Source organism: Plecotus auritus (genome assembly GCF_963455305.1).
Source record: "Plecotus auritus genome assembly, chromosome: 3".
Classification (NCBI taxonomy): domain Eukaryota; kingdom Metazoa; phylum Chordata; class Mammalia; order Chiroptera; family Vespertilionidae; genus Plecotus; species Plecotus auritus.
In genome coordinates, this window is record NC_137772.1 from 36,181,885 (window position 1) to 36,326,063 (window position 144,179).

Genomic DNA, 144,179 nt, shown 5'->3' on the forward strand with positions numbered 1-144,179 from the left:
GCTGTGATATCAGTGCTGAGGACAGGAGAACCAAGGCCCAAGGTTTTCAAGACACAAGGATAGAAGCAGTATTTAGTGGGTGAATAAGATAGTTGGGCAAGCAATGAGAAAGGTGGGCAGTCAAAAGCATGAGGTACAAATAGAAGCATGAACCAGAGAGCAGAAAACCATGATGATCCAGGTGCAGGGCATAGTTAAAGCCATGGGAGAAGATATGATACGTCCCTCCACCACCACCCTCCCTCTCCCCTCCCCCCCCCCCCCACAAAATATGCATCAAAGAAAAAGCCTGAGAATGAAGCCTGGCTAGACTCAATCCTTACTGTGGTGCAGATGAGATAAGAGAGTTTAAAAAGGGCAGTAGTAGCTTCAGTGGTTCCCAGGACCCCTACCCCATCCCCCTAGCTGCTGGGAGTGGTTGGTGGCTCCTGGCTGAATCCCTCTGTGAACTGCCCTCAGTGAAGAAAGCCACCCTGCCCAAGTTCATGGCATCTCCGCAGAGGCAGCTCACATCCAGTGACTAGCGGGTAAAAGGGGGATAGGCTTGGCCCCTCCCTCATGGTCAGACAATAATAAAAGGTCATCCTAGCCGAGACTCGAAGCGGGATTGATTGAGGCCCTTCAAATTCAACAACCAACTTCAAATCTCCCTCTGCCCAGGGTTACTTCTGCTATTTCTTTATGGGCATAGATATCAAGGTCACTCCTCAATAAATTTGTTTCACACAGATCTTTCTCTCCAGGTCTGTTTCCCAGAGAACCTTACCTAAGACAGATGATGGCAGAAGTGATCCAAGGAAATAGACTCTGAAATGGAATCATAGAGCTGGATCACCCACATGCTGGCTAGAAATGAAAACCCTACAACCCTGGTGGGAGGTGAGGCCCTGACAATCCCCAGCTTGATGGAAAGGTACAATTGTTAAAACTTTTATTGGTGATGAACTGGGATGGGATATGTGTGGAAGAGACTGCCTTGGTAGGTGCAATATCCAGGCTTTTGAGAGATTCCAAAAGGTACCTCTTCTGAGAACACTGGAAACTGGTGGCTCTTGCTGAGTCACTGATCACTAAAGAAAGACAATGGGAGGCTTAGAGCTGTGATTCAGCAATTGAAAGTGATGTGTGAAAGTAAGAAAGCCTCATTGGTGACATCTAAGACTTTCACCTCCTACGAATGGAGAGCAGAAAAAGCTAAGGCTAATGCCCAGGACTTCATTTATGAGAATAGCAGCACTTCAAACAATCTGACTCTTCATCCATTGCAAATCTGCTATGACAATGTCAGTGGCTTCCTTGGTATGACTGGGATCCTACCACCTGAATGGAGACATCAGAGTTAGTGCTGGTGGTGGAAATGTTAAAACTCCACTTGGAGCCATGTGGGCCGGCCAGAGGGGCCCTCTCTAACCTGTTGAAGCTGTACGTGTGCCTTGTTTGAACATGAAGCAGAAATCTCTGCATTGTAAGACAATACACAACCTATCCCTACTCTCACTCCCATCAGATCAATAACTAGAGTGTGGTGCAAACAGCGCAAGGCAGGGAAGTGCTGGGCCTGCTGAGGAGTAAAAGGAACTAAACCCCCAGGGGCCTGCAGGATCCAGCCCAGGTGTACTGACCAAGACAGAGATTATTTATGGGACCGGAACTTAAAGATGATGGATCAAAGGCAGCAAAAGATAAAGTTGATAAGGGTGAGTTGACATATATGAGTGCATCCTATTGCAATAAATGATTTGAATCCTGACAAGGACTCTGGGAGATCATTTCAAAATGCTGCTGGGATGACTCTTGGAACTTTGAACAAAATTATGACCCACATTAAGCAAAACTGAAATGCCAGAACTGATTTCACAAATGAAAGATGTGATAAAACAAAATTCAATCCCTGAGCCAGTTTTCTGACGCAGGTGACACAAAATAGAGATCAGTTCCTTAGGAGTCCCTATGGCAAGTGAATACAGTTAGGATTCCTATTCCTTTGCCAAAGGGATTTATAGTCATTTATGTAGGGAACCATACACTGGAAAAGTGGAATATTAAAGAATGGAAGTATAAGGAGGTTCATTTATATTTACTCTACTTTGTATATATTTGAAGTTTTCCATAATACAAAGTTAAAGACAAATACAGAAAAGGAGTGTGTGTCAATGAATATTGTTTAGGTGGTGAGTATAAGAAACCAGGAAACCAAAACTTACCTTCCCTTCATCTCTCAGCAGCACTGTTCTAGGCACTGGGGATACCGCAGTGAGCAAAACAGGTGAGAAGTCTTGCCTTTATAAAGGTAAGTTTCTAGTGGGGGGAGACAGACAATAAACAAAATAATTAAGACTAGAAAAGTGTGTGTGTGTCGACCCTGCTTTTTCTTCCCTTCCCTGAGGGTAGAGGATATAGCCTTGAGAGCACATGACTGGTTCAGGGATGAAGGCAGTGCCATGAAAATATTCTATGAAAGCACTAGGATCACAGATTACATATACAAGTTCTCCCTGGATCCTATTTTTATGGTATAAACTATATTTCTACCATAAAAGGACTTACAGCATGGTAAGTATCACCTATAGGGAACACAGAGTCAACTATGCCCTCCACAAGGTTGATTTTTACTATGGGCGTCACGAGATGCAAAATGTCTATAGTAGATCTACACCCTACAACCTCTGTCATTCAAGTTGGCTGGGAAGACCAGAGTCTCTTTCCCAAGATATTAAGCAAAAGCTCCATTGTGTGTCATAGGCTCTGATTGGGTCATGAACCCTAAACCAACCATTGTCACCCGATGAATGAACTGCATTGATTGACTTAGGACTGCGTCTTCTGCGCCTTTCCTGAGCTGAGGGCGGAGTCTTGCTCAAGCACTATTCACATATTACAAATGGCAGGATTTGTTTTGACAGCAGAGTCAACAGGACTTGATGATGAAGTTCAAAGAAATAATAGAGCAGTGATTTTCAGTGGGGGTACCACCACTCAAAGGAAGTTTTAAAAATTTATGGGAGTATTTCTGATTGTCACAATCAGTGAAGGGGAACTACTGACATATAGTAGGCAGGAGCTAGAGACACCCCGAGGCTCAGCCAAGGAAGAAAAGGTATTCAGAGCAGTTTGCAAAGAGCAGATAGACCTCAGTCCTGCACCATTTTTACATATCTTATCTAAAATTAAGCCTGAATGTCTGCTCTACAACGAGGTGAGCTACAAAGAAGAGATTTGTTTTCTTTGATACTATCATCACCCCTGATCCATATCATAACAAAGAAAATTATTTTGTCCCCATATTTACAAAGAATAAATAAAGCGGAGTTCATTTATGAGTACCGTACTTCCTCCTTTTTCTTTTTTTCATTTTTTACTTTAAGAGTCTCAGTCTGTAACTTGTCTGGACACATTATCAACTTACACACTTTAATTAAGGATGGTTTCCTGGTCCTCTTATCTCCTCCAGGGAAAAGCACCATAGATTGTGAAGCCCTTCTGATTTTCCCGATGGTCATCAGGGAGGGAGGGGTCTCACACAATCAAATAGGGAAAATGGGACAGCCTGATGCTCAGCAGAGGAGGGAAAGTGCAGCTGTAGTCAAAACTCATTACACACGACACACAATACTGCGGGGGAAGGCCTGGAGAGAGGGCGGGTGAGAGCGGGAGGAGGTCAAGGGGGAGGGGACATTTGTAATACTTTCAACAATAAAGTTTAAAAAAGAAAAAAACTTAGTACACACTTAAGTGGGAAAAGCTATTCAAAAGAATATTAATAATATGCATTTTTAAAACATTATAGCACTTGTCTAGGAAAACATTTGAATCCTATAAACCAATCACAGTGCTTGTGCAAGAAGTAGAGACATCAATGATTCATTGTTGGTTAAGTTTTTTAACACAGAATACCTGGTATGAAGATTACTGGGCTATAGAGGGGCTTTTTTTTTTTTTTTTTTTTTTTTTTTTCAACATTGGAGTAACTGTCGTTTTCCTAAAACTAATTTCTAATCCAACATTGGTTTTCAATCAGTGTCCACATCCACTCAGATCTCTGCTCTTTTGTGTTCCTGACCTTTCTATTCAGAATGATTTCTGATCTTCTCTTAAATCCAAATGATTCCCAGAAGCGGACACAGGATTCTCATTATTTTATTGTGGATGGTTAGTTTCCACTGCTGAGTAACTCATCACCCTTAACAATTCAGTGACTTAAAACAACAACATTCATTATCTCACAGTCTATCTGGGTCAGGAATCTAGGTACAGCTCAGCTGCTTCGTTTGGCTCAGGGTCTCTGATAAGGCTGCAACCAAGATATCATCTGGAGCTGCACTCATGTGAAGGCTGAACTAGGGATGGTCCGCTTCTAAACTGGCTCATGCGGGTGTTCCAGGATTCAGTTCCATGCAGGCTTTTGAAGTGAGGGCCTCAGTTCTTCACTGACAATGGGGCAGAAGTTGTGCAGTTTGTTTTAACATGAGCCTCTCTATATAGTAGCTTGCTTCATCAGAAGAAGCAAGAGTGAGAGCGGGCAGGAGTGGGCTTTCGGGTGGAGGGATGATGGAAGTCATAGTTTTTATTGAGAAATCTTGGAAGTGATTCTCATTATATTGCTGTATTCTATTCTATTCATAAAGCCACTAGGTCCACCCGCATTCAAGGAGAAAGGATGACACAAAGGTATAATTTAACTAGGAGCCTTTTAAAAAGCTACTAACCATACAGCCCAAGCATTTGCGTATTAAAATATATTATATATTTATACAATATAAGCTGTGTTATAAATTGCATTTCTTATTTCTCTATTTATTATGTTTAAGGCATTTTATTAATATTTTACTAGGTTTAAGTTATATTGTCAATGAACTTCATTTTAGAAGATAAAAGAGAGTACTGCAAAATATTTGTTATAAAAAGAAGGACATTGAGTCTGACAGAGTGGGGGAATACTATCCCAGATTATGTACAGTTCTAATAGAAATGAAGCATTAGAGAGCTTGACATGGAACACAGAAAGGGAATAGAAGTCCTTGAGAAGCCAGTGAGATGGGAATCGGGGCACATTAGAGGGATGGAATTTCAATAAGGACAAAATAAGTATTAAAGAAACTCAGAGGAAACAGGATAATGATTTTCAAATATCTGAATGGCTATCTTGTGGAAGAGGAGTTATATTATGTCCAATATTGCCCCAATCAGTAGAATTAGACCAGTAACTGGTATTAGAAGTCATGATGATGCATGAATAGGAAAGAATAAATTTTTACCAATCAGAGCCACACAAAGATAAACAAGGCAGCCAGGAAATGGATTTAACAAACCTTATTGCATGCCTGTATAGGCTCCATGCCTATGCTGCCTCATCAAATGATGGAAGATTAGAACAGGAAGTGACTGGAATAAATGCCATTAAGATCCCTCCTAACCACAATGTTCTCTAATATTACAAACTGACAAATGAACTCACATTTGCTAAGAAACTGTTTTATGAATACATCTATGCTAGATTTGTATTATTGAGGAGCTTGTCTTTTAGGAGAATAACTTTGTCTTTTTAGTTTATGTCCTGCTTGTGTGGAAGAAGTCAGCATCTACTCAAGGTTACAGATAGTAAAGGGCAAAAGATACAAACTAGAACAAGGATAACAGAGGCAAATTGATAAAGTCCCTTCATTTAAAAATATTTATTGAACAACCTCCATGTGCCAGCTCTGTGTTAATTATTGGGAACTGTGCTAGAGGCTAGTTACAATTTTCATAGCAAGATCTCCTGAGCTGAGTGAAAGTAGGACAGGGAGATAGAAGGACTGAGCAGCACGTAACTACTTCTGAACATTTCAGACACATGATACACTGACAACTTGGTGGAGGTTAATTATGATAGCTAAGAACATTTCATATTTGACACAGATGTGGAAAGTTTTTCTCAGAACATCCAGCGATGATGCAGAGAGGAACTGTCTATCACTGGGCTTCCAGAGGCAGAGGCTGAGAGAGAATATTTGTTCAAGAGGTTTACTTAGAGAGTAATCTTAGGAGAAGAGGAGCACAGGAAGCAGGATAGAGCAGGAGGAAAAGCCCAGCAAGAATGTAATTTCAGTCTGATCCCACAGGGAGATTTGGAATGGTGATTGTGCACAGAGTTCATCCTACCTTGAGGCAAGGGGCGGCCATTTATACCCCTGTGTCATTCAGTTATTGGCCAGAGTCCATGTGGATTTAGCAACATGAATATGATTTATGACCTTAATGGAAGCAGGTCCAGTGGTGAGGTAGGGGCACTAACCTACTTAGTATACTCAAGAGAGAATGGAAAAGGAGAAATTGCAAACAGTGGATATAGAGAGCTATTGTGAGAAGTACTACTACAAATGGGAGCAAAGAAATGGCATCATAGCTGGATAGGTACATGTGGTCAAGTGGTAGATTTTTAAATAGAAAAAAAGATAAAATTCTATGCTGAGAGGAATATTCTAATAGAGTAGACAAAATGATGTTGCCAAGAGAAAGGCAAGATTTAAGGAAGCAAATGGAATAGAAGCCAGTGAATTAAGTGGAGGGTATGGCCTTAATGAGGATAATTCATCTTTAGGAACACAAAAACATATACAGTATAAGGGAATATATTCATATAAAAAGGAGGGCAGGTATGGTGATGGGAACATGTAGAAATTCTCTTCTGGTTGGTTTCGTTTTTCTGTGAAATAGAAAGCACAGTCATGAGGGAAAAGTGACCAAGAAAGGGCACTAAAGAAGACAGAAAAAATATAGGTTTGAGGAGAGAGGAGAAAGGGTGAAATAGCCACCTAGAAAGTGAGAAAGTAAATGGAGTAGGGAAAATTAAGGTTATAAATATCTTTACTAATTCAAATATCTTTTGAGTTGATGATTTGAGATTCCCTAAGCATACAGTCTGAAAATAATGGCATCTGATATTCTTTCTATGTCATAATATGTCCTTTATTTTTGTTTCCTTCTCATCATACTAGCCAAAACTTCAAAAACACCAAGTTCTTTTGATTTTTGTCTCAAATATCTCATTCTACTCTTTTCTCCTAATCTCAACTATCACCACCTTAGGACACACTAACATCTTGCCTGAATACTATGATAACCTCTTGTCTGGCCATCTTCCAATCCATCCTCTATTCCAATGGCCAACTGAGTTTTTCAGTACATAAATCCAATCCTGTCACCATCACTCTAAATCCTGCAATGATTCTCACTGCTTTTTTGCTAAAGACCCTAAACAACCTGCTCTTGTGTACATTTCTGCTTCATCACATACCTCTCCCTTCTTTGTAAGTACCAGCCACACAATCCTGAACATTTGTTCACCAAAAGATATCTTAAAGAAGGTAAAAATACAAGACATAAAGTATCTGAAGGGTTTATAATACATATAATATCGTGAGTACCATAGGAAATAAAGAACTCCCATTACTCAATAAGAAAAAACAAATAAGGGAAAAGATATAAACAGGAATTTTAGAAAAGAGGCAACACAAACGGTCAATAAACATTTGAAGAAATGATTAACCTTATTAGCAATATGGGAAATGCAAATTAGAACTTCAACTAACCAGGATTTTCATATCCAACAGTTGAAAAAATTAAGAAGTCTGATGATACTAAGGTTGTCAAGGATATAGAATGATGAAAACTGTGGAATGCTTGGGGCAGTGTAAATTTGTATAACTACCTTAAAGAAAAATCAGCAATCTAGTTAGTCTGAAAATGTACAATTTTATTACCTGTCAACTTAATTCCTGGAGAATTTCTTGCATGTAGCTACATATAATAATATTCATAGAGCATTATTTGTATTAGCAAATAAAAAGGGAAAATGGAAACAATATAAATATCCTTCAACTGCAGAAAAGAGAAAGAATCTTAACATATTCATATAATACCATACTATATTGAACATAATTCAGCTATCCACATGAACACAATAGAAATTCAACAATATTATGTAAAGCAAACACAAAAAAGCAAAAACTAGTCTCAGAGATAATAACATGGTTTATATAACAGAAAGACTACAAAAATGTGTAGTTTATGGAGACATAAAAATGGTGAACTATAAAGAAAGGTAATTATCACAAAGTTCAGGAAAGTGGTTACTTCTGTGAGGGGCAAAGTATGTGATTTAGGAACATCACACAGGGGACTTGTAAGTTGCTGCTGATGTTCTATTTTAGACACAGAGATTTCTAAATATATCTTCTATTTATATAAATAACAAATTAATATATGAAAACAAATACACTTATGATTTACACACTCTTGAATGCATGCCATATTTCACAATCTATCTCACATTTAAAAATAAACAGTAATTGAGAAAGCTAGAGCAATAAATGTAAACAACTTTTTCAAGTTTTTCTGTGATACAGAGTCAAGAAATGGTCCTGTAGGCAGAGAAGTATGACAGGTCAGTGAAAGATCCTTTTAAAGATGGAAAACAAAAGTGGCCATGAGAACAAGCTAGTAGAAAAGGAGAAATAGACAAAGCAGAGAGAGAGAAAGAGAAACTTCCTATCTAATAAAAGAGTAATATGCAAATTAACCATCACTCCACTACACCCACAAGCCACGCCCACCAGCCAATCAGGAGCAAGTATGCAAATCAACCCAACCAAAATGGCAGTTAATTTGCATATCCAGGAGCAGAGTGAAGACTGAAGACAGCATAGAAGAAGGAAGCCAAGTGTTGAAGAAGGGAGCGAAGTTGCAGAGAAGCAAGCAGGCGGGGTGGGGGAGAAGGGAGGGAAGCAGACCGCCGCAGGAAGCCCTATTGCAGGAATCTTCCTGAAACGGGCCTCTAGTCAGAAATAAAAACCAGGAGCAGGATGGTGAGGGAGAATGGCATAGGTTAGAAGGGAAGGAGTTTGCCTTTAAAAAACAGCAGAGGTGTCTCACTCTTATAACAGAATGTAGGGGCAGATATGTGTAGCTTTGGTGAGGAAAAATGAGGGATTTCCTATCTGCTGCTTGGAAGTTGAGTTGACAGCTAACAGAGAGGAATGTAGAGAGGAGGGGATATATCAGTTTCAAAAAGAGTAGAAAATATTTTAAAGAACATAGCAGAACGATGAGGGAATGCTGAGTGTTCACATGGGCTTTGTGGTCATTAATTTTCATTGAAACCCTTCAACCTAGTATACAATTTTCCCAGGTAAGTTGTAACTTCCAACAGGTAAAGTTACATAAGAGCTTGAGAGTTGGGTCTGTGAATTAACCAGGCTTGGAGATGGCTGTAATTGGAGCCAGAGTTTATAAATTAAAATACAGGGGAAAGGATCAAGAGGTTGAGTATGTTACCAAGAGAGGAAGAAATTAAAAAGAGTGATGTTTCCAGAGTCACAGAGTGATAAGGGAGTGTTCAAATCAAACAAATGCAGTTTGTGTGTGGTTCAAAAATTGTTGGAGTAGGGAGAAATCAAGATGGTGGCATAGGTAAACACCTAAATTGCTGCCTCGCAAAACAATTTCAAAACTACAACTAAAAGACAAAACGGACATCATCCAGAACCACAGGAAGGGTGGCTGAGTGGAAATTCTACAACTAGAAGGAAAGAGAAAAGCACACTGAGACTCAGAGGAGCTGCAGGAGGCAGAGTACTGAGACATACGCGCGGAGTGGACTGGCAACTGAGTGTGCGGCTAGCTTTCTCAAGCGGGAGGGAGACAAAAGCTCCCGACTGCTCTGAACTCCAGTTCCAGGCGAGACTCTGGGGACCCAGACTCATTCGGGGAGAAACTGGACTGTTTGGCAGCAGGCAGAACTCGAAGGCGGCTTTCTCTCAGAGGTGCTTGTAGCAATTACCACGGGACACTGAGACACAGGGGCCCATTAGGGCAGGGCTGACGGGAAACCAATGATGTCTGATCCACCCTGAGACTCTGCCCCATCCAAGCTGAGCACAGAGGCTTTTGCAAGTCTTGTCTCATAGCGGTGTCTCCAGCACAGAAGTTCTCCCAGCATAGACACAGCTAATCCTCACAGTCAATTGGCCTAGAGGTCAATTCCTCCCAGTGATACCAACAACAATCAAGGCTTAACTACAACAAGACTGTGCACACAGCCCACAAAGGGGTGCACCAAGAGTGTCCACCTCAGGTAACTGGGGAGGCTGAGCCACTGGGCCCTATAGGACACCTACCCACAAAGCCACTCTATCAACTCAGGGAAGCAGTCAAAATGCGGAGACAAAGAAACAGATCACAAATGAAAGAAACGGGAGGAAAGCAAACTGCTGGATATAGAGTTCAAAACCACGGTTATAAGGTTTTTCAAGAATTTCCTAGAAAAGGCTGATAAATTTAGCGAGACCCTCGAGGATATGAAAAAGGACCAACTAGAAATTAAGCATATACTGAATGAAATAAAAAATATTATACAGAGACCTAACAGCAGACTAGAGGATCACAAAAATCAAGTCAAAGATTTGAAATACAAAGAAGCAAAAAACACTCAACCAGAAAAGCGAAAAGAAAAAAGAATCCAAAAATATGAAGTTAGTGTAAGGAGCCTCTGGGACAACTTCAAGCGTAACAACATCCAAATTATGGGGTGCCAGAAGAAGAAAGAGAGCAAGATACTGAAAACCTATTTGAAGAAATAATGACCGAAAACTTCCCCCACGTGGTGAAAGAAATAGACTTACAAGTCCAGGAAGCGCACAGAACCCCAAACAAAAAGAATCCAAAGAGGACCACACCAAGACACATCATAATTAAAATGCCAAGAGCAAAAGACAAAGAGAAAATATTAAAAGCAGCAAGAGAAAAAGTTAGTTACCTACAAGGGAGCACCCATACGACTGTCAGCTTATTTCTCAGCAGAAACTATGCAGGCCAGACGGGAATGGCAAGAAATATTCAAAGTGATGAATAGCAAGAACCTACAACCAAGATTACTCTACCCAACAAAGCTATCATTCAGAATTGAAGGTCAGATAAAGAGCTTCACAGATAAGAAAAAGCTAAAGGAGTTCATCACCACCAAACCAGTATTATATGAAATGCTGAAATGTATTCTTTAAGAAGAGGAAGAAGAAGAAAAAGGTAAAGATAAAAATTATGAACAACAAGTACATATCCATCAACAAGTGAATCTAAAAATCAAGTGAATAAAAAAATCTGATGAACAGAATAAACTGGTGAATATAATAGAATCAGGGGCATAGAAAGGGAGTGTACTGACAATTCTCGGGGGGAAAGGGGTGTGGGGGGTGCGGGAAGAGACTGGACAAAAATCGTACACCTATGGATGAGGACAGATGGGGGCGGTATGGGCAGAGGGTGGGGTGGGAACCAGGTGGAGGGGAGCTATGGGGGAAAAAAGAGGAACAATTGTAATAATCTGAACAATATATATATAAAAAAAATTGTTGGAGTAAGTGAGCTTGAAGAAGTGGCCATGAGATGACAATGAATGAATGAACTCATTACAAACTGTTGCCTAGTTTGTACATGGCTAAGTGCCGGAGGCAAAGACCAGCAGTAGTTAACATATAAATGCAAGAAGTCCACTAGAAGGCTAGTGGACTTTGATATTCAGCAAGGCTGAAAATCAACATTATATTACCCTGCTGTTGGCAAGATGGCTGAAGGCAAGCCCCTAGACCAGTGGTCGTCAAACTGCGGCTCGCGAGCCACATGCGGCTTGTGAGCCACGGTTTGCTGTTCTGTTGACTAATGAGTTTGCTGACCACTGATCTAGACTCTCGATTCCAATAATTACAGGCTGTTGTTGTTCCTTGTGATTAAGCCCCTATCCCAGTGGTTGGCAAAGTCATTAGTCAACAGAGCAGCAAACCGTGGCTCACGAGCCGCATGTGGCTCACGAGCTGTAGTTTGCCAACCACTGCCCTAACCTGATAATCCTTTTATTATTTACCAAACTTTAACATTGATATGCCTGTTTGCATTCCTAAAGGGCAAATGTGTATTCAAGTAAATAAAAGCTGATGGGTTTGGGGTTTCAGAGAACTTCTCTGCTAGAGGGAAGTTATCCGCCTGGCTCCTCCATACCTTCTAAATTTATATTTCTCGTCTAGTGTATTCATTTGTGCATCAGCCCCTTTTCCAGATCCTGAATCCTTGCTGCAAAAGGTTATGGGAGCTAAGTGGATGTCAAGAAACCTCATGACTACCAGGTAAAGATCATCTTTAGAGATTATGTATCTAAACAGCTTCTGGGAGGCCAAGGAGGTTCTGCAGGAGAGCTCCAGATGGGCTAAGTCAGACAGATAGACAGACAGTGGAGTTATCTGAGAAGCAGAGAGAGTCAAAGAGTAAATACAGAGTCTACTGAGGTTCAGGGCAGTGATAATGTCTGGGATGGAGAATTGAAGAGGAGATGAAGCCACAAGGACAGGAGCTGAGTACACAAAGAAAGAAGCAGACACTCTGAGGGAAGATGGCAACAGAACAAGAAATCAGAAACTTTTCACAAAAGTTGTCAAACACCTCTTACTGTAAGTGTCATCCTAGGTTCAAGGCACAGGGTCAGAATGAGAGCTCCTTCCCACAAAGCAATCATTGAATTTTGAAGAGACTAAGAAGCAACCTGGAAATCTAGGTTTGGAAAAGACAAACTGTAGTTCAAACGTGGCCGGAGGGAACAATTCACATGAGCGGCTTCATGAAAATCAGAGAGAATGTATGGCAAAGAAGAAAATAAGTCCTAAGTTTTTCTTTTTCTTTTTCGGATTAATAAAAAAATAAAGGAAGTTAATATTTAAAATATTGTAAAGTTTTAAAGCAATGAAACACTTTTTTTTTTTTTTGGCACTGAAATGGATCTACACGCGCCAAATCTAATGGAGTAAGTCAAGCAAGAAGCCAATTTAAGTGTCATTTATGCTTCAAGGCGGATTTATTTACCTTCTTGTTCACCTTCTAATGTATGAGATTTGAAGGTTTCAAAGGCTAAGTGACTCCCTTGCCTGTCTTCTTCCACTCTGTGCTTACTGTTCATCTCCTCAACCCTCTGCCCCTCCACTCCATAGCTATCGCTTGCTGGTGACCTCGAAAACTTTGATCTTTGCTAATACCTGTGTGCTAATGATTCTTAACTCCTACCTCCAGCCCCAAACCACTCCTCAGTTCCAGTCTCCTGTGTATTAAACTGTCCACTGAAAATCTCCATTTGAATGTCCATGCAGACCCAAAAGAGGTTCTTCATTATGAATGTCTCCCAAAGTCTCCTCATGCAGTTTTCTATTACTGTTCCTTAAAATCCCAACGACCAGAACCCTGAATGTTCCCAAACCCCTGAAGGTCATCCCATGCTGCTTTCCACACTGAACATCTTATCACTCATCAAAGCTTAAGAATCTCACTCATTTGACATCTGATATTCAATCATTGAACATTAAAAAAGTGTTCACTAATCAGAAAAATACAAATCCAAAGAAAAAGGGGAAAATTTGTCAACCAGATGAAAACATCCTATATAATAAAGAGGTAATATGCAAATTGACTGCCACACCCTCACAAGATGGCTGCCTACAACCCGGCCGGCAGGGGGGTTAGAGAGGGACAACCAAATGACTGAACAAGCAGGCTGCGTGGGGTGACCAGGCCAGCAGCGGGTTAGTGAGGGACGACCAAATGACTTAACAAACAGGTTGCATGGGGCGACCAGGCTGGCAGAGGGGTTAGTGAGGGATGACCAAATGACTGAACAGCAGGCTGCATGGGGCAATCAGGCCGGCGGGGGGGGCCGTGAGGGGTGACTAGGTCAGCAGGGGTGGTGTGCAGTTGGGGGCGACCAGGCCGGCAGGGGGAGCAGTAAGGGGTGACCAGGCCGGTGGGGGGTGGGCAGTTAGGAGCAACCAGGCCGGCAGGGAGGGGGCAGTTGGGGGTGACCAGGCTGGCAGGGGGGGCAGTTAGGGGTGATCAGTCTGGCACATAGAAGCAGTGAGGAGTGATCAAGCTGGCAGCGGGGAGGCAGTTAGGGGTGACCAGGCAGGCAGGCAGGTCAGCGATTAGGAGCCTGTGGTCCAGGATTGTGAGAGGGATGTCCGACTGCCGGTTTAGGCCCGATCCCTGGGATTGGGCCTAAACCGGCAGTCGGACATCCCCCGAGGGGTCCCAGATTAGAGAGGGTTCAGGCTGGGCTGAGGGGACCCCCTACCCCATGCACGAATTTCTTGCACTGGGCCTCTAGTGAAAAAGATAATACTGAATGCAGTTAGGAATCAAATGAAAGAAAGCTTTCAGTGTGCAGTTGATGGGAAGGCAAAATCTTTGCAGGCCAGTCTTGCAGTGAGCACCAGAAGTCTTTATAAATGCATTTCCTTTAACTCAGTTACTTCATGTCTAGAAATCTACACCGAGAAAATAAACCAGGAAATCCATAAGTATTAAAGTACACGTAACCTCACTATACTTTTTTTAAATAGTAAAATGTTATAAATTGCATAAGTGCATAAACAGCCTAAGTAAAGGATTTGTTAAATTATGGTACATTTTGTCATTTCTATGAAGGCTTAAGAATGATTATGTAGCCCTAGTCAGTTTGGCTCAGTGGATAGAGCATTGGCCTACAGACTGAAGGGTCCCAGCTTTGATTTCAGTCAAGGGCACATGCCCAGGTTGCGGGCTTGGTCCCCAGTGAGGGGCATACAGGAGGCAGCTGATCAGTGGTTCTCTTTCTCATAGATCAGTGGTCGGCAAACCACGGCTCGCGAGCCACATGCGGCTCGCGAGCCGCGGTTTGCCGCTCTGTTGACTAATGTGTTTGCCGACCACTGTCATAGATGTTTCTCTTTCTCTCTCTCTCCCTCTCCCTTCCTCTCTGAAATCAATAAAAACAAAAAATAAAAAAAGAATGATTATATAGGTATGTATTTATTGACACAAATGATATCCACATGTATTTTAATTTAAATTTTTAAATAAATTATTTGAGAGGGAGAGAGAGAGAAACATTGATTTGTTGTTCCACTTATTTATGCATTCATTGGTTGCTTCTTGTTAGTGCCCTGACAGGATTGAAGCTGCAATCTTGTATCGGGAAGACACTAACCAGTTACGCTACCTGGTCAGGGCCTTCCATATATTTTTAGACATAAAGAACAATTTCAAAGCAATATATTTTGTTTCCATTTTAGTTAAAAATAAATTTATGTATGTATCTAAACAGAAAAGATATTCTAGGTACTACTACCTATATAATCCTTTTTAAAATATAACATTATTTCAAAATAAAACAACTAAAGGAAAAACACTGAAACACTAGTTGAGGATTTCTGTTTGCTAAAAAAAGCATATGAACTTCATTAAGTTAAATCTTAGATCAGCACATAAATATGCGGGAGTAAACTTTGAGACCATAAAAGGTAGGATGAATGTAAACTGCAATACCTATGATCTGAGGTTAGGGACTGCATACTAAAAAACAGAGGAAACTGCCTCCTGCTCTCTTTCTACAGCCAAGTTGTTACTAAATCAGGTAAAATAAATGTCTCACATTTTTATATAGAAATGAGATAAAACAAAAATTTAAAGTAAGTCACAAGTTCTAGTTGGACAGAAAATACATTTACTTAAAGTAAAACAACACCCTGAGGCAACATATGATAAGTACCAGAGAAATACAGGTTAAAGGTATGGAAGACAAAGGACTCATAAGGTCAAACAGGACTTTAAGAAGAGGGCAGGCTTGAGCCTGACTTAAAAAACAGATAGCATACCCGTGGTCGGCAAACTGCGGCTTGTGAGCCACATGCGGCTCTTTGGCCCCTTGAGTGTGGCTCTTCCACAAAATACCATGGCCTGGGCGAGTCTATTTTGAAGAAGTGGCGTTAGAAGAAGTTTAAGTTTAAAAAATTTGGCTCTCTAAAGAAATTTCAATCGTACTGTTGATATTTGGCTCTGTTGACTAATGAGTTTGCCGACCACTGGCATAGTCCATGTGAAGCATCCGTCTTGTATAAAAACTGCTGTTTGAAATTTTAACCCTGCTATTTGGCTTCTGTAAATGCTTGTTTGCTTGCTTAAATAATAAGGAAAATAAGACTACTCCCACTTCAGAGAGGCCATTAAACCTTCCCCAGACGAAGTTATCAGTGCTGGTACCATGTCAGGTCTTTGGTTGAGGTCTCAAGGCCCCAGCACATAGCGGCTCTTTAAGAACTTGCAAAGGGGGCCGGAAACACTCCATATTTGGGAGACAAAGAAGGTAAAAACATATAAATAGGGAAAGTTCCTCCATGTTGGGGTCCAGAATTTGAGAGACATTTTCCTCTGGACCTGCGCGTAATAATAATAATAAATGTAACTCCATCTCTCTAAGTGTTGCTTTGGTTGGTTCTTCTTCGATTTTCTGTAACACATGGACATGGGCAATAGGGTAGTGAAGACCTGGGGTGTGGGGAGGAGCTAGAATGAGGGGAATAACAGGGGGTGGAGGGAATGGAAGATATCTGTAATCCTATCAACAATAAAAAAATATTTTTTAAAAAGGTAAATATGAGAAAGAAAAATGAAAAATTCATTTCAATTAAGATACATATTAAGGAAATGAAATTGTGGATAATGTGTTTAGGAAAAAATAGAGGACAAACTGAAATGAAAAGAATTCTCTTGTAGTAGAGCTGTGAGAGATAAATGTAGCAAGAATTAGATGCTGTACACAACACACACACACCCCACACTCAACATATACAACACACATACACAATATACACAGCACACACTCACAGACATAAACAACACACAGCCATACACAACATATACAATACACACAAACCCATACAAACTTGCACACCCCATACCCACAACATATATAAGATATATCTCACACAACATGCACACACACCACACACAACATATGCAATCACACAAACACAACACACACACACACAATATGCATCTAAATAAACCACAATACACAGATACACACAAAAACAAACAGCACAGACAAAACACATACACATACAATACATACACTACACACGAAATACACACACATATACCACACATAACACAACACAACACACCCAATATACACATAAACATACCACAACACACACATACACCCTCCACATCCTCACACACAATACACACAAACACACCACAGCACACATCACACATACATAAAACCCAAAAATCACAAACCACACACACAACAAACATCTGCCACACACAACACACAGCAAACACAAAACACGTATCACAGATCATGTGCATAAAATGAGAATAAACATCTAATGCCTTGAGCTAAAGTAAGTTGTATTATGGACAAAATTACATTTGGTTATAATATGACTGAATTTATTAGTATTTTTTTGTCATAAAATATCTGTCTCCACCTGTCAAGTTCCCACTCTCCATCTCCCTCCCTGGCTTTGTCTCCTGCAGACATATGGGGAACTGGTCACCTGGTGGTGGATGGGAAGCAGCGACCAGAAATGTGACTGTTCTATATTCAGGTTTTCAATCATTCCTCCTTCCCCCTCAGGCCTGTCCCCTGTCTGCTTCCACACCTGCTGCTTCCATTGGCTCAGTTCTTCTTGATACCGCCTTCCAGAATGTTTAGATTCTGCCTTCTGCTCCTCTCCTAACTCAGCTAGTTACCATTTTGCTTCCACTTTCCAACTTGTAAAAATACTCTGAATTCATCTGATAGTGTCTCTTCTCCTATTCTTTTTGTTTTTATGTTGATTGTTTATACCTTTGTATTACAATGATTTTTCTGTAATTCTGTTGGGGTTTGGGGAGGTTATAGAGATTGTTAATTATATGTGTTCACTCTGTGGTTTAAACAAAAGTCCCTATATTAAGTCCTAATTGTGGAAATGAAAAAGGGGTCTGGGTAATAGCAATGGTTAAACCTATCCCCTCTCATTTGAGATAAAGTTTTTCTTGAATCCAATCTCTAAGTTTTTCAAAATAAATGCACACAAAAGCACACGCATGCATATCCACCCCCACATACTGCAGAGCATCTGAGACCAACCAAGGAGCACACATTTAAAATAAAATGATCTCAGAGTCTTGGCAGTAGGAGTGCCTAGCATGATATATAGCCATTTTAAGCAAAAATAATAATAACGTTCCCCACAGATATAAATTGACTCTAAGCATGCATGACTTTGCATTTTAATCCTATCACTATCAGGTGGAACCAACTTTTATGAAACAAACTTAAACAATGGAAAGGAAAGTCAGTTATTTAAAAATGAGCTGGAGTCCCTACTCATCCATACAACTAAGAAAATCATAAACTTAAATTTCTGGATAGTGTCTAGTTTGGCTCCAGCCTTCAGATATCATGCAGATGAATCTTCAAAACAGTATTTATTTATTTGTTTCATTCATTTACTCATTCAGCCAATCTTTATTGAGCAAATACTATGTTTTAAGCACTGTTTTAAACACAAGGGATTTAGCACTGAATGAGATGGGTAAGATTTCTCTTTTGTAGCTTTTGTTCAGGTAATAGGCAGGAACAATGAACACACTGTGATAAGAAGGAAGAAGAGAAACAATGCCAAGTAAAGCAGATGGATGATAGTGTGGAGAGGAGTATGGGAGAACTCTTTTAGTAAAAGTGGTCAGAGTAGGCCTGCCTCTTTGAGGAATGGTAGTTGAGCAGACATATGAAAGAAGCAAAAGGAAGATGAATAATGCAAGGGAGTCCCAAATGTAGTGAGGAAATAAACTTCTAAAAGTCTGGGGGTAGAGAAACAGCTAAGTGCAAAGACCCTGGGGGAGGGATAAGTTTGGTCTTTGTGGAGAAGACCAAAAAGGTCAAAGTAGCTAAGCCGAAATAAATAAGCAGAAGTTCAGAGATTTAGATAGTGCTCTTTGTAGGCCACCTAAAAAACATCTGAAGATTGTTCTAGCAAGGGAGTGTATGTGGTCTGATTTACATTGCTTAAATGAGCACATCTGTATCTTTGCTTCCAGAATATTGACAGTGAAACGGAACCAGGACTAGGGAGGTCAGTTAAGGAGAACTTGGAGTCATCTAAGAGAGACTAAGGTGGGCTCTACAAAGATGGTGAGAAGAGGTCAGACACAAGCTATGTACCTAAGTTGGAGCTTACAGGACTTGGTGATTTATTGGACATAGGGTAAGGATGGAATTTGGAGAAGGCCTGAAGAACTGAGTGGCAAAAACTTGGGATGCAGAAAGTTTCAATAAGGAACAATAAAAGTTTTGTTTTGAAAATGTTAAGGTTAAAATTCTCACTGCCCATTCAAGTGGTGATAATACGTGAGTGGGTGGATATACAAGTCTGGACCTCAGATTAAAGGGCAGGGCTGGAAATACAAGTTTGGGAGGGTCATTAGCATTCAGGTGAGATGCAGGGCCTGGAGGATTCCCTGGACCCTCTGATTACCTGATTTACACTCCCTGGGGGGGGGGGGGGGGAGGGAGTGTAAATCAGGTAATCAGAGGGCCCAGGGGAAGAGAAAGAGAATGCAGAGGAATGACCAGTGAAGGAGGGAAGGGTATGATGCCCTGAGACCAAGAAAGAAGTGTTTTAAGAAGGAAGAAAGGATCTTCTCTAAGCTGCTAAGAAGTAAGCAAGATCAGGACTGCAAATGCACCATTGCTGAGCGGGAGGTCACTGGCAACAAGGATATGAGCTGTGGCCATAGAGGAGTAGAGATCCCAACTGAAGAGAGTAGGGGATAAGGAGAAGAGTGGTGAAGACATAGAAACAGTAAACACAGAAATAGATGTTTGGAGAACTGCTTGAAGAAGTGTAGAATCAGGGACTTTTTTTTTTTTTTAACATGGGAATTAAGCATGTTTGCAAATTGATGAACTAAATCAGGGGAAAGAAAAAAATTAACCATGCAGATGAGAGGAGAACAAGCAGGAATGGGATCTGGACCTAATTCAAGGGTTGGACTTTGGGACAAGGATAGTTCTTCCATTTCTATTCTCACCCATTCACCTATGACTCTATCCTTGGCCTAAATACATTTATATCTAGAAAATCTATCAAACTTAATGTCTGATAAAGCAAGGGACCTCTTGCTGACATTATTTTTCATCTTATTTTAAAAATTTATCATGAGTATTTCAGCATATATGTATTTCCAGCTGACCTAAGTTTTGTTTCAAGTTCATTTCATTTAAAGTACTCATACTTTCATATAGTTTGAAATTAAAAAGTTACAAAAAGCATACAATAAAAAACAATCTCCCTTTTGCTAGTAGCTCCCAAACATGCATTCTCCCACCTGGGGGCCAACAATGTCACCATTTCAGAAATATTTTATGCATATACAAACATTTCTATTTCTTCTTTCTTTTATACTGTTAGTGACACATGACTCTGTTACTGTATTCACTTAAACTATACGAGATATTATTTGACATCAATAACCAAGGAACACCGTCATTCTTTAAAAAAAAAATCTAATTAAAAAAAAAGTCCTTATTAAGGCCCCATAAGAGAAACCTGAGAACATAAGTAAGAAATGTCAAAACAAAACAAAAAGAAAAGAAAAAATCATATAGAAATGAAGATAAATTGGAAGTCAAATAAGGGATAAGAGATACTATTGAAGGCATAGTAAAAAAAAAATAGAAGCTAGAGATAAGAGAAGTGAACAATGTAAATTAAAAATTTAACAGTATTAAAAGGAAGATAGAAGCTGCCAAAAACTGCAAAGAAAAACAATGTACACATGATTAGAATCCCCTCACCTATAATAGTAATAGTAATAGTAATAGCAATGATATAAAGCATATTTAAATGCATATTTAAAAATAAATTTTCCAAACATAAAAGCAAACAAGTTTCTAAATAAGAAGAGCATGCACTATGTTTGAGAAACTGTATTAGTATCATCAATGCAAATACATATGCTAGGAAAGTTACCCAACCTTAAAGAAAGACTCTTCTGAGTGGGTAGACAAAAAGATCAGTTTGGCTTCTGATTTCCTCAGAGAAATGGTCAACACCAGAAGACAACAGAGCAGTTACTCTGAGATGTAAAACAAACAAACAGCAACAAAAACAAGCAAACCCATGACTCAAGGATTTTATATCAAACTAGAGGCCCAGTGCACAAATTCGTGCACAGCTGGGGTCCAGCGACCTGCCCTGATTGGGGCCGATCGGGCTGGGCTGGCCAGAAGGAAGGGACACAGGAGATTGGCTGGTTAACCCTGCCCCCTGGTTGAACTCCTAGTAGAGGGGACAATTTGCATATTAGCCTTTTATTATATAGGATGAAGTTATCCTTCGAATACAAAGGGGACAGAGTTTTGAAGTTGCATGAACTCAGTGAGCACGACTCCCATTAGACATTCTTGAGGAATTTTCAGAGCATGAACTTTAGTCAACCAAAACCATCACAGAAGGACTGTCTCCAAAGGTACTGCGGTGATGAAGGGGAAGGAGAAGAATGCATATGCCATGGTGCTGATGAGGTAGAGATGACACAATTAACAAACAGAAGCAGGGGAAGAGAATGGAAGATAGTCAATCTGCTGAGCACTGAGAGCGGGAGGATGTGATTCAAAGCTGACACACCAGGTAAGAGAAGTATAAGCAGATCACACTGTTCAAATGTAAATCCTAAGAAATATATTATTATTAATAAGAATCAAGTTAAGAAAATGAGGAATGGGGATGATTCTAATGTCATCAATGCTGTCTAAAAAAAATAAGTGAGTAAAAAGTATGTGTAATATCTTATATAATAAAAGGCTAATATGCAAATAGACCAAATGGCAGAACAACCAGAACAACCAAACAACCGGTTGCTATGACATGTGCTGACCACTAGGGGGTGTGTGTAGAACATGGCAGGTGTTGGCCACGATGGGATGGTGGAGCAGGTGAGCAAGGGCGCTAGACCAAGGCAGGGCACTGGTTGCTGTCATTGGAGAGAGCCTCTGGTGGTTACTGAAAATTCTTTGCTCCTGTGCACAGTGGTCACGCCGGTGCTCGCACCCGCTGCCAGCGCTGGAGCCACTGCTTGCACACACTGCTGGCGCCCAGCGCCGGTCTCGATTGCTCAGCGCTGTCAGCGGGTGCAAGTGGTGGCTGGCAACCCTTATCACCCCTCAGGGCTTCTCCACCTCCCCCTGCTCCTGAGGGGTGATTGGGGCTGGCAGCCACCACTTGCACCCACCACCAGGGAGGGCCCCGCTCGCACCCACAGCCATTGCTGGAGCTGCCACTCACACTGGCTACCAGCACCCGGCGCTGGTCCCGATTGTTCAGTGTTGTCAGCAGGTGCAAGCAGCAGCTGCAGGTCCTGATCGCCGCTGAGGGCTTCTCCACCTCCCCCTGCTCCTGAGGGGAGATCGGGGCAGCAGCCACCGCTCGCACCTGCTGACAGTGCTGGCCCTGCTCACACCCACTGCTGGCGCTGGCCCCAATAGCTCCGTGCCATCAGTGGGTGCGAGCGGGGCTGGCGCCGTCAGCGCATGGGAGTGGCGGCAGTGGGAGCAGGGCCTCAGGCAGAGAGGGGACCTGGGCCCACAGCAGGAGGGGCCAGGCAGCGGCGCAGAGGATGGGCCGAAACCCACCCCTGTGCCCACTGCAGCCTCACGGCCCACAGTCCCTTTCAAGGTGCATGAATTTGTTCACTGGGCCCCTAGTTATGTATATAAAAGTAGTCAATAAAATTAGAATACATAGCTTTAATATAAGAACTCTGTACACAAAGCAAACAGATTATATCATAAAAGACTTTTTAAAAATACCCTAAATACTGACATACAACATTAAATAATGTGACAGAGCTAATACAAAACATATCTGATAATAATTAAATGAAAATAGGATTAAGTCACCTATTAAAAGAGAAAGATCTTTAGATTTTATCACAAAGTAAAATCCAACATTATGTCATGCACAAGAGATATGCCCTATAAAAGTGATTCAGTTTAGATGAAAATAAAAAGATGGGTAAAGTACAACTAAGTGAATACAAACAAAAAGAAAGCTTTGGTCCCGATACTAAAATCAGACAGAGTAGAATTCTGGCCACAAATCATTACAAGTGACATGAAGAGAACACTTTGTAATGCACTAACTACCCACAAACAAACTAGGATACACAAGGAGAAATAGACACAGCCCGCTCATGGGAAGAGATTTTAATTCTCCTATAAGCATATGACAAATCCATAAGCCAAAAATAAATAAATATCAATAGTGAAAAGACATGATAATATGAATAAACTGGGGAACAATATTTTCAGTCATATTCAAGACAAAGAACCTTCCTGATATAAAAGAGTTCCTAGAAATTGAGAGGGAAAATAAGAACTCACTGGGGGAAACAAAGGAAGAAAACATACACAAAGAACATAAACTATTCACAGAAAAGCCAATGTAAGCCTTAAATGTATGAAAAAATACTCAATGTCCACCCATAATAAGAAAAATAGTTATAGCCCTGGCCAGTTGCTCAGTGGTTAGAGCATCAGCCTGTAGAACAAAGGGTTGCAGGTTTGATTCCCTGCAATCGATGTGTCTCTCTCATGTACATGCTTCTCCCTCTCTTTCTCTTCCCCTCCTTCCTCCCTTCTACTCTCTAAAAAAATCAATAGAGCCCTAGCTGGTTTGGTTCAGTGGATAAAGCGTCGACCTGTGGACTGAAGGGTCCCGGGTTTGACTCTGGTCAAGGGCACATGTCTGGGTTGTGGGCTCAATCCCCAGTGGGGGGGCATGCAGGAGACAGCCAATCAATGATTCTCTCTCTTCACTGATGTTTCTATCTTTCTCTCCCTCTCCCTTCCTCTCTGAAATCAACAAAAATATATTTTAAAAAATAAAAATCAATGAAAAAAATATCCTCTGCTGAGGATAAAAAGAAAAATAATGATTGAAACTATACTGGCAGGTGTAATAAGCAAGGGAACTTCTATATCAGGCTTATCCTGGGTGCATAAGACAAGTAGATCTCCACACCCACCTGTTGGAATCTTACAATTTATATAGAGGCTAGAGGCCTTAACCAGGGTTCACTGACATATTTGCTTCAGGTGATCTTAGAAACACATTACTATTTCAAGGCTGCATCATTGAAATGACTGCTGGTGTGAGAAATGTGGGTACAACATATATTTTAAGGACAAAGGAGTGGGTGGGGGCCTCTGATTGCACTGGGTTTAATTTGAGGGTCATTGGTAGCTGCATCCTCTATGACCTCTTCATACAGAGGGATTCTCTTATCTCAAAGTGCTCTACAGGCAAGAATCCACCTTGGCAAATCTGAAGGGTTTGGAGGTTGTCTTTGAAATATATAATCAGCAGGTCTCAGTAATTTACAGGGTGCAGCAAGAATTTTCTTGACAAAAAGAAAAATGGGAAGAATATGTTGTTAATGTTGTGAGATTTAGCAAAAAAAAATACAGGTCACCCAGTTAAATTTCAGATAAACAATGCATTTTTGGTATAAGTATGGCCCATGCAATAAGTATGTTCAATGTGATATACTACCAACACATCTAGTTAGAGTTTGGTGGCAATATACTTCACGTAAGATTTCAGTTGTTCAGTTCAGACATTCCACCCCAACCCTCCACCCCTCCTACCTCCTGACCATTTTCTATTTTGATAACCACATCAACTTTGCTTTTGAAGCTCAACAGCCTTGACTCTGGGCTATTCTAATGGAAGCGGAGAAGAGATCTCCACATGCGGGAGTAGGCCTGAGCAGATCCCTCAAAAAGGTATCTAAAGAAATACCAAGGTTAGGGTTGTTATGAGGATGGAGAGAAAATAAAGGCAAAGGAGGCAAAGAAACAGCACCTAGCACTTGCAATAGATGGATGCTATGTTTACCAGTAATTACAATGGGAAGAACTAGAATTGAAGGGTGGGGATATGTGTTTCTGTTTCATTCTGCCCTAGAATGGCATGCTGCTCTCAGTGGCATCCTATCTTCCTCTCAGATAAAGGTCAGATATGAAATTCAAACTAGACCCTCTAAGGTTTTGATTATAGGAAGAGCCATAAAATCATAGCTCTGCAAAGAGCTGTGGAGCCCACCCAGTGCAGCCCTTCATCTTGTAGGTGAGGGCTGGAGAGGTACAATACCTTATTCAAACCAAACAGGAGCTGGATGTCTTCCAACCAGAATGCATTACCATTTTCATTACATGTTATGTGAAACATGGACTTGTAAAGGGCATTGTGATGATTTTTTTGACACAATTGCACATTCTTTGAACTCTCAAGAGATGGTATGTAAGTATTCTCCACTTAAATTTGGGCCAATCTTAGTATCTTACTTATAACCAATTGAATGTAGCAGAAATGAGCCACACAGCTTCTGAAATAACATGAGAAAAGGCTAGGTAGCTTCTGTCTGACTTGTTCTCTTACTTAAGTCACTTACATCTGGAGCTGCCACAGGCCACCATGTTGTGAGGAAGCCCAGGCCACATGAAGAGACCACAGGAAGAGGCCACATATAGGCGATATAACTGATAGTCTCGGCTAAGGTTCCATCCAGACAATGGCTAGCATCAATTGTCATGTGAGTCCATGTGGCCCCAGGTTATTGAGCCATGCTCCCTCTTCTGCCCTTTGCCTTAGAGTCTTCCCAGCTGAGCCCTGAGACTGTGGAGCAAAGACAAGCCTGAAGTACTGTGTCTGAATTCCTGACCCACAGAATCTTGGATCATAATGAAATGGTTGTTTTATGCCACTGAGTTTGGGGGTGGTTAGTTATGCAGCAGTTGAAATATAAACACTATTTTTTTTCCCTTCTAATGGGGCTTTTAAGTGGGGAATGAAGAGAAAAAATTCATTCCTAGTCTATTTTATTTCACTTGAGGCTAACTAAAGCCAAAATACTGTATTCGATTTGAGGAGAAAAATGAATTAAAACCTGGTTTTAAAGTTTAACTTTTTGTAGCACAGATTCTCTGAGGAACAAATACAAGGCAATCCCAAGAGGTTTTTCTTTTTTAAATGTCACAAGATTTTCAGATGATAAACAATTACTTAGCTGTGTAGTTCCCAAGCAAGTATCTAGGCAATTAATCACATATATATAATACTGTTTCCTGTGGAAAAAAAATTTTTGTTGAAAAATACAGCTTTACTTTTAAAAGTATTTTAAAATAGCAAATTAGGGGCTTCTCTGCTCTAAAGTACTGTATTATATTGCTGATTTACTTTATAATGTAAACTAGAGGCCCAGTGCACAAATTCGTGCACAGGTGGGGTCCGGCCAGCCTGGCCCCAATCGGTGGATTAGGGCTGGGCCTGTCAGGGGGAGGAGGAGACAGCGGGAGGTTGGCTGGTCAGCCTGCCCCAATTGGCCCCGATCAGGGCCAGACCAGCTGGAGGGAGGGGCCGAGGGCCAATTCAGGTGGTGGGTACTGATCGTGGGGAGGGGCTGTGGGTGGTGGGCCAGCTGGCCCCACCCCCGAATGGGGTGGGGGAGCTGATTGGGGGCCAGCAGCCTGGGGGAGGGGCCATGAGTGGTTGGCCGACCAGCCCTGCCCCTGATTGGGGTGGTAGGGGCCCATCTGGGGTGGGGCCTGCTGGGGGGAAGGGCTGCAGGAGGTTGGGCAGCTGGCCCCACCCCCTATTGGGGTGGGAGGGATGATCAGGGGTGGAGCCGGCTGGGGGGAGGGGCTAGGGGCCGATCAGGGTGAGGCAGGCCCATCGGGGGCGGGGATGGCCAGGGGGAGGGGCCTCGGGAGGTTGGCTGGCCAGCACCACCCCAGATCAAGCTGGTTCGCTGGCTGCAGTGGGCGTCATAGTGACTAGTCATTCTGGTCGCTGGCTTTTTATATATATAGATGTTTTTCTCTTTCTAATTTTGTTTTACTTTCTAGCCTTGTTTACTCTCTTTCTTTTTTTTTTTAAGATACTTTGAAGTTCTTTGAGTCTGTAAGGGAGGAATAATTTTCTGTGTGTAGCTGCCTATGTTATTGCAGATGTGTAAATGTGTAGTATTTTAAGTACATATTTATAAATTGTTCAATTATTTAAATTGGCTTTTTCTTATAAGATCTGTGAATTTGATAACGAAACAATTTCATATGCACAGTTTATTACTTTAAGACTCCACAGTAAAAAAAAATAAAAATAAATAAATTTAAAAAAAAGAAAACCCCTTTTTGCCTAACTCTGGAGACGCTTGCAGATCTTATTGTCAGGACATTCTCCCTATTTCCATAGGTCTCCCTCTCCCTTTTGTGATAGTCTTCCAACCCCCACCCTAGCTCTTTCAATAATCCTTTTGAATAAAGTCTCTCCTTACTAAGTCAGGATTTGTTTCTTATTTGACACTAAATTTGGCTTCCCACTTTGGACTGGCTCCATGTCAGGGCCTGCCAAGTTCACACTCCCATCTCAGAGATCAGCTCTAGTCACCAGCCAGTCTCAACAAGTTTCCAGAAGGGCTTCCTTTGCCTTTTTGCTGCCTTGCTCTTCAGGCATCTGAGCAGAAAAGATAGCGATCTCTGCATTTGTTGCTGCTAGGACTATTTGTATGTGTTTCATCTGAAAATATTTTTTCCTGCTTTCTGAGTAAGGCATTTCCTTTCTGTTTCTTAGGCAAACTTGGGTTTTGTCCCCCCCTTAATATTTGCATAGGGATATACATACAATTTTACAATTAACCTTGCCTAGCATAGGGACTCCTGACAATAGTTTTAGATGAAGAATAAGAGTAACATTTGTTTTAGGGGTTGGGGGGGAAGCAGTATGTTTTATATAGAACCAAACATTCTGAATTGAATCAAAAGATAGCTTTTTGAAAACCAGAGTTTTGCTGATTTTATTGCCAAAGCTATGATGGCAATCAATTTTTCTATGTTCAAACTATGTAATATTCTGTAATTGTGAATTGTCTAAAGCAGTTTTAAAAGAAGCAATTTTTTTAAGGTTTCTAAGGGAAAACAGGTAACTCATTCCATGTTTACCATTTCAAATTATGTTTTATCGAATGCTTCCCATGTGCAAAGTTCTAGATTCAAAATGGAAATACAAGTAACAAATCAGACATGGTCCCTCCCCTCCCCTTGAGAAGCTCACTTTTCCATAAGAGAGATGAATATGAAATAACTAATTAACATTTTCTAAAAATTACAAATATGAAAAGTGCTGCCAAGGAGAACTAACCTGCCAAGGGGCAAGCGACTGAGTGGGGTAGGGAAGGATGGGTATAAATGGGGTTTCAAATAGCTTAGGGAAAAGTTAGGAAGATGATCTAAGAAACAGCAAAGACTAATCAGTTGGTAAGTGAGCGACCCAGAGTTTGGTACTTGGTGCCAAGGGTTCTGCCTATTTCTTAAGCATAGGTATAAATCTATTAACAACTAGCACACTATTTTGCACGAACTAGGTACTTAGTATTTATGACCTGAATAAATGAAGCTTCATTAACACATTACAAGATACATTTCATATTCTGAAAAGTTGACAAAAGGTGTTGAGAATTAGTAAAGAATAAGGGGGGAAATAAATACAGGCATCTCCTTGGTAATTTCTTCATTAGAAGATTATTCTTTAGAAATATCTGTTTTTGAATAACATGATACTTATATTTGGTTATAATTATTCAAAGATGAACAGAGGAAACATTTTTAATAGGAGGGAATGGGGAAGAGAAGGCAACAGGAAATTTAAAGAGAGTCTAAAAACAAAACAATAGAAAAAGGACCATTGTTGGTGGAAGTGGAGTTCTTGCAATGTCATGAGGGAAAGAATACCCTGAGATTTGCATGGAAGGATGGGTAATAATTTGAGAGGAACTAAACTCCTGGGTTTCCAATGTCCTTCTCGCCATGGAAACAGTCCAACCATGTCTTCAGCAGGGCCAGAATAAAGGTCACTGCCCATATTTTCTGCTCCATATTAAAGTACAGTCCAGTTCAGCACCCTGCATGTGGAGTCCCCACAGCCAGGGGCCATGTGGCTGCCAAGGCCAAATGCTATGGCGAGGGAGCATGCAAACCCACAGGTGAGTGAGTGCTGGTCAGGGAGAAAGAAAGAGAAAGTTCCTTTGTTTCCTGGGATTATAACCAGGAACTTGACCATTAACTTTCCAAAATTTCATGTTGCTCTACCCCCCTAGCGAATTATATTTTTCCTAGGTTAGGTTGGTGGGCAAGCACCTCCCCTGAGCCATTTTCACTTTACTGAGTGTGTGTGAGTGTGTGTGTGTGTGTGTGTGTGTGTGTGTGTGTGTGTCTGCCTTCCCCTTTGTTCTATCCCTTCACCCCATAAACTCTGGTACTGACTTCCTTTTGCTCTCTTCCCTTTATTAATATAAATAACTAGCTAATTATGATGATAACAGAACCAAACACATAGGCAAAGTAAAAGTCACTCAAGCCGAAACCGGTTTGGCTCAGTGGATAGAGCGTCGGCCTGCGGACTGAAGGGTCCCGGGTTCGATTCCGGTCAGGGGCACGTACCTTGGTTGCGGGCACGTCCCCAGTAGGAGGTGTGCAGGAGGCAGCTGATCGATGTTTCTCTCTCATCGATGTTTCTAACTCTCTATCCCTCTCCCTTCCTCTCTGTAAAATATCAATAAAATATATTTAAAAAAAAAAGTTACTCAACTATTATTCATTCAACATGTATTCAGCATACATTTTTCAGGTTAGCATGCTAACCCATGGGTTTCAATGAACACAAAACTTTTTCTTCTTTAACATTTGTATTTTCAATTGTCTGCCATTCAAACAATGCTGAGATAAATATTCTTGTATATTGTTATGTCATAGATAGTGCTGTTATACCTTTGGGACAAATCCTTGAAAGTGAAAAGACTGAATCATGGAGTATAAAAACTTAAAATGCTGATAGACATGTCCAAATTACACCCTAAAAAGGTTGTAATAAACTCCTACTAACAGTTTTATTTTCTCTCTAATGGCTTGTTTACATCCTTTGTTCATTTTTCTGTTAGTTATATTTCTCTTATTGATTATTAGAAACTCTTTACATACTAATGATATTAATATCTTGCTTGCTAAATATTGCAAATAGGAGAAACCAAGATGGTGGCATAGGTAACACGTAAACTGCTGCCTCGCACAACAATTTCAAAACGACAACTGAAAGACAAAATGGACATCGTCCAGAACCACAGGAAGGCTGGCTGAGTGGAAATTCTACAACTAGAAGGAAAGAGAAAAGCACACTGAGACTCAGAGGAGCTGCAGAAGGCAGAGGTACGGAGGCGCGCGTGTGCGCACACGGAGAGGGCTGGCAACTGAGTGTGAGGCTGACTTTCTCAAGCGGGAGGGAGACAAAAGCTCCTGACTGCTCTGAACTCCAGTTCTGGGCGAGACTTTGGGGATCCAGACTCATTTGGGGAGAAACTGGACTGTCTGGCAGCGGGCGGAACTCGAGGGTGGCTTTCTCTCAGAGGTGCTTGTAGCAATTACTGCTGGAGACCGAGACATGGGGCCTATTAAGGCAGGGCTGATGGGAAACCAATGATGTCTGATCCTCCCTGAGACTCCGCCCCATCCAAGCTGAGCACAGAGGCTTTTGCAAGTCTTGTCTCAAAAGGGTGTCTCCAGCACAGAAGTTCTCCCAGCATAGACACAGCTGATCCTCACAGCCAATTGGCCTGGAGGCCAATTCCTCCCAGTGATACCAACAACAATCAAGGCTTAACTACAACAAGACTGTGCACACAGCCCACAAAGGGGTGCACCAAGAGTGTCCACCTCAGGTAACTGGGGAGGCTGAGCCACTGGGCCCTATAGGACACCTACACACAAAGCCAATCTATCAACTCAGGGAAGCAGCCAAAATGCAGAGACAAAGAAACATGTCACAAATGAAAGAAATGGAGGAAAGCAAACTACTGGATATAGAGTTCAAAACCACGGTTATAAGGTTTTTCAAGAATCTTCTAGAAAAGGCCAATAAATTTAGCGAGACCCTCGAGGATATGAAAAAGGACCAACTAGAAATTAAACATACACTGAATGAAATAAAAAATATTATACAGAGATCCAACAGCAGACTAGAGGATTGCAAGAATCAAGTCAAAGATTTGAAATATGAAGAAGCAGAAAACACTCAACTGGAAAAGCAAAAAGAAAAAAGAATCCAAAAATATGAAGTTAGTGTAAGGAGCCTCTGGGACAACTTCAAGTGTACCAACATCCGAATTATGGGGGTGCTAGAAGAAGAGGGAGAGGAAGATACTGAAAACCTATTTGAAGAAATAATGACCAAAAACTTCCCCCACCTGGTGAAAGAAATAGACTTACAAGTCCAGGAAGCGCACAGAACCCCAAACAAAAGGAATCCAAAGAGGACCACACCAAGACACATCATAATTAAAATGCCAAGAGCAAAAGACAAAGAGAGAATATTAAAAGCAGCAAGAGAAAAACAGTTAGTTGCCTACAAGGGAGCACCCATACGATTGTCAGCTGATTTCTCAGCAGAAACTATGCAGGCCAGAAGGGAATGGCAAGAAATATTAAGAGTGATGAATAGCAAGAACCTACAACCAAGATTACCCAGCAAAGCTATCATTCAGAATTGAAGGTCAGATAAAGAGCTTCACAGATAAGAAAAAGCTAAAGGAGTTCATCACCACCAAACCAGTATTATATGAAATGCTGAAAGGTATTCTTTAAGAAGAGGAAGAAGAAGTAAAAGGTAAAGATAAAAATTATGAACAACAAATACATATCCATCAACAAGTGAATCTAAAAATCAAGTGAATAAAAAATCTGATGAACAGAATAAACTGGTGAATATAATAGAATCAGGGGCATAGAAAGGGAGTGTACTGACAATTCTCGGGGGGAAAGGGGTGTGGGGGGTGCGGGAAGAGACTGGACAAAAATCTTATACCTATGGATGAGGACAGTGGGGGCTGGGTAAGGGCAGAGGGTGGGGTAGGAACTGGGTGGAGGGGAGCTATGGGGGGGGAAAAGGAACAATTGTAATAATCTGAACAATAAAGATTTATTTAAAAAAATATTTTTTGAGAAAAAAATAAATATTGCAAATATTTTCTCCCAAAGTTGTCTTTTGTCTATGTAGATAAATATATTAACCTATTCATTTATACCAGTGTTTCTCATACTATGGTTGGTGGAATGCCTACAAGAGAATTATGTGGAGTGCTTCTTTAAAAATTGAGATTCGGGGGCTCAAGCACTATATGAGAATCTCTGGGAATAGGGTTTTGTATTTTTAAAAAATCTCCAAGTTGTAGAACCATTGCTTCATATTTTTATGTTTTACATGATTGTATTTAAAAATATTTTAAGCTTTGGAATAAATTTAGGTTTCAGTCCATCTTATATTAGCTTTTGTTCCTGTTATGATACAAAAATCTGAATTAATTGTATCTTATTTTTAATATCTTTATTTTAATTATGACAGCATTTATTAATAAACCACTTTTTTTACTAAATTAAAGCATTATCTTTATCATATATTAGATTGTGACATTCTCACATTCCTGTACTACTTAAAAGAAACATCTATTCTTTTAATAAAATATCATACACTTATTATAAAGAATTCATGACATGCAAAAAATACTAAGAAAAAAGCTTTTTAAAGTTCAACTATTGCCTGGCTGGTATGGCTTAGTGGTTGTGCATCCACCTAAGAACCTAGAGGTCATGGTTCCATTCCTGGTAGGGGCACATGCCCGGGTTGCATGCTTGATGCCCAGTAGGGGGCATGTAGGAGACAGCAGATCAATGATGTTTCCCTCTCATTGATATATCTCTCTATTCCTCTCCCTTCCCTCTATCTATCTTCCTTCCTCTCTCTAAAAACCAATATATTAAACAAAATTTTCAACTATTCCCTGGCCAGTGTGGCTCAGTGGCACATATTTGGATTGTAGATTTAATCCCAGGCCCTGATTGGATTGTTTGTGGAAGGCAATCAGTGTATCTCACATTGATGTTTCTCTTGCTCTCTCCCTCTTCCTTCCTCCCTTCCTCCCTTCCACTCTCCCTAAAAAATCAATGGAAATGTTATCCTCTCGAGAGGATTACATATATATATACATATATATATATATCCATCCATCCTATCTAATAAAGAGGGAATATGCTAATTGACCATCACTCTGTTACAAAGATGGCTGCATCCACAGCGGAAGCCAAATTCTCATAAGGAGCCTTAATGAGCAACCAGCAGGGACCTGATGCTATGCCCTCCCCCACCCAGCAGGGCTTGACAGGGGACCTCAGGCTGCGCTTCCCACCCAGTAGGGCTTGACAGGGGACCTCAGGCCATGCCCCCAGTCCTGGCACTGGGCCAGGGGACCTGAGGCTGCATACCCTGCCCAGCAGGGCTTGACAAGAGTGGGACTGGCCAGGTCTGGATCTAGCCCAATGGGGGTGGGGGCCGGCTGGGTCTGGGTCTCATGCAATTTTGAGGTGCATGTGGGTGGGCGGGGACTTGACTCTGGGTCTCATGGTGCGCTCCAGACTCTGACAGAAGGAAGGTTTCCATATACATTTTACTAATTTTCTTTCATCTCTGACACTTCTATTATATAAATCTTTTTTTTTTAAATATATTTTATTGATATTTTACAGAGAGGAAGGGAGAGGGATAGAGAGCTAGAAACATCGATGAGAGAGAAACATCGATCAGTTGCCTCCTGCACACCTCCCACTGGTGATGTGCCCGCAACCAAGGTACATGCCCTTGACCGGAATCGAACCCGGGACCCTTCAGTCCGCAGGCTGACGCTCTATCCACTGAGCCAAACCGGTTTTGGCTCTGACACTTCTATTATAGAGAAAGGGCAAATAGCAATATTAAATTATTTCCTCTAATTAATCCCCTTTTAATGTGCACAAAATTCGTGCATGGGGCGGGGGTGTCCCTCAGCCCAGCCTGCACCCTCTCCAATCTGGAACCCCTTGAGGGATGTCCGACCGCCCGTTTAGGCCCGATCCGAGTGGGAAGTTGGACATCCCTCTCACAATCCAGAACTGCTGGCTCCCAACTGCTCGCCTGCCTCTGCCTGATTGCCCCTAACCTCTTCTGCCTGCCAGCCTGATCACCCCCTAACCACTCCTGATTGAAACCTAACTGCTCCCCGGTTAGCCTGGTTGCCCCTAACTGGCCTCCCCTGCAGGCCTGGTCACCCCTAACTGCCCTCCCCTGCCAGTCTGGTCACCCCTAAATGCCCTCCCTTGCCAGCCTGGTCACCCCCAACAGCCCTCCCCTGCAAGCCTGGTCCCCCGCAACTGCCCTCCCTTGCAGGCCTGCCCCCCCAACGGGCTTCCCCTGCAAGCCTGGTCCCTCCCAACAGCCTTCCCCTGCAGGCCTGCATCCCCCCCAATTGTCCTCCCCTGCAGGCCTGGTCCCCCGCCCAACTGCTCAACCCTGCAGGCCTGGTCCCCCCCAACTGCCCTCCCCTGCTGGCCTGGTCTCCCAAACTGCCCTCCCTGCAGACCTGATCTCCCCCAACTGCCCTCGCCTGCCAACCTGGTCACCCCTAACTGCCCTCCCTGATGGCCTGGTCACCCCTAACTGCCCTCACCTGCCAGTCTGGTCAACCCTATATGTCCTCCCTTGCCAGCCAGGTCTCCCCCAACTTCCCTCTCCTGCCGGCCCAGTCACCCCTAACTGCCCTCCCTGCTTGCTTGATCGCCCACAACTGCCCTCCCCTGCAGGCCTGGTCCCCCCCAACTGCCCTCCCCTGCTGGCCCAGTCACCCCTAACTGCCCTCCCTGCTTGCTTGATTGCCCACAACTGCCCTCCCCTGCAGGCCTGGTTCCCCCCAACTGCCCTCTCCTGCCGGCCTGGTCACCCCCAACTGCCCTCCTCTGCTGGCCTGGTCACTCCTAACTTCCCACAACTGCCCTCCCCTGCAGGCCATCTTGTGGCAGCCATCTTGTGTCCACATGGGGGCAGTTATCTTTGTCCACATGGGGGTGGCCATCTTGTGTCTTGGAGTGACAGTCAATTTGCATATTACTCTTTTATTAGATAGGATATATATATACTAGAGGCCCATTGCAGGCTATTCGTGCAAGAATAGGCCTTCCATCTCCTGGCTTCACTCTCGGCCACCCGGGAGCCTGCAAGTCCTTGCTCCTGACCAGAGCACTGCTCCTGTAGCTCCCTCCCACTCCACACCTGCATATGCAAATTAACCTTCCATCTTTGTTAGGTTGATTTGCATACTCACTCCTGATTGGCTGTGGGTGTAGCGGAGGAATGGTCAATTTACATGTTTGTCTATTATTAGGTAAGATATATAGTAGCAGATTGAATAGTATGTCCCCCCAAAATTCATGTGACCTGATTTGGAAATGGAGTCTTTGCAGATGTAGTTAAGTTAACATGAGGTCATAATGGATTACAATGTGTCCTAACTTGGTAATTTGCATTCTTATAAGAAGAGGACACACAGTAAATAACATGTGAAGACAGAGACTAAAATGGAATGCCAAGGATTGTCAGCAACCAGCAGAAGCAAAGAGAGAGGCGTTGAACAGATTCTCTCTCAGAGCCTCCTAAAGAGCCAGCCTTGTTGGTATCCTGATTTTGGACTTCTGGACCCCAGAACTGTAAGTGAATAAGTTTCTGATATTTTATACCATCAGTTTGTAGTGCTCTAGGAAATCAATATACCAACTAATTGGAAAAACTGTCTTTAACATTTGATGGGCATCATTCCAAATGTATGTGTATGTATGTGTGCATGTGTATAATATAGATAATAGATTGGCATAAATATTTCCAGTATAATGGGGTAATTCTATACATTTAAATTATTAAATGTTATTTTACTTAAATGTATCTGAAAAAAAGAATTAGATTATCCTTTTATTAAACTGATTGTTTTCCTATTTCTGTGCTAATACTTTTGTGTTTAATTTTTTTTATAGGGCAAACCCTTACTACTCTTTTCTTTCAAGGTTTTCTTTATAATTTATGACTGTGTTATTTTCCATATAACATTTAAAATTATTTAGTTAGTTGTAATTCATCCTCAAGAGAATTTGGCTTTCTGATGGAAATTGTGCTAATTTTGCCATTTGACTTGGGAAGAACTGGCATATTTTTTTATACTGATTTTTCACTCAAAAAAGGGGCATTGGTTTTTATTTACTCAGGTTTTGTTTCTGACTTTCAACAAAGGTTTAGGGATTTCATCATCAGGATCTTTTAACTTGTTAAATTTGATTCCAAAGTAGTTTACAGTTTTTGTTGCAATTGTGGAGAAAATGTTTTTATTTCACTTTTCATAGGTTATTGCTTGTTTAAAAGGACAGTAGCAGTTTGTTGTACTATGTAGGATTACAGCTTTCCTGGCTAGGGCTTGGTGGGGTTACTGGTTATGCGCAAGGATTTTGCACACTCCTGCTCTGCCACCTGCTAGCTGTGTGACCTGGGCAACTTTACCCTCTGGACGTCAGCGTACCCATCCCTAAAATGAGAATTAAACACCTGTTAATAAATGCAAAGCATTTAAAACAATGGCACATGGAGGCCCATATTAAGCATAGGCTCCCACTTATCAAAGCCTATTTTATCTCCTGTAAGCCTCACAACCACCTCATAAAGTGTGGTTATCTCCACTGTACAAATGAGGAAGCTAAGCTCAGAGAGGCAAGTGATCTGCTAAGGGTCACTCTGATGTAACTTAGGGCGGCCTGACAAAACCAGATCCTAGAAAAATAAAGCAGTAAGTTCATGCCAAGACATGATTTCGTTCGCACCACAACGTATTAGGTTCATTCTTAAAAGGTGTTGGCATCTTACCAGAAAGCAAGTTTACTATTAGCTGAAGCCAGGGACTTGGCTCTTGCGCTTTGTAAGGGGCGCGGGGGCTGGCGGAAGGAGCCGAGCGCACTCGGAAACGCTCGCCTCGCCTTCGGCAACAATCGCCCGGGGGCGGGGCTCGCGCGACAGCGCGTTCCGCGCGGGGCATTGTGGGAAGGGCGGCCGGTGCAGCATCGGCTGCCATCTTAGTAACTCCTGGTGTAGCGGCCTTGTCTTTGGAGGTGGCCTTCGTGGTAGCCGTGCACCTGAGGGAGTGACGGAAAGTCAGCTGGCTGACAGTCTTCCTTCGCCCGGCTTCAACGAGACGGCCAGTCTACGTCCGGAGGCCCAGGCGAGAGCGTTCAGGCGCGTGCGGGGCTGAGGCCAGCGGTTAGGCACAGCGCCGCCCGGAAGGATGGGCCGGTCTCGGAGCCGCAGCTCGTCCCGCTCCAAACACACCAAGAGCAGCAAACACAACAAGAAGCGGAGCCGGTCCCGGTCGCGGTCCCGAGACAAGGAGCGCGTGCGGAAGCGCTCCAAGTCCCGGGAGAGTAAACGGAACCGGCGGCGGGAGTCGCGGTCCCGCTCTCGCTCCACCAACACCGCGGTGTCCCGGCGCGAGCGGGACCGGGAGCGCGCCTCGTCCCCGCCCGACCGCATCGACATCTTCGGGCGCACGGTGAGCAAGCGCAGCAGCCTGGACGAGAAGCAGAAGCGAGAGGAGGAGGAGAAGAAAGCCGAGTTCGAGCGGCAGCGAAAAATGTGAGCGCCCGCGGGGGAGGGGTGGGGGTGGGGAATGGGGATGAAGGCCGCGCCGGGGGGCTGCGGAGGGAGGCGGAGGGTCGCGAGGAACCCTCCGGAGAGCCTGGGGCAGGACATACCAGGAGTGGGATGGGGAGGAAAATAGTGGGACTTGAGCAGGATAGGCGTAGAGGGGAGCACGCGATTTTGGCGCGAGAGGGTGGAGAGTGCAGGAAGCAGGGGGTGAAGTTCCGCGTGGGGCTGGAGAGCTGCGTGGCCGTGAGGGCTAGCAATGAACCAGCCCGGAGACGTGTTTGGAGAGCTTTTGTAGACCCGCAGGAGAAGAGCCGGAAGGAATTCACCCGTGGGATGCAAATCGCAGCTGCCCAGAGCATTGTTGCATTGCCGCTTACATTTGGGACTGGGCTTCTCCGAAATAAGATACTTTTTAGGTCTAGGTCCAACAGTGCCCCCTCACCCCCAAATACATTATATTTTAATGTATTCCTAGTAGTTTCAAATGTCGCGGCTGCTTTTCCGTTTTTTATTTTTTTTATTTGAGGTGTAAAAACAAATTGTAGCCACCTAAGTGTGCAGTACAGTCAGTTTTGACGCTTGCATTCATCTGAGTAACACCATCCCAATCAGTCTACTCTTACTACTAACTGCTTTTTATTAGCTTTGAATTACATGCTTCTCTGTAGCAAACTTCGGTATAGTTTTGACATTCGTTTCCCCTTGTAGTGTACTTGATGTTTTAGACTTTGCTCACATGCAGAAAGTCTTGTTGGGTAAAATGTATTTCTCAAGTATCTTTTGATTCAAGAGTAGGTGTAAATAATCCCAAACTAAGGAACTTTTGCGTTTAAAATGTAGCATTTGGTTTTGGTACTCTGCTCTGGATATTCCTTTCCCACAGTTAGGTTGAAAGGTAGAGTTAGATATGTTCACTTCCGCTATTTAACTAGCTATCTTCCTCCGTTCTTCAGTGCATGTTTAAAAATGCTCATGAGGCAGGAACTTTAAAATTTTCCTGAGACAATTTTCCTTTAGTTGATGTGTACTAAATTGTCTGGGTTTTTTTTTTTTTTTTTTTTCATTTTTGTGTATTTAGGTTTGTGTTATGTAGATTTTTCAGCAAAACTTGTTTCTAAGAGCAAAGTTATTAAGAGGTAGGGGACTGGAACACTTAATATTACAGAGAATACAGTACCTGGAGAGGTATTTTGCTGCATTCTTTTAAAATGTAAGCAATGCTTTCATCTTTCCTTTATTTTTCAGTACTTTAAGCAATATATATGAAAACCAAGTACAAGTAATTGTTTCACAACAAACCTTGATTATACAGAACCCAGGTTTTTGGTCTGGAACAAGATTAACTATAAAGATGTAGCTCTCAAATAACTGTCAGCAGATGGATATTTTTTAAAATTGCCTAAGATACTGCATACGTTTTTCATGTAAAAGCAAAGGAGACCTCCAAAGACACTACATTCGCTAGAAAGCTAAGACTTGTAGGACAAGTGAAAGGAAATGTAATAGTTAGAATCATTTAGCAGTGAGCAACACATAAATAGCAGAGAAGTCCAGGGATGAAACTTGGAAAATAGAGCAGCTATGTAGTTCCAAGTTGACAGGAAAAGCAAACTACCTTTAGCATTTATAAAGGAAGGAATGAGCAGAGCTAGCAACCAGCTGTACACTGAATTCGTGTGTCATGCTGTGGGCACTACTTAATAATGGTCTAATGCCTTTGAAATAATGCAAAGGAAATAAGGGAAAGACCCAGGTTTCGGAGCCATGAGAATGGGCAGAACTCTCCTGTTTGCAAATCCCTATTGGTTAGTTCATTCAGTTACCCAATTTATAGAGCATTTAATGTGCCAGGCAGTGTACTAGGTGCTGTTAATATAAAGATTGACCCCTCTCCAAGATCTTGATCTAACTGGAAGACATAGGTACCAATTCAGTGATAGTGACGTGACTGTAGAAAGGAAGAAGTATCTTGGATGGGTCAACACTTTAGTTCTCCTAAGGAATGAGTGGTGGATAAAAATAGAGATTGTCAGGGTAGGCCTAGAAGGGTACTTGTGGAGTAAAAAGGTGAATGTTAATTGGAACATGAAGTTCTATAAATACTAAAGTCATGGTGTAACTGGAAAGGTCAAGTAGAAGCTGGGAATCATGGGAAGGGTCTTGTATGCCATATTAAGGAGCTTGGATTTCACCCTAGAAACAGAAAAGGTTTTAAGCAGATAAATGACATGAGGCTTTTTATAAAAAAAACAAAACAAAACAGATCCCTGATTGCTGTATAGGGTAGAAACTAGTTATAGTAAGTCCACAGGAGTAGTGGGGGAGCAGTTGTGGGAATGCCAAAGAGAGATTTAAACATTTAGAACAAATAAAATTGGATGTGAAACATAGGGAAAGAAAGCAGTAATAATGTTGGTTCATATTTATATTGTGGCTATTACATCTCAGCCACCAAATGTTTAACTGCTGTGTCTCAGACACTGCTTAAAATGTCAGAAACCAGTGGAGAAGAATGAGGGGAAAATCAAAGGGAGTTTCTATTTCACACTTTCATTTTGGGCACTAATTTTTGGATATAGTTGGTTTACACAAGGTTCATATAGGGACAAACCTGGGGGAAACCTTGAGAGTGGAATGACCCCTGGAGAGGGTGGAAAAGAGCAGTTAGTTCCAGGGACTGAAAGAACCTTAGGGAATGTTTGTATTTACAATTGGGTTGGGTAAGGGGAAGCTGAGAAAAGGTACCAGAAGAACGCCTAGTGTCAAGTGTACCTTTAAGAGGTCCAGTGTTTGATGGAGAGAGACAGCAAAATTAGAATCTTCTGTTGGGCTTAACTAATTAGAAAGTTTTTGGTAAGGATGGAAACCAGATTGCCTTGCCATTTTAACAATTCTGAGGCCTTGAATAAATCACCTCCCTGTAAGTTTGATTTCTTATCTGAAACAAAGATACTTGTCTTGCTTATTGTGAAGATTAGAAATTGTGCATTTAAATTATCAAAACGATGCTTGGCATATAATGGGCCTCAATAAGTAATGTTGTTTAATATAATTTATGTAAATGCAGCCATATTGAGCCTAGTGAATTTAAGAAGTGATCTTACAAGTTACAATCTTAATGCAATAAAAGATTTAAAAAGATTTTTGCTCCTTGTTTTTGCATAGCTAATTCACCTGGTTCAAAATTCGGTTCAAAATCTCTGCCTCTCCTCCCTGAGTCTGGGCCATTCAGTGTGGTTCCCTTTCTGCCCTCCCCTGCACCCTTATTATCATTTTCATATGTTATCTTTTGAGATGCTGTATGCATGTTGTATTAACTGATGAAAAGTGGGCAGCTGAAAATGACTTGCAGCAAATCAGGAAAATGGTAATTGGCGATATCTAGATTCCAGCAGGCTTAGTGTTTAACTGCATGACCAACCGGGAGCCTACTAAGTTAGAATATCTAAACTAAACATGGGATCTATATGAGTGCTTATTTGAAGAGAATACTTGAACATGTTGTGAGAGCAGCATTTGTAAGCAAATTTAGTAGATGGAACTATGTATTTGGGGGAGGTGAGGGCACCAGGGCATACAGTCTAGCCCAGCCGTGGGCAAACTACGGCCCGTGGGCCGGATCCGGCCCGTTCGGCTGTTCTATCCGGCTCGCAGAGCCAAAAGAGCGGAGGGTTCTCTTGCTCTCCCCTCCACTCCTTTACTTTGAATTTATATTAGTTCACACAAACACTCCATCCATGCTTTTGTTCCGGCCCTCCGGTCCAGTTTAAGAACCCATTGTGGCCCTCGAGTCAGAAAGTTTGCCCACCCCTGGTCTAGCTGGTATTGATAAGATTTTTATGAATTTTAAAAATAATTATTTTGGTATTTAGATTGTTGTGTATGCCTTTGTCTCTCACTTTTGTCCTGGAGAAACAATGAAGGGTAGTATAGGGCTTAAGATCATTAGCTTTGGAGTCTACCCAGATTGAGAATCACCTTTTAGCTTGTGCAATGAGGTATAGCCCAGTTAGTAACCTGCTTAGCCTCAGGAACCATCAAAGATGTATGTAGATGATGACATCCTATATAATAAAAGGCTAATAAGCAAATTGTCCCCTCTACCGACCAGGAGTTCAACCTGGAGTTCGACCAGGAGGCAGGGTCGGCCCCTCCCCACGGCCGGCCCCACCCCCGATTGGCCTCCCAGACCCTGATCGGGGCAGGTTGGCTGGACCCCACCTGTGCAGGAATTTGTGCACCAGGCCTCTAATGGTATATAAAGCTGTTGGCAGAGTATTTGGTACCAAGTCAATACTTAATAAATGTTGTTTTGTAATATTATGAAGCAATTCCGAGAATTAAGCTCCTAGGGTTGAGTTCGTACATTTTAAAGACATTTTAAAATAATGTTTCAGGCTGCTCTGAAACATTACAAATTCATGATCTCCTTTAGCTGCTGTTTCTCTGGGCTCTTGATATTTTAACAGTTGCCATTTTAAAATCGATTGTGACTAGTGTTTTTAAGATACCTGAGATCATGGAGAAAAAGGAGACCTAATGTTATGCCATTTCCATTGAAAAACTTGAAAATTTTGATCATCACTTTCATCAGTGCCCCAAAATCTAGGCAAGGAAATGGACTCTGCAGAAGAGCTTGAGGAAAATATTAGATAAAAGAACATCAAGAGACTGACAATTCCTATGTCAAAAGTTTTAGGGCGTGGATAGGCAATGATATTAGATGATACATCTTTTATAAGGTAACAAAAGTACTTATTTGTTTTAAGAAAGTTTCAATGCCTCTTATGAGTTAGTGTAATAGCTGCTTTATCATTGATTATGATAAATTTGTCATCAATAAAGATTAACTCATGCTTAATTCAGTTGTACAAGTGCCCTTTGGTTTTCTGAATTCAGTGTTATGGTGAGGAGAATTAAAGCAATATTAGATTTTAGCTTTTTGAGCACCAGATCTAAAAATTGATTAATTTTTTTTCTAATTTACTGGAGTAGCAATTTTAACCGTACCAAAAATAACAGCAACAACAAAGATTATGTTGTTTTTTTTTTAAATATATTTTATTGATTTTTTACAGAGAGGAAGGAAGAGTGATAGTCAGAAACATCGATGAGAGAGAAACATCGACCAGCTGCCTCCTGCACACCTCCCACTGGGGATGTGCCCGCAACCAAGTTACATGCCCTTGACCGGAATCGAACCTGGGACCTTTCAGTCCGCAGGCTGACGCTCTATCCACTGAGCCAAACCGGTTTTGGCAAGATTATGTTCTTGATACTACTTGGGGAACAGTTCTGTTGCAGGGCTGTAACCTTTCTAGCCTGTCTCCCAGTTGGATACAGCAGCAAGGCTTAATTATAGTCATGGTGGGCTGCTCTGTGGCTCCTCTAGGAACAAAGGGAGATGAGCAGCCTTGTGAGAAATTCTATGAGGCCATTTCTCATCCTCCCTGTATTAGTTGAGCTTGGGACTTTCCACTTGCCCTCCCCTTCAGGCTATAAAACTGCTGAGCTGTAGTTAGAATTTACTTCTTAGCAGCAGAGCAACCCACCACCTGTGCTTGTGGTACCTGTCACCCAGCCCCTGTGGTTTGGTATCCATCACTGGGAGCAGAGACATGGGGGAGCTAATACCATGCTGATCTGTCTGGCTTTTGCTGTAAGTGATAAACTGAATTTATTTAGGCTCCTTTTCTCCTTGCTTGCTTGCTTACATACTTATCTATGGAAATGAGGTCCTATTAGCCCTTGTGCTATTGCTATTACTTAGAAACTGGTTGACAAAAACCCTGAATCTGTATCAGGTCTTTTTACCTTTACCAAATTTCTAAGTTAATTTGGCAACTTTTCTATTGATAAGCTAACCAAAGCTTTTTCCTGTTTTCCTTCTTTTTTACTTTACATGGAAAATTTTAATTGGAACTTTTTACATTGTCCTTCCTTTAAGAGTTGAATTGTACCATTATAAAGTTTCTTCTTAGGTTTCTCTACATTTACTAATTGCATAAGAACCAACTAACAAAATATATTCATATGGGTGTGTATACTTTTAAAACTTCGTGTTATGAAAACTTTCCAACTTAATGCAAAAGTAGAGAGAATATTATAAGCTTAATACACGCGTCATCCAGATTTAGCAGCTGTCAGTCTTGTTTTATTTATTTATTTATTTTTTTCTGGATGAAGTAGATAAACAAAAATTTTCTATTTGAAATGTAGTTTAATTTCCATTGAAATTGCTGCCTGATTTCCTTTAGACATTCCTAGCTATCTATTCTCTTACTGAGCTGCTATAATGTTTATACCTTAAGGCTGTATTTTATTGGATATTAAAAAGGAGTTAAAATTCTAGTTAGAACATGTTAGGCTTTTGTGCCTTTTAAAAATAAAAATCACTAATGTAGTGGTGGGGAGTAGTTATTTAAAAAAAAAGCAACACAACGGTGTGGTGATGGCCGGAGGGAAGGAAGGAAGGGGGCTGGGTAGAGGTGGGCAAAGTGGGGGGAAATGGGGGCATCTGTAATAGTGTCAGTAATAAAAAGAAAGTTAAAAAATGAAATAATCTTCAAAATAGATTTTTAAAATTCCTAGAAATTAAAAGAAGTTATGCTTTTTCAAGTAGCTACTGTCTCGACAGAAAAGAAATGTAGAGATTTTAAATGCAGAAACATCTTTCACATGAATCAGAATGTGAAAGGTAAATCAGTATGAGGATGGTATCACACTGAGTAACAGGAATTAAGAATGAAAGCGCTAGAGTGGAAATTGAATCACCCCCCAAAATATAGTTGAAGTGGATTTGCGTGTTTAATGCTCACTTTATTAAACAAAGAAACCAGTGAAATTAATTTTAATATATTTCCAGTCTATCTCAAAATATTGTCATTTGATGTAATCAAATCAAGAATGAGGTCTTTTTTTGTGTGTGTTTTGGTTTTCAATTCAACCTAGATATGTGTGAGGCAATCATTGGACACCAGTGATATAAAACAAGGTTTCCATTATACTGACTTGATAAATGACAGTACTTTCAGTGCAGAATTTTAAGTAAGTTGATTCATAATATCAAAATGGAGTTAAAATAAATTAAAACAGTATTACGGTTCATTGGGCTTTTTAATAGAACTGATGATATATTTTTTATCCACTTTCCATCTCTAGAAGAACTTTTAATTGAAAACCAATTAAATAAAGAAAAGATACAGTAAAGTTCAGAATCTGAGTAAGGTATATTTTCACTAAAAGTTATACAACTATTGCCTTGGCACTCTGAAACTCTTTGAGTCTGTATTCTGACTTTGCCTGGAGGGGAGAAGAGAGGAATGAGTTTTGCCACTCTGAATTACTAGTATTTGCTACATAATGATTATTCCTGACTTCTTTGCAGCTCAACCCTTAAACTGGGTGAATTGGCAAATGAGCAAATCCATATACTAGTATTTACAGTTTGTCTTGTCATTGTAAAGTTGATAACAAAAGTGGATTTCCTGTTTCACATTTGCTCTACATTTCTAAATAAAAACTGGTGAATTAAGCTCTTGTATATATTGTCTTTAATTTCAGAAAGTGATAGAAAAAAACATGCTTTTATGTTTAATTTCTGTATCACTTAACATCATGGTTTCTATTATATCCTTGAATGTTGCATGAAAATGAATTGTAAAATCATAGAAACCTATAATCAGGCTCAATGTTTTACAGATTTATAGCTAGTTTTAATTTTTAGGTTTATTTCTTATATTATCTAAGTCATTTTTTTCATTTTGTTTGCTAGCCGGCAGCAGGAAATAGAAGAAAAACTCATCGAGGAAGAAACAGCACGAAGAGTGGAAGAATTGGTAGCAAAAAGGGTAGAGGAAGAATTGGAGAAAAGGAAGGATGAAATTGAGCGAGAAGTTCTCCGAAGGGTGGAGGAAGCCAAGCGCATCATGGAAAAGCAGTTGCTCGAAGAACTCGAGCGACAGAGACAAGCTGAGCTTGCAGCACAAAAAGCCAGAGAGGTAACGCTCGGTCGTTTGGAAAGTAGAGACAGTCCATGGCAAAACTTTCAGTTTTGGGTGTGCCTCCTGCTCAGTTCAGAAAGAGATGGAATACAGACTAATTCCTTTCTCATCTAAACTTAACATTGCTGCGAAAGTTGATTTTTTAGCTATTCAGAAGTGCTGACATATTTAAAAGTTATTTTCATAAAACATATTCAAGGAAACTTTTTGATTTAATGGAACTGGCTTACATATTTGAGAAGTGTTTGAAACTTTTGCCATGGCTGCAGGACTTACATTCTTTTTTGGGAGGATGGGGGGACACAGGGAGTTGTAAAGGGAAAAGGTTAAAAATCCACCTGTGGTTATGTATTCTTTTCTGTTTATCGTTCTTATTACCTAGACTGTGAGAGGCTTTTTGCCTTCAGTCAGATTAAGAAGAGCAGGGCCTAACATTGAGTGATGAGAGCACCTGCTTTTGATAAATAGGTTTTCTTGCTCCTTTTTCCCCTTCTTTTATCCCTCATCTCCTGCCCCAAATTCTGCTTCAACACAATGGACTGATTCTAGTGTTTTGATCATAAGGCCCTCCATTTTCCTAATGTGTTTCAAAGAATCTTTTTAGGAAAAATGTCCATATTATTCATCCACTTTTTAGTATCTACTAACAACTCCTTTTTTTCTCTAGAGAGTTATGAAGGAACAGGTTGTCCTTGTCTGGAGTCAAGCTAAACACATGATTTGTTTTATCAGCAGCTGGAGCAGAAGTTGAAAATGTCTTTCTGTGAGACAGTAATTTGCTACTGAAGCTTTATAGCTTATTTGCACTGATTACTCCAGGATCCTAAAACTTGTTGAAAGTCTCTGAAACACACTCAAAGCAAATTACTTTACAGCACTGAGTGTCCCTCAACATAGTTTCCATAGTGAATATGAATTTAATTGGTGTGTGCCACTGGAAATCCTATAGTTATATTTTCTTGAATTTAAATATTTGACTCAAAATATATGCCTCATTGTCATTTTTAGTCCTGGCATTATTGTGGACAAATTGACATTAATTTCTGTTTTCAGTAAGCTTAGCTTTTCAAATGTATTTTCCCTTGTGCTGTCTTTAACTACATATACATGTCTGTATTTGGTGGATATCACAGACTTGATGCAATTGAATGTATGAAATTTTTGTATCAGGGCTTTTAATTAATTATGAAGATATTTTTGGAGTAATGGTGCTGTGTTGTAGCGAGTTATTAATCATAGGAAGATTTTTTTCTCTTCATGTGCTTTTTGTTTCATATTAACAATATTTTTTTTTACACGGACACAACCCTCTGCCAGTCTTTCCAAATATTAAAATCATTTGAATATGTATGCTGTGATCTTAACACTGCCCAAACCATCGAGCAATCTTCATATAGTTTGCATTATAAAAATCTCATTAAATTCTCCAAGAAAAAATAAACTACAGAATTTTATTTCCTGACTATGCACCCCATGGATTCCTGAATTTCAGTTCAGACTGTAGATGACAAGATAAGCTGCCTTTAGAAATTGTCAACATCTGAATGTTAAGTCCATTTTCCCCATGGAAGAAGCCCTTAGTTCCATGAAGTATGGATTACCATTTGTATTTTTCACTAACAGTAAATGTATTTTTCTTATTAATTGTTTGCCTTAGGAATGATGAATTACATTTTTTGTTCCTTCTTACCATAAACATCTGCATTCCTCAGCTCAGCCTTCCTTGTATGTTGTTTATAAATGGTTGAGCTGCTGATGCAGGTATTGCCAAGCTAACAGTACAAATCATTTTAAAGAGGAAGCTGGCGTGTATGGCAGCCGAGGAGCACACTCTGCAGGACACTGGACAAGACAGTAAATATTCAACTTTTAATGCTGATTAAAGGAGTATAGGTAAAGAATACGTAGGTATACATAATTGGTGAGACAAATATTCACTTTATTTATATTTTATATTATTTTTTTTTTAATTTGGTAAATACTATTCCAGTTTTGTTAGTTGTCCTTGTTGATTTGTGTGATATTAAAGTACTAGTAATAATTGCCAGGAAACTATCAATTAGGGAGGGTTTAGTCGGTTGCTGTTTGGACTGGGAGGGATGATTGAAATTTAGGGTTAGAAACAAATTTTAGTGGCTGCACAGTTTATCATTTGTCAGACAGAAGGTAGCTTTATATAAAGCTACCCTGTAAATCAGATCAAAAAAGTTCAGAGGAAGATTAGTAAATATTTATCAATAAAATTAAACATTTTATTTTTCTAACATCTTAACATGTCCTCCCCTTTAGGAGGAAGAACGTGCAAAACGTGAGGAGCTAGAGCGAATACTGGAAGAGAATAACCGAAAAATTGCCGAAGCACAAGCCAAACTGGTATGTATAAAGCATACATGAATAATATATTTTTTAATAAGTTGGATTTTTTTAAAATAAATTTTTATTGATTTCAGAGAGGAAGGAAGAGGGAGAGAGAGATAGAAACATCCATGATGAGAGCGAATCATGGATCGGCTGCCTCCTGCAAGTCCCCCGCTGGGGATCAAGCCCACAACCCAGGCATGTGCCCTTGAATAGAATCGAACCTAGGACCTTTCAGTTCGCAGGCCTACGCTCTATCCACTGAGCCAAACCAGCTAGGGCTGAATAATATTTTTTTGTTTTTTTCTGAATTTTGTTGAATAACTTTGTGCTCTATGATTATTAGTTCTCAGGGTCATTTTAAGGTATTTGAGGCAAGAGTGGAATAGTTGACTAGAATTTAGCTACTGTATTCCAGAGTAATCTCTTTGGGGACAATCCAGATATTCTAATTAATCTGAAGAAAACTCCGAAATTTGCAGTTGTTTAAAACCGGTTTCCTGGAGAAAATTGTACTACCTTCATTCCCAATTTTTTTTATCCTAACCTCATTTACACTTCTGTGCCTGAAAAAATGAAAACAGTCTTAAAGGTATTTAAACCAACTAATAAGCAACATTTCACTTTGCATTAGTTGCCTTGTTACCAATTGCTAGACAGAATAGATAGATCATATATATATGATAAGTGTACCAGATTAGTAAATTCTTTTTCCTATTCCAAGTTTATAATCTAACAAGTATGGAGAATAATAACATGATATAGAGATGGAAAAGGTGGCATAAAGCAATTTTTAAATTTTAAAGACGCCAACGTAAGGATATTGAGGTAACTTTTTTCCACTTATTTATGCATTCATTGGTTGATTCTTCTATGTGTCCTGACCGGGGATCAAACCGCCAACCTTTACATATCGGGACAGCAGTCTAGCCAACTGAGCTACCTGGCGAGGGTGAAATAATTTTTAAAATTATAAAAGACTGATGAAAGAGAATGCTAGAATTAAAAGTCTATGGACATAAATAATCCAAAAAATGAAGGATAATCAGACATTTCTGTATAGGGGAAAAAATCCTTTTCATCATGAATGTGGCATATGGGTGATTGATTCTACAAAGTAAAAGTATAAGTCAGAGATGGAAGGGATTTTACTTTAGGATGAATGAGGGATTAGTGATATTTAGTACCCAGAATGAAGACATGGCTCAGAAGGGACTCCTGGTTCTAGATGTCTAAAAAAGTTTTGTCTAGTTAGAAATGCGTTGAAAATCATACAGCCATAGGAAGACATTTGCAGCTAAGTCATACTGGTGACTGGAGGGGGAAAAGCAAGATGCAAGCTCTAGTTAAGTGGTTTAGAAAAAACAAATTCTGTGACTGTATTTATAAGGGCACTGAAAAAGATCTGGGATGGTATTAGTAATTAACAGTGGATCTCATTGAAGGTGTAAGTGGAAGAGAACCATAGATAATGTATCCATAGTTGATAAGAATATAAAAAAGTTTGAACCATGGAGGTAGTTGGTTCTAGAGCAGGGGTGGGGAACATCCAGCCCACAGGCCATATAAGGCCTGCAAAATCATTTGGTCTGGCCCTGCTAAGGTTAATTAAATGTTTGGCCAAATATAGCAGGCTAGTTTTTAAGTTGATAATTTTGTATGGCCCTCAGATGATATTATAGATATCCAAATGGCCCTTGGCAGAGAAAAGGTTCCCCACTCTTGTTTTGGAGCATGATTTTTTAAAAAAGATATTGTGCCCCCCCATATAAGAGCCAATGCTGGAAATATCTTAAGCAACTTAGTGAGCACAGTATAATGAATTCTTAGTTAATATTGCTGTCCTGGTTTTTTTGAAGGCCAGATTGGAAGAAGACTTAATTCTGCTTTTTCAGTGAAAAGACCTTAAAATCTGCTTAAGTAGAAAAAGCAATACAAATGGAATGGAGAAGGAATCACTATAAGATATATCGCTACTTTTCAATAAGTATAGGGTGGGGCAAAAGTAGGTTTATAGTTCATGTAAAAATAATACAATAATAATACAAGAATAAACTTGTGTTTTGTGTACTCACAACTATAAACCTACTTTTAAAAATGTTTTATTGTTTAAAATATTACATGTCTCCTTTTTTCCCGATTGACCCCCCCCCCCCCGCCACTCCCACCCCTGAGCGCAAGCCCCCACCATCCCAGTGTCTGTGTCCATTGGTTATGCTAATATGCATGCATACAAGTCCTTTGGTTGGTCTCTGACCACTCCCCCCCCCCACCTTCTCTCTGAGGTTGGACTGTTTATTCAGTGCTACCTTGTCTCTGGATCTATTTTTGTTCATCAGTTTATGTTGATCATTATATCCCACATATGAGTGAGATCATGTGATATTTATCTTTCTCCGACTGGCTTATTTCACTTAGCATAATGCTCTCTAGTACCACCCATGCTGTTGCAAATGGTAAAAGTTCTTTCTTTTTTATAGCAGCGTAGTATTCCATTGTGTAGACGTACCACAGTTTTTTAATCCACTCATCTGCTGATGGGCACTTAGGCTGTTTCCAAATCTTAGCTATGGTAAATTGTGCTGCTATGAACATAGGGGTGCATATATCCTTTCTGATTGGTGTTTCTGGTTTCTTAGGATATATTCCTAGATGTGGGATTACTGGGTCAAATGGGAGTTCCATTTTTAACTTTTTGAGAAAACTCTACTGTTCTCCACAGTTGCTGCACCAGTCTGCATTCCCACCAGCAGTGCACGAGGGTTCTTTTTTCTCCACATCCTCACCAGCACTTGTTGATTTGTTGAAGATAGCCATTTTGATGGGTGTGAGGTGGTACCTCATTGTTGTTTTGATTTGCATCTCTCAGTTGATTAGTGACTTCCAGCATGTTTTCATTTGTCTTTCAGCCTTTTATATGTCCTCTTTCGAAAAGTGTCTATTTAGGTCCTTTGCCCATTTTTTGATAGGATTGTTTATCTTCCTTTTGTTAAGTTGTATGAGTTCCCTGTAAATTTTGGAGATTAAGCCCTTATCTGAAATAGCATTGGCAAATATGTTCTCCCATGCAGTGAGCTTTCTTGTTGTTTTGTTGATGGTTTCTTTTGCTGTGCAGAAGTTTTTTATTTTTATGTAGTCCCATTTGTTTATTTTCTCCTTAGTTTCCATTGTCCTAGGAGAAGTATCGATAAAGATATTGCTACGACATATGTCTGATATTTTGCTGCCTATGGAGTCTTCTTAGATTCTTATGGTTTCCCTTCTTACATTTAAGTTCTTTAACCATTTTGAGTTTGTTTTTGTGTATGGTGTAAGTTGGTGATCTAGTGTTTTTTTTTTGCATGTATCTGACCAGATTTCCCAGCACCATTTATTGAAGAGACTGTCTTGACTCCATTGTATGCTCTTGCCTTCTTTGTTAAATATTAATTGAGCATAATGGCTTGGGTTAAACCTACTTTTGTACCAACCTGTATGTGATAATGTTTCTTGGTGATTACATGTAAGGAGAAAATCTCAGTGCACTTAGGAGGAAGTAAGAAAATGTGCATCTTAATTTGAGCTTTGAAGGTTGAGCTTTGAAAAGTAAACACAGTATGGTTTGTAAGGCATGGATATTTCTAGAAGAGAGGGACCCTATAATTGGTATTTAAAATATTGAAACAGAATTTCCAAGCAAGTAGGATAGAATTTCTCTTAGGACATAAGAGATTGGATAGTGTAGTGAGTTCACTTTGTGGGTGGCCTGGAATGCCAGATTGTGACTTCTAGGACAAAGCTTGTTAACTTAGTATGCCCTGCCAAGATTTTGATTCCTTCTAAATCTGGTTTGGGTGTCTGGGTGCTTAGATGTCTAGGGACAGTTTGGCCTCTTTATTTTCATGTAGTAGCCTTTGTATTTTTTTTCCAGTTTTTATTTTTATTTATTTTAATTTAATAAATCTTTATTGTTCAGATTATTACAGTTGTTCCTCTTTTTTGCCCCATAGCTCCCCTCCACCCGGTTCCCATCCCACCCTCTGTCCTTACCCACCCCCCCCTTCTGTCCTCATCCATAGGTGTACGATTTTTGTACAGTCTCTTCCCGCACCCCCCACACCCCTTTCCCTCTGAGAATTGTCAGTCCACTCTCTTTCTATGCCCCTGATTCTATTATATTCACCAGTTTATTCTGTTCATCAGATTTTTTATTCACTTGATTTTTAGATTCACTTGTTGATGGATATGAACTTGTTGTTCATAATTTTTATCTTTACCTTTTTCTTCTTCTTCCTCTTCTTAAAGAATACTTTTCAGCATTTCATATAATCCTGGTTTGGTGGTGATGAACTCCTTTAGATTTTTCCTTCTCTGTGAAGCTATTTATCTGACCTTCAATTCTGAATGATAGCTTTGTTGGGTAATCTTGGTTGTAGGTTCTTGCTATTCATCACTTTGAATATTTATTGCCATTCCCGTCTGACCTGCATAGTTTCTGCTGAGAAATAAGCTGACAATCGTATGGGTGCTCCCTTGTAGGCAACTAACTGTTTTTCTCTTGCTGCTTTTAATATTCTCTCTTTGTCTTTTGCTCTTGGCATTTTAATTATGATGTGTCTTGGTGTGGTCCTCTTTGGATTCCTTTTGTTTGCGGTTCTGTGCGCTTTCTGGACTTGTAAGTCTATTTCTTTCACCAGGTGGGGGAAGTTTTTGGTCATTATTTCTTCAAATAGGTTTTCAGTATCTTGCTCTTTCTCTTCTTCTGGCACCCCCATAATTTGGATGTTGGTACGCTTGAAGTTGTCCCAGAGGCTCCTTACACTATCTTCATATTTTTGGATTCGTTTTTCTTTTTGCTTTTCCGGTTGAGTGTTTTTTGCTTCTTTGTATTTCAAATCTTTGACTTGATTCTTGCGGTCCTCTAGTCTGCTGTTAGATCTCTGTATAATATTTTTTATTTCATTCAGTGTATGTTTAATTTCTAGTTGGTCCTTTTTCATATCCTCCAGGGTCTCGCTAAATTTATCGGCCTTTTCTAGAAAATTCTTGAAAAACCTTATAACCGTGGTTTTGAACTCTATATCCAGTAGTTTGCTTTCCTCCCGTTTCTTTCATTTGTGACCTGTTTCTTTGTCTCTGCATTTTGGCTGCTTCCCTGAGTTGATAGATTGGCTTTGTGTGCTAGGTGTCCTATAGGGCCCAATGGCTCAGCTTCCCCAGTTACCTGAGGTGGACACTCTTGGTGCACCCTTTTGTGGGCTGTGTGCATAGTGTTGTTGTAGTTAAGCCTTGATTGTTTTTGGTATCACTGGGAGGAATTGGCCTCCGGGCCAATTGGCTGTGAGGATCAGCTGTGTGGATCAGCTGTGTCTACACTGGGAGAACTTCTGTGCTGGAGACACCCTTATGAGACAAGACTTGCAAAAGCCTTTGTGCTCAGCTTGTATGGGGCGGAGTCTCAGGGCGGATCAGACATCATTGGTTTCCCTTCAGCCCTGCCCTAATGAGCCCCAGTGTCTCAGTGTCCCATGGTAATCGCTGAAAGCACCTCTGAGAGAAAGCCACCCTCGAGTTCCGCCCGCTGCCAGAAAGTCCAGTTTCTCCCCGAATGAGTCTGGGTCTCCATAGTCTCGCCTGGAACTGGTGTTCAGTGCAGTCGGGAGCTTTTGTCTCCCTCCGCTTGAGAAAGGCCGCCACGCACTCAGTAGCCAGTCCTCTCCGCGTGCGCATCTCAGTACCTCTGCCTTCTGCAGCTCCTCTGAGTCTCTGTGCTTTTCTCTTCCTTCTAGTTGTAGAATTTCCACTCAGCCGGCTAGCCTTCCTGTGGTTCTGGATGATGTCCGTTTTGTCTTTTACTTGTAGTTTTGAAATTGTTGTGCGAGGCAGCAGTTTAGGTGTTTACCTATGCTGCCATCTTGGTTTCTCCTCTCCATCTACTAGCCTTTTTTTTTTTTTTTTGGAAGGCCACTGACTTCATTGATTTAAAAAACTTTATATGGACAGTGACTGTTTTGCCAAAAGAGAAGCCAGATGTCATTAAACAGACCAGGGGTGAGGGTAGGGGCCAGAAATCCACTCAGAAAAGCTGATTATTGACCTGAAACTGGCAGGGGAAAGCAAAGGGAGATGCATGCAAGAGTCAGAATTCCAAAAAAGGTGAAATGGTGAGGGGAGAGAACTCCCCCAAAGACCCGGAGGTCATTGATGGTGAGCAGACAGCGATCGTTTCCTTTGTAGAGGACAAGGGAGTAGCCCCCACTCAGCTGCAAACTCTGGAGACTCAAGGCTGGTGTTAGGGATTGGGGGCTCCTCAGAGAGCATCACAAGAAGGCGTCCCACCACTCTCGAAGGCACCCAAAGCAGTCCCGGGACTGCTTGGCATTGGCCCCACATGTGTCCTTTAGCCATTCCTGGAAGAGGTCTTCATCTTTCTTTAGCACCAGAAACTGGCCAAGGACCACGTAAGCCTTGTCAAAGCCCCTTTCCTCCAACTTCTTGCCCAGGACTTCACCGATCTCTGCCAGGCTCCCCACTGGCTTTTCCCCCATGGGCTCTGCATGCACGAAGTCTCGATGCTTTTGGGAGGTTGTCATCTTGATCAGGATTAATCGGCAGTTCCAGCTCCCGTACCGGCTCCTATCACCGCCGGCTGCACCCGCCGATACCTCAACACACTATAACTTTTCTTTAGTAGCCTTTTTGTTTACCCTCATGATCCTTAATTTTCTCTATGTCTAGGAAAAGTGAGCAAGTATATTACAGAGCAGTATTGCTCAAGTGGTGGTAATTGTTCAGTTTTTGTTTTGTAATTTCAATTAGAGTCCTACTTTTGTTAGGCCAAGTAATAGAAAAATAATTGTTTTTAAAGCTTCTAAAACACTTTTGACCTGTGAATCAATTAGTTTGCAGACTGTCACTGGTCCATGGGCCTTTAGACTAGCACTAGTGGTTCTAGAATATTTGTGTTTGACCTGATAGACTGTGGTTACACTATTCTGACTTCATCCTATCTAATAAAAGAGTAATATGCAAATTAACCATCACTCCGCTGCACCCACAAGCCACGCCCACAAGCCAATCAGGAGCGAATATGCAAATAAACCCAACCAAGATGGCTACAGCCACAGAGAGCAGGAGGGAGGCTTGGGTTTCCCCGGCAATGGAGGAGGCCAAGCTTTCCGCCTGCCCTTGCCGGCCTAGGCCTCCACTCAAGGCTACAAAGTTTCAATGATAGAAGATACATAAATCCCAATAGAAATGGCTGCCACCACGGAGCAAGCAGAAGGCTTGGCTCTGCTCCAGGCTACAAAGTTTCAATTGTAGAAGATAAATAAAACCCAGATACCAGGGCCTCCGCTTGGGTCGCCAGGGGGCGTGGCTGGCTTGCAAACCACCACAGGCCCCTCGCCCAGGCCGCCCCATGCCCCAAGGGAACCCCCACCCTGATCTGGGACACCCTTCAGGGCAAACCAGCTGACCCCCACCTGTGCACCAGGCCTTTATCCTATCTAATAAAAGAGCAATGTGCAGATTGACCCATCACTCCAACATACAAGATGGCTGCCCCCATGTGGTCAGAGATCCTGCCCCCATGTGGACACAAGATGGCTTCCACAAGATGGCCAGCATGGAGGGCAGTTGGGAGGGACCAGGCCTGCAGGGGAGGGCAGTTTGGGGGGACCCAGGCCTGCAGGGGAGGGCATTTAAGGGAAAACAGGCTGGCAGGGGAACAGTTAGACATCTATCAGGCTGGCAGGGGAGTGGTTAGGGAGTGATCAGGCTGGCAGGCAGAAGCGGCTAGGAGCAATCAAAAAGGCAGGCAGGCAAGCAGTTGGGAGCCAGCATTCCTGGATTGTGAGAGGGATGTCCAACTGCCCGTTTAGGCCCGATCCCAGTGGGATCGGGCCTAAACGGGCAGTCGGACATCCCTTGAGGGGTCTCAGATTGGAGAGGGTGTAGGCTGGGCCGAGGGACACACACCCCCGTGCACGAATTTCGTGCACCGGGCCTCTAGTGTTATCAATAAAACTTCAGTGAAAAGTTATCTTTTGGTAAAAGAAGTTTGAATTTGAGAAATTTTGATAAGAATTTGGACATAATTAACTAATTTACTTATTGTGTTCAGTAAAGTTGGAAGCATAAGAAGTTATTGTTGATGTTGGAGAAACTTTTTATTTGGTTCTATATGCTTTCAAGTAAAGTAGAATATCCTTTGTGTAGGAGGACACAAAAAAAAAAATGTTATTGTAGCCAGGCTGGTGTGGCTCAATGAACCAGGTCACTGTTCCTCACTGTCCATTTCCTGGGTCAGGGTACATGCTGGGCTAGACCCCCGGTGGGGCTATACAGGGGACAGCCAATTGGTGATTCTCGCTCATCATTGATGTTTCTATCTCTCCCTCTCCCTTCCTGTCTGAAATCAATAAAAATGTATTTTTTTAATGTTATTGTATAAAGATACAAGGTACATATTGAGGTTTCTATTTTTGTTGCCCTTTCATCTTCCTATTGAAAGCCCCATTAAAGTAATAAATATTTAAGAAAGGAAGGGAAATATGATAGTGTTGTAGGCAGCATGGGACTTTAGGTCAGTAGTGCTAGTTTATCTTGTTGAACCAACAGTGTTGAGTTATTTCTTAGTGGCATGATTCCTAATTATAATATTGTTTCCCATCATTCCTATAACTTATATAACATATTTCTATCTGTATTTTTTAAATTTAATACATGTTTCAGGTAGAGAGTAGTAGATTTCAGTATTCTTATTTGTTAGAGACTGCTGCAAAGGACTGTCTTGATCTAAAACTAGACAGTGTAAGAAGAACGCTTATGATAATTTTTTAAATGGCAGTAAGACCTTTAGGTAAAGGAAGTTGGGACAGAAGGACAGAAGATACTGAGAGGGATAAATAGGCCCTTCTATAATGGTATGTTTTGCTTTTGTGTATTTCATCTCGCCATTTTTTTGAGTGAGGTGTAAGATTGAAAGCCATCTTTGTGAGACATAACAGGGCCCTTGGGTGTAATGACTCTAGTATTATGGGTGCTAGCTAGCTTTCTCTTTGGCCTCCATGATGCCTACCACATAATTCTTATACGAGAACTTAGTATTGTTCGTACTTATACACATGCACATACCTTCCTCCCTCCCACGTTGAGAATAATGCCTTTTGCATGAATTTGAAATAAGAGGGGAAGGAATAATGTATATTCTCTAGCAAATGGAGTCATCAGGAATGATATAGCAAGTCAGGCAGTTACTGCAGAGAGAGGGTAGGGTTTAGAAGAGTACCAAACAAATAAGATATTGGGTCGGACCATACAGATGGATGGGCAGGAAAGCAGTTTTTCATCACTTGAGAGCCACTGTATTAAGATGAGAGATGGCTTTGGTTTTTACTAGACAAGTCTACTTTTTCTTTCTTTCTTGTTTGTTTTTGCCAAGGTGTGATTGAATAACGCTTGAGCTTAATTTAAAGGTATAATAGAACAAAATACAAGTATTTAATATAAAGACAGGATAGTCACCTGTTTAATCCTATCTAATAAAGAGGGAATATGCTAAGTGAACATTACACCCTCACAAAAGATGGCAGCACCCACAGCCAATAAGGAGGGAATATGCTAATTGACTGCCACGCCCTCAATGATAGCGGCGCCCAGTACCTTTAGCCCCCCAGCCTCCCAGGGCCGGCCTGAGGCGCAGGAGAGCCTCGGATGGCGGCTGCTCAGCCACCCAGGGCTGCCTGAGGCTCAGGTAACCAGGGCTTGCCTAGGCTTACGCTGCCGGCAGTGGCAGCAGCAGAGGTGTGATGGGGCCGTCGCCTTCCCCTGATCCCTGGGTTGCCTCCCGCCTCTGCGAGCCTCCTGGACTGTGATAGGGAGCAGGCTGGGCTGAGGGACCCCCTTACTCCCCTCCAGTGCATGAATTTTCATGTACCGGGTCTCTATTTATAAAAGTTACTCCATTATCAAGTACTTATAAGACACTAGGGGTACCACTGTTACCTGTGTTATTACAGCTGCTGTACACACATACATACATTTATCTCTTATACACTTGAGTGGCCAGATTATTATGATCTCTGAATGCATAATAATGTGGCCATTCAGTGTATATCCTATATAATAAAGGGTTAATATGCAAATTGTCCCTTCGGCCAGGAGTTCGACCAGCAAGCAGGCCAGTCAACCACCCATGTCCCCTCCCCCTGGCCAGTCTGGCCGGACCCCACCCATGCACGAATTCATGCACCGGGCCACCACAGGCACACACGCACACACGCTAGATTATTATGCGTTCAGAGACTATAATCTGGCCACTCGGTATTTGTGAAACTGAAACTTTTTCTTTATCCAATCTAAAAGTAATTTCAGTGCAGTAGAATTAGTATTGTTTGTCTATAAAAAGTTATTTTACTTTTAAAATCTTGTTTGTTTTTAATTTTTTGATTAGGTAATGTGATTGATTGATTCAAAAATTTGTTATAGAAAAATAAGCAGTGAAATCTTCTACCTTTTTCCCCTGTCCACCCACTTTCCATTCCTATTTCCAAAAGGTATATTCAGTTATGTTTTTATTTGTATTTTTAGGCAGATACAAATACATACATTTTTATTTTCCCCTTTTTGCACAAAAGTAACATATGATACATAGTATTTGGTACTTTGCTTTTCTCAATAGTATAACTTGGAGATTTTTTTCTATTTTAGTATATAGGGGACTCCTTTTTTTAAAAAAAACAGCGTCACAATGTTTTGTTTTATAGATCTGTAATTTATTGATAGTTCCATATTGGTGAATATTTGGGTTTTTCAGTCTTTTACAAACTATGTTTGCAATAAATAACTTTGTATAATTTTGCATGTGTGCAAGTTCACTTATAGAATAAATTCCAGAAAATTACATAGCTGGGTAAAAGTACTATGAAGATGCAATTTTAGTAGATTACTGCCAATTTACTCTTCATAAGCTAGCATTTGATATTATACTTTTGAATTTCTATCAATATGATAGGGTAAAAAATGCTATTTGTAAATAGATTTCTCTAATGTCTTGAGGTTGTGATGTTCAAACCCTTCACTCCCCAAGGTTCTAATCTACTTTCCTCGGGGCTGAATTAGAACCTTAGGGAAAAGTGAGTCTGGGTGTTGGTGAGGGTTTCCCAAGGATATGCGCACTCACTAAGAATCTTTACTTCGATTCAGTTGCACATGCCAGCTCTTACCCCAAATGTGTGATGATTTATTAAAACGGGGGGTAAAGTAATTGGCATATGATTTCACTGAAGATGGTCAGAAGCAGATAATTTTTTATTGAAATTGCTAGTGAAAGTCTAAGCAAGAGAGAGGTGATTTGAAGTGGATTTTGGCTTACAGACTGGATTTCAGTAGGAGGAAAAGTGGCATGAGCAAAGGAGGAGGAGGGGAAGCAAGATAGAAAGGACAATTTAAAAGAGAATAGTAGAAACATTTGGGGCCATATAAAAGGAAGTCCTAGATAGTATGCTAATTTAGGAAATTAGCCATATTCGGTGCACATTGAAATCATTGGAAGTTTGAGGGCAGGAGAGAGCAATGCTGCTTAAGAAGGTGAGGCTTGCAGCATTGTGTAGGGTGGATCAAAGGGCAGGGACTGGAAACAGAAACCATTTTAAGTTTGTAAGACATCTGCCCTGAACAGTTATGGTAACAATTGGAAATGGGAAAAAACTCTTAGGTGAGAGAACATAACTTGATGACTATTTGATGTTGTCAGGGAAAGAGGAAGGAGACAGAAAAATGTAGTATGTGGATGGCAGTAGGGAACATAGAAAGGGCTGGTGTATTTTAGGATTAGGCTACTGGAATTTAAATCTTGAACATGCTGAAATTTGAAGGAACCTAGAGTTTTCCCAGGTGTCTGTTCATGAGCCAGCTGAAAATGTAGCTTAGGAAAAAGATCTGAGAGGAAGAAGATATATTTCAGTTTTGTGTTGGATTTTTCACCTTATGAGACTACGAAGACCTAGAAATACATGAAAATCTACTTTTCCATCTTGCCTACCCACCAGATTTCCACTATTATAATTCTGATCTTCCTCATCTCTGTTATTTGATCACAGTGGATTTGCCCCCCACTGTCTTATCTTCCACCAGCCTGTCACCACCACTACCACCACCCCCACCCCCATCTGAAAGCAAAAAGTAAAATAAACCTCTTTGTGTTAATTATTTTTAAAATGGGCTTTTTCTTACCCACAAGATAAAATTTCAACATTATATCTTGCATTCTGAGTCCATTACCTATCAGTGGAGATAAACAGGAGACTCAAGTTCAAGGGAAGGAGAATGAAGAGAAAGGGCACTAAACTTGTTAGTTTTTGACCATCTAAAAAATAATTTCAGTAGAATTAATGGAGATGGAAGTAATGACATTTTAAAATTTGAGTTTTCAAATAGGTAGGCATTCAAAGGATGCAGTGAATGTTTTAAGATCAAGGTCAGATACGGAAAAAAGGGCAACTCATTGATCATTGAGATTAAAAATCCAAGGGTTAGAAAATGTTTTCTCAACTTTGGCACTATTAACATTTGGGGTTAGATAATTCTTTGTTGTGGAGGGCTGTCCCATGCATTACTGTAGGATGTCTAGCAGCATGCCTGTCCTCTGCTAGATGCCAGGAGCCATTTCCCCTGTTGTGACAACCAAAATCACCACCACACATTTGCCTGATGTCCCCTGAGAGAGAGGAGTAAAGTTGCACCTGGTTGTAAATTAATAAGGAAGGTACATTAATATGGTACCTTTGAGGTGCAAGGAGAGACTTGTTGAGGAAGAAGATCATGGGAATGGCCTGTATTTTCTTGGTAAAGAAGGGAAATCTATAGTGAATGCTTAAAGGAAGTTGGTTGCTTGAGATTGAAGGAGTTGAACACACTGCAGGAGTTAATTATACAAGTATACATTTGAAATTGACAGCATTTTACAGTCAGCCAGGTCAAAAATGTTTTGACTTTTTTCTCTCCAAAAAAAGGCCTTTATTTTTTCTTGGTTGTATATTGACAATGTAATGTAGTCCCAGTGAGGATTTCTCCTATAATTTTTTGTATGGCTTGCTAATTATGTATTTAGCTATCATAGTTGGTAGGTAAAATATTCTTAATAAATCCATACCTTGGTTTGTAATTGACAATCTGTTAATCTAATGGTACTGAAGGTATCTATAAAAATACGTAACAGGACTAAAAGTATACTGATCTCAAGCATGGCTTGTAGAAATTTCATTTTCAAAATGTATAAATGCTTTTCTATAATTTCTTTATGTTTTTTCTTTAAAAATTAGAAAATGTAGGAATAATTAATAAATTCTCTAATTCTCAATATTTTTCTTCTCACTGTTTGTGTGATGTTAGGCCAAGTTTTATTAAACATACTGTTGTTTGCTTCTATTGATTATAAATTCTCACCTAGTTTCCCAAATACCACGAATGAAAGCCATGAAATTCACAGAATTTTCTACTTTTTACTTCTAACTTTCAGGCTGAAGAACAGTTGAGAATTGTTGAAGAACAAAGAAAGATTCATGAGGAAAGGATGAAACTAGAACAAGAGCGACAACGTCAACAAAAAGAAGAACAAAAAATTATCCTGGGCAAGGGGAAGTCCAGGCCCAAACTGTCCTTCTCCTTAAAAACCCAGGATTAAATTGCAAACTCTGAACTTTTTACAAAGAAAAATGGAAAAACTTTGTATTGTAGCTTCATGTTGAAGTGTTTTTTGTTTTTTTTTTTGTTTCATTTTGTTTTTGTTTTTTTTAATTTGGAAAATCTGGAAAGTTAGCTTGTTCTAATAGGGGCTATGCTCTGCAGTTCCTTTTCTTCCCCCTTAACTTCTATTAAGTGAAATCCTTATCAGATCATTGTTGTCTTCTAAAAAGTGATATATTTTTCACCTGTTTGGATTCTGTGTTAGTGATCTGAAGAAGAGCAGATCACTTTATAAATTGTGGATGGTCTGATAAGGTTTTTACTGACCCACAGACTTCGGAGTTATACTCTGTTTACTACATCATAATGCTGGTTTTGCTGACTTTTTGTTTTTTTATATATTTATAAAAAAAGAAAAAGTTGGTAATTGCATTGGAAGCTCCCGGGGTGTTGTTGGACCTATATGGTGTATTGTTAAATCAGTGTCCTCATGATACTGTTGCTCTTGATGTTCCTGATACAGGTAAGGAAACAGTTGGTCAGCTCTAACACAAAATATATACAGTTCAGTATTGTCTCTGTTCAAATTGTTTTTATTTCACTGACAAAATCAAACCAGCATTCCCCATTGTGTAAATAAATGATTTTGCTGAATAAAGTCGTCTTAAATTCATATGTTGAAGCAATTTTTTTTAAAGTTGAGTTCTGTTAAGTCTTAAAGAGGGTGGTTTACTTTTTGATGGTCAGCAATTTAGAAATCCTAGAACTATGCTATATTTCCTTTCATACTTTTAATATAGGATTTATATGTATATTAAATATACTCATGGATTAGTATTTAATGGCTATTTTTACAAATATTTATGCTGATACAGCTATTATGACATCAGTATTACCTTTAAGAAGTACTAAGCACCCAGAAAAAGATTTAAATTCTCAATCCTGTACCTCTATTTTAGGATATAAATATCATCTCAATAAATTATACTTAATGAAAACTACAGAAAAATGCTTCTCAAATTTATAGAATCTTATTTCAAAGTGGGCCATCAGAAAGAACTTAGCTTTGTACTTTCACAAAAGGCTAAGGGAGTCAAATCATCTTCAATGTAGGGCACTTGCACGTTTATTTCGGGGACAAACACATTTAAACTTCAAGTTTTTATTTTGTTTTTGCATGTGATGTGGATGACTTACAGAGTAGAATCTGCCTCATTTATCTTTACATATGTTCTTTTAAGTGTACTGGTATTAAAATATTTATTAAAGAAAAGGATATGAATATAAAAATGTTACCTGAAATGCATAAACATGTCATCAAAGTAGAGGAAATGTTCTCCAATATTTTGAGACAGTTTGATCAGTCCTTAAAAGTGAAAACTAAGTTAATGAAATGACTAAATGGTAGATTACTTTGTGTGTGCATGCTAAGAAAAATGCTGTTGCTTTAGTTTGAGCTCTATAAGCCTAATTGTGGTACAGAACAATAAAATCAGTTTACACATCTTTGAAGATAGAATTTTAAATAGGCATGAACTGTAGTGAGAACTGACTTAATAAACATGATACTTATTCTAAAACATTCACTTTATTTAAAGTATATAGGTTGCTTACTAGTTATTTTTCAACTTCTAAATATAGGTTAACTAATTTCATGATTCTTACCCTGTTTTTATTTTTTTTTGTACAGATCCATTGCTCCTAAGTTGTGTATTCAAGTTTTGGGAAATGTTTAATGAAAAATTGTTTTGCTATACAAGTGTTTTAAACATTGTATCTAAGTAACCCAGACTTAAAATATTTGATATTAGCTTACACGTGCCTTTAATTTTTAAAAAATATCTTACTGCCACATACGGTGTGAAATCACAGTAAGTTAGTAGTAACATATTGCAGTATCTGCTTGCTGTTGGAGACTCACATCAGATATTGAAATTGTTCCTGTGCCAGGCTATAGGAAAGAGGATGTAATTGTTAATAAAGTACACCTGATTTTTTCTGTGCTGCAACAATGTGTAGTAATTTGTTTTCTTCATTTGTTTTCACTGCCTTTGTGTATATATTATAAAAGTTCAGATTCTCAGTCTATTAGTAGTTTGGATGTTCCCTAATTTATTAAATATGCCTTTATTTTCAATTTCGTTTTTTAGGTCATTTCTTAGTGCATTATAGAATTAACATGACTATTTTTATTACAGTATTTTAAATAAATGGTTATTGCCATTTATATTGTGAAGTTGACAGAATTAAATCTTTTTATAAACTAAACCTTTAAATTAGTCAGGTGTGAGGACTGGTTAATGTTTGCAAAGAGGGGAACGGGTTTATATTTAAAGATTTACTGCTCCAGTTTTCCTTATAAGGATGTGACCATTTAGGCCGTTTCTGTCCTCAGTTTAATATTGAGTCATTTACTTGTGCTAATATATGCATGGCCACCAGCAACTTAAGAATTTTCAGTGGCTTTGTACGTTTTTATTTTATGAAGTAAAATAGCATAGGATCTTGGCTAATTGAACTCCATATATCATTTGAAATGCTTCATTTTATATTAAGGATCCTCCATTTGTCACTTAAAATTTCTCCAAAGCTTTACTATTAACTAGAGCTTCTGTTTTCAGTTCTCTATTTTCTGTTTATACCCAGAACCATTTGTCTGTTTTATATTTCTGGCTGTGAGAAATTTGGAAGATAGGCTATCTTAATTTTTGAGACCTGTCACTCCCTCCAGTATTCTATATATATATATATATATATATATATATATATATATATATATATATATATATATATATTTTATTAGTGACTTCAGAGAGGCTGGGAGAGAGAGAGAAAAAAACAAACACATCAATGATGAGAGAGAATCATTGATCAGCTGCCTCCTGCAGGCCCCACACTGGGGATCGAGCCCACAACCCAGGCATGTGCCCTTGACTGGAATCAAACCTGGAACACTTCAGTCCGCAGGCCAACACTCAACCATTGAGCCAAACCAGCTAGAGCTCTCCAGTATTCTTATGAACACTCAATTATCAGTGTTATTAATTAGTGAAAGGACCTAAGAGGACTACTGAAGGTGAAAGAATTAAGGGCCTCGACTTAGAAACCAGGAATGTGTGTTGAAAGCCCAAGCAGTAGATAGTATTACATTCGTTATTCACGTTGTTTACTCATGTTTAAAAAAAAAAATTGTCCATAATCTTGGAGTAGCTATTACACTGCACTATACATTTTGTAGCAGATTTGCCATTGATTTTCAGATTACTAGATTGCATTGCCTGATTTTATATATTTAGTACCTGCAGTTACTAGAATAACTGATTTGCAGCTGGGAAACACTGGAAGAGGATACAGATGACCCACTATCAAAGTTGTGTGTGTGATTGAACATCATTGGAAGTCTTGAAGGTTGTTTTCCTGGGTCTTCAATGGTTGATTAGGCAGCAGTCGCCAACCATTCGGACCTCACTGACGACCGCTGGATTTGAGGATGTTCAAATGGTTGTATTTTTTTATACATATTTTAGTCTTGCTATGCCTGAAAGCCAGTAAGTTGAAAATTACAACTTCACTGATGCAGCAGTTTCACTATCACTCAGGCAAGAGTGAACCTGTGTGTTTAATAGTGTCAGTATATTTTCTACTGTTACTGACTAAACATGACTTTATTAACATCAGAATAAAATGGGTTTGTACTTAGTATACATTTGGGTAATGATTGCTTCCTTCACTTTAAAGGTTTTCACTATCGATCAAATGACAAAGAAAGGAATATACAATTGCAGCTGTTTCTAAATGTCTTACTATAAAGTGGGTTAAAGAGGTAGCAAAAATGATTTTATCAACCCATTTTAGGAGACCTTTTATCAAATGACTGCTATCAGTAATATCCCTTATATGTTTAGAGCAGAATTTAACTTTATAATCTGCAGTATATATCACATCAGTCCATAAAGTGGGAATGCTACTTAGAGAATTTAAATTACAATTGAGTGACAAAATCAGAACTGCACATCTGTGAGTGTGTCTTTACCAAACTACCAATTCCACCTGGAATGGTGACGAGCTTGGTTGGTCCTCTTAGGGAAATGAGGTTTCTTTCATGCCAGGTGCCCAGGATAGTTGGAGCCATAACTGTATTCTTTCCACTTGTGCTGCCTTTTTTGCATTAATGTAAAAGCAATGGTAGATTAAGCTAGAGATTTAGATGACTACTATAGTGGGAAATGGTATTTTGGTTTCATAAGGAATATGTTGTATGATCTATAATGTATGATTTGTCACTAAATTTCCAAAAGGGAAAATTTTTCTTTTGACCAAGAACCCACTGTATTAATACTTTCCTACCAAACTCATAAGTAGATTTAAGAAGCTTTAATGTGTGATCTGAATTTTAGGAGCTTTATTGATGGGGCAGGAGTGTATGACAAAGTTGATCTAAGAAAGGGTTTTATTTTCTACTTGTTTCAAAGTTTTCCCCAGTAAATTGAGCATTTGCAAGAAGAGTTCTAAAAACTTAAGTGACTAGTATGAAATAAATTGCAAGCAATGCCAGGAAACAAAGGTACAGTTTTAGTAGAAATATGGAGCTACATAGAAAGTTCATGGCTTGGACAACATTCAATCAAGTACATAAAGTTTCAGTAATTTTTTCAGTAATGTTAAATTTAGATAAGGATTTTGTTCTTTGTTTTTACAGAAGTTATGTTAACGATGTATTTTGAAGTACTTATTAGAATTGATAGGTTACCATGCAAGGACTATATAAGAAACTTAAGTTCTAAAGATAAGTGCATGCTTGGGAATTCAAAGAGGCAGAAACATAACTAGTAAGGAGAATTTACTTGGGCAAAATGGATTGCCCTCTTGTTTTTTTTTTAAACTTGCATTAAGCATTTGCCACCTTGTTTGACGTTCAAATTTATATCTATTTTTGTAATTGACTAAATTCCAAAATTTTTTATTAATTTGATTTTTAGAAATTTCTTCCTTAACTCTAGAAATAGTTTAAAGTAACTTTTTGTGCTAAAATAAAATTTATTTTTGATGGGTTAATAATGTGCTGGTAAATTACAGATTTTCAAAAAAAATCATGTTTCTCCAACACTTTAATTGTAAAATGAAGTCCTTTAAATGCAAATAAGTATTAAATAACTGATGTGATTGGTTCTTCTTGGGTTCCCATACTTAAAAAGTCAGCTTTGTCTTTTTGTACATACGGCTTTTTTTTTTTTTTTTGGCCTTGCATGATATATGATTTGAGGTGATGCTTTTAATGGCTGAAATTACTATCTAAGCAGCAGTGAAACTTTAGCATGTTGAAGTTACTGCTGCTGATGCTTTTCACATATTATATATAGCTAATTATTCATATTTAGTGAAAGCTGATACATGTTCACACACTCCAAAGTTATACAACAGGAATCTTGAGTAGGATTTTAATTTTTGGTCAAATAAAAATAGGAAGTGAGTTTATACGTACATTTATATTTTTCTCAAGGTAAAATGCTGTGGATGTGAGAATATCTGATTTACTAAAAATGGAAGCTATGGCTATTTTCAGACAATGCAAAATTCCTTTATTTCCTCTAGTTAACTTGAAGAGAGGATGTAGGAGCTAAGAGGTCACAACTTAAACTTCACAATGTAAGTTTGCTAAATAAAAACGTACTAAGGTACTCACTTTTAATTCTTTTAAAAGATCTTTAAGCTAGTAGCTTTTAAATAAAAATTTAAGAAATTTAAGAACATTTTAAGAGAAATATTTAAGAAATTTAAGAAACAAATTTCTTGAATGCTTTAAGCTTATTAAAAACGACTTATTTTTACATGTGAATTTATGAATACTGCCTATCCTTTCTTGTGTTTTTTAGCCCTCCTGGAAATCTGCCCATGTCCTGGAATCGGTTTTTACCGCCTTTGAGTCTTAAATATTATTTCCTTGAGTTGGAGGCTTGTTTAAAACTAGCAATTGAGGAATGTAAAGTTTTCTCGAGTAAAGATCAACTTGGAATAAAATGTTTTCACAACCTCGCGTATCCTAAATAACGTTTTCGATCTTAAAATAGCCTTTACTATTTTTTTACACGCCCAGTTGCAATATACATTAATTTATGGCTTAGATTTCACAAAACGAATACTTAATGCACCATAAAATCTTCAAATGTTAAAAACAAGGGTGAAAGCAAACTGGTATCTAAACACGATGTTTCTAACATACATTTTCTGTTTTAAATTAGCTTAGCGGATAAGTTGGGTTAAGAAATACAACTGTAGGAATACCGCCCAGTTCTTTGCATCTGAAACATTAAACCCTGGAGTAAACAGGAGTTGGGGTTTTTGAAAGCATGTTGTGGATATACGGCATACTTTTTTCCCCAAACTGTACTGTACCTAATTAACTCCGTGTTCGTCTGCTCTTGGTCATTTAAGAAAGGTTCTCTTTTGGACTTTTTCTGCGCGATTAGATGGAGGGGGAAAGCGGGGGTGGGGGATGCTGTACTGGGTCTGGGTGGGTAGACAGACTATTGTGCTCTCGCACGCAGAGATGTCAAGCTGGCCGCTAGTGGGCGCTGTGGGTCCGTGGAAATAGTCGACAGGGTGGTGTTTGTCCAAGTGGTTCTTTGGGAAAGCACTTCGCCAAGAACCCAAGCGGATTCCTGCCACCTCTCCATTTGGGCGCTATTTGATACAGTCACCCCTAAATTCCCAGCCACCTTGGGGAGGCGTGTGTCCCGGAGGCTAATTAAGGAAAAGTCCCGCAGCCGGCGACACTTCCAGGAAGTGCTGCCTTCGATGCTAAGCAAGGCGCAGACGATTCAGGGCCAGGACGTCCACGCCCTCAATGTCTGCTGCCCCACCGGCGCCCGGTCCCCGGGAATCATTTGGCAACTCTAGGCCCCGTTGACTTAGGTTGGGCCCCTGCTGACGTTTGGTACCAAAATCAGGTCTGAAACGCATCACTGAGAGGCCTGGGAGAGGAAGGGATGCGCGTGCGGGGTGGGAGTCAGACCATACAGAGTGATCCCACTTTATATTTAAAGAAGGAAGACGCACGGGGAAACGCACTGCCTTGGACTCTGTCGGTAAAGTTTCGCCCTCTACGTTGTTGTCCCTCTTTCAAAGTTAGGACACTTGCCAGGCAATGAAGTCGCGACCTGGGAACTGGGACAGGTGACTCAGTGCAGTCCCCGCTTCCCACTCGCCCGTCCCCGTCTGCGTCCCTGCCCCGCAGCTCAGGGGCTGCGCGGCGAGCAGCAGGCTCCTCTCCTTCGCAGACTTCCCAGCGCTCAGCTCGCGTCGCCGCCGGGGGACGGAGGGCGGGGCTCACCTGTCAGCCGACGCCCCGCCTTGCGGGGCCCAATGTCGGACGGGGGCGGATGACCGACGGGCCAGCAGCCCAACCAACAGGCGCTGCGTGCGGAGGACCAATGGGCTGCGCTATGTGGGGCGGGGCCCCGCGTTTATAGTGCTCTGACAGCGCGCCGGCCGCGCTGACTCTCCTCGGCAGGGACAGCGGCGCTGTCCGGATCTAGTAGCTGCGCGCAGAGCGGGTCCCAGCGCCCTCCCCGCACACAAAGGCCCGCGCGCGTCCGGCGCCCGCGGCTGGGACCGAGCCCCTCCTGCTTGCTCTGCAGGCTGAGAGCCGCGAGGAGTGGGGAGGCTCCCGCGCTCTGGAGACATTCCTCGCTGCTCCGCGCTCCGGGACATGGAATCGCGTCGTCGCGGCGCCCGCGCGCTCGGGCCACTGCCCATCCTCCTGGATCTATAGTGCGAGGCAGCCCCGCTCGGGACGCAGCGCCCGCCACCCGCGCCCAGTCGTTTCTCCGCCTTTGTGTCCCGGCCGCGCGCCCTCCCTGCCGTCCCGCGCCCGACACCCTGGAGTCGCACGGGAGCCGGCGGTTCGAGCTGGGTCCGGCGCGGCGACCCGGAGCCCCGAGCCCGCCGCGCCGCCGCGCCCCGTGTGTGCGCTCCAGCCTCTCGCCGTGAGGGCCCCAAGGGGAGCGCTCCTGGCGTCGGTGACCGCTGGAGCTGCTCAGCGCGCCCCAGATCTGCCTGCAGTCTCCCTTTTTCTGTCTGGAGAATTAGGGCTTCCGGCCCGCACCCCATACCTCCGCCGTCCCGAGTGCGCGGAGCTGGGAGCGGCTTGGCCATGGCCGTGAGGAGGGACTCCGTGTGGAAGTACTGCTGGGGAGTTTTGATGGTTTTATGCAGAAGTGCGATTTCCAGATCGATAGTTTTAGAGCCCATCTATTGGAATTCCTCGAACTCCAAGTAAGTGGCATCCGCGATCACCCTCGCCACCCCGGGTCTGCCGCACCGCGCGGTCCGTACGAGAGAAAGGTCGGGCCGCGGAGCCTCAGAGCCTATTTCTGGAACCTCGGTCTCCCCCCATTAGCCCCCAGATTCCAGTCTCCCATCCATGTCACATTACACTTGATAGAGTCTCCTCGCTCTGCTTTTCAATCGGAGCGCCAGGGCTAAGATGCTCCCTCCCCGCCTTCCTTCCCCCTGGAGCTCCCGGGTGTTAAAAAGCTCCTGGCGGCTCTGTGCCACGTCCGCAAAGGTGTCCGATGGCAATTGGACCCCTTCTTTTCGAGGATGGAGAACAGGGCCACAAACCGGGCTGGCAGGCTCACAGGGGCTGGCGAGCTCTGGAGAGAGGCGGGGATGCTGCGCCCCCGACGAGCGCCCGAGCACGGTGAGGGCCCCGAGGGCGGGCCCCTGGCAGTGGGGCGCACCCTGGAGAAGGGAGCCTGTGGTCCCTGGGCCGTCCGTAGGGCCCAGGATCCTGAGTGCCTAGGCGGCAAGCCGCCTGCCCCAGAGTGCAGGGAGAGCTCGCTAGCTCCGCGGGCGAACTCCAGGGGCGAGCTCACTGCTTCCCGTCCCATAGAGGGGCCTTAGGGTTTTCCTGGAGATCCCTGCACGTTGGCCGCTCTCTTCTTTCCTAAACCAGTGGCCACGAACTCAGTGTGGTCCGATAGCTGACTAGATTTTAAGGACGCTCTTTCCAAAAGCTTAATTAAGGCCCTGCCCAGTCGACCTAGCTGAAGCCTTCACGCCTGGGGAGCCTGGGCTGGAATGGGATCCTTAGACCCGACTTGCTTTTATCAAACTGTGCGGCCAGGAGAAAGCCAGGCCTTGTGGAGATTGACTTTCAGTGTGAGCTACCAGAGTACATTTAGAATTTAGAAAAGGCGATCCATCGCTAACTATCTCGCAATTACTCCTCTGTGCGCTCAGTATTGCATATTACCTCATTCTCGGGATGCATTCTGAATCTCAGCCAAAAATATTTTACAGAACCATGGAATTTTAGCCTTGAGAAAACTTGGGAAAACTATGGAGGCATTGGCTGGTTCCTGGAGTAAGCGTTTGAGATCAGAAGCAAAATCAATGGCCTAATTGAAGTTGAGCAAGTTGGCCATGGATTTAGGAGTAAAGAGAAGGGGGGATTGATTTAGAAATCACATCTTAATTAAAGAATTATATCTACTCCTTTAAAAGTGGTCAATTTCAAATTCACCATTACTAACCCAGAATTCCCAATGACAAGGGCGAGAAACGTCACAGCACTAAAGCGGATCAAACAAATTCATGCACGATGCTAGATGGCACTTCACAACATTGCTCACATTTAAAAGTTACTTAATGAAATCTTCCATTTAGCCTCATCTTATATGGGCGTCTTTTTGTTGTTGTTTCTTAATGTAAGATACCGTATTTGCTGAGAAATTAGTGGCTGTAACATCTTTACGCTGATACAGAAGAGTGAGGCACCAGGTGGTGCCAGAAAGCGCAGGGCTCAGACCTGCTCACAGCAGCGGGTGTCCGGCCAGGCGGGCGGGAAGCTCGGATGAGGCCAGCCAGTGCTCGCTTTGTGCCTACAGAGGTCACTCTTCCATGCACAATGCTCGCGGCGCCAGACCTTACCTCTTCCCCCAGGCTGCCTGCGCCGCTCCACTTTGCACTTTCACTGATGTACAATCTTTGGGGTTTGATTCCCCCGCCCCCCCCATTGGGATTTAACATTTGTACTTAAATCTAGTTTAAAGAAATCCCCATTAACTCCTCCAGCGTTCAGCTCTCTCTCTCTCTCTCTCTCTCTCTATATATATATATCTTTGCATTGTTAGCTACTAGTTTGTGTGTATCTGGGAGGAGCATTAGAAATACCTACTTGGAAAAAAACGTAGAGCAATTATTTCAGTGTAAGGTTTAGACATTAATATTTCTTTTCCTAACGTGTGTGGGGGCAACGGCTATTTACTCACCGTCCTGATGATTATTAGCATTAGTCTGCTTTTCCTAGCTGTGGTCACAGATTTAGAGACCTACTGGAGGCCTGCATTTTAGAGAAAGAAGCCCGCCTCCTTGCACTGCTGATGTTGCTGTTGGCTTGATTGCTTCAGTCCTCAAGAGTAGAATTTCTTTTATAGTTCTCACAATAATGGCTTGCCTGGAGGACTGGGTAATTTGTCCCTGGAAAAGGTCTACTTAAAGTATGTAGCTCAGTGCTAGCGTGAAAGATCAGAAAGATTTCTTCCTGGAGGAATGAATAAAAACCCCTCATGTCACGGGTTCATTTTAGTTGGGGAAGTTGCATATTTATTTCCAGAGAAAAGTTGGTCGGTCAGTGTGATGTGGCAAGAAGGTAATCAAATGCATTGAAGTTTCACATCAGTTCATCTGAACTGGGGAACAACTCATTTGCAATGAAGCAACCATCAGTAATTAGATTTGTTTCATTCAGGGGTCAGCTTTTTTAGCAGGTGGTGGACATAGGGACCATGCAGCAGCTGTTTGGATACAGAGTCCAGAAAATCCTTTGTAAATTCACTGTCTCCATAACTACTTGAATCACACTGTCTGCTGCTCCCATCCCTGAGAGTGTATGCAGTAATTGAAAGAAGTTCTACATACTGAAACACTAGCCCTGTTTGATCATTAACATTGCATCCATGTGCTCTGCTAGAGTTGGATCAGCTGTAGACATTTAGGTTGTTTAAGCAGTTTGTGTGTATGTGTGTGTGTGTGTGTGTGTGTGTGTGTGTGTGTGTGTGTGTGTGTTAACCTTGGGAGAGAATAGCAAAACCTGAATTTTTCATTCATTTCTAGTTAACATTTCAGTAGGACAATTTTTTCCAAACATTATGTTCTTGCCAAAATAAAATAGTTGTTTCTTTTTTTTTTTTTTTAAATATTGATTTCACTTGAGAGGAAGCAAGTCTGTATTGGTATGGTATTCTAGAATGAATTACACTGACTTCGTTGAAAATTTCAGTTGAGCCTTAATTTCTTATGTCTAGGGGTGCTATTTCCTACGCACCGCATACTAGTTAGTTAACAAAGCATTTTGCTTTTCCCATGTCATTTTTTTTTCTTACATAATACTAAACTCCTGATACTGATTGACTTGATAGAAAAGAATGGCCGGATAATATCCAGATAACCTATAATACATGGGCTCCATCACAGTCAGGCTCCGAATAAATACGGACCTGTCAGAGATGGATAAAATAAACTACAATGGATAGTGCTGTTTAAACAGCCCATTCAATACCATATATAAGCCAGCCTGCCTTCCATTGTGCCTGAAATTCTTATTTTTGTAGATAAACAAATGCACATTCAGCACTGATTGAATAGCCCCTTGAACTATGCTCCACAGTTTGCATTTGGGTTAATCTTGTCGGTTTTAATATAGAGAGAAAAAAGCACAAAGCGCCAGGGGTGGAATTGTTAGTGCTTTCACATCCACATTCCTCACGTTTTGTCAGGATGATAAACTGTAGGTAATGGACTGTCGTCGTTCCACCGGACAACTGAGCCAGAGAGAGCACAAAGACAGAGCTAAAGCGATATCTCACAACATGCTTGGTAGCCTTCTTTCAGACAGGAGAGAATTTATTTGGGAATCGTGTGTCTAGGGACTGCACTTTCTAACCTCAGCAATTACAGCTTCAAGCCTCAGAAATGGGAGCTGGGGGTTAAGATGATTTGTTAAGCACTTGGTTCTAAATCTTCCACAAAGCATAGCTGTTGACACTTGTCCAACCCATGCAAAGAAATGCAAATGACTTCAACATCCCTAAATGTTTCTGACTCCTAGGCTGAAGGATGAGGACAGGTGAATTAGACATCTTTCCCAGGTCAGCTAAAAAATAAAAATAAAAATAAAAAATAAAAATAAATAAACAAAAAAATACTACAGATTGGTATGGCTTCTCCACATGGAGTCAGCTGAAGAATAATAATAATGGGTGTATTTCAATTAATTCCCATAAAACCTCTTCTCTGTAAATTTACTGAGATAAATCCTTTAGTTGGTGGCTCACCACCATAATTTCCTTCAAATGGAGCAACTAAATCTTTGCTACCTTGCCTTCCGATGAAATGCTCCAGGTAGCTCCCAGGAGGCTGATTCTGAACATCTACATTAGAGCAGCATTTCCCAGCATGTTCTCCTAAGAGGAAAGATTTGAGACCCCAACCTGACTGCATTGACGCGTCATAGGAATGGGAGTGGCGGGGGAGGGAAGTACTGTAGACCCTCACCAAAAGAGAAAAAATTTCTTAAAGAGGGATATTTCCTTAGCACTTTATGAAAACTTTATTCTTAAACTCTCCCATTGCAAATTAGACCAAAAAGAAGCGCTCTTCTTTAAGAAATAATGATTAAAATGGTATCCTGCCTGCCTAATCTCTGCCTTCATTTGCTGCTGACATAAAGAGCCTGTTTTTCAGGTCACTTATCATACATCTACATAGATTTGCTTATGAGCTCACCCTTTGTGTGAGGAGTAGAGCCTTAAATAGGAGTGTTCAGCTGTTTAAAATATTTTGATTAAAATATGCAGAACCCATAGAACGATAAGCTTCTAGTTAGGAATTGGGTCTTTCAGGGAAGAGCCCCCCCCCCCCCCACCTTTTTTTTTTTTTTTTTTTTTTTTAAGGGGAGGAATTAGAATGGGGCTGGGAGAGGAATATAAGAAAAGCAAAGAAGGAAGGATGGCGAATGGGACAGTGTTCCGAACAGCTTGGAGAAACTCCTGTGGCTTCATTGTCTCTCTAAAGCCAAATAATACAAAGACATCAGCAATTCAGCCCTTCTCCCATGATGGAAAATGTAAACCGTTGACATGGCTCCTCTGTTTAACTTGTTTAATTCTCATTTTAAATTCAGTACTATACTAGCCGTGTGAACTCTGAAGATTTCTTTAGTAATCCATTTTGTAGTTCCGAATCAAAAACAAAGTGAAAGGGTCTGACACAATTTGCTTTTATTTTTAGGCAAATCAACCCTGGTCATAGTTAATAAGGGGATTACAACCCAGACTAGGTCTTTACAGATGTAATGTAAATCAAGGGCAGAGTATAAAGAAACTGATCCCTTTTGATTGAAGTATGGTAAAAAGGCATAGAGAAACTAGCAGCAGTAATCTGATTGTATGGCAATAAAACCACCATTTTCTGTCTTTCAGATAAAAATAATGTGGTAAATCCATGCAGTTCATAAGATGTAAAGGCAGATAAAGGGTGAAGCCATGGCAACATATAGATTAGCTTGATGTTGGAAATGACACGTCTCTGAAAAGGGTGTAGAAACGGAGGCCCTTGCTCCAGGCTGTTGCCTATTATGTGAGAACCACACAGACTTGGAAACTCGGATTAGAAAGTATGAAAGCCCTACTTGTGGCCTGGGATGGTGAAAGCAGGAAAGAAAAGCTGCTCAGTTCTTGCTCATTGGTGGCAGATAATATGGCAAAGGTAGATGTCATTGACTGCCTTTTTCAGAGATTGAGATTGGGGCTGATTAAAACTTCAGATCACTGCAGTTGTTAAGGCCTGCAAGATTTTCCTTTTTAACTCCTGGCCTAACAGCGCCAGTCATTCTGTAGGATTAACTGCACTTGGCGGTCCCTGCCTTAATCTATTTGGGCTTCAGGCAGGGACATGCTGGCAGGGAACAGAGACCAGAGGGGAGAGGTAGGGCTGGAGTTATCGCAAAAGAAAACAGAGACCTTTTGATTTCAACCTTCTCCCAGACCCTGAGCCATCAAGCACAGAGAGGGAGAAGAAAAGGTAAACATGTATTATTGTCCCTCTCCCTTAGCCAGAGAGGAAAAAAAAAAAAAAAAAAAAAAAAAAAAAAAATATATATATATATATATATATATATATATATATATATATAATAAAATCAATAACAAAGGGAATTTAGTTTTCATTCCAGTCAGTAATAATCCAACGGGCTCTCTCTAGATGATATTTTACTTATAAATGTGAGTTTTAACCTTTGAGTCCAATGGGATAAGCACCCTTCATGTAAATAAAAGGCTTGTAAAAATGTTAGCGCTGCCCAGCTTTAACGTTAAATACAATAACAACAAAATCGTCATGCTGTTGCATCTTAATTGCCCCCTGTAACGAGCAACCTTGTAAATAAGCTGTACTTTTGTTTTTGCCTTCCACACTTTCCATTTTAGTCATTAAACAAAATAAGCCATTGAAGCCGTGATTGGGTTACATGCAGAGTGACATCTGCAATTGGGTCAAGCCAGAAAGGAAATATTTGCTTTATTGCCTCTTTGGCCTTGAAGAAAAGTTTCAGCAGTTCCTTAGGAGAGTCTGAACTCTTAAGACATTGACAATACTGAATTGTCACACCCCCAGTGCCTTTCCTGATGGAGTGGCTGGCTCAAGGGGATTCGGCGCTGTTTTGCTTACACTACATAGGTCCTTTGTAGACTAACACATTCTGTGAGTGTCTGAAGATCTTCATTAATCCCAAATATTCTATTTCAGACCCATTTCATTGATTTTATTCCTAATTCTCAGGCAGCTGACTTGACCATCTGTTTTGGGCTGTAGATTTATTGCATATGTTGCCTGTTTTTCTGTTCATTATTATGTGCCTGTCATAGATTAAAACCATTTTTTAAATGATTGCACATAGACCTGCCAAAGCCAATGCATACTGCTTTACCTTCCTCTCTAACTTCATTCAGTAATCTATATCCAAAGATCCATTGCGCTTGTCTGGATTCATCACAGTGAAGGGACACCCCCTAATTTACAAGCTGGTCACATCCAAGCACCTTGCATTCTACATTTGACAATGATTGCTAATGGCCCATTCAGCTAAAGTATTTGCTTGTTAACAGGGAACAGAACATGATAAATGTCCAGCAAGCTTGCGGCCTCCTTCAGCTTTTCAGTTGCAGACTGGTGCATATTTATGGCAGGCAGATGACAAAAGAAGAAGCTGAATTGCCCTGGCCTCCAGCTTTCTATGAGGACCAGGGTTAAAGTGATTAGAGAAATGATGCAGGAAAAAGCCCTGCCACTTGTTTACTAACCATCATCCTGCTCTGAACATATTTCAGAAGTGTTACACGTAAGGATGGTTGAATCTGGCTAACCAGTAAAAAGTATAGGTGATCAATTATGAAATGTTTTCCATGCCCACTGAATGCCAGGTAAACCTATTTCTGTTGCTCTAGCAGCAAATCAGCAGTGGCGCTTTATTTTCCTTTTCACGTATAAATTCAAACATGTAATTCTAGTCCAAAGCATTTTGTGACAGGTGAGTGCATGCTTGCTGATTTCAAATAAATAACATAGTAGGAGAATGCTCCATTAAAGAAAAACAAGTTGTTTCTGCCCTTAGTAACTCTCTAAAGAAAACATAGAGAAACTTGGCAGTAGTGAAGTACTAATAGTTCGCTATTTTCTTTCTCTAAAGCATGGTTAGATAAACATTCTGACTATACCCAGTAGTGGGCAGACATTCTGAAGGCTGGGAATGGAACACTGGTGCTCTGCCTTGCTCTGAAAACTTTGCAGGCGCTGGAGATTCTACATGCTTTCTATATAAAACTATTAAACAGTTCAGCTCATTTTCTCCATTTAAGTTTGGTTGCATCTGATTTTGACTACAGGCCTTGTGTCATTCATCCAATACTTGCCAGGTAAGCACCTATAGCGTCTGAGGCATTACTCTGTTTTTTTAATGGATGGATTACTCCTGTGTCACCCCAGAATAGGTATGAGTGCTACCCATGTTTTTTGAAACGGGTGTGTCAGTGTGTGTTTGTGTTGGACAAAAGCACGTGACTATAGACAGTCCTGGGCTTCTGCTTGTTTGGTAGGGGTGTGCTTTGGAGTGAGGGGGGTGCAACTCCCTGCCTTCTGCCTATTCTACTGTAGCTCCACAGTCTGCACTCCCTACAGGATACTAAGCTCTACGCATCTCAGAATCTCTGACCTACAGAGCCAGAGAGGCTGAAATGTCTCCTCCAGCTTCTCGTGGGCCTCCGGTGTTCCAGCCTGGGAACCTGAGGCCCGACGTGGTTTCACCACTGGATGGAATGCTTCTGAACCTGGCCTGAAAACATTTGCCCTGAATACAAACTGCCATCATAGTGAGTGAGGCTGGGCCAATTATATCCAAGGCCAGCTCAGAATGTTTAAAATATATTTTATTGATTTTTTTACAGAGAGAAAGGGAGAGGGATAGAGAGTTAGAAACATCGATGAGAGAGAAACACTGATCCTGCACACTTCCTACTGGGTATATGCCCAGAACCAAGGTATTGCTTCAGACCGGAATCGAACCAGGGACCTTTTAGTCCGCAGGCTGATGCTCAATCCACTGAACCAAACCAGCTAGGGGCATCAGAATGTTTACCAACTTGCAGAAGAGATAGAACATGTCAGTTTTCAGTTAACTACCAGAACTATATTTGGGGTACATCTTGGATAAAAACGAACATTCCCAAACCCCACTTAGTCTGTGGGAAAATAGATCTTTATTATAATAGACTGTCCATAAAGTTCACAGATTCCCCTTTTTATGACGTAGCAGATCAAACATCATTTCTTTAAATGTTTTCTCTGTAATCCTACAGCAATTTAGTTAAATACCCAGGGCAAAGGAAGATAGGTATACACTGCACTGTTAAGATTCACATGCAAGTTAATCCCCTTCATTGCCACCCTCCCCATTCCTACAAGGCAGGGACAAGAATGATTTCATTTCAGCATTATCTACTAGCTAGCATTGACATCCAGTAAGTATTGGTTGAATGAACAGACACAACCCAAATGTATGTTTATGGCTGCCTGCTTTGTATTAACATATCACCTACTACTGGAGCTCTATCTTTGGACCAAGGGCTCTGGAACATTAAGGCTTCAGAATCACCTGGAGGGCTTGTTAAAACAGTACTGCTGGCCCCGCCCCCGGGGATCCGGATTCCTGAGGTCTGGGTGGGACTTGAAACTTACATTTCTAACCAGCTCTCAGTTGACTTGATGCTGGTCTGAGACCACACCTTGAGAACCTTTGCCTTTGAGCAAACTTTTTGGAAAACTACTAACATTAGGTCATCGTCCTCTTAAAGGCTGTTTTGGGATCTCTGAAGAAATGCTGTGTGCCCCCATTCTTGTCTCTTTGGAGGCCATAAGGGATCATCTAGATCAGGGATGGGGAACCATTTTTCTAGCAAGGGGCCATTTGGGTATTTATGACATCATTTGAGGGCCATACAAAATGATCAATTTAAAAATTAGCCTGCTATATTTGGTCAAACATTTCATTAACTCACCCCTAATGCTTTAGCAGGGCCAGACCAAATGAGCTAGAATCTAGATCATTGACGGTGGATAATTCCTTGATTTATTCAACAAGTACTTATGAACTGTGAGGTCTATTACTACACCCTGAGAATACAAAGAACAATCTCTACCCTCAAAAGATTTACATCCTAAGGGGAGTGGAGGGAATCTGGTGGGAGCAAAGGCATTTCGTGATGTGGTGCATAGGGCTGTGTGCACTGGGGACACAGAGAAAGGCAATGGTGTTCATTCTGGAGGAGTGTCCAGAAAAGCAGCCCCAGGGAAGGGAAACTGAGTCTGGAGAGAAAGCAGGCATCTGAAAGCAAAATACACAGTAGATGTCTGCAGTAAGCAACTCAAAGTAATAACATTTCAGCGAAGGGAGCTGTGTCTCTATAAAGTGTACATCTGCAAACACCTACATTATTTTATCAGAGCATAACTCAAAGACAGAACCCACAAACGAAACAAATCGACCATGGGATAGTGAACCCAATGACTTTTCAGCTACCTTATTAATAGGAAAATTAGCAGTATCCTATGTCAAAAGGCTTGTGTTGATCATGGAAAGGTCAGGCAATTCGATTTAGTGAAGACAACCGGGTAAGTGATCTTTTAGTTTAGATCACAGTACACGCTTTTGGAATCTGGCTGTCTGGGCCCAATCCCAGTTTAGTTCATTTTTAGCTGTGAAACTTTGGAAGCAGTATCCCCTGTGTGTCTCTCAGTTGTCCTCTCTCTAAAATGGGAATAATTATCTAATAGTACTGAATAAAAGAGTAATAAAATTGTGGTCAGGATTTAAAGAGTTTATTTAGCTTTGTGCTTGCCACAATGAGCCAATATATGTCAGCTATTGTTAATTAAAATTGATTGAATATCTACTGGTTCAATTAGCCTTTCACATACAAGCGCAGAATAAATAAAAGTAAAATGTTAATAAAATTTTTCACATGGCACTTTGACCTTTTATAGGCTCTGATGTTCCATTGTGGCTTTTTAGCTGCCAGACTTTTAAACATTCTTTAAGACTTTTCTGCTCTATGAAGCACCTTTTAATTCTCCTTGTACTACCAAAATTGGATACTCTCTTTTGTGCTTTCTATCCCTGATGCTTTGTTGTGACATTCATAGCTCTGGACCCGCTCTTTCAACTTCACTGGAGAGGGAGGAGGGTCTGGGCAGAATTCACTTTGTGTGTTTAACTGCATGTACAGTAAGAGATTGGATTGTTGAATAAAAACACAAATTCGGCCTGTAGGGAGGGCAGTGTAGCATTTTTTGCATTAATATTAAATGGTATTTCTCGTTTAGAAACCTCCTTACCTGGTGGGCATAGTATATTTTATTGAACAAGGTTGCATATAGCTTACTATGTGTCAGCTTCTGTTCTCATTGCTTGACCAATGCATTCAGCCATCATAGTAACCATCTGAGTGGTACTTTTATGATTCCCATAGTACCAATGGGGAAACTGAGACACAGATTGGTTAATTATCTTGCCCAAAATCCTATAGCTAATAAGTGCTACAGTGTGCACTTGAACCTGATTACTCTGGTTCTAGAACCCCTCCTAATTCCCTGCCTCTTTTTCTTATGCTGTGGCATGGAATATGTAGAAATCGTGTACTAAATTATGTGTTTGCTCAAAGCAGTACACACAAGGTACATAAAAAGAAAGTTTTGGGTACAACTCTTTCCTTGTCCATCTTGACGTATAGTCTTTCTCTGATGGGCATGCAATTCTAAATCGATCCTTTAAGTCTTTGACATAACAAGATTGTACCCAGTGAGGACTAGTTATGAAAGTGTGTCATATTAATGCACTTAGTGGGTATTACTCCTTTAATATCTACTTGTTTGTTTGCTGGGAGAAAAAGTCAGATTTCCGAGGAGTTGCATTTGGTTCTACGCGGAGTGTGTGTCAAGCAACGGAGATAGTATGACATCTTTTTTAGAGTCTAGTCACAATTAAATGCCATTTTATTTTGGATTTTGGGAGCGGTGCCAGCTTCCAGCTTGTCAGAGCTGAGAAGACTCAAATCAAGTCCAGGCCTATTTCTACAGCAAACTGGGATTCTGGCGTCCTGCCTGTGGATTCATTCAGTATAGCCAGCCCATCTGGCTTTTGATGTTCGGCAAGTTTGGAGCAGTTTGTTTCAGGAAGCCGGGTGGCAAGTATTGGTGGGCCTGGGGTTCTCTTGACTCCGGACTCAGCCTCTCCGGATGGCTTTTCCCTGGGATCCATCATCTGCTCATACCTGTACACCAAGCAGCCAGCGGGAGGGGCAAATCACCAGATCTTTATTTCTCTTAGAGGGCCCCAGGGCATCCTCTTATCTCCTCCTGTCCAACTGCCTTCCTTTTAGTTCAGGAGCAGTCAAATTCCTTACTGTATTTAACTTTGGGGGTGTTTTGTTTTTTTGGTCGAGGTAATGCCAGGCTGCTCGTGGTGACTGAGCAGGAAATATATTGTCCACAGGGTTACAATGGCACACCATTCTCATGTTTCTAAGATACACAATTTTGGGGTAATCTTTAGGGAAGTCAGTAGCAACCCAAGTGGTTTTACTCTTTTCATAAATTAGCAGTGCAGACCTGGCTGTTGTGTAACCTGTCTGGTTTCTCTTCCCCCTTTCCCACTCTCTGGGCTGTCACAGGCAATAGAAGGTGCAGGAAAATGGCTCCTGTCATATGCCCACCTCCCACCTATCCTTCACCCTGCTCTGGAGCCGGGAAGGAGGAAGTATTCAGGAGGCGGCTATAAAGCGATTATGCACAGCCTTATAAATTGTGTTGCTAGTCTTATTATGCTTGGCTGGCAAGGAGAATCTCATCTTACATCAAGAGAGAATGAAAAGAATTTTGTCTCTTCTTAAATCTTATTTATCGAAGTATTAATCCTTTATTTACACTGACACCTATTGACCTCCCATTCTATACAAGGCACTGGGAGGACAGGGCGCTGAGGTCCAAGGGTAAATGCAACAGGCTGAGTCCTAGAGGCACACTGCAGCTCGGAGAGCAAGCACTGGACGCCTTTGGTGTGTCCACACTTTCTTTCAGAGCCGTTTGCCCCACTGAAGTTTCATTCACCCATAAAACATGGGTGAATTGTTTTTCGAAATAGGCAAGATTCTTTAAAATAATAAAAAAAAAAGTGATGATGGGAATGAAAGGCATGGGAGGGGTTGATAGAAAAGATACACCCAAATTCTAGGCTGTGATATTGCTATGTGCTAAGACCTTAATTCCATTTCTTTGAGTTGTTAAAATGAACAACCCATTCCCGGTATGATTTATGCGTGCCTTTCATCTCTGTGATTTTCCCACTCGGGTAGATGATCACATAGATCTCCATGCTTCTATCTAAAACAACAGAGAACCGGCTGGAAATGCCCTTTAAATTTCTTTCTCTATGAAAGGCATTTTTCTTTCTGGGGCCTCACCTGTAAATAACGAGAGTTCCACCTTCCTTTATAGACTCTGGCTAAAAGCATGGTTTGGAACAAGACCGTGCAGGTGCAAACAACTTACAGTTGGGAAAGAAGCCCGCACTGTCTCTTGCCTCTCAGGGTTGTGAAACACTTGTTTCAGTAATGGAGCCAGCGTGGTCAAGCCAGCATGACAAAGGTTGGCCTTAGTCATTCACTCTCTCGTTCGTTTTCCCACTGCACAGCGTTGCATCCCAGGCTTACTGTTCAAGTCCCTCAGTGTTGCTTGACCTGACATTCAGTGCAGCATTCATGGCATGATTTTCTTTTTCGGAAAGTTTTGAAGGAGGGGCTGTTTTAGAGCCATGGGTCTCTGTGAACTGTGAAAAGGAAACAATGATATCTGTGTATCACACACTTAAAGTTTGACTTATAGATGAACGTACCTTTTTTAACCTCAGCTTGCGATATGCTGTCCTATCATGAATGGCAGGTTTTTATAGACAGTGAAAATCATGGTATGGATAAAAGTGAAGTAATGACTTGGGTTATTTTCCTGCAAGAAAATTTAAGCTATGAGAATATTACCTTGGAGGATTTAAAAATAAAATTTATTTTAGCCACCAGTGTTTTGAGCATTATATCACAAATAAAAGACAAGATTAACATCAGAAGGAGTCAGTTTTCATTCAATTGTGCAGCATTGTAGGCTGTGAAATTTAATCTTATTTTGACTTGTATGGTAATTGCAGAATGACAGAGGGAAATGGATTAAGTTTAAATAAAAGTATACACATCAGCACGCACAGACTGTTAAATGCAAGTGGAGGTCACTGGGCCAAGAATGTATTGCAGATTAGAATTTTATAAATAAAACTTTCCTGTGGACTAGTTTAATGCTTTTTTTTGAGTATGTGCACAGATGAAGAGGCACAAATACTGGAGCGCCTCACCTTGAAGAGTTGCTAAACTGGTTTACAGGCTTATAGGCTCACAGTACACTTGAATTCCTGTGCTTCTCATCTTTCCCTTTCTTGAAAAGATTTTGCTTGTCATTGGTGTGAAGTTTGAAATGCACACCCCTCCTCTTAGTTCTCGGATTTATAACACGTTAATGGCCCCAAATTGTATAGCTGGCTTTTATGCCCCTTTTCTTTTCCTTGAATACATCAGGTTCATGTTGCAGATAATATTTGTTTCAGAAAAGTGTGAAAGAAGGGGCACCTGTGAAAGCAGACAATTGTTCCAGCACATATACACATTCGAATTAAAGCAGAAAATGTCAGTTACAGCCTCCAGTTACTACCTTGTTTCTTGGAGGTTTAAAACCACTAGTGGAGGAGGTAGTGGTACACTCTCTGGACGTTTTAAGGTAATTATTTGTTACTCCAAGCAGTGGGTTCTGGTAACCTAATTCCGTATAAACCTGACACCCAATAGCTACACCGCACTATCTCTCTGGTTTCAGAATATGTTTGTAAAGAAAATTGTTCTGATGTTAAAGTGCAAAAGGGGGCAGTAAAGTGCTATGCACAAAAAAAGAAAAAATTTTTCCCCAAGTATTTCTTATGGCCGATATTGCCTAAGTCTTTTTTTTTTTGGGGGGGGGGGGCTGTTTTTATTTATTTATTTAATTATATATTTTATAACAAACTCTTCTGTTTGGGGCTTTTAGAAAATATCTTAATAAGCAATAGCAGCAATCTAGCATTAAATGAAAGTAATGCAAAACTGAATATCCTGCCTGTTTATGAAATGTGCTATCAAATTCACACACTCATGAACGTGTCGTGTCCTTCTTCCGCAGTGTTTATATTCCCCAAGTGCATAGAGCATTTCTGAAAGGAATCTTGGACTTCTGTGTTAATCTTATTCTATCTCCCTATAGCCTGCAAGGCCCAAGTGCATGGTGAAGTTACGGGTCAAGGGCTTGGGCTTATCCAGAGCAGCATGCATCTTTTGTCAGCAGGTAACTGGAAAGACCAGCCAGTTACAGCAGAGCAGCAGAGTGCTTTTCCTCATTCGGAATCTCAGACTCACCCAGTTTATGAACTGACTGCTCTTCCTCCCTGCAGCCTTTGGCATTTAAGTAAAATGAAATGGAAGCATTTTATAGGAAAAGTACGTGTTTTCTAAAATGTGGTAAAAAGACAGAACTTTGATTTGTGAACAAATCCACTTCATGATACGCTGTGATTTTTGGTACACCAACTGCTAAGGTAAACCTGTCTCGAAAGTTCCTGAAGCTGGCATTCCGTGTCCCTACACTGTTAGCCAACTCTCAGATTGGTGCAGTTCAGTGATGAAGCATAAATTCTGTCTATCCCATATGTGTGTTTTTTTTGTGTTTGAATGAACTAGTACATTGCATAGTAGCTGTTACAACAGCTTTTGTGGACTCAAAAACGGATTTGTTAAATAGATCCCAATCCAGATTACAACTGTTTTAAAAATCTGATTTTAGAGAGGGAGGAAAGGAGAGAGAGAGAGAGAGACATCAATGTGAGAAATACATCAGTCGGTTGCTTCCTGGCGGGGACTTGAACCCACAACCTTCCAGTGCACAGGATGATACTTCAGCCAACTGCCAGGTCTATAATAACTTTTTTTAGTTAAGCTTTCTAAGGAATTGCATCAAAAAAGTTGAAAAGTGTACAGGCTTTAAATATGTTTAATGCTTATTTTAAAAGCCAGAGTTATGAAAGCTTGTTCAAGAAATGATAGAGTCTGTTCTTTGAAACGGTACAAAAATAATGTTCCAATCTGATCACAAAAATCATGTAGTGTTTATTGCAGAAACTTCTGAAAAAAACCAGACAGCTAAAAATTAGAGTATAAAGCATATTCTGATGATATAATTTTGAAATGAAAGGAAACATAAAAGCAATGCTCCATGAAAAAAGTAATTATTTACTTATGAATCCAATTCTGCTTGGCAGTTTGCTCCAGAGACAGATCATCCTGAGTAGAACTCCTATACCCACAATGTGCACATTGGCAGGACTGGCATTGGTCCTGTGACATGAGTACCATCGTTCTATTTTCAGGTGGACAGTATCTGCCATAAGTGTGCAGAATATTAGGTACTTAAGTAGATTGTTCTGTGCATAATGGTAAGTAGAAATGGCTCCAGGTCTGAGCTGACACTTTTTAAATTAGAAACACCATTGTCATTTATGTCTGGTTGCAGGGGCTTTGCCTGATCCAATCATTTGGCCACAGAAACTGGTCATTCTGGTCAATATGTCTTTATCTTCATCTCTTGTATTCTGCATCAGCTTCATATTTTTTGCATTTGTTACAACATTTTGATTTGCCCTTGCTCATATGGTAGTTTGGCATATTTATTGCTTTCTTTAAGAAGACCCAGCTCTTTCATATTTCATGTATATTTTCACAGACTTATTATCAGGATCAAAGGGCCATTCAGTCATTTGGCTGTTCTTCTAGGTGAACCTTGAGGAAAAGTGGAGGAAGTTTGGATGGTTGTCCTGAGGTGAATGTGTTATGGTCAGAGGCAAGGCAGGAGAGGGTAGGAGAGAAAAGAGAAAGGGAAAGGGGGCACCCACAGGTGGCTGGAAAGTGCAATTGTGGTTCCCCTACAGAGCTATCCCCAAGCATCTCAGCTCCTGGCTTCCCACGCACCCCCTCATTCCATCCAGCCAGGTTCAGAAGTCAATTGGGCAATCATGGCCTCCATCTGATTTATCCCTCGAGACCTGATAATGCAATACTGGTCAATAGAAGAATCCAGGCTTGAGATCACAACTTGTGATGTTCTGCTCTATCAAAGAAAATTGCGTGTCACGATCCCTAAACTCCTAAGTGGCTGGTTTGTGCTTTAAATGCATTGTGCTAGCTTTTTAAACAAGCAGGGGTTCCTAGAGTGGATTTAAACTTTAAAGAATACCATGTCACACAATGTCTGTATTGTAAAAATAATTTCTCCAAAGATGAACATGAAGTTGAAATGTGTAATTTAGATTATTAGAGATCTAATTTAGATTACTAAATATTAATGTCTAATTTAGGTTATTAGATTGATTCAAAGTATTCCCCAGGGAAGAATTACAGTCTGGTTTTCAGAGTAACTTTCAAAAACTTGGATTAAGTTCAATAGGGAATCAGAAGATAAAAACATACATCAAATCATTTCATTTCGGGCAGATTACATGTGGAACCCTACTTCGGGTGTCCATTTTATTTCACATTATACTGTCTCTATACTATATTTGATTCAAAGTCATCACATTTATTGTCTTGCTTGGGAATGATTCATTGCCGGGGGGGGGGGGGGGGGGGGCGGGGCGGTGGGCGGGGGAACACAGGAGTTGCCTATTTCTGCTCAGCCCGACCCACTCTCATAGCATCCCAAGGAAGCCCTTTCATGAGAAGCCATAGCACTAACGTCCAGAAAACAGTGCTGAGCCCCAGTTCTCCTGATGGGGAGGCAAACCCAGCTTCCCCTTCTCAGGAAGGCAGCGAGGTGACTGCTCTGCCCTTAAGTAGCCTGGCTCAGAGAAGAAACTGGCCTGACAGTGTTCTTTCTCCTGTGTAGGACATGAAGCACGATTGATCTTCTTTGTCTTTTGGTTTTGTATTCAACACCAGCAGATTTGATTAAATGATGCCTCTAACCACTTTTTACTTGGGATCTAGTTTAATAAAAACAACCTCACCTGCGTGATACGTATTATAACTATGGGGCTTTTCCTCCATGCTCCTTCTGGTTACAAGATGAACATTATTTCATCACACAAAAAGAAATCTATATTTGACATCCACTCTGGATGGCCAGTTTAGTCCTTTAAAATTAGCCAGTTGTCACCATCATAGTTGTTTTTGACACATCCTAGTCAACAGAAGTGTAGCATTGAATATTGCAAAATATTTGGGGAAGTTTGTTTTGGTTCTTGGTCACCTTTTGGCTGATGGCCTCCTAGGGGAAGGCAGGGATACCAGATTGCGGCCCTCATGAGCCGTGGTCTCTGGTGCTCTTACCTCAGAAGAAGCCTCGGCTTGGGGCACAACCGCGGTGATTGGCCTGGGGCTAGCGGAGGTGCTTGCAAGCTTGTGTGCAGACTGATTTTCTCTTGGTTTCCTTTAACTTTATGGCTTGGCTGTGAAAAGCTCAATTTAAGAAAAAAAAAAAATTCATTTCACAAACCAGATTTATGCTTTAATGTAATGCAGTAAGAACTGAAAAGTGTGCAGAGAAAGGGGGCTTTTCCTGTTGTGCCTGGTGTTTGGCGCAGGTGTATCCTCACCTGTTTTTCGTGTTGGGTACGTGCGCAGTGATTACCTGAAGAGAATGTGATGTAAGGTGCTTTGATCAGTGCTTAACCCAGGGTAAGTGCTCAAAAGCAGCAGTGTTTTTGTTATTAGTGTTTCTGGAGGTGTTTAATTGCCTTGCAGTTTTAATAGAAAGCGACTGTAGAAGACTGCTGATACCCATAAATCCTTCCAGAGAGAACAGCTCTGAAACTCCATCTGCACGGCTCCTTGTTCTCCAGAAACACCATCATGCCTAGGATGCTGTCTTCTGGAAATCTCATCTCTGCTCTCAGCACACCCTTGTCCCAATGCTAGGTGGTCCGAACTCGGGCATTCCTTCCATGCCTGTAATTGCAAATAGTTTGTGGCACTTAATTTGACTTAACTTTATTTGTGTATATTTTGGCTTCATTTGTTCTTCCATATTTTTTTTTCAGCGAATGCATTACTTATTGAGCATTTACCATATGTCAGCCCTTGGGCATTCGCTATTGAATCAGACACACCTGGGACCTCTGGCCCTCAGGGAGATAAATTGTAAATTCCTGATGATCAGGATCTTCTACTGTTTTTTTTTGTTGTTGTTGTTGTTGCTCAGAGTCTGGCATGAAATACGGTGCTTTAGTTGTTATACTCACATTACTCCTGTTTGTTCCCCTGTTGCCTTAGAAACAGTGAGGGTTCCTGGGAGGGAAGAAAGAGGCTGCAGGGGCTCGAAGGCACATAGTGGTGACGTGTACAAGAAATCTGTGATTCAGGCTCAAACGCAGCCTCACCCTTTGTCTATGGAGAAACCATAACCTCATCAATTAAAGCCTCTGCTATGCTGACCAGTTGGTATATATGTATGCTTACAGAGTAAACCTCTAAAGCACTCAAGTATTGGGTCTTTTTCTGTGGATTTGCATAAAGAAGCAGTAATATTTGTAAGGAACTCGTGAAACAGTTACTTTTTCAGGGGAAAGGGATAACATTCTTGCTTTACTTTTTGCCACAATATATTCTGCAAAGTGAACTGACTCTTTTCAAGCATTAGAAATAGTGAGTTTTACTGAGATTTACTTTCCATGAGCATATTAAGTATGCTTATTGAAATTTGAGCTTCTTCCCCTTCCCTTTATGGATTATGGCTCTCCCATCACTGACTGTTACCGCTTTTCATGGGATTTGTGCCTTCTGAAAATATGGTCTAGAACGTGGAGATCTTTGTTGGCACATCAGCCCATGTGTCACGTCTTCTTGGCCTCACCCATCAGCACCAGCAAAAGCTGTAACTCCGAGTTGGTGAGTGAAAAGAGAGTCATGAGGAGTTACTTACATGGGTGGGAGGACATCTCCAATGAGTCCTTGGTTAAGCAGTAAGAAAATGTATCTCATGAAGGAAACAAGATCTTGGGAGCATTTTGAATGAAGAAAGAGCTCAGTGAGCCAAACTTTAGACATAGGGTGTGATGTGGGAGAGTTCTAAGATATGCAAAGATGATATACGGCTTGCAGGGGTGGGGGAGCTGATGCGTATTTTGAAAAGAATTGACTGGATGGACAAGAAAATGGGTCCATCTCGCTGCTAAGGATGTCTGAGGCACGGGCAAGCCCCTGGGGCACTGGCCCATGGTGAAAGTTGATGGGTGTGAAGATCAGGGCTTTGCGAGGAGGCAGGTACAGGTATCCTGGCTGCAGGCCTTGGCTGTGATTTATGAATACTAGTACTTCTAACAACAGCTTACATGTGGTTGCTCTGTGTCAGCTACTAAAAGAGAAGATTTAGGGTAGAAAATATTTGAAGTGAGGTGGGAACCCCAGGCAGGAATTGGCCTCTGGTTCTTGGATGCAGTGAAGGTTTCCTAAGAAGGTTAAGGAATAAAACTGAGAAAAGGGGTGTGTCAGGCAGGTGAGTGAAGTAAGGCTCACACGATTTCATTGGTATTGATTGCCAGGCATCCTGCCCCCACTTCTTGACTACAGCAACATATATATCAGAAGCCCTGTAAGGGGCAGGGGTAAAGACTAAAAAGTCTCTTCCACAGACATTCTGATTCCATCCCTCCACCAGAACCTAGGGTCTTTGTTTTCTTATTCACAAAGTTGGACTTGCCTAGAGAGTCCACACTGGCAGTCAGGAGGTTGGGGGAATACCCAGGAGTCCTTCAGTCCTTTGGAGTTGAATTTCCAAAGCATCTCCCCAGGAAACTGGGAAAGTGATCAAGAAGATCAAAGAGAGACTCTTACTAACTGGTAATCTTCATTTGTCCAAAGTTCTAGAGAATTCTTCAAGTATGCACACATGTTTGTATGAAATTCGTTATTGTGATAAAAAATACTCATTTTGATATTATGTTAGATGATTTTTGCTCTCCTTCCCTTCCTCCCTTCCTTTCATTTTCTTTTTGTTAATGAATAAATGTCATATTGTCCTGGCTAAAAAAGCTTAATAACAAAAATAAAGTGGGGTGGGGGGGACTCGTCTCTCTTCGGGATTGTAAAGTAGCGTTCCCAAGGAAAATGACAAACCACTGTCAGCAACATGCATTTTTCCTGCCATAAAGAGTATTGGTTTTTAATATAAATCTATAATGTAATTTCCGTTATGTTCTGTGATGCTTCATAACCACCCTCATGCAATTTTCAGAAAATTAATACCATTCATTAGCATAAATCATAACCTGTTTCCTCAGTACGAATTTGACATTGAGGGTGCCCCGCCATCCTGGCTTTCTCTCTCAGTGAATTACAACCCATTAATTGTTATGGCTGGTGGGCTTCCCTGGTTAAATAAAGGGTCGGATTGGCAGGATTCAGACATGATGCTTTGTTCTTGGGCTTTAATATTTTAATGAGTCTGAAGGCTTGGCTGCGTACAGAGGACAGAGCTGGGATTTCTAAGTGTGTTGTTGGTGTTAGCACTTGTAGAAGGATGTTCATTAGGAAGCTCTTGTTTCAGTTTCTCAGAGAAACTCCCCATTAAGAACGATCTTTCAGCAGCACGACTAGCAAGAAAGAGGTAGGGGAGGGGGGAAGCTTTTAGCTGTAAGCATTAAGGGGATATTGTATCAGTTGTCTTAGTTCTAAAGATTTGCTTCTAAGAATTAATTGGAGCAAATACATCTCCAGGGAAGGGAAGAAAGGGTTGGTGGAGCAAGGACAGTAGCTGCTGTCCTTGCAAGTCAAGGACTCTTCATCTTGCAGCTGAATCAATACTACAACTAATTATTTCTAGTTATCTTTTATGGGTTTGTAAGACATTTCTTTTGTTCACTGTAATAAAAAACCCATTGTTTGATCAGTGACTGACTAATTATGATAAGTAATTTGAAACATTCTTGATGAAACTTGTCTGTTAATTAACATCAACAGCCAATGGAAACTAACAAGACAACAAAGTATTAGTGCACCCACTGTTCCCTGGCGCTGATGCCATCTTTCTGTGGCATGCCCAATAAATGAAAGCTGCCAATGGTTAAAAAATAACAAACAGGTGGGGAGGGCTGACTCACCAGCAGGAAAAGTTATTGTAAAGTTACACAAAGGAGTACTGAACTATTAAAGCGAGGGGGTAGTAAAGGAACGTCAGCGGGCTGATTGGTCCTATTGCACAGGGCAGCGATTTTCAACCAGTGTGTCGCAAGAGGCACACTGATGTGCCACAAGAATTTAAAAAACATGCAGTACCTGACTATTTAGTCAGAGGCACTGACTCTTTTCCCTTGGATTATCAGGTAAAAAATGTCAACAGCCAACACAACAATAGCCATCAGGTGTGAATGAATCAAAATTATGCCTTTTGGGGGGTCAGCTTGGCAAAAAATATATTTTTTGGTGTGCCACAGAATTTTAGTAGTTTGTGCGTGCCATGATATGAAAAAGGTTGAAAATCGCTGGTGTTGAGTAAGGAGAGTGGTTCTTTCTTTTCTTTAAAGTTTAATTACTAAATACATTCATCCCAGGCTGATCTGAACTAAGATACTTTTGGTAAATAAAAGTTTGGATTTATAAAATTGTAGTTTGGAGTTATTGGCGTCGTCTGGCTATTTTGTGATAATTATTAATACTGTTAACTTTTGTTAACTCAATGTTTTTTTTTATGCTTTTAGATTTCTACCTGGACAAGGACTGGTACTATACCCACAGATAGGAGACAAATTGGATATTATTTGCCCCAAAATGGACTCTAAAACTATTGGCCAGTATGAATATTATAAAGTTTATATGGTTGATAAAGACCAAGCAGACAGATGCACTATTAAAAAGGAAAATACCCCTCTCCTCAACTGTGCCAGACCAGACCAAGATGTAAAATTCACTATCAAGTTTCAAGAATTCAGCCCTAACCTTTGGGGTCTAGAATTTCAGAAGAACAAAGATTATTACATTATATGTAAGTATAATTCTATTTATTTTATAGAAATTAGGATAAGCTAAATAGGTTTGTATCAAGTTTTGCTTCCTTAAAAGTATTATTGTGGCAAATATTTGGTGATAATCCATTTTTGGAAAAGAAACCTTAATTGAATGCGGGACCCTATACTAATAGTACTCATTAAATATAAATACCTAATGAGAATAAAACCTCCTAGAGTTTTCATAGCATTGAAATAAATGAATATATATATGAATATACTCAGCATCTCTACTAACAAAGCATTTTTAAGGACCATTGGTGAGATTTTGCTGGGTAACTCTTGTGCTGTGACATTTCTCTTCATCCATTCATCCATCTATCCATTCACTCATTCATTTATATTTCCTCTGTGCCAGAAACTGTGCCTAAGTACCAGGGATTCAACAGTAATAAAGGTATAATGGTACCCTTTCCTCATGAAAGCATCAATGAGATGGAGCATGTAGGTTCGAAGGATGGGTGTTACAGACAAACCACAGTTGTACATGGGCACATCAAAAGCAGATTTAGAAGAATAAGACAAAAGTGGGAGTTGCTCAACCAATTACTTTTTAAAAATCTATCTAGCAATGTGATACATTGCATCAGGAACAGATATTATGTACCCTTTGAGTCATATCTGAACTGTGGTCCACAATGAGGCTGTGGAGTCACATGGTGCACCCCCTGGAGCACAAGCCTACTCAGGCAGATCCCATCCTAGCACAAAGGCAGGGTCGTTCTAGGGCCAGGGCTTGGTCAGTGCAGTCTGGTGGCTGAGACAGCTCTTCACGTCACTCAAAATATTTTTTCTTAATTTCTTTGGTTTAAAGTTTTGCTCACTTATCTGTTACCATAGTCTTCAGTTCCTTAGGGAACACTTAACTGCTGTCCATTGGCTGCACCCTCCCATCTCTTGGTGACCAGGTTAAAACTCTGCTTTCTCAACCTATTAGCTGCTCTTTTTTAAAGCTCAGGATCAATAATTCACTGAATAGTGACTTAGTGCTCAATAATGTATTATTTTTACTACATTAGCAGTTAAAACAAAAGTGGTCATGGCCATCCAATTCTCTTGTTGTCCTTTGCTGTAAGCCTTAAATGCCACAGAGACTGAAAACCTATTTGTAGGTGAACCTGATACACAGAGAGTGGCTAAGCAGGAATAAGTAACAACAACAACAAAAACACACAAAAAGGAAAAGTGGTGAATTATATATTTAAAGAAATAATTATTGTAAAATGAAAATAAAAGTATTCTAAGGGATGAAACAAGTAGATTGGGTGGCAAAGTGTACAAAATAATAGAGACATCTTTGAGATTCTAAAATAGTTATTAGGTAAAATAAATGGAAACCTTAAGCTTTTAGAAGTCTAGTGGCTTTTTTTTTTTTTTTTTAAGACAATTTAAGTAAGACTTCACCAAGTACACTAATGTTTGGCATGCCATTTATAGGGAACTCAAAGTGACTTTAGATGAATTCATTAAGAAGGTTAATTCCCCTCGGTAGGGTGGAAGAAAGAAAGAATATGGAGGTGGTGGGGTGACACCTGAGCAGCAGATGCTGTAGAGTATCAGATGTTCCTATGGTGTTAGATGTATGACATTAGAGCTGTACCTGCAGCCCAAGCCCACGGACTGGCTCTTCCATGCAGACCAGTCAACAGACCCAGACCCTCTCCCCCATGCACTTCAGTTTCTGACTTCACGAAGACAGCTTTTCATTTCTAAGTTCCCAGTGAGCGAAAGTGGGATTTCAGCAAACATGGGGCTAGCCTGGAGTCTGAATATGCAGGAAATAAAAATAAATACTAAATAAGCAACATCTTTTTGTCTAGTGTAGTGAGCATTTAATAATAAATGACTTATCAACACATGATAGGTTTGTATTTAGAACCACAGCTTACTTTGTAATTAATTATAATACTAATCTACACAATGATGACATTTCTTATTTTTCTTTCTCTAAAAACTCATTATTAGATTCACTGCAGGTAGATGAGCTCTGCTGGCCCCCAGAACTCTCCGTAGAGTTCTGATTTACAGTGCAAAAGCCTGGGATAAAGGAATTGTTCTTAAAATAGAATTGAGTATTTCAAAGTTGAAACAATGAGAGGCGGTTTGAATGTGGCTGGTTGGGTGATTGTCACAGGGCTGGGTGAGGGGCCCAGAGCTCAGAAGTGTGCCGGGAAGTCCACGCAGACTCTCCACAGAGAATTGAAAGGCTTCCGTCACGTCACAGACATAGGAAGACCTTTCAGAAGCTGGGAAAGTGCAGAAACCGATTTGTCACCCAGCCTACAGCAAAGCTCACTGACACACAGCTTTCCCTGGGAAAGAAACTAACGATGAGAAGAACACATTCTAAAGTAGTTTAAAAAGTTAATGTTAACATTTTTGCTTCTTCAAGAATCCAAAGGCACCAAAACAATTAAGAGATTTTAAAAAGTGACTACTTTCCACATCAAACAATCTTTTAAAAATATACATATATATTTATTGATTTCAGAGAGGAAGGGAGAGGGAGAGATAGAAACATTAATGATGAGAGAGAGTCATTCATTGGCTGCCTCCTGCATGAACCCAACTGGGGATGGAGCCAGCAACCCAGGAATGTGCCCCAACCACCGGGAATCGAACCTTGACCTGGTTCATAGGTCAGTGCTCAACCACTGAGCCATGCCAGTTGGGCACACATCAAACAATCTTAATCTCTCTCTCTCTCTCTTTCTCTGATAGTCACATTCTACTTAAAATAGTACTATACTAGGTAGCATGAGAAAAAACCTAAAATTTACAAGTATATGTTTAATACTTCAAATCATTAATTCATTTTGAGATAGTCAATAAATAATACTGGTGTTTTTGAGTTGCTACAATATATGCTGCATGTGCTTAATTTCAGATCTTAGTGTCTACTTAGCACCTTCATAACTAAGAAAATCATCAATATGATTTTCATCATCAGTATGAAAATCATCAATATTGTGTGCTGCTTTCTTTCCATGGCGAGAAAGAAGAGAATTGATAGTTAGTAGTACTTCATTACCCTGCAGGGGAACAGTCCAAATTGCTAATGGACTGAATTGGTGCCCTAGATCTCCTGATTCCAGGAGCACTGGGCCCAGGGATATGGGTTCTAGTCCTGCTGCCTGAGCTTTATAAGATGTAGCTTTATTTCTTTGAATTTTAATTTCTTCTCTAGAAACTGCTGTTGTTGTTGTTGTAGTTTTGGCTAGTGATGGAAGTCTCCAGTTCCCAACTATGACTGGATGTACACATCCAATATAGGATCTCTTCTTAGTGTAGCTTTTCTCCCATTGAAATAGACAGGATCTGCTGTAAATTATTTCAAGATGTTTAATTTGACGTGTAGTATTACCAGATTTAAAATACAGGCATCATACTTTTGAGTTTCAGAAGTAAATATTAATTTTTAATTGGAAGTGTATTTTAAGCCTACTGAATATATACTCATCACATGACAAAATGCTATGAATCCTCATTAATTCTCCTCATAGCTGGTTATTTGCTTTGACATGTAGCAAAATGATATATGCAGGTTTTCTGAATGTTTAGAATTAACTTTTTCAAGTGACCTATTTCTGTAATTAGCCTCAGGCCTAATTTGCATAATAAAATCTCTTAATCTTAAATGATCCAAAGGTAGGGATGTTAAGGTCATTTGGTCTGAAAAAGCCCCATTTTATACTGCATTCAGATTCTTAATTGCCTTAAAAGCATATTAAACATTTTACATACCCTATAGTTACTTTTATTATGTCCTTAAAGTTTAAAAAAAAGTTTATGAAATAACTACCTCTGAAGTTGCCTGTTATCAAGGGCAGTTCGGTCTTAGTAAACACTTCAGTTAATACTAGGAAAGCATTTCTAACTGTTCTGAGCCTTCATCCATATTTGTGTCCTAAAGTTTTCTTGTAGACACTCTTGGTGCTTGGTTTGCAATTTCTTTTTAGAGGTGATAGAGGCAAATGAGTCAACAGTTTTGGTGTGTTGGCCCTTTGCAACATCCAACCTTATGAAGGTTCTGTGGGTTAGTTAACCAGCCTTCGCATAAAATCTTGCAAAATAGCTACGAAGAGGTTTTCATCACACTACAAAATTATGTGAGTCAGAAGATAGACAAAAATGAGTGTCATTGGATGAATACTGTGTCAGGAAACAGTGGCCAGGACAGAGGTATTAGAAAAAGAACACTACATGCTCAGAGCACCTCCCAGTTTAGCTTATGTGGCTTTTATGTTATTTTACTTCAAATCGTAGCTAAGACATAGATTTGTGGGAAACTGTCTGATTGTTTCCATTAAAAGTTATTCTCGAAGGTACACCCTGCCATGTTCACAGTCATCCTTCCGAAAGCCATCCCTCACTTTCCGTGCCTTGGGAAATTCTTCCCTGAGAAATACTGGATGAGTTAGAATGAGTCACCATTCTTCGGCCCTTCATTGGCTTAGTTCTCTAAAGCAATTTTTTTTTTTTTTTTTATCAGAGAATATAAAATGGGAAGTCTCCACAGTCAGCTTTGCTATTTTTAGGCATAAACTCCACTGCTGAGCAAAATTGCAAAATAAGTTAAAACACTTGCACACAAATATCATGAAACACTATTTTTAAAGAATCAAAACAGAAGAACAGATTTCATTTCTGTATTTTTGTTGGATGTGTCTATATATTTGTTGTTGTTTTTTTTTTATTTACTTGTATTTGGGGAGTAGGTGGGGCAAATGGCACTAAAATATACTGAATGTACTGTATTTTCCCCAGGAAAATAGTTAAAATAGTTGTGGGAGCTTTCAAATATTCTTTCTTTAAAAAATTTCTTTATATTCTTTTATACCTAGCTTTTTTGAAGAATATATGAGAACTAGAGGCCCGGTGCACACAATTCTGACACTGGGGGGGAGGGGGTCCCTCAGCCTGGCCTGCACCCTCTCGCAGGCCGGGAGCCCTTGGGGCATGTCCAACTGATGGCTTAGGCCTGTTCCCCAGGCCTAGTCCTAAGCCACATCCTTAGCACTGCCTCGGAGGCAGGAGAGGCTCTCGCCACCACCGCTGTGCTTGCCTTCCCTGAGCCCAGCTTCTGGCTGAGCAGCGCTCCCCCTGTGGGAGCGCACTGACCACCAAGGGGCAGCTCCTGAATTGAGTATCTGCCCCCTGGTGGTCATTGTGCATCCTAGCGACCAGTTGTTCCCCTGTTCGGTCAATTTGCATATTAGCCTTTTATTATATGGGATGTGTGGTGTCTGTGAAGTGATTATATGTTTTTGTGGTTAATTATTTCTATGATAAATGTAACAAAAGCTACATTTCCATCAAGTTTAGTGATATGGATACATCAACTTGTCACTTATGTCCTTTGACTTTGGGGTGAGGATTTATGTTTGATGCCTTGTATATCATTGCTGAATTCAAGCATTTTAACACTTTTTTATTTTTAACCTATAACTATCATCTTTGTGATAGGATGTTCATCAGAATCTTGGTGTTTGGGGGAATCACATATATATGATTAACAAAGCAGTTAAGAGTCTGGAGGTGGACAGACCTGACTTCTTAAATGCCCCTCAACAAGTAACTTATCCAGTCTCTGCCTCAACTCTTCATCTATAAATTGGGGATAACAGTACTTGCCTTCTCAGGATGATGTGTGTTTAAATAGGGGGTCATATCTGTAAAGTGCTTACCTTCGTGGTTGGCACCAAATGCGGATGGCTAAGGGTCTCTTTGGAGTGGCGGAGGATGTATGAGACAGAAGACCAGACAAACCTATGCTTTTCTGCAAGCTAAGGGCGGGGAAGATGCGCTCAGAAAGTATCATTTATTTGAAAGCCATCCATAAAATGAAACTCCAGAAAGTTTACAAGTTTCAGGAATGCTGCAGAGCTTAATTATAAGATCTTCCCTCTTTGCCTTCTGGAGTGTTATAGAAGTTCTTTTGTCCTTGGGCTTCCCTTGCCAGGAAACATACATTTATGTATGTTTTAGTTGGTGGAATGGCCCAGGCTTGGGAGCATATCCTCTGTAAGACCCAAAGGAGATGCACCGGGAGGAGTCTTCCAATTGCCTAATCATTTTCCCCACTTGCCTTTAACCATTTGCCAGGCGTTTTCTCAGTTCCCTGTTCCACAAAGGCAATGCCGTGTTTTTATTGATAATTTTAGCAGCATCCTAATGTAGTATAAAGGTTCTTCTAGAAAAGAAATGTGTCAGAGTTGCCTTGTCACTGAGACTAGCTGGGAAAGTACATCATTTCATTAGTCTGATAATTACAAGTGTTGTTTCTATTATTATTTTTTTTAACATAATGTGAAATCCTTTTCTGACTGCAATGAAGGCTCTCCCAGAGTATCTCAGTAAGACTCCTTGGTGAATTTAATATGAATAGAGCCTCAGTTCTTTGCACTTAGGGAGTGAAGCCTTGGATTCTGCTTAATTGGAGACTGTGCTGAGAGACTTTGGTGCATGGGTGTGATGGAGTCATGGCCATTGGGATATCCATCCCAGCTCCCTCAGGGTTTAGGCGGAGAAGGCTGTTGTAGATGAGGCTGTTCATGGTCCATGGCCTCACCAGGCAGTAGTGACAGCTTATCTCATTTAGAGGTAGACAGAAAGAGTCCTGTGAGCACTATTTCTAATTCCCAAATAGCTAATGAAAGAATAAGGTGACCCTGATTCTCAAAGCGATGGGAGAAACCAATGCCTCATGCAGAATAAGAGCAAAGCAAGAGCAGGTGAGAAATGAAGGAGATTACTTAGGGGGAAAAAAGAAATTATTTAGTAATTGCTCAGAATAAAACTGCCTTTACTGTTTCATGAAATACATCTTAATATCTGTAGCACCTGTATTTAGAGCTTTTTAAAGGTTCACTTAGACTTTTAAATAATTGAACAATACCAGAGACTTAGTACAAGCATGAGAGGGAACAAGTTTCTTTCTTAATAGCCTTTAAATATTCATCACGATGATCAAAATTTAAAGCAAAATAAAGCACTTTAGGAAATAGCCAAGAGGCATAGACAGACACACAAAAAAGATTACTTTGAAAAACCTTATTTATATTGTCCTTAAGAGTCACACATTTGTTCCTAACATTCTGAAGTCTCAGGCTGGGTGTTTGCTCACTCCGGGGGAGGTGTTGTGGCCTCACATACTCTGTGTCCCTTTGAAGTCTTGAAACACAGGTGACGGAGAAATTTTTATCACTGAGAGAAAACTGAAACTTTGAAAGTGTGAGTTGTTTAGAACAGTTCACACAGCCGTGAAATGTCAGAGCCAGAACTCAAACCAGGGCTGTCAGACCCTTAGGTTAATGTCATTTATGTGACACTTCCCTGCGTCACTAAGCATATGAATGTATACACAGCAAGAGGGAAGATAGTATTTGTATATATCACATCACAAATACAGTGCAGGAAAGAGCACTAGTATATGTCTATACACTCATAACACACCCATAGCAATATCAAAGACCCTCGCGTGATATGGATACCTAATGAACTCTATGCTTCTATCAAACATGTTGGGCCTGATGCCCTGCTCTACACTGTGGAACTAACTTCAATAACTAATTTCAATCATACACCCCAAAGTTGAATGAAGAACAGAGCAGTAGGAAAAAAACAGGGCCATTGGGTCAAGGTGGTTGTAATAGCAATTTGTCAGATCTTCTGAATTTTCTTTTCTTTTTAGATCTACTACCTATTAAGTTTCTTCAATAAGAATATGCTATTTTTTTTTTAATGTGACCAAGTACTTTAAGGCCCTTAATAGAAAGTTGCTAAATAGTGAAATTATACAAATAAAAATCTCTCAAAGTAGAGGGATTAAGAGACTAGGTACAGGTGCTGCAGTTGGATGGGTGGATGGATGGGTGGATGGATGGGTGGATGGATGGATGGATGGATGGATGGATGGATGGATGGATGGATGGATGGATTGGCAGAACCTCTGTCAGTTCGTAATTGATCACTGCGCAGAGGAGCCCGGCTGAGTGTTGCTAAAAGACAGCTGTGCTTAGCAAGTGGTTCTTTGCCTTAGTGAGGTAGCCTTGTTTCATTGTCCCTGATATTAAACCAGGAGATGAAGGTATTCCTTTATTGAAGCAAACGTGTGGAAAATTGCTCTGGATTCTTAGAGGACCGAGCATGTCGCCCTGAACAAAATAAGGTTCATGTGTAGGGCAGATTCAGACAGGACCCTTTATTGGGGTTACCACTGGTGTCTAGATGGTCAACGCAAATAAAATCATGTCCATCTAAACTATTATGCCATGAGAGTGGCACATTTTTCTCATCTGCAGTGTTGTATTCTCAACTGTCAGCAAACATTAATTCAGTCACTGGTGACGTCCCAGCACCCAGCGCTGTGCTCGGCCTCAGATGGATGTTTTCCACTTCAGTGCTGGGGTCTGGCGATTACGGGGTCATTAATATCATTGCATGCAATTAGTGACCGTAGAATGAGCAAGAGGTTTGCGGGATGTGCACCCCTCCCCACCAGGAACTTTTTTGCTCTGGCCCTTTGCTATTTAGATATTTCCATAGCTCCACAAAGATACGTCAGTGATTAAGACTGTTATTTACTCAGGAGTGAGCAAGGGAGTGTGTGCTAGAAAGAATCACTCACTCAGACACATGCTTCTTCATGTGTCAGAATATTTTCATTGGATAGTATCAGTATCTTTTGACCGGAAAGTTTCATTTTTAAAAATCTGAATACTTAAATTAAACTAATATAGACAATAGGGAATTATGTTTTATCTTTAGAACTCTTACATCATTCTCTTTTTTTAAATGTGAGTGTGGTTATTATATTGAAGTGGTCATCTGGGCACCTATTTTTAAAACACAATTTCTCTTTTTTAGTAGGTTTTGGCCCATGGTAAGGTTCACTTTCATATATAAAAGTAATTATTCTTTTATTGTTGATTATCACATTCTCATGATGTTAATTTTGTCTGAATCACTGTGATGATAAGACAAACTCCCCTAAAGCATGTTAGATGAAAAGCTTTTTTTTTAATGGACTCATGTTGAATTTTTTTTATCTAATGAGATATTCCACCTGCAAAAAATCATTATCATTTTTAGCAATAAAATCTTAGACTTAGCAAGTGATTTTTTTTTCCTTAGCGGAATTCATTAAAAATCAAGACAACATTTATTGCAAGCAATATTTTAAGGGGAAACCAAGTAAACACTCAGAAATGATCTCATGTATTTAATCAGGCCTCTCGTAGAAAAGGGGGAAGACATGTAATTTATTGCCAGGACTATTTGATCTTTCTCACCAAAGTGTTAATACTTGGTGGGTATGTTTTTCAGTGATATATACCCCCGAGGTGTGCATACACTTACATTCACACACATACACATACGTATGTTCACTACTTCTCGTCCCATCTTTTTCCCTTGGATGGTATGTAATCAGTGACTTTTCAGGACTATTTATCGAAGATAACTGTGGGTCTTCGCATCTTCAATGATCATCACTTGATCTTTGTATACAGTTTTTAATAGTGAAAAGATTGTATGAGGATCCTGGACAGTGTGGCTCAGTTGGTTGGAGCATCATCCCATACACCTAAGGGTCCCAGGTTTAATTCCCGGTCAGGGAATATACCTAGGCTGTAGGTTTGGTCCTGATTGGGACACATACAAGAGGCAACCAATCAATGTTTCTCCCTCACATTGATGTCTCTCTCTCTCTCTTTTTCCCTTCCACTCTCTAAAATCAATAAACATATCCTTGATGAAGATAAAAAAATTTTATGAGCAAGCTATGGCAGTATTTCTTAATGTTCTAAATGTGGTATTTATTACTTTATATTGTTACTATTCTCTCAGTATGTTGACCCTCAATGTCCAAGTCTCATCTGATGTGTGAGAGATGAGCTATAATAATATATATCATATTGGTACCTTTGGACTTACCATTGGTGTCTAGATTGTCAAAGCAAATAAAATCACATCTATCTAAACTATTATACCACGAGAGTGGCACATTTTCTCATCTACAATGTCTTGTCTCCTGTCTTCCCAAAAAAGTAATATAAAATGGCAAAGTAATATATGTCATTAAATCTTTCAGTGAACACAAAAAGACAGTTTACAAAGCTGTTTTAAGGCTGTTACATTTTTTAAAAACTCTTTTTTCTGAGCTGTCAATATAACATCCTAATCTTATCATTCATGATGAACATTTGAAATTGTGGAAATAAAATTATACCATTTTATTAAGACCATCCACTTATGCTCAATATCTGTATCTTTACTCATATTTTAATGCTAGAATCCAAGAGGGAAGGTCTAAATTATGACTTCATTTTTAAATTCATTTTTTCCAAATCGTTCTGTCTAGTGGAGAAACATAAGTAATTGTGTTGTATGGAAGTCACTGGTGCTGAGACAGTTATTACTTCTTAATGCCTGATTTACTGCTTTAAAATTTCCAAGCACAACCATAGCGATGTGGTTTCAGTTTAAATAATTCTTCCTCTCACACTGGAACATGGTTTCCTTGGGTGAGAAACCCACACAGCCTACATCACTAGTAGCTTATCCAGTGTTTTAACTGGAAACTCTTCCCCACACACTAAAATCAGGTAATCAAATGCCACTTGAGAGCTACCTCATTAAGTGGAGAATTTAAAAAGAAAAAAAAGCTTTTGAGGATATACAGTTTCTTTTGAAAATATGTGCCTTTGTATTTTTCTTCTGTGAGGCCATTTAAGAAGTATTCATAAAACTTTTACCCTAAGAGCAGGCATTATGGGATAAACTTCCATGTTATTTGAAAGAATGTGGAGCTTTTTTTTTCTTTTTTTTTTAAATATGCCAAGCAAAAATAACAGGGCTGTTGGGAAATCGTGGTGGTATATTCCTTGTTTCTTTCACAGTAAATCCAACAAAGGAAAACACAAAAAGTGGGCTAAGTTAGAAAAAGTGAATCTTCCTTCTTCCTTTTGGCACATAATGCAGATGTTTCTGTATATTAATTTTATTAATTTCTTTAAAGTATTTACCTTTGGGCACTCAGTGAACATTATCGTTTCCAGGTGAGATTGGTTTTCCCCCCTTTAATGTGGTATCAGAAAGGAGAACCATGGTACCCAAGGCATTAAACTGCCTTCATTTGAGCTATAGAAATGGGATCTCTGTTTCTTTAGTACATATTTTGAATTTGCATCACACATTTGAATTTGAACTGATGTCGGGGTGTTAAGTAGACAGAGCTTAGCTTCCTGGGTTGTATGTTGGCATTAAGTAATTATAGTTTTATCAGCCTCCTTGTTTTTCAACTTACATATCTCATTTCCATTTTTTTTTTCTTTTAGGCGCCCTGGTAGAGGAAAACAGTAGCCTAGTCTCTGTGCCATGTTTATTTTAATGTCTTGGCTTTACTTTCCACCTTCCTCACTTGATTCTGCTTCTTTCAGTTCCTACGTTTGCCAGGTAATAGGCTTCTGGTTTTCAGGAGACTGTGTTGAGCTTAAGGAGACTAGTGTGTAGGGAGGCTGGTCTAAGAAATCAAAATTAGCAGGGCCAGCAGATGATGGATGACATGTTAGAAAAGATAGTAAGGACAAAGAGGGTGATATTGAGAATGCTCATAAAATGCTGTTTGTTTCATATTCAAATAAGAGGGACTATGTCATGCGTAAGCTTTATAGAAAGACAAGGTTTTCATTCTTGCTAGAAAACTGAACTCAGATTTTCCTGACCCTATTATACATATTATCTCTCTCTTTTTGGTGGACTTCTTTGGTGAAATTAATAAAAATATTTGCTTTTGAGTGTCCACCCATCTCCCCAACCCACCCAGCCCCATCTCAATAAGCTACATTTTAGAGTAGTTTGAAATATTCTCCAAAGCATTAGTATATGCTGATGATTCATTCTTTCCATTATAACCTAAGAATTTTCCTTCATAGTGAAGCTATGATTCTGTAGGATTTTTTTGTGCTGCCCTCATTTCTAACCTTTTTGTGAATGCGACCCATATATCAGCACCAATCCAGCAGTAGAATTCTCTATCTGATTAACACAACATTACTGGTACGATGGACTGAAAAACAGCCAAGATCCAGTGCAGCAGCTTAGCCTCCTGGGTGCAGAGCAATAACAGTCTAATGAAGACATGTTTTAAGTGCAATATTACTTCCTCTCCCTGGTCACAGACTAAAAAACACAGCCAGAAATATTCTTGCCCTTTCAGTCTGCTTTACTCACTGGTGCTCTGGTTTTCTACTCAGATAACCAGTATACTATTCCCAGTGAGCAGGAACTGCAGATAAGTTCATGTGCAAATTAATGGGAAACCACAGACGTTGGCTGTGTAGTTTTAAAATATGAAGAAGACTTTTAGGCAGTGTGAACTCAGGGTACTTTTTTTGCTGAGCAATGATCTCCACCCACTGAAAACCAGGCCCTGGGGGAACAATATAGTGCTTTCAGTATACTCAGTACATGCAATTAGATCCCTGAAGCAAAAGCTTTTAAAAGCAGGCTATAAAATGCCCATGTATTTTTATTAAACCGATTTGCTAACTGCATGGAGAAACTTTTCTAGTAATTTTTAATTTTATAAAGTCTTTTTTTTCCCTGGGCCAAGGAAAAAAAATGTCTGGGCCCTAAAAAGCTTAGGTATAACAATGTTATTTTTCTGTCTCTAAATGATTCAGTGCAATTTTATCCATTTAGTACTTCTGATTATGGTGGGATTAGATAATGCTTGTAGAGAAAGACAAAGAAAAACAATGTAGAATGAGGTAACAATTTATTTTTACTTTCTTTATGTTAAAAATCCCCCCCAATACATCCCAATCAATAATAAAAATAATTGCAATAAAAATAATTCCATTTCCTCTGAAATGGAAATAGATTTTATTCCCACGCATAAGCAATTTCTTGTTGTTTTTCCAAGTCAGCCACTCAACCTTTGAAAGCTTCTTGGTAACTGGCTGTTGCAGGAGAAAGCAGACTCTGAGGCTTGTGGCTTTATTTCAGCATTCTCTGCCAGCCACGGGACACAATCAGGGCAGGCCACCTGGCTCTGCAGTTTCTCAAGGTGGGGCCAGGGAGACCCCTTGAATGAGAACCACACCCTCTACACTCCCCCATGAGGAAGTAGTAGAGAGGTGATAGGTCAATTTTGACTGTGGGATCCAACATAAAATAAGTTGAGGTTACTCTGAATTATTTTATGCTTGCTATAAAGTTTACCTGCTGAAATTTCAGTTGGTAGTAACATCTTAAAGCAGGGTTTTCTGTGACAATTTAGGTCATTCCTAATTTAGGGCAAAAATATTTTCATGGCGGAATATCTAACTGTATTTTTAAAGTTAGCCCTTTTTTTTTTAAAATATATTTTATTGATATTTTACAGAGAGGAAGGAAGAGGGATAGAGAGCTAGAAACATCGATGAGAGAGAAACATCGATCAGCTGCCTCTTGCACACCCCCTACTGGGGGTGTGCCCGCAACCAAGGTACATGCCCTTGACCGGAATCGAACCTGGGACCTTTCATTCTGCAGGCCGATGCTCTATCCACTTAGCCAAACCGGTTTTGGCAAAGTTAGCCCTTTTTTAAATAGCCAAGTGTTCCCATGCTGTTTTAACATTAGTAGTGAATTTTTCAATGTCTTCCAGTAACCTTTGCAATGTCCAAGTTGACTTGAAGTGGAATGAAGCAGAATGTAGGAGAAAAACTGTCCTCACTCACAATGTTGTGCCTCTTGGCCAGCTCTCCCCTTCGGCCCCACCCTCCCTTCTTACCCCCACCCTCCACCATCAGCAGTAGCTTCAATTGTGAAAGACCTCTGCCTGGGTAGCATCCATGGGTTCCCCTCTAGGCAATACCAGGGCTTAGAGGCTTCTTTCTCCCCAAGGAATACACAAAATGTCTACTGTTCAGGGTGCAATGCAGTTTCATTCTCACAATGTTCTTCCTACCATCTTATAGTCTGTGGATGCTAAATTATAGATCGCAATTTAATTTTGAATACTTTTAGCGTTCTTTATGTTTGGGGGTTATCTGGACATCATTTTGGGTAGACCCAAGGGAGCTCTGCACAAAGTCTTTGGTATTGAGGAAAGGCATTGAGCTACAAATAAAATCTAAAGAAAAGGTCACTCAATTATGGGCATCTCTTGTGCTTCCAGGGTGGCAGAGTAGAAGTAGTCAGTTGTTGCTACCTCTGCAGATGTCGTTCTTAATTGTATTTGCCAGTGACTCTTCTGTGCCCTGCCTTGTCTTACCCTTTCTGCTGTTCATTTATTTTTCTTTGAAACCTAAATCTTTGACCTTTCATTCTCAAGATTAAAATAAATCTATATTTTTCCTATTTTTAAAAAAATATATTTTATTGATATTTTACAGAGAGGAAGGGAGAGGGATAGAGAGCTAGAAACATCGATGAGAGAGAAACATCGATCAGCTGCCTCCTGCACACCTCCCACTGGGGATGTGCCCTCAACCAAGGTACATGCCCTTGACCAGAATCGAACCCGGGACCCTTCAGTCCGCAGGCCGATGCTCTATCCACTGAGCCAAACCGGTTTCGGCTATTTTTTTTTTTTTTTTTTCTGTACAGCACCCTTCCGCTCCTATTTTTATCACTTGCCAGTTTAGTGTTAAATAAGAAGAAGTCGTTTATCTTTGAGTTGGGTAAATGTGCCTATGGGTGCATTTATGTGTGTATGAATTTGAAAACAGAGATTTCACTTGAACTAAGTAAGTAAACCCAGCAGCCAGAAAAAATACATTAGTTTTCTAGTTTCTTTCTGTATGAAAACATATTTTAATTTTTGAGGAAGATCAAATGAGAAAGCTCTAAATAATTAAGAAAAAACTATAACACTGCTCTATATTTATCCAGAAATAGTGCCTGTTCATAGATATCCATACTGTTCTAGGTCTTAAAGAGAAAAAGGTACTTTGAAATTTAGGCACAGATTTGAAGAAGGGAAAGGGAAAAGAGAAAAATGAAGAAATGGGGTGGAGGGAGATGATTTCTTTAGATTCATAATGTTTAGTTTTTAAGTATTTATTTTAGTTTTGTTGCCACACATTTTTTTAATCTGCAAAGAGGCTTCTATCTACTTTCTACCCCCTAAAATTATTATGGCAACTTTTGCCCAGTTTCCCAGGAGAAACTCAGAATCAGCAATAGCAGAAGAGTGAGATATGATTGTGAGACTGAGAACTTTAAGGAAACACTCAGATAAGCAAAGAGATATTTATACATACAAGAGGTAGCCATTGTTTTTAAGGAAAACCATGTAAGTAAAAGTCGATAACTCAAGAATACAGAGACAAGTAAATTAAGTGTCTTATTTTCCAGTTCATATAATTATCCATGACATGCATATTTCTATACACGGACCCAGAATTTGTTTGCTGGCCCACCCACCATTTGGAAAACAAACAGCCCATTTAAAAAATGTCTTTTGGGTTTATTTTTATCAGGAAGTCTGTCCCTTTTTCTGTGCCTTTAAATGTATAATGTTGGTAAAGAAGACTTTGATAATCAAAGTGGAGAATGATTTACATTGCAGAAGTGTATTATGAAACACTTCTGTTCCTTGCCCCTTGAACTTTGGAGGAATGAAAATGTCTAGCACTCCCCACCTTCTTTTCTCTTCTGGAACTTGACCTGTAATTTAAATCCTGTTCCTCAGCAAAGTACCTGGCAGCCTATCTTTTTACAGCTTTAGTTACAAAGCAATTCAGAGAACTCACCGTCCTAAGAGGACAGAACAAGAATGTGTCCAAATGGAGTAGAGCATAGATTGTTTAAAAAGAAATTCTGAAAGTGGTCAGATGTTCTTGTCCCTCCTCCTTCTGTTCCTCTTGAAATAGAAAAGCAACGAGATGAGTGGCTGCTAGAACCCTCGGCTTATATCCTGGTTTGCCACAGTACCAAACAGAGCAGTGGGATGTGTAGGTCCCCCTCTCTCCATCCAGAGTTGTCCCAAAACAGGGAGCGTGGTTGAATCTTTGACCAAGGTTGACATCGGTAATAACAACACACTCGTTTTTTGTAGTTGACTTACAAAATGAGGGGGACAAACCTCAGAATTTGAAAAGCTGAATTCTAGTATACAGTACTTTTTAAACACGAGGAAGGCTGTGGAAAGAAAAAGGGGGTGTGGGAATCTTTTCGTGTTTACAGAACTTGGATGCTTGACAAACAGGGCGCATCAAGCTAATTGTTCTTGAAGCAGGAAATCTGTAGTAGAGGAAGCAGGTGTTGTGTGATGATTACCACGTTTTGAAATTACCGTAGTAACTACTTTGCTCTTTTGAGTCTGACCCCGAAATAGTCAGTAAGCTTTTTGGAAGATGCTGTGCCTTTTATCTGTGTACTCTTAATTAAACCACTTGATCATGGAGGAAGGAGAAAGTGCTTAAGTAAATTTGAAACCAGATAGCATACATGCAGCAGTGTTGACAGTATCCATTTTTCTTTCTTTATTTTTTATTTTTATTTTTGACTTTCAGCATCCCATACTTTCAGAAAACTTATGACTAAGAGTGAATTCTTATTTTTCAAATTGTTTTCAGACATTTCATGTTCATGTAAAGTTGGCTTATTGATTTCCTGATTTTTCTTTATTTTTTTGTTTTGTCCATTTTATTTTCAATCAGCTACATCAAATGGGTCTTTGGAGGGCCTGGATAACCAGGAGGGAGGGGTGTGCCAGACAAGAGCCATGAAGATCCTCATGAAAGTTGGACAAGGTAAAGACCATCTGCTGCTTCATGAAGCCACTGTAATCTGGTTGAGCCCCCCAGCTAGTGTGGCACCAGTATTGCTAACACTCGCCTTCAGTCACTCTTCAGTTTAGTTTTGAAAGCAAACCTTTCTTTGTACCTTAAGCCACTGAGATTTCCTCAAGTCACTGTAACAGATTTCTTTTATTGGAGATAAAAGTTAAGATCAACCAGGTAGAATGTCTATTGTCATATATGTGTATGTATATTTTTCTTCTCAAAAGCAAAACACCTCTATGGTTCAAAATTAAAATATCCAGAAAGAAAACTGAGTTTCTGCAGTTTTGCCCATTTCTGCATCTTGACTACCAAAGACATTTATTGTTTGTTGAGCCTTTTCACAGATAGATAACCTATTGTGCAGGAAGAATTGCTCCTCTAATTAGAAATTGGTATAGTAGTCAATCAACTTGCTCAGTTAAATTGAAATGTCATCTGCAATGCTCTGCCTGCCAAATGCAAGAATCCCTATAGTTTCCACAGATGGCCTCACAATCTAAACCTCCGAAATAACTAGTATAACCATTTTGTTTTAGAAGGAACATTATATTCTTGTATCTCGTAGTCCTTTGCATAAAGAATCTTATGTTCATTGCTATTCATGCCTCTTGAGATACATCTCCAGCTCCTAAAGCTAGATCTTATCAGATGTCTGTGCGGTAAGTAATCATTTGTTTTTCATATAGATGCGAGTTCTGCTGGGTCAACCAGGCATAATGATCCAACAAGACGTCCAGAGCTAGAAGCTGGTACAAATGGAAGAAGTTCAACAACAAGTCCCTTTGTCAAACCAAATCCAGGTACAGCAGCATGACTGTGTGTGTAGTCTGTGTGCACCACACACTTTGTATCTCAAGTGGTAGAACAGAGTTGAAGTACTTCTGCACCAGTAGGATTAACTCATAGTTACTGAAGTCAGTAATCTTTGCTCTCAGTTAGCTGTTGTTAATTGCTCAGTAAGAACAAAATAATTCATTCCTGCAAAAGTCCTCCAGTCGGAAGAGTGGAATTCATCAGATGTAAGTGCCCATTATTAGCACTATTTTCTCAGAACGAAGTTATTTTCATTGGCCGACACTTTGTTGTGCTGGTTGCAACACTAGCTTAAAGCCGATGCTAATGTATATATAATTAATGTTCTAATCCTTCATCTAATTATACCTAATCCACAAAGAGCCTGAATGATCCTCTTCTACTTTTAGATGGTAACATCTTAAAATATTACATAAATGCTGTGTTTTTCAGGTGGTTATCATCAAAAACACTTTTTTTTTTTACATAGTCAGTGTAATATAAAATATTAAACAGACCCCTGGCAAAAGTTTACAATACCAGATAAAATTGGCTGTTATTTAACTTCATTTTCTTAACAGTCTGAGCAAACAGCTATGTATTTGTTACCGTGCTAATGAGTTTTTTTTTATATGGAAGTTGTTGAGCAGACCTCAGCAGTTTTGTATTAGGGATCGGTACGCCTGGTTGGTAGTCATGCGAATTTAGCATCTGTAGCAATATTCCATCTCTTTCCAAGCGTCAAGGAGGGAAGTTGTTATTTCTAACTTTCAGTGACAAGATGTGTCAAATTCTTGTGACAAACTGATAAATGGGTAATATAATGATGCCAGGCAATTTTTTAGTGCTTAACATTTGGGTTGGCAGTCTGTTCAGCATGAGAGTTTCTGCTGCCTTCCAAATATATTTTAAGTGTAAATCAAATAATACAAACGAGTTAGGAGTTGAACATTTTCCCAGGCCCCATCACTGCCGTGGCTGCCTGCGCCGCTCTGCCAGTAGGCAGGGCTTGTCTGGAGAAGGCAGGCTGCTGGATCCCCGGCTAGGATTCCCAGGAACCCACCCCCTTTCCTAGAGGAAAGCAGACAGTGCAGCCAGCGTGGGCAGCAGACACTGACAACCTAGCGCCTCGGCCACTTCCTTTTCTCCCCCTGCCGTGGCCGCAGGCTGCCTGACATGGGTTCAGGCGTGAAGCAAGATCAAGGGCTGCCTGTCAGGGCCCATCCAGGCGGCGGATGGATGATGATGTATGAAAAGGAAACGATGTGATTTGAGAGCAGCATGAAAATCCGACCTCGAGTCACATCTCCTTTCGCATCGATTGCTGACTTCTGCCTTCTCCGTTTAGCTATTAACCGAGGTAATTGGTTTGTCAAAGTCTAGCCGCCCTTTAAAGCTTTGGCCCTGCTTCATGTCCACGTTGCCTACCAGCCAGCAGCACGGCGGCGCTCGGGGCAGCGCTAACTGTTGTGCTTTCTGCACCTTCGCAGGTTCCAGCACCGACGGCAACAGCGCCGGACATTCCGGGAACAATATCCTCGGTTCCGAAGTGGCCTTATTCGCGGGGATTGCTTCAGGATGCATCATCTTCATCGTCATCATCATCACGCTGGTGGTCCTGCTGCTCAAGTACCGGCGGAGACACAGGAAGCACTCGCCGCAGCACACGGCCACGCTGTCGCTCAGCACGCTGGCCACCCCCAAGCGCGGCGGCAACAACAACGGCTCGGAGCCCAGTGACATTATCATCCCGCTGAGGACTGCGGACAGTGTCTTCTGCCCCCACTACGAGAAGGTCAGCGGGGACTACGGGCACCCCGTGTACATAGTCCAGGAGATGCCCCCCCAGAGCCCCGCGAACATTTACTACAAGGTCTGAGACGTGGCGGTGCCTTCGCTTTCCCGGAGGAAACTGACTGTCGCTGCCGCCCGCCCGCCCGCCCGCCCGCGGGGGCGTGGCTGACCCCTTGTGTCTCGAGCGGACTGAAGCACAGCGGGGGTGCAGGGGACACTCCTTCTCCGAAGGGCCCCATTGAGTTGGACAGCTTACCTAGTCTGTAGCTTTTCGGCCGTGGTGAATCCAGATGCTCACCGACAGCTGGAAGACTTGTGTAGAAGGTGCCCGTGGGGACCGGCGCTCGCCTCACCCCTGTCCTCCTCCAAGCCATGTGCCGCGGTCACTCAGGCCTGCACCGCAGCCAAGGGAAGACCGTGGTGGGTGGACGCGAGAGAGCCCTTGAGCATCCTAGGTGGAGATGCCCTGGGATGCCACGCCTGGAAACGCCGTCTTCTGCCTCGGGTGTGCCCCTCGACGTGTCGCATAGACCTCTGGCTCGGTGGGGCTTGCAGAGAGCGCTAGCTTTTAGGCCTCACGGTTGCACACTCCCGTTATCCAGGGCTCTGCCGTACTTCCCATGTGATTTCCCCTCACGCCACGTTCTGCATCACTAACGGAACATTAACGTTGGGGGTCTCCTACTCCATCCATTTGCAACAAACAGCTACAGTCGAATGGATAATAATATGATACATTTCTAGAAATTGTGTTTGCTAAGAAGGAGCCTTCCAGCCAGACGCTAGGCTGCCAGCGAGCAAGACTAGGAGTCGGTGGAAGGGGGAAAGGGCTGTCTGCGAACACAGTTCAATGCTACTGCCTCTGAAACAGAAAGTTGGGAAAGGGTGGGAGGGGGGGCCCAATTAGGTAGCACAGCACTTTGGTTTCACTAAGAATTTAAGAGGCAAGTAGGAGACACAACAACACACGAACACAGTGGATTAGGGTGCATTGGAAGGAATTCACTCTTATCAAATAGCAACTTGCAGGAAAAGAAGAGTCCCTCTTCACTGGGTGAAACAAAGGGTTATTGTTGGTAGAGGAACAGGCCTGGAGAGGGAAGGGAGAGGCGGGGCGAGGAGAGATCCCGCAGGACTGTTGTGGTACTGGCAATAAGATGTACAGCTCCGAGGCTGTAGGAAAGTCCGTCTGCTTTGGATGATGTTTAAAGCAGATTCAGCTGCTATACTTATCACATTTTATTAAACACAGGGAAAGCATTTAGAAGAAGAGCAGAGAGCCAAATCTGACCTAGAAGTTGAAAAGCCAAAGGTCAAACAGGCTGTAATTCCATCATCATTAACATTATTAAAGAATTCTCATGTAAAAGGTAGTCAGATCCCCCTGTCCCCCCAATGCCCCTTCCCCACCCCTCCTCCCTGATCGAGCCTTATAACACTTTGGTTTATGGCGGTGCTGTCCGGGCTGCGGGGTCCGCGGCGTAGGTACTGAGCAAGGCCGAGTGCAGGTGCTCTGGGTCAAGGTGAAGCACATATGGCAAACCTCTTAGAGTCCTTAAGACGGAAATAAATTATGTTATCGCGGGGGAGAAGGAGGATAGGATGTATTTATAATAGGTGTATAGAACACAAGGGATATAAAGTGAAAGATTTTTACTAATATATATTTTAAGATTGCACACAATGTACACCAGAAGATGTGAAATTCACTTGTGGCAATTAAGTGGTCCCAATGCTCAGTGCTTTACAAAAGAAAAAAAAATTGGACAGCTACTTCTGGGAAAAACAACATCACTCCAAAAATAACAATAATGAGAGCAAATACAAAAATAACCAAGTCCTCTGAAGGCGTCTCACGTAACTGTAGACTAGGAAATGCAAGCCCCAAATACCAGGAAATCGATGTTACTGCATCATATATTTAACAATGACAAGATGTTCCGGCATTTATTTTCTGTGTTGTGTTTTCCCTTGCCTTATGGCTGAAGTGTTCACTAGAATCCACCAGGTCACATCCAGGGGGGTGGTTTCAGCCGAAAGTTTGGCTTTAGCTCCCTCCTCCCTCCTCCTATCCCCACCCCTCCCTTTTGGGAAACAAAGCGAGTAAACAGGAAACCTACTTTTTATGTGCTATGCAAAATAGACATCTTTAACATAGTCCTGTTTCTATGGTAACACTTTGCTTTCTGAATTGGGAGGAAAAAAAAAGTAGCAACAGCATTTTAAGGTTCTCGAACCTCCAGTGAATACCTGCAAAAATGAGTTGCAACAGAAATTACTCTTCTCTATTTCCTGAACCTGAAAATGATGTTGGTCCAAAGTGCGTGTGTGTATGTATGAGTGGGTGTGTGGTATACATGTGTACATATATGTATAATATATATCTGCAATATATATTATATATATCTATATCATATTTCTGTGGAAGGTTGCCATGGTGACCAGCCACAGTACATATGTAATTCTTTCCATCACCCCAACCTTCTCCTTTATATGCATTCATACAAGATTTTCTTGTAAGCCATCAAAAATTACCTTTAGTATGGGGGAGAGGGGCAAGAAGGGGAAAAATGGGAAATAGTCTGATTGTAATGAAATCAAATGTGTGTATCATCAGTTGGCTACATTTTGGTTATATGCTAAACTGTGAAATATCAGATGAATTGATGAAGAGTTACCTGCGACCAATTGAAAAGTGTTCTGTGCGTCTGTTTTGTGTCTGGTGCAGAATATGACAATCTACCAACTGTCCCTTTATTTGAAGTTGGTTCAGCTTTGGAAAGTTACTGTAAATGCCTTGCTTGTATTATCATCCGTAGTCACCCGACTTTGGAATTTGCACCATAATGTTTAAGTGAAGATGCTGTATATAGGTCCAGATTTTACTGTATATGGATTTGGGGTGTTACAGTAGCCTTATTCACCTTTTTAATAAAAAATACACATGCAAACAAGACAGAAATGGCTTTTCTTACCCAGATTGTGTACATAAAGCAATGTTGGTTTTTTATAAAGTCTAAGCAAGATGTTTTGTATAAAATCTGAATTTTGCAATGTATTTAGCTACAGCTTGTTAAACGGCAGTGTCATTCCCCTTTGCACTGTAATGAGGAAAAAAAAATGGTATAAAAGGTTGCCAAATTGCTGCATATTTGTGCCGTAATTATGTACCATGGATATTTATTTAAAATTTCGTTGTCCAATTTGTAAGTAACACAGTATTATGCTTGAGTTATAAATATTTTTTTCTTTCTTTGTTTTATTTTCATAGCCTGTCATAGGTTTTCAGTCTGCTTTAGTTCCACATTGCAGTTAGCCCCCAGACAATGAAATCCGTGAGTCACGTTCCACGTCTGTTTCAAACCGAATTTGTTCTTAAAAAAATAAAATATTTTTTTCCTATGGAAAAAGCGCTTTCAACGTATTTTCCTTTTCTTCTTTTCATTTTTCTTTCTTTTTGCTTGTTTGCTTGTTTGTTTGTTATTTTAATTTACCTTCTGCCCTTTCTCTATGATCTCAGTTATCTGGGGCCTTCTGCCCGTGGCATTTCTGTTGCCCATTTTTAAAGCAGGCCGTGCACATAATGGGAGTGCTAATCTTGCAAAGAGCCATGAGCCCATTGGTTTCCCCATAAAACCATTGAACGCACACTTTACAGGCATTGTTTTGCCATGAAGTTTTATAAAGTCCTTGTCATCCCAAACAGAAAATAGCTTGAGTTTCACCTGGGTGGCACAGTCTGCCCAGTGACCTACAAAGGGAGCTGTGAGAGGAAAAGGAGGGAAACAGCTCTTGTTATCTCAACATTGAATCCGCATTGATCTAGTTTCCATTCAAGAAAAGCAGTTTGCTATCGGCAGCTTCATTTTTCTTCGGGGACTAATCCCTGAGGAAGGAAAACATCAAATGTTCTTTGTGAAATTGTAATGTTGATAAAAGCATGTTTTGTGATCCTGGATTGAGGCAAGCCAGAGGCCAGCAGTGAATTTTACCACATTTCAAGGCTGGCCTTCCTGGGGAAGGTGACCAAGGTGACTGGCACTCTGACAATTTGGAGGTTCTCTTGTGGGCTTGGAGGTGCAAAGACTGGTCACCAGGCTTCCCTCCCTCAGGGGACATCTCCATCACCCGCAGGCAGCTACTAGTTGGGGAAAAATGCTCAGATCTCTATACTATTTCAGGTTAATCCTTCCCTCAAGGAGTGAGGTGTTTTAGGTAGGGGGGATGAGAAAGTAAATTGAAATGAGGAAATGATCCAGAAGATTCTCCAGGCACAATTGTCTTGCCCAAGACCATAGTGCTAGTACGTGAATATTTATGTTTCAAAAGCTCCCCGGGAGATTCTCCTGAAAGGCTAGTTTTAGAAGCAGGAATCTTGCCGTGTCTGCCTAGTACAGTACTTGTACCAAAGAAATGCTTATCAAGTGCTCTCCTTGCTAAAAAAAACCCCAAAACCTCCAGAGGACCCTAGCCCGTTTGGCTCAGTGGATAGAGCTCAGCCTGTGGACTGAAGGGTCCTGGGTTCGATTCCAGTCAAGGCCACATGCCTGGGTTGCAGGCTCGATCCCCAGTAGGACATGCAGGAGGCAGCCAGTCAATGATTCTCTTTCATTGATGTTTCTAACTCTCTCTCCCTCTTCCTCTCTGAAGTCAATAAAAATATATATTGAAAAAGAAAAAAACACACAGATGTACTGCATTTTCATGTACTTTGGGACCTTTCTTACTATTTAAATGACCAGATACAGCATGTTGTTGTGTCCACTTTGTTTTTGAAACCACATTTTTCAAATTGAGTAAGTCAAACTCAATGAAGACAGGACGCAATGGGACCAGTTGTTTTTCCTTTTAACTGGGGAGAAGTCTTACCCACAGAAACTTCTCGCAGAGGTTGTGTAACCAGATTCCCTGGGTGCTTCTGAGAGGTGAGCCCGCTGTGGCAACAGCACTGCACTGCATCATCCAGTGTTGTCCTGGCCAGCTGGCTGTGCTTCAGAACAGCTCCCGCTGTTGTCAATTCCCTTTTTGGGAAAACAGTTGCCCATTCAAACGCTGTGATAAAGGTTCACAATGGAAATGAGAAAAAACAATCTATAAAATCTCAGTCCCTGGATTGTGCGGCTTACTGTCAGTCTCTACACCTAGCCCAGAGAAGAATCAGCGAAAGCAACCAAGTAAAATCCAGAGGAGTAAAACTCAGTTTCCTAATGCGTGTAGAAAAGGATGATTAGCCTACTCTGTGGTTGTAGCAAATAGGCCTTAAGGTGGCTCAGGAGAAAACAGAATTGCTACAGTAGTGCAAAGGACACTAACCTGGGTTCTGTTTTTGTTTTTATTTTCAGTGGATTTGAGATTATGTTTGCGATGTTTACAGTACAGACATACTTGAAGGCAAATTTTCAGTGTTGGAATGGAAAAGAATATTTCCTACCCCTCATGTCAGTACAGAAGCATTGATTGGGGAATATTAAAGTACTATACTTAATTGTAATAAAGTATAGCATACCAGGTAAATGAAATAATTTTTAGTGATTAAACTGTGCACCAAAAGCTAAAGATATCCCTTAGTGGGTGGCTCAGTTGGTTGGAGCATCATCCCATACCCCAAAAGTTTGTGGGTTCGATTGCCAGTCAGGGCACCTACCTAGGTTGAGGGTTCGATCCCTGGTTATGGTGTGTATTGGAGGCAAACGATCAATGTTTCTCTCTCACATTGATGTTTCTCTTTCTCTCTCCCTTCCTCTCTTTCAAATTAATTTTAAAAAAGAAAAAAAATGCTAAGAATACATTCATTCATCTCAAGATTTTTATACTGTGCTAAATTGATTAATAGAATCCCCTAAAATATTAATATGAAGTTAATTACATTTTTAAAAAAACAACTAATTCCCTCAAAAAACCTCCATACATATATAACTACAAAGCATTAGCTGATAAAATGTGTTAAACGAATGGAAGGTGAGACCTGGCTTCTAGCTCTATTTCTGCTACTGATTGCCCCATGGCCTTCCAGCAAATCCCTTCATGTTTTGTGCGGTTCCATCTCACCTGGGAAGTAGAGGGTGGGACTCTAACACATTAAGGTCACTTTTAACTTTGTCCAGGATTTGAAGCAAAGCCATCAACATTTCCAGCTGTACAAAAGCATTTGGATGCAAGCTTCAATTTGTGCTGCCATCCCACAGGCAAAGCTCTGAAGACCACTGGAGTGGCTGGTAATGAACGTGCCACCCTCCCTACACCGTTGACTGCACTTGACCACTCACCTACTACTACCTCCGTCACAAACCCACAACGGGGCTCGGAGTTCTGCTGTTGGTTCTCTATTCTTCCTAGCATCAAAATTCAAAAAATCCAATAACAATGTATATATTTCTTAAATAGGGAGCCATACTCTTGTGTTTTCAGCCTTTTATGCATAATTATTAAATAGATCTTTTTTTTTCTTTATTTAAAAGCATTTTCAAGTCTGTGCAAACAGGCCTCCGTCTTCTATTTAAATATTTCATAAGGGCTCACCATGGACCAGGAAACCTGTTAGGTGCTGGTCGTTGTTTCTGCCACCAGTTAACTTAGCTCAGCTTCACGTTGTCGTCCTTGTAGACTGGAGCTTAATTTACTTACTTGATAATTTTTTTCACACTGGTATTTGGAACACATCCTTATTATTTATACCTCCTTTATTATTTATACCTCTGATTCTGTATTCTGGGGCAAGGAACTGTATGACTAAAAAAATCTTTTAGTTGATGATAGTGCTATTATTTCCTAAGTGCCATTCATCCTTAATGAAAAGATTAGAGTGTGTGTGTGTGTGTGTGTTTTGTTTTTAGAGCTATGGTGACTATCTTAAAAAGTCCAAGAACAGTAGGGGAGATAAAAGTCATCAAAGAAAAATTCTTATAATCAATTGGAGCCAAATACTGCAAGATTCTTCTTTAGTTATATCACTTTTGTTAAGTGCTTCATTAACACAACATTCAAAAACAAAAAAAAAAAAAAGTGGTAAAATGAATGTCAAACTCTAGGGTCCATCAAGTGAAGAAAGAAAATAAAAAAGACAGCTATAGGAATTGCTCAAGGCTCATCTTTCATTCAGATCTGTAAGTATTTAGTCTCTAGTTCTTTATCATCTGGGTAATCTGCATATCACTCAAGATAAACATAACTCTAAATTTCGTTGTTTTATATGTGTAATTTAGTGTAGTTTAGATTCCTGTCCATCCTTGTGATGATGTGTCAGTTGACTCAGAGAAAAGGCATACATCTCTCAGCACCTGGTACACCTCTGTCTAGAACTTCTGGCTCCTTCTGTGACCCCAGGCAAACTGCATAGCTGCTCCTCCACTGAGGCCAGCCATGCAACTGTGGGCTCTTTGGGATATTCATGGAGATTTCCGAAGGTTTAACTTGACTACATGCATCTCATTCTGAAGTGTTGCTTATAAAACATGACAGATCCACAAATATTATCTCTGAAAGTATAGATTATTAGTAGCGAACACTTCCCGGTTAGTAGAGAGCAGTGATGTAGAGGCAGAAACACTGGTTTCAGCCATTCCCACCTAGAGCCCTTTCATTAGATGGGTCCACAAAGCTCACAACCAGCCCACCCACGCAGACTCATGCTTTTCTGCAAGTCTAGAAGCTTCTGTATGGTGAACACACACGCATTAATTTGTTCACTTAACCGATGTGCATCTATTTAGTGCTTAACATGTGCCAGGCAGTGTAGCGTACTAAGCATCAGAGATGCCATGAAAGACAGAATTCCTCCTATTAGGGAGCTCACAGTTCAGTCAGCAACTTATAAACTTTCATGAATAACAACCAGGCAACTGAGATGCATGTATGAGAAGTAGTAACAGCATTATAAACACTCTGCCTTTTTTTTTTTAGCATTTGTTTATTAAGAGCTTTGTTTTCTCATCCATTTACATCTTCTGTTACTGTGGGTTGAATTTTTTCCCTTTTAAATCTTTCATTACATATATGCCAACTGCTGGTTAGATGCTAAATTTAGTCCGACTGCTCTTCAGAACATCCTAGGACTTTGCCTTAAGTGCCTGCCTCTGGCCTTAAAGGGCAAATCAAAATGTTTCCAATTGGTTTCCAGCCCACATTACAATGGTATGTGTATTTGAAAGGCTGTTTCTTGGCTATAATTGGTAGTTTTCCTGTAGCTGGTTCTGAGGGAAGAATTGCAGAGAGCTCTATGTCTGCTAACAGTAGTCAGCCCCGAGCTCACAAACAGCAGGCAAAAAGGAGTCTGAGCCTCTGGACCTTTGCCAGAGCGCCCTGCACGTTACAGGCATTTCAGACGCAGGGCAGACTCGGGCTCCTCCTGCAGAAACGCCTTTTAACTCTCCTCCTTGTAAAAGGGGAGAGAGAAGATAAGGGCCTCTTACCAACTCCCTTAAATATTTCCGATAAAAATAATGACGGTGCTAATCTCACTATCACTTGCATGCATTTATGTCTCCATACCGTTGGCTGCCCATCAGGCAGACCGGGCCACACCACTGTCCACTCTCCTGTGTCGTAAGTTCATACTGCATGGGACTGTCACATACATGTTTGTAAAAAATGTCTCCTGGACGCAGCAGAAACACAATTTCCCTCTTCCAAAGAGGAAGCTACGGTTCACTTTGTCAAATGATGAAAAACACATCTGGGATGGTTCCTTCTCTCAGGCTCCCTGGCCACACGCTGTGGGGACGGGGCTGTGGCTGCGGAGAATTGCCGAAAGTGGGAAACGTCGGAGTTTGTGTGTCTCGCCATAAACCTCGGTGTGCTGTGACCCTGAAAGACACGGGGAGAGGCAGCCGTCCGCTGGACTGGCAGCATAACTCGCCCCTGAAGAGTGACCTGGAGGGACATACTTCTGCAGTCACCGCCACCTCCAGGACCTGGAGAGAATGCATTAAAGTCACCTGGCTTTTCATCCCCCTGTGCGTTGTTTTTAAGAGTCTCTCACTTATGCAAACTGGAAGAACAGATTCCAGAAAAGCGTTTGAAATACGCTACAGAGTTTTTTAAACGGCATTACCAGTCAAGCAGGCACTGTGATTACAACAGTGATTAAGCAGTTTAAATAGCCTGGTTATGCTTAATAGGGTTGCCCTCGCCTTTTATAGGCCCGGACAGAAATGCTTTCAGAGAACGTGTTCCTCTACAGACCAGCAGCACCACTGCTTTCTCTGGTGTGTCTTGAATTCAGATTTTGATGTCTGTTTCAGACGTTTTCATGTGGCTACTCCTGGACTCTATCCACATCAACCCTGACATGGAAAGACCTGGGAAGCTCTTTGTTTTATGGTGGGATGCTTTTGATCATTTAGTTTCATTTGATTTTCCTTAGCTTTTTACTTGGAGAATTTTCAGGTATACAGAAAAGGTGACAGACCAGGACAATGAACTCCCATGCATCTACAATGTATCTACAATGTGGATTCAATAGTTAACATTTTGTACATACATGCATGCTCTGTGTTTGTACACACACACACACACACACACACACACACACACACACACACCACACTTCTTCAGCGGAAGCATTTGAAAGTAGTTGTAGACCTCATGAAACTTTCTTCCCACATTTTAGCATCTAAAAGAAGGAATCCCCCACAAATAAGCATACTATCATTGTTGATCTTGAGAAAATTAATGAGAATGTCATGATATATCAACTGGTCTGTTAAATTTAGCCTTTTATCTTTTAAAACGTTGGATAAAAATAGTACTGTGGCTGCATTGGTAGAAAAGTATGTTTCTTTTCCCATCCTCTCCTCCATCCCTCAAAATAACCATCATAAATAGAATCTTGTCCAGTGGTTCAGAGAAAATATTGTGTGCATATATTTGCATGTGAATGCACGCTTCTTTAAAAATGATCTTTATAGAGATCACCCTGAGGTACATTGTTCTATGTCATGCTTCTTTTGCTAAATAATATGTCTTGGAAATCTTTCCTTATTGGTACATTCAGATCTAAATTTTTTAAAAAAGCAACAACCACATAATATACCACAGTTTATTTAAATCAACTCCCATTAGCAAAATTCGATTTTTCAGCTTCTACACACAATACCTCATGAGCATCTCATGGTTAGCGGCAGAGACAATGGGGCTCCTCAGATAATTTATGTACTCCCCTAGTGCTCCCAGCATCACTTGCAATTAAGTTAAGGGCAATGGGCCAGTACCAGGATGATGTGTGAAGGATAAAAGAGAAGGGATAGGCTCCCCATGCCCCACTCCTCTCCCGCTGTAGTGACTGAGGATGTCATAAGTTCCAAAGGGTGTAGCTCGAAGATGGTGGAGGCTTGGTCAGCCTGGGTCCGTGAGTGACTGTGTGGAGCAGAGCCTTCTGCCGGCAGACCTGTGTTACCATGAAAAATCAAATTTACATGTTAGGCCACCTCTCTTATCACATACATGATTAACGTCCGGAGCTACTTTTCCAAGTAATATCCTTAAGGTAAATTCCTAGTGGTGGAATTACTGTACTAAAGGGAATGCAGATTTGAAATTTTCATAGATACTGCCAGATTGCCTTCCAATTTCCTCCTTTTTCTTTTTCTGGTGTAAATATGCAACTTCGGCTCCACTCCATTGCCTCCCTTCTCCAGTGTGTTTACATTTTTACTCTGTGATAGACTGTAAAACCTACAAGAGGCAACTGGATGAAAAAAAGATTAATACTAACAGGAGCTTTTTGTTTGTGTGTCTGTTGTACTTAAAGTACCACCTCTGTACGGAGCAGCTGTTAAGGCATCATGCATCACTTTGATATCAAGTTCTGGGAAGGAATAAGTCACGTACGTAAATATGCATGAATGTTCATTTTTGTGTTCTCTACGAATACAGGACCAGTGTGTCCAGAGCTGGATCTCTTGAGCTGTGGACCTGAGATCACAATGCACGGACACGTATTTCTGCTTCGAGTAGAGAAGATGCCCAGGTATAAGCCACTTAGTCACAGTCAGTTACCTTGCTAATGCAAACCACAGTGTGTATCCAGGATCTAATAGAAACTTCATCGAGTAAGATTTAGGCAGTAATTATCTCATGAATTTCATATACTTTACTTCTGTCTCTGTTTTTACTATATGCACATGGACTGGGATCAGGAAGCAATAAGAGGACGTGTTAATAGTTCTGTGTAAACATCGCGAGACATGGGCTTTTTTTGTTCACCTCACATTTACTGAGTGTCTCCCCAAACAACTGCTCATTTGCCAAAAATTGTGCTGGAAGTTTGCAGGAGAACTAGAAAGCACCTAAGATAAAGCTGCTGTTAAAGTAGCAACCACAGCCCCTTGCTTTAATCTTAGTTTTCTGGAGGAACATATTCTTTTTATGGAAATAAGTTTTGTTTATTAAGAAAAATAATTTTTTTGGAAAATAAAAAATTGTTCTAAAAGTGATGGCTCTCCACTAAACTAATACTATAAATTTTGATGCCCCATTTTAACACAGAGCTTCCCCCCAGACAACGACAAATACTGCATGGCATCACCTACATGTGGAATATGTTTTAAAAAGTCAAACTCATAGAAACAGTAGAAAAGTAGTTGCCAGGGGCTGGGGAGGTGGGAAAATATGGAGAGGTTGGCAAAAGGATACAAACTTTTGGCTCTAAGATGAATAAGTCCTGAGGATCTAACCTATAATAATAAAAGCATAATATGCAAACAGAGCAAACAATTGAACAGCAGAACAACCATCTGGATGACCTTCCGAATGACCTTCCCGACGACCACGCTATGGCTCGCACTGGCGCCAGGCCAGCCAAGTCAGGTGTGATGTGATTGGTTGGGGAGCCCTGCCATTGCCCCACCATCACTCCCCAGAGGGAGGCCCAGGCTACCCTCTGCAGGGCAATTGATGGGGGGGCTCCAAGATCAATCACCCCAAAGAAGGAAGCCCAGGCCACCCTCTGCACTGCGATTGATCTCAGAGCCCCAGCCGGTGGGCGGGGCCTCCCTCTGCTGGGTGATCGATCACAGAGTCCCTTGATTGATCACCCCAAAGAGGGAGGCCCAGGTTACCCAGCTGGCGGTGCTGCTGCAGGTGGGCAGGTCCTCCCTCTGCAGGACGATCGATCTAGGGGCCCCGTGATCAATTGCCCCACAGAGTTGAGGCTCAGGCCACCGGCCAGTGATGCTGTGGCGGGTGTGTGGGGCTGGCCAGCGATCGCCCAGCAAAGTGAGGCTCAGGCCAGCCAAGTGATTGCACCCCACACCTGTTGCCTGCAAAGGGAGGTGACTGGTGACGGGGGAGGGGTGGCAGCACTGCACAGATGGCAAGCAGTGGCAGTGGCGGGGGCGGGGCCAGCTGCCAGCAGGGGAGGGGGTGGGGGGGAGTAAGGGAAAGCCCTGATAGGCCCTGATCTCCGGCCAGGCCTAGGGACCCTACCCAAGGGGTCCCGGATTGCAAGAGGGTGCAGGCTGGGCTGAGGGATACCCCCCCACACACAAATTTCATGCACCTGGCCTCTAGTGTGTAATATGATGACTGTAGTTGATAACACTATACTTTATAATTGAGATTTACTGAGAGTAGAACTTAAAAGTTCTTACTAAAAAAAAAAAGCGAGAGAAATGTGTGAAGTGATAGATATGTTAATTAACTCAATAGAGAGAATCCTTTCATAATCTGTACATACATCAAATCATCACAATGTACATTTTAAACATGTTAATTTTTTTCTTTTTTGGTCAATTATTCCTCAATGAAGCTGGGGGTAGGGGGGTGGGAGACCCAGAAAAATAAAATAGAACTTCCTGTATCCAAAGCCAGAGGCTCAGATTCAATAAGGACTAGAGTGTGACTAAGAATCCTTTTTTGTTTTTTGCCCTGGCTGGGGTTGCTCAGCTGCTTGAGCATTGTCCCATGCCCCAAAACGTTGCCGGTTTGATTCCTAGTCAGAGCACATGCTGGGTTTCCAGCTCGATCTCTTGCAGGGGGTGTGCAGGAGGCAGCCGATTGATGTTCCGCTCTCATATCGATCTTTCTCTTTCCCTTCCTCTCTCCCTAAAAATCAATAAAAAATAAATAAAAAAGGAATCCTTTTATCCCAACAAGCATCAATGGTTGCTGACATATAAATGGCTGATAACAGCTTGACCATTTCTCTTTTGTGGGGGCATTTCCTTTTTAAACAGTGCTCAGTCTCTTCAATGAAAGGACGTAAACTCTTGCACATAATTCCAGTTATCAGATAAGAAGGAGGAATGGGGATGAGGAGGCGTGTGTGTATATATATTTCTCCCTGGACAGTAATTCAGAACTGCTTAGAGTTAGAACTGGACTTAGCTCTCTATCTCCCTAGATCGCACTGCCTGTGTGGTTTTCCCCTTTGCCTTGGGTAAGTCTGTCCTAATCCTACTCTCTAGGCCTCCCCAATGCCCATTTGGGCCTCGCTTACCTGCATATATTACAGATATTATAGAATAGAGAGTAAGCCAACAGATAAGAGACTTTAAACAGAGGGGCTGGTAAAATAATCAGGCCTTGGAGAAATGGTTACGTTGGTTCTGAATGCGTTTAATGCACCGTTGCTTTATTCTTCCTCCCAGCCATGTAGGCCACATGTTGTGGGCCTCCTGCCTGTGCCCTCCGGGCTTGCATCCTCCTGGCGGGCCCTCTTCAGCCCATCACTAAACTGCCAAGTGTGCTTCGGTATGAACCACACCCACCAAAGTCTCCCTGTTTAGTATCTCAGCTCCTCCACCCCCGAATTTCAACTGTCTAATCTGATGAACAGTTTCTAAAGGTTAGAAGGCCTTGCTCAGGAAACACATGGTTTATTTAACTCAGGCCTTCTGAAGACAATGCCCGTTTTTCTTGTTTTTCCTAATAAAACGTCAGCTCATAGCAAGTCGATATAGAAATATTTTTTTGGCAACAAAAGCTTCTCCGTAACATTCAAATTATGCCTTCTCTGTCCAGATGTAGAATTGGCTTTGGCTGTACTTCCTTAAAACAGTAAGGACCATGAACACTCTCAGTTTTTTTCTTCGAGGCTTTGAAAAACTGGGAGAGTCTTTTAATTATTTCAGCGAATACAATCAATAGCTAATGGTGATAACCAAGGAGAGAGAAAATGGAATCCATTTGTTTTCTTCTAGGCTCTTTCCCTTTCTTTTTGCCAATTTCCACATGCAGGGAAATAACTCATAGGGCTTGCACTCTGTGGATCTGAGCGACAGGAGGTCTAATCGGAGCATTAGAAAAACACATCAGACAAAGATCCTGTTGCCAGGAAGAGCAGGCTGGACCGGTCAGTGATGTCTCCCTCTGCGTTTGGAATCCAGCGGTTTGCAACTCAGTGCAATATTGCTCATCACCACGTCTTTCCTACTTCCTGCACTGCGTGAAATCTGCAGGTGGTGTCTTCCTGTTCAAACCAAATTATGCAGTATTTGGTATGCAAAGGGGCTCTTTCAATAATACAGTTCTATCACAGTCACAGCTTTCATGAAAGAGCTGAAAGTGCATATCCACGGGCCATGGGTGGCGGTGCGACTCCAGTGCCTGCTGCTTATTCACTACCAGTTCTTTTTTTAAAATATATTTTTATTGAATTCTGAGAGGAAGGGAAAGGGAGAGAGAGATAAAAACATCAATGATAAGGGAAAAATCATTGATCGGCTCCCTCCTGCATGTCCACTACTGGGGATCGACCTAGAATTGAACTGTGACCTCCTGGTTCATAGGTCGATGTTCAACCACTGAGCCACAACAGGCCAAGCTCGCTACCAGTTCATGAGGAAGTTACTTCACTTCCTAGACTCTCAGTTTCTTCAATGAAAAGAGGTCTAGGAACCCCCACCTTGATGAGCTGTTGTGAAGATTAGTGGAAGTAACATATCAAAACGGACCTAGAAGATAATAGCCACTCAATAATGATCTTTGAACAGAATTTCTATATTTTAAGTAGTTGGTCTCAAGACTTGGCTTTGTGATGGATTTTACTCTTGACTGCAAGTAATGCCATGTTGCCGATTTTTTTGTAAAAAGCTATACTTCTTTTAACGGACATGAAAATATTAATAGTAACCAAATTACAGTACATATACAGCATCTTTAAATGTCTCTAAATGAAGGGGAAACCGTTAGCAATTTTTTTCCAGAGTAACAAAAGAACACACTGTTTTGCACCTCACTGTTCTGCCTTTATTGTTTAAGCCAATGGCAAAATACACTTTATGTAAGGTGCTACTGATTCAGACCCAAAGTAAGATCTTGTTTTTCTTGTTTTATTATAATAAACCAAGATACATTGGTAGCTGTAAAATTATAAGGAATACATAGAATGTATTGCTGCTAAGGTTCCTGCTCATATATCAGTATTCCACACTTGCTAGCTGCAGCCAGAGAGCAAAACTTTTTCAAACACAGGTAAGTACAATTGTAGAGATGTTCTCTAATAGCCACTGAGTTCCAGAAGCAGTGGGATGGGAATGGCTCTGCATCTGGACAGGCTGCAATAGTGCAGTTCTCACAAATTGTCAGAGAATCTGATCATCTTCACAGTACAGCTAATGTGTGTACAAATTCCCCTCTAACCAAATGTTATGGGCTGCATCGTGTCCCCTCCCAAATTCATGTGCTGACGTCCTAATCCGCAGTAGCTCAGAAGGTGAGCATATTTAAAGACAGAGTCTTTACAGAGTAATCAAGTTAGAGTGAAGCCATTGGGATGGGCCCGAATCCAACATGACTGGTATCCCTATAAAAAGGGGAAATTAGGGCACGGACACAGAGGGAAGAGGTTTGAAGACAGAGGGAGAAGACAGCCATCTCCAAGTCAAGGAGAGAGGCCTGGAAAAGATTCTCCCTCACAGCCTCAGAAGGAACCTACACCTTGCCCTCAGGCTTCCAGACTCCAGAGTTGTGTGAAAACACATACCTATTGTTTAAGCCATCTGGTCTCTGGATCTTTGTTATATCAGCTCTAGCCAACTAATACATCAAATACCTCCCTCAGTTAGTTATTGCTCTGAAAGAAATTCCTACACTCCTTGTCACCTGCCTTCCATAGCCTATTAAGCCATGTACTTTAGCTGGTATGAGGAAAAAAAGATGCTTCAGAGAAAAACTAGACATTATATTTAGGAGGAGTTGGCAAATGTTTTGTGTGAAGGGCCAGATGATCAACATTTTAGGCATTGGAGGCCACAAGAAGTCTCTTGTGACTACTCCATCCTGCTGTGGTGGTGTGAAGGCAGCTATGGACCATAAGTAAACAATGGGGGAAGCTGTGAATGAATCCAGTGAATCTTCACCGGTAGAGTCATGGCTGGATTTGCAGTTCCCTGGAGCTGAATGTCCTACTACCAGGCTATCCGATTCATGCTTTTCTCTGCCTTTGAACTGATGCAGAATGCCATAAGTTATAGATAACTGATAGCAATACAACGCTGTCTTAAAGACACTGAGATCAATTCTATCCAGAGGTAGGAGCTCCGCGGACTTGTTTGCTTCACTGTGGAAGAAGCTGGTTTTGCCTTTGTCTGCACATCCATTTTAATATTCCTGATCTTTAAGAACGGTTCTGGTCTTCATGTTCTCTTTTAAACTGCGTCTTACCAGTTGCCTCATTAATGTGTTAAGTAAAATCTCTAATGCGTGTTCGTTTTCATATCAGTATGAGAGCCAGGATTCTATTCTCTTCTACCTAGTTTTGAAAAATTATGCTTTAAATCTGGGTGAAGGGATTATGTTATCTAGGTAGATTAAAATGTTGGCTATATTGTCCTAAAACAACAACATAACACACTGAGAAGCTCAAGTGTATAAGGCAGTGACTAATAAAGAGTTAGGGAAGCAGGCTGTTTCTTTGACCTGGGCTGATGGATGCCAACCAGGAACCTGGGCATCCAAACAGAGAGATGCACAGCTTGGATCAGGGGCCTAGAATTCAACAGATCTCGGTCTGCATTCATTGTGTGTGACCTTGGGAATCTCCCATAACTCTGTAGTCCAAAGTTTTCTCATCATAAAATGGGCATAGTAGTTGTACCTACCACATGAGGTGTGGTAGAAATCAAACGAGACAGTGAATATAAAAGATTTGTCATAAAGTGCAGCACATTCTAAGAGCGTGATAAATAACATTAGGTAATTAACCGCAGGCAGTTATTATCATAAAGTCAAGAATGAGGACACAGAGAGAGTTCGACAGGATATGGAATATAGCAAGGAAAAAATGTTTGCCCTATCCTTAATTTTACCTATGTGGCAGCATTACATTTTTTGAGAGAACTGCGAGCAGCAAGTGGTGCCATGGCCAAGAGTAAAACTTTTTCATATCTCCCAAACTGACAATAGTCAGGAATTCCCTTGGGAATTTTCTGCCAATGATTCATACTTGCAAAGTTTATGATAAGTTGGTAACAAAACACCCAGTCCCACAGCTATTCCCACAAAGGGTTGTGGGTGGGGGCGGCCAGTGCTGAGGCTGAACCCAGCACAGCCAGGGAAGTTTCTGACTCTGACAGCAACATTGGGCTAAAATAATATGGCCCGAGAGGCCAGAAGGTCTGTTTTCAGGGTTGCTTTTCATTTCCTAGTTTACAATTGTGCTGACTCTGAATGCATCAAGTCTCAAAATATGTTACGTATCGGTTACTTACTTTTTGTGCATTTATTTGAGTAATTCTTTTTTTTTTTTTTTTTTTTTTTTTTTTTTTCAAATTTTTATTAAGGTATTATATGTGTACATATCTTACCATTGCCCCCCACCCCCACCCCACTCCCATACATGCCCTCACCCCCCAATGTTTTGCATCTGTTGGTTACTCTTATATACATGCATATAAGTCCTTCAGTTGATCTCTTATTTCCCCCACCTCTCCCTAACCTTACCACTGTAATTTGACAGTCTGTTTGATGCTTTACTGCCTCTGTAACTATCTTTTTGTTCATCAGTTTATAATGTTTTTCATTATCCCCAAATGAGTGGGATCATGTGGTATTTTTCTTTCATTGACTGGCTTATTTCACTTAGCATAATGTTCTCTAATTCCATCCAAGTGCCTACAAATGGTAGTAATTCCTTCTTTTTTACGGCAGCATAGTATTCCATTGTGTAGATGTACCATAGTTTTCTGATCCAGTCATCTGCTGATGGGCACCTAGGCTGTTTCCAAATCTTAGCTATTGTAAATTGTGCTGCTATGAACATAGGGGTGCATATATCCTTTCTGATTGGTGTTTCTGTTTTCTTAGGATATATTCCTAGGAGTGGGATTACTGGGTCAAATGGGAGTTCCATTTTCAGTTTTTTGAGGAAACTCCATACTGTTCTCCACAGTGGCTGCACCAGTCTGCATTCCCACCAGCAGTGCACGAGGGTTCCTTTTTCTCCGCATCCTCGCCAACACTTGTCGTTTGTTGATTTGTTGATGATAGCCATTCTGACAGGTGTGAGATGGTATCGCATTGTTGTTTTGATTTGCATCTCTCGGATAATTAGTGACTTTGAGCATGTTTTCATGTGTCTCTTGGCCTTCCTTCTGTCTTCTTTCGAAAAGCTTCTATTTAGGTCCGTTGCCCATTTTTTTATTGGATCATTTATCTTCCTTTTATTAAGTTGTATAAGCTGCCTGTAGATGTTGGAAATTAAACCTTTATCAGTGATACCATTTGCAAATATGTTCTCCCATACAGTGGGGTTTCTTGTTGTTTTGTTGATGGTTTCTTTTGCTGTGCAAAAGCTTTTTATTTTGATGTAGTCCCATTTGTTTATTTTCTGTTTGGCTTCCATTGCCCTAGGGGCAGTATCACTGAAAAAGTTCTTTTGGCATATGTCTGAGATTTTGCTGCCTGTGGATTCCTCTAGAATTTTTATGGTTTCCCGTCTTATATTTAAGTCCTGTACCCATTTTGAGTTTATTTTTGTGTATGGTGTAAGTTGGTGATCTAGTTTCATTTTTTTGCATGTATCTGTCCAATTTTCCCAACACCATTTATTAAAGAGACTGTCTTGACTCCATTGTATGCTCATGCCTCCTTTGTCAAATATTAAATGCGCATATTGGTTTGGGTCGATATCTGGATTCTCTATTCTGTTCCATTGATCTATATGTCTGTTCTTGTGCCAGTACCAGGCTGTTTTGATGACAGTGGCTTTGTAATACAGCTTGAAATCTGGTATTGAGATCCCTCCTACTTTATTCTTCTTTCTCAGGATTGCTGTGGCTATTCGGGGTCTTTTTTTATTCCAGATGAATTTTTGGAGAGTTCTTTCTAGGTCTGTGAAATACGCCGTTGGTATTTTAATGGGGAGTGCATTGAATCTATAGATTGCTTTGGGTAGTATGGACATTTTGATGATGTTGATTCTACCAATCCATGAACATGGTATGTTCTTCCATCTGTTTACATCTTCCTCTATCTCTTTTTTCAGTGTCCTGTAGTTTTCCGCATATAGGTCTTTTACCTCCTTGGTTAGGTTTATTCCTAAGTATCTTAATTTTTTTGGTGCGATGGAAAATGGGATTGCTTTTTTAGTCTCTCTTTCTGTAAGTTCATTGTTGGTGTATAGAAATGCCATAGATTTCTTGGTGTTAATTTTGTATCCTGCTACATTGCCGAATTCATTTATTAAGTCTGTTAGTTTTTTGATGGAGTCTTTCGGGTTTTTTATGTACAATATCATGTCATCTGCAAATAAGGACAGCTTTACTTCTTCTTTTCCAATTTGGATGCCTTTTATTTCTTCTTCTTGTCTAATTGCAGTGGCTAATACTTCCAGTACTATGTCAAACAGGAGTGGTGAGAGTGGGCATCCCTGTCTTGTTCCTGTTCTTAGGGGAAATGGTTTTAGTTTTTGCCCATTGAGTATGATGTTAGCTGTGGGTTTATCATATATAGCTTTTATTATGTTGAGGTATGATCCTTCTATTCCCACCTTGTTGAGAGTTTTTATCAAGAAAGGGTGTTGGATTTTGTCAAATGCTTTTTCTGCATCAATTGATATGACTATGTGATTTTTATCTCTCAATTTGTTTATGTGATGTATCACATTTATTGATTTGCGGATATTGAACCATCCTTGCATTCCTGGGATAAACCCTACTTGGTCATGGTGTATGATCTTTCTGATGTACTGCTGGATCCTATTTGCTAGAATTTTGTTGAGGATTTTGGCATCTACATTCATGAGGGATATTGGCCTGTAATTCTCTTTCATTGTGTTGTCTTTATCTGGTTTTGGTATTAGGGTGATGCTGGCTTCATAGAAGGAGCTTGGAAGTGTTCCTTCCTCTTGAATTTTTTGGAATAGTCTGAGGAGGATAGGTTTTAGTTCTTCCTTGAATGTTTGGTAGAACTCTCCTGTGAAGCCGTCTGGCCCCGGGCTTTTGTTTGCCGGAAGCTCTTTGATGACTGCTTCAATTTCTTCCATAGTTACTGGCATGTTGAGCTGTTTAGATTCTTCCTGATTGAGTTTTGGAAGGTTATATTTTTCTAGGAATATGTCCATTTCCTCCAGGTTGTCCAGTTTGTTGGAATAGAGTTGTTCATAGTATTTTTTAACAATCCTTTGTATTTCGGCGGGATCTGTTGTTATTTCACCTCTTTCATTTCTGATCTTGTTTATTTGGGTCCTCTCCCTTTGCTTCTTGGTGAGCCTGGCTAGAGGTTCATCAATCTTGTTTATCCTTTCAAAGAACCAGCTCTTGGTTTTGTTGATCTTTTGTATTGTTTCTTTGGTCTCTATGTCATTTATCTGTGCTCTGATCTTTATTATTTCCTTCCTTCTGCTTACACTGGGCTTTTCTTGTTGCTCTTTTTCTAACTCTTTGAGTTGTTGGGTTAGGTAATTTATTACCCCTGTTTCTTGTTTTTTGCAGTAGGCTTGTAGAGCTATGAACTTCCCTCTCAAGACTGCTTTCGCTGTGTCCCATAGATTTTGGATTGTAGTGTTTTCATTGTCATTTGTTGTCATGATGTTTTTTATTTCTTCTTTGATCTCTCTGGTAACCCAGTCATGGTTTAATAGCATGCTGTTTAGTCTCCATGTGTTTGATTTCTTTGGGTTGTTTTTATTGTAGTTGATTTCCAGTTTTATGCCACTGTGGTCTGAGAAGATGCTTGATATGATTTCTATCTTCTTGAATTTGAAGAGACTTTGCCTATGTCCCAACATATGGTCTATCTTTGAAAATGACCCATGTGCGCTTGAGAAGAATGTATATTCTGTGGCTTTGGGGTGAAATGTTCTGAAGATGTCAATTAATTCCATCTGGTCTAGTGAGTCATTTAGGATTGATGTTTCTTTGCTGATGTTTTGTTTAGAGGATTTGTCCAATGGTGATAGTGGGGTATTAAAGTCTCCTACTATGATTGTATTGCTGTCAATGTCTCCCTTGATATCTTCCAGGAGTTTTTTTATGTATTTGGGTGCTCCTGTATTGGGTGCATATATGTTTACCAGAGTTATTTCTTCTTGTTGGATTGCTCCCTTTAGTATTATGAAATGGCCTTCCTTATCTCTTGTTATGTCCTTCAGTTTGAGATCTAATTTGTCAGAAATAAGTATTGCTACCCCAGCTTTTTTTTCAGTTCCATTTGCCTGGAAAACCTTTTTCCATCCCTTCACCCTCAGTCTGTGTGCGTCTTTTTTTCTGAGGTGGGTTTCTTGTAGACAGCAGATATATGGGTCGTGTTTTCTTATCCAATCTGTTACCCTATGTCTTTTGATTGGGGCATTTAATCCATTTACATTTAAAGTTATTATTGATAGGTACTTATTTGTCGCCATTCCTATTCTTTACCCCTGTGTTACTTCTTCGCTTCCTGTTTCTTTCTTTCTTTCTTTCTTTCTTTCTTTCTTTTTTTTTTTTTTTTTTACAGTAGACCCTTTAGCATTTCTTGCATTGCTGGTTTGGTGGTAATAAATTCCCTTAGTCCTTTTTTGTCTGTGAAGCTCCTGATTTCACCTTCAATTTTGATTGACAGCCTTGCTGGGTACAGTATTCTTGGATTCAGCCCCTTCCTTTGCATGACTTTGTATATTTCATTCCATTCCCTTCTGGCCTGATGAGTTTCTGTTGAGAAATCAGTTGCTAGTCTGATGGGGGTTCCTTTGTATGTAACTTTCTGTCTCTCTCTTGCTGCTTTTAAGATTCTTACTTTGTCGTTGGTGTTTGCCAATTTAATTATAATGTGCCTTGGCGTCGGTCTTTTGGAGTTCATTTTGCTTGGGACTCTGTGAGCTTCTTGGATTTGTGTGGGTTTTTTCTTCCCTATATCTGGGAAATTTTCTGTCATTATTTCTTCAAAGAGGTTTTCTATTCCTTGCTCAGCTTCCTTTCCTTCTGGAACCCCTATTATGCGGATGTTGTTTTGTTTCGTGTTGTCCCAAAGTTCCCTTAGACTCTCCTCCTGCCTTTTAATTTTTTTTTCTAGAAGTTGCTTTTCTTGGGTATTTTTTTCCATCTTGTCTTCTAGCTCACTGGTGCGGTCCTCTGCTTCTTCTAGTCTACTCTTGATGCTTTCTATTGAGTTCTTTACAGCAGCGATGTCATTTTTCATTTCTTCTTGGTTCTTCTTCATTTCCTCTTGGTTCTTGGTCATATTGTCGAATTTGTCTTCCATTCTTTTCAGCCACCTTATGACCATTTCTCTGAATTCTTTTTCTGGAAGGTTGCTTGCCTCCATTTCGTTTACTTCCTTTTCTGGTGATGCCTGCTTTTCTTTCATATGCGGGCTGCTTCTTTGTCTCCCCATGGTCTCTCTTCTCTGGGTGTCTGGTTATGTAGTTCTCTCTCTCCTGGGTTGATTTAAAGGCTCAAAATACAGCACTACCAGGTACAACTCACAAGGCACTGAACAGGAATGTATTCACGATATTAATAACCTCCAATAAAGGTGACCACCAGAGAAAGGCAAATTAGGTGATAGAAGAGAAAGAAGAAGAGGAAAAAAGAAAGAAAAAAAAAAAAAAAGAAAAAAGGAGTGTGAAAATGAAATTGGGAAAAGGGAAAGTAAAGAGAAAAAAAAAAGTAAGAGAGACAAGAAATTGACTAAGAGAGAAAGGGGAACAGACTATATATATTGGGGATAAAACTCCAATAGAACAATCACTAATCCCAGCAAATGCCAGCAACAAGTGCCTGGGGATTAGTACAAACTACAACACCAACTAATATGGAGTGAGGCAAGGGAAAGCTGAAGCACAAAACAAACAAAAAAATAAATAAAAGAAGAATAAGCAAAACAATCTCACAAAAAAAGCATAAAAATTGGATATAATCTACATTCAAGCAAACAACAACAAAAGGACAGAGATAAGGACAAGTTTATGGATAACTCAGACAGCGAAGGGAAAGGTGTATGTGGACTTGGAGCAGGGGATTGGAGATTAGATATGTAAGTAGGGTGAAATTTTAACAAGGGGTAAACAGAAAGAATAGGGAAAATCTAAAGCAGTAAAAGGGTAAGACAAACAGGACACTGAAAAGGGGGAGGTTAGGAAGAGAGTGATGGCCTAAAGGTAGAGTTGAGATAGAGTAAAACGATGCTAAAGGAAAGATAAAAAATAGAATGTAGAACCCTAATCCCAAAATAAAATGAAGAGAAAATAAAATGACACTTTAAAAAAAAAAAAAAAAAAAAGATAAAATAGCAGTAGTAATAATACGGATTGAAAATAAAAATGTAATCATTAAAAAGGTAAAATCAAGTGATGAAAAAAGAAAAAAAAGTTTCTTGATTAAAAGATGCAAAAAATGAAAATTTAAAAAAAATAAAAAATAAAAAAAATAAAAGGTAAAAATAAAATGTGGAGTAGTGAAGGTCATTCACTTCCTCTGTTTTTCTGTTTGGCACGCCTGTTTCTCAGTCCAGACAGTATTGCAGTTCCCTGCGATCCACTGCTCTTCGGTGTTGTAAGCCAGTCCTGATTTTAAGCAGGCGGTGTGTCTTAATTTCTCGTATTCCTTTATTTTTGATTACACAAGAGTCAATTTGTGATTCAGCCCCTGGGTGGCAGTGTTTCTGGATTGACTTCCGGGTCTATCTATGGCCTCTCTAGGCAGTGTTAGAGCCTTCTTTCCCTGTGGCCCTCGCCACGGGCCTGTGGGAGTGGGCTGCCTCAGAGCTGGCTCTCTGATGGTCACTCCCCGCTCCGATCCCCAGGTTCCAGAAAAACAACCTTCCCCTGCAGTCTCCCAGGGTGTCCCCAACTGGGTGATCCTATGTATTGGGCTTAGTAATCAGATGCAAGGATTTGAAGAGGAAAAAGCCCAAGTGTGCGAATTCCGGGACTGCGAGTAAGCCCAGGCACCCAGGGAGCGCACGGGCTGCGCGTAAGTCTGGACTGCCTGAAATTCTTAGGGTGTCCCTGCACTTCAGATCAAAATGGGTTGCTTTTTAGAGTGCCCTTCTCTTAGCAGCTCTGAGGACCCCTTTCCACAGTCACAGATCACGCCAGCCCCTACAGCCACGGATTTTTCTAGGAACAGACTTCCCTGGTCCTCCAGCTCCCGCGAAACGCGCGTTCCTCTCTCCCGCCGGGACCAGAGACCTCACCTTATCCCAGGCGAAATCTGACCTTTCCGTGGTGGAGTGTAGAGCTTCTCTGAACCCGTGTGCTTGCGCCAGTTGGGGAGCGTTGTTCTGGGGCTCGCAGCTGTTCCTGGGGTGCCGCCGTTGTCTATTTGAGTAATTCTTATTTTTTAAATGGTTCTGTTCAAATTATGTTTCAGAATGAATGCACACACCAAAAGCAAACCCCCTCACATTCACCCAGTATGCAGTGAATGGCAGCTACGCATAAGGGATACAGGATGAAGATGGCTTAGCCAATCACCAGGAGGCTTTCACGCCTCAGAGAATGTAGGCAAGGATGCTCCTTATTATAACCCAAGGGAGGATGTGGTTGGGCGTCATGGGGGCTGTCGCTTCTGGGTAACATCCACCAGAGACTCCTATACAGGGCTCTCAGGTTGCCAGGTGCCTTACAGTTACCCTCAATGGGATGACAACGCAGATCTGCTCAGGACTGGCAGTCTCGGAGGAGGGGCAAGGAAGCCTTCTTGTCGTGGTTTCCTTGTGATTATCATCCTACGTGAATCATGCTGTGTGTGTGGCTCCATTTCTTGGGGTTCTGTGATTAACTCATGTCATGAAGATAATATGCTACTTTTGATCTCACCATGAAGGAAATAGACAGATAGCTGTTATTGTGTTCCAAAGGCAAGGGCGTCTGACACCTGAGCTGTGATTGGGATAAGAAACCAGCTAAGCATTTTCAGGCAGGTCCAGTTAACTCAGCATGAGCTCTAACCCGCACAGTCCTGCCCCTGCCAAGCACAGGCTGGAGACTCTGTGAAGTTCTTTTGACTGTAACCCAGTTATATGTGACCTAGCACAGACAGACAAACAGACACGCACACACACACACACATAATATACAACTAAAAGTTTCATGAAACATTTACCATTATCATTTACCATGATCATATGTGATGTAATCTGACATTTTGTATACTTTTTTGTTCTATTTCCGTATTTATTTATTTTATTTTAATCTTTATTTTTGAAAGTATTACATAGGTCCTCCATTAATCTCTTCTATTTCAGTTTTTTTTTTTTTTTTAAAAAAAACACCAATGTAACTACATTTATTTCACAACTGTTTCCAACTTCCTATGGGTCAAATCCACACTTTGGAAATTACTGGTAGAGGAGTTTCATGATTCTACAAAGGAATTCAGGGTAATATGTACATTAAGTTACGATCATTGAAGCAATTAACAAAATGAGAAATATTCTTACATCCACATGGTTTTACTTCTTATAATCTTGCCTTAAAATAAGTAAGGTTTCTAACTGCGTCTGTGCCTCCGTTTCCTCATTTGTAAACTACCAGTAACACTATCAATCACAGTGCTGCTGCAGTGGTTAGGTGGGTTATAACAGCAGAGTGCTTGAAACAATACTGTCTATAGTCAAATTATTGGTGTTTATTGCTATCATTGTTGTGGTGGTGGTTACATACAGCAGATTTAATGAATGGGTAAAGATAAAAATAATTTTTTAAATGATTATTTAACTTTTTAAAAAACCATAACTGAGGATTTGGCTTCCTTTCACTTCTCGTTTTAGGGCAGCCAATAAGAATGGCAATTAACATACATTTTCGAATTATCATCTCCCAAGGGGTTCATCTTAATAATCTTTACCACGTTACAACCGACAGTTTCCACTAATATATTAATAGCATAGCAGGCCAATGAAAAGAATATTGGCAATCCTTTATTTTACAGAAGTCACAAGCCCCACCTGTTACGAAGACCTCCCCCAAAGGCGCAGCTAAGGCGTGGCTTATTTAATTGAACTTTGGGACAGCTGGAGGCGCAGTTGCAGGACTGGGCTTTGTTTTCCCCTGTGGTTCAGGATCTCTGCCTGTGCTTGAACCCTGTCACCCCAGGTGCATTCCCATCTAGGGCTGCTGAGGGCCAGGGCATTGCCTGCCCAAGATTTGCATCGATAAGGAGCTGAGGGGTTTCCTGGGAAAGGATCAGTGGGAAACCAAAAAGAGACAGGCTTGTCAATTTGACTCAAGGCCATGTGCCAAGGTCTGAGGGAAAGTGTGATCCAGAACCTCACACTCTGCCCCCTCCTCAGCCCCCGCCTAGGCCTCACATGCTCACATTAGAGGCCTGGGCAAGGGGCTGAGGTCAAAGCAACCTACGAGTTAGAAGAGCAGTTTTACCCAAATCTCGTTGCCTGGTGCGAACACAAGGCTTCACTTCAATGCAGAGAACACCTAAGCATGCTGACCACCCGCCAGGCGCTTTGTTCAGCCCGCCTCTGAGGGCACGGGTGGCACAAGCAGCGGGGTTTTCCATGATGACAGCACCATGAGGGCCATCATCTCACGCGGCCAGCACAGCGGCACTGCCCTGGGCAGGCGTGTCACAGGGTGAGCCGTCAGTGGGCACCTCTGCCTCGGCAACGACGGGCAGCTGAGGGAGGGAGGCAGTGGCATCTCCTGGCAGTCCCAAGGAATATTTGGAGTGGGCATCCGGCCCTCCTGGGGAGCCCCTACGCTCACTAAGGGGAATTTAAGAAGCTTAAAGGGAGGTGGACATGCGAGAGAAATACTGAGTCATGAGTGGAATGGAGAGCGCTGTATCCCTAGATGAGTATGTTCCCAGAAACACTAATTACCTTTCCAGTCACTCACGGCTGGTGTTTGAGACTCGGCTGATGGACGGGTTAGTGGATATTACTCAGGGATCTGTGAATCCAGACAGAAAAACAAACCAAACCAAACCTGCCTGCATCTTTATTTGCACGAACCTCTAATTGAAACTTGGCATTTATGAAATAAGTCAGACAGAGAAAGACAAGTACCGAATGACCTCTCTTAAGTGTGGAACACACACACACACACACACACACACACACACACACACACACACAAAATCCCGACAAGGTTAGATACACCGAACAGATTGGTGGTAGCCAGAATGTGGGAGCTGGAGAAATGGATGAAGGAGACCAAAAAAGAGAAGAAACTTAGCATTTCCTCCCATTGTGGACAGAAGCATTTCCATGGTCAAGTGGAGCTTCGTTCTACCGCCTCTGTTATATCAGGGCGAGGGGTCAGCTTGGTCAGACGGGGCATTTCTAGAGACGTGGGCTTCGTCAGGGAGCAGGAGCTCTGGCAGCCAGGAGCCGGACCCCTGAAGATGAGTCAAAGCGAAGATGGAAACTCCAGACAGAAGAAATGGGGCCCAACTGGGGAGAGTCCAACAGAGTCTGGGAAACCAGAAGTCAGAAGGAGATAGAGAGAAATGCCAATGCCTGGGAGCCTGGGGGTGGCGCTGCTCCGTACCTGGCCGGTTCCCACGGCCTTGGGTACAGCTGCCTAGCCTCCTGCTGACTCAGCCCTGGTGGGGCCACCCTCCCAGGTGAGACCTAAGTGACTGCAGACCCGCAGGCCCCACCCTCTGTCTGCAAAGGCTTACTTACCTCATCCATGTGACACGCACTCCTCTCAGTGAGGAAGCTAGTTGACCATTTTTAGGTAGATTGCTTCACAGCTGAGGAGGAATGATTTCTGAATGTAAAGGAGGCAGTCAAACAGGAGTTCTTAACCAATTTTTGAGTCTAGGACCCCAGAGCAATCTGGTAAAATCCCTGGACCGCTTCTGGGAACAGTATTTTCAAAACCCTAACATAAAACACATAAGACACCAAAGAAACCAATTACAGTGGAACTTATCACAGGAAACCAAATACCTTAAAATACAGTTATCAAAATATTACAATAATTGTGATAGAGTAGTACCTTCTTTATTAGTTTATCATGTAGCAAGATCTGCATGTAATTCAGAAGTAGTGGTGAGTGGCAATGCATTCCAAGGTGTTTGCCAAAACTGCAATGTGCTGTGAAAATATCGACACTTCTGTCACATTCTTTTAGTGGAAGGAGGGTGTGTTTCTCTGCTTCTCATAGAATAGCATGGGGCTTACTGGGGGTGTTTCATGAAAAAGTGGCATTTATGGATACTGCTGATTCAATTTGGAGAGTCAAACAACCCATTTCTCAGTTGAAAACTACAGGAGGAGAGTTGTTGTAGAGCAACATTCAAAATGGCTTGGCCCGGCTGTCATGACTCAGTGGTTGAGTGTCAATCTATGAACCAGGAGGTCATGGTTTGGTTCCCAGGCTGGGTTGCTAGTTTGATCCCCAGTGGGGGCCATGCAGGAGGCAGACAATCAATGATTATCTCTCATCATTGATGTTTATATCTCTCTCTCCTGCTCCCTTCCTCTCTGAAATCAGTAAAAAATATCCTATCTAATAAAAGAGTAATATGCAAATTGATCGTCACACCAACACACAAGATGACCGTCCCCATGTGGTCAAAGATGGCTGTCCCCATGTGGACACAAGATGGCTGTCACAAGATGGCCAGCAGGGGAGGGCAGTTGTGGGCGATCAGGCCTGCAGGGGAAGACAGTTGGGAGGGACCAAGCCTTCAGGGGAGGGCAGTTGGGGGGACCAGGCCATCAGGGGAGGGCAGTTGGGGGCAATCAGGCCAGCAGGGAAGGGCAGTTGGGAGGGACCAGGCCAGCAGGGGAGGGCAGTTTGGGGGGACTAGGCCTATAGGGGAGGGCAGTTAGGGGTGACCAGGCCGGCAGGGGAGGGCAGATAGGGGTAATCGGGCCAGCAAAGGAGCATTTAGGTGTTGATCAGGCTGGCAGGGGAGTGGTTAGGGGGTTATCAGGCTGGCAGGCAGGTGAGCAGTTGGGAGCCAGCAGTCCTGGATTGTGAGAGGGATGTCTGACTGCCCATTTAGGCCGGATCCCTCCAGGATTGGGCCTAAATGGGCAGTTGAACATCCCTTGAGGGGTCCCAGATTGGAGGGTGCAGGTTGGGCTGAGGGGCCCCCCGCCCTGTGCACGAATTTCATGCACCAGATCTCTAGTATAAAAATAAATAAAAATGGCTTGAACACACTGTTTTGGTTAAAAGCAGTCAGACCATCTATTGCAATCCTAGCTCAGCTCCATCATCTACTTCCTCTGCCATCAGAGGTAAGTTTCTTTACCTCTAGTAGCCTCAGACCACGCTCCAAGGCACTTGGCACATAGTTGAACACATGCTACACACTTAATACGTTTTATTATTTTATCTTCTATTATTCAGACACTAAGCACACAGGCTTAAATGAGCAGGAATTTAAGGGGTATAGTTTGCGTATAAACTCCTATGTTGGTGTTATACACAAATGACTTAGCCAAATGCTATGTTAGAGTGTTGATAATAAGAACATCAGTAAGGGTGAGTGTTCTTTACAAACAGGGAGAGAATTCAAGGAAGGAAATGGGCTGGTGCAGAAGAAGCCTCAGTACACAGCAGAGAGCCGAGGGGACTGGTTTTGTCCCACATCCTAGGAGAATGGGGAAATACTTGGGGCCAGAGCACAACAAAGCAAAACAGAGGAGGAACTGTGATGATCACTGGCATAACTGGAAATATGAGGATTTTATTTTTCAATGAAAATATTTTCTCTGGAAATAGGAAAAGGGATGCTTGTAAAGATAATGCATTAACCGTTTCCTCTTTTATCCATTTTAACATATTCAAAGCAGAAAGTGTTTTTATTTAACTTTCCTCAAAACAATTCATAAAATTAGGAAAAGTTGGGCATAAACAGTAGGGAATAAACTGAATAGGCTCTTCCTGAATTACAGAGCTTACAATTCCTGATATTCCTAAGGTGGAGCTATCTACAGACATAAATAGCATCAACATAGGGTGAAGCATAGTGGGTTTTTTTTTTGTTTGTTTATTTTTATTGTTGATGTAATCAATAGGATTTTATTTGGAACAAAAATAAACTGGAGATGAATTAATTCTGGGGATTTGGTCTAAAGTGTTCTTTTCCAACTGAACTTATATGAAGAGACAATAGACCCAGAATAGTCAACATGATATTGAAGAGAAGAACAAAGTTGGAGAACTGACACTACCCCACTTCAAGACTTACTATAAAGCCACAGGAATCAAGACTTGTGGTTTTGGTGAAAGAACAGACAAAACAGCCAATGGTACAGAGTAGAGAACCCAGGAATAAACCCACATCAATACCATGATATAATGGAGGAAAGACAGTCTTTTCTACAAATATTGTTGGCAAAACTGGACATCCACATGCAAAAATATTATTCTAGACACAGACCTCACACCCTTCACAATAATGAACTCAGATGGATCTCAGCTATAAATGTAAAATGCAAAACTATAAAACTTCTAGAAGATAACATAGGAGAAAACCTTGATGACTTTGACGATGGTGTTTTAGATATAAAACCAAAGCCACGGTAGTCTAAAGAAATAATCAATAAGCTAGACTTCAATAAAATGTTAAAATTCTGCTTGGTCAAACAAAATTGGAAGAAAATATTTGTAATAGCCATATCTGAACAAGGACTGTTATCCAAAATATGCAAAGACCACTTGAAACTCAACACTAAGAAAATAAACAACCCAATTAAAAAATGGCCCAATGACTTTAATGAACACCTTTCAAGAAGATGTACAGATGGCAAATAAGCATATGAAAAGATGTCATATGTTATCAGGAAAATGCAGATTTTAAAAACAAGGAGATACCACTACACAAATGGTCAAAGTCTAGAACATAGACAACACCAAATGCTGTCGAGGAGGTAGAGCAATAGGAACTCTCATTCATTGCCGGTAGGAATGCAAAATTATACAGCCACTTTGGAAGACAGTTTGGTAGTTTCTTTACAAAACTAAACATACTCTTACCATATGATCCAGCAAACGTGTTCCTTGATATTTATTCAAAGCACTTGAAAACTTATGTTCACACACAAAAACTGCACACAGATGTTTACAGAAGTTTTATAATTGAAAAAAATTGGAAGCTACCAAAATGTCCTTCAGTAGGTGACTGGAGAAATAAACTGAGGTACACCAGACAATGGAATGATATTCAGTGCTACAAACAAATAAGCTTTCAAGCCAGGAAAGGACGTAGAGGAAGCTTACATGCATATATCACTAAGTGAAAGAAGCCAATCTGAAAAGGCTACATACTCTATGATTCCAACTATATGACATTCTGGAAAAGGCCAAACTATGGAAACAATAAAAAAGACCAGTGGTTGCTAGGGGAGGAAAGAGAGGGATGAATATGTGGAGCACAGGGGATTTTTAGGGCAGTGTAAACACTCCGTATGACACCATGATGTTGGACATGCATCATTACACATTTGTCCAAACCCACAGAATGTACAACACTAAGAGTGAACCCTAATTCAAACTATAGACTCTGGGTCATAATGATGTATCAGTGCAGGTTCATTGAATGTAACAAATGTACCATCCTGAATGTTGATAGTGGGGTAGGCTATGCATGTATGGGGACAGGGGTTATATGGGAACTCTGTACCTTTGTCTCAAATTTGCTGTCTTAAAACTACTCTAAAAATAAATCTTATTTTTTAAAAAGCAACACAACCTACCTTTCTTCTAGACTAGACCATTCTCCTTGAGATTTCCCTATTTCTGCCAGTGGTTTCAATATTCTTGTAATCATCCAGGCTCAAAACTATAGTCAAAATAAATAGTACAAGGGCCCTGGCTAATGTGGCTCAGTTGGTTGGGGCATCATTCTATACACATAAAGGTCCTGGGCTCTATTCCCAGGGCACATACCCAGGTTGTGGGTTCCATCCCCAAGTCAAGGTATGTTCGGAAGGCAACCAATCAATGTCTCACTCTCACATCGATGTTCTCTCTCTCTTTCTCTCTCTCTCTCTCTCTCAGTTCCTCCCCCCTTCCTGTCTCTCAAAAACCAGTAAAAGCATGTCCTCCAGTGAGGATTAAAAAGGAAAAAATAGCACAAGGAAACAAACACATAACTCCAAAATGTGGGACCTTCTACAGCCAAAAGATGGGATTTCCTCAAAGTCAATGATATGGACAAACATAAAAACCAGGGGAGATGGCTCACAAGTCATAGCAAGCAAGTATAATATATTGACCTGTTTGGGCCCTGATTTGAAC

The 144,179-nt window shown here is 41.0% G+C and overlaps 3 protein-coding genes across 4 annotated transcripts; 2 read left to right on the forward strand and 1 right to left on the reverse strand.

The window, feature by feature from the left end:
- The first annotated feature begins 36,857 nt into the window (after nucleotides 1-36,857).
- On the forward strand, nucleotides 36,858-63,513 carry ARGLU1 (arginine and glutamate rich 1). Its single transcript, XM_080659945.1, has 4 exons — nucleotides 36,858-37,457; nucleotides 45,247-45,472; nucleotides 47,765-47,848; nucleotides 61,335-63,513. Exons 1-4 carry the CDS (start codon nucleotides 37,111-37,113, stop codon nucleotides 61,497-61,499), a joined length of 822 nt encoding a protein of 273 aa, XP_080516071.1. The 5' UTR covers nucleotides 36,858-37,110; the 3' UTR covers nucleotides 61,500-63,513.
- Nucleotides 54,133-54,405, reverse strand: LOC308244020 (barrier-to-autointegration factor-like; the record flags this gene model as incomplete). Its single annotated transcript, XM_080660103.1, has 1 exon — nucleotides 54,133-54,405. One exon carries the CDS (start codon nucleotides 54,403-54,405, stop codon nucleotides 54,133-54,135), a length of 273 nt encoding a protein of 90 aa, XP_080516229.1.
- Nucleotides 63,514-68,996: 5,483 nt separating the features above from the next.
- On the forward strand, nucleotides 68,997-115,007 carry EFNB2 (ephrin B2). Of its 2 annotated transcripts, XM_080661843.1 has the most exons (5): nucleotides 68,997-69,775; nucleotides 91,923-92,206; nucleotides 108,884-108,976; nucleotides 109,696-109,809; nucleotides 111,292-115,007. In XM_080661843.1, the coding sequence occupies exons 1-5, from the start codon at nucleotides 69,654-69,656 to the stop codon at nucleotides 111,678-111,680; spliced, it is 1,002 nt and encodes a 333-aa protein (XP_080517969.1). In that variant the 5' UTR covers nucleotides 68,997-69,653; the 3' UTR covers nucleotides 111,681-115,007. The 2 variants fall into 2 exon arrangements, with proteins under 2 accessions (XP_080517969.1, XP_080517970.1); XM_080661844.1 differs by lacking the exon at nucleotides 108,884-108,976.
- The last annotated feature ends 29,172 nt before the right edge of the window (nucleotides 115,008-144,179 follow it).

What these genes read in the sequence shown, in the direction of transcription:
- EFNB2 (XM_080661843.1), top strand. Translation starts at nt 69,654, where the DNA reads ATGGCCGTGAGGAGGGACTCCGTGTGGAAGTACTGCTGGGGAGTTTTG. An exon ending in TGGAATTCCTCGAACTCCAA is followed by an intron (nt 69,776 to 91,922) that starts GTAAGTGGCATC and finishes TTATGCTTTTAG; the next exon opens with ATTTCTACCTGGACAAGGAC. An exon ending in CCTCATGAAAGTTGGACAAG is followed by an intron (nt 108,977 to 109,695) that starts GTAAAGACCATC and finishes TTTTTCATATAG; the next exon opens with ATGCGAGTTCTGCTGGGTCA.
- ARGLU1 (XM_080659945.1), top strand. Translation starts at nt 37,111, where the DNA reads ATGGGCCGGTCTCGGAGCCGCAGCTCGTCCCGCTCCAAACACACCAAG. An exon ending in CAGCACAAAAAGCCAGAGAG is followed by an intron (nt 45,473 to 47,764) that starts GTAACGCTCGGT and finishes CCTCCCCTTTAG; the next exon opens with GAGGAAGAACGTGCAAAACG. An exon ending in CCGAAGCACAAGCCAAACTG is followed by an intron (nt 47,849 to 61,334) that starts GTATGTATAAAG and finishes TCTAACTTTCAG; the next exon opens with GCTGAAGAACAGTTGAGAAT.